General features: G+C 40.6%; 4 protein-coding genes across 10 annotated transcripts in view; 1 reads left to right on the forward strand and 3 right to left on the reverse strand.

The window, feature by feature from the left end:
* LOC134210101 (uncharacterized) overlaps positions 1-692 on the reverse strand; it is a 1317-nt gene extending 625 nt beyond the window's left edge. Inside the window, exon 1 of the mRNA XM_062686121.1 lies at positions 1-692. This exon is cut by the window's left edge and continues 544 nt beyond it. Within this exon, the coding sequence (XP_062542105.1) occupies positions 1-692 (692 nt within the window).
* On the reverse strand, positions 693-3028 carry LOC134210102 (uncharacterized). Its single transcript, XM_062686122.1, has 2 exons — positions 2508-3028; positions 693-2280 (listed from the first exon to the last, which is right to left on the reverse strand). The coding sequence occupies exons 1-2, from the start codon at positions 3026-3028 to the stop codon at positions 693-695; spliced, it is 2109 nt and encodes a 702-aa protein (XP_062542106.1).
* Positions 3029-26233: 23205 nt separating this feature from the next.
* Positions 26234-114075, reverse strand: LOC134213036 (histidine decarboxylase). 7 transcript variants are annotated; one of them, XM_062691530.1, is made up of 11 exons: positions 114019-114075; positions 70797-70902; positions 43610-43896; positions 42750-43151; positions 38960-39189; positions 38810-38900; positions 38318-38747; positions 38054-38199; positions 37819-37990; positions 37545-37574; positions 26234-28313 (listed from the first exon to the last, which is right to left on the reverse strand). In XM_062691530.1, the coding sequence occupies exons 2-11, from the start codon at positions 70822-70824 to the stop codon at positions 27373-27375; spliced, it is 2757 nt and encodes a 918-aa protein (XP_062547514.1). In that variant the 5' UTR covers positions 70825-70902; positions 114019-114075; the 3' UTR covers positions 26234-27372. The 7 variants fall into 7 exon arrangements, with proteins under 7 accessions (XP_062547514.1, XP_062547515.1, XP_062547513.1 ...); XM_062691531.1 differs by lacking the exon at positions 114019-114075 and adding an exon at positions 71433-71527; XM_062691529.1 differs by lacking the exon at positions 114019-114075 and adding an exon at positions 71128-71190.
* On the forward strand, positions 99658-101554 carry LOC134217208 (probable cytochrome P450 9f2). Its single transcript, XM_062695988.1, has 2 exons — positions 99658-100384; positions 100442-101554. The coding sequence occupies exons 1-2, from the start codon at positions 99840-99842 to the stop codon at positions 101493-101495; spliced, it is 1599 nt and encodes a 532-aa protein (XP_062551972.1). The 5' UTR covers positions 99658-99839; the 3' UTR covers positions 101496-101554.
* Positions 114076-144179: the final 30104 nt, after the last annotated feature.

Raw genomic sequence — 144179 nt, forward strand, 5'->3', positions numbered from 1 at the left:
TCGATATCAACGGGTAGGGATCGTGTTACTTGGTCGACTAATTGAGCGAGCAGTACGGCTCCACAAAGTTCTAAGCGCGGAATCGTGGCACGGTTTGCCTTGAGTGGTGCTACATGCGATTTCGAACACAACAACCTTATTGCGACTAGACCTTCAATGTTTCGTGACCTCAGATACAAGCAAGCCCCATAACCTTTTTCGGACGCATCGCTGAAGCCCAGTAGTTCGACACTAATCGTATTTCGGAGAGGAAGCACACAACGACTAATCTTGAGACCCTCCATCTGTTGCAGTTGACGTCGAAACTCGTACCACATTTTTTCTTCCTTTGCTCCCAGCGCTTCATCCCAGGTTTGCTTCTGCTTCCACAATTCTTGCATTAATAGTTTTCCCGTCATAATCACTGGACCGGCGAATCCTAGCGGATCGAAAAGCTTCGATATGTCGGAGAGTACTTTCCGTTTTGTTGGGGTGCCTTCGCTGAACGCTGCCGAGGGAATTTCGAAGCCGAAAATATCTTGAGAGGGTTGCCAAGTTAACCCAAGCGTTTTCGTACGACCTTCTTCGCTGAACAGAACTTTCTGCTCCAGTTTATCGGCAGTAAGATCCCCCAAAACCTCTTCTCGATTGGAACAACATTTGTGCAATTTAAAGCCAGCTTTGGCGAGCATGGCTTCGAACTGCTTACGCATTTACAGGAACTCTTTGACCGTTTCTGCACCGAAAAGTGCATCATCGACGTAGTTAGACTTCTTCCCAAACTGTGCTGCTAACGGAAAATTATTGGCTTCATCCTCAAAAATTTGGAATAGGGTTCGAGTGGCTTGGTATGGAGCACAGGCTGTACCGTAAGTCACGGTTGTGAGTCGGTAGATACAAAGTTCTTCCTCGGGACGGGGTCGCCACAAAATTAACAAGAAACGACGATCTTCTTCTCGGATGGAGATCTGTCGGAACATTTTCGACACATCTGTAGTAGCGACAACTTTGTGGATACGAAAAGCAAGCAAAATGTTCACCAGTTGAGGTTGCAGTGTTGGTCCAACAAGTAGCAAATCGTTCAATGACACTCCGTTGTTGCTTTTAGCGGAGGCATCAAAAACTACCCGTACCTTTGTGGTGCTGCTTTCCGGCCGTTGCACAGCATGATGCGGGATAAAATAACATTCTTCGTTGGATGGTTCAGCGGAATTGAACGTTCCGACCTTCTCCATGTGCCCCAGGTCAAAGTACTCTTGCATAAACTTTCGATACTCGGAGTACAAGTTGTGATCCTTGGCTAGTCGCTTTTCGAGCAGAAGAAATCTGCGATGAGCCATATGGCTGGAATCGCCAAGTTCAAACTCCGTATTCTTGAATGGCAGAGCGAGTACGTAACGACCACTTTCGTCACGATAATGAGTCGAAGTGTAATGTTCCTCAGCCCTTTGTTCATCTCCGCCATAGATCCGCTCTTGACCGTAACCCTCCAATTGCCAGAACCTCGAAAGTTGATCGTCCAATTGTTCATTCGTGATCGGAAGCGCTTGTACAACAGGGTATGAACGCCTTTCAATTACTGGACCTCCGGCAACCCACCCAAACACTGTTTTCCGGAGGGTAGGTAGACCATCCGAAAGTTGATAGCTTCGACTTAGCATCATTTTGTCCCAATCCAATATGCCGAACAGTATTTCCACACGTGCTGGTAGGTTGAAGTGCGGATCGGCCAATTCGACCCACTCTGGAATTTCCCATTGTGCAGTTTTGAATGGTTGAAGTGGCAATTTCGTTGTTATATTGGGGGTAACGAGAAACTCCGACAGTGAGACGAAGTAGGATGATTTCGAACTCACCTCGGCAACAACAGCTTCGGCAATTTTTTTGCCTGTTCCTCCAAATCCAACAACAGAAACATCAGATGGGAACGGTTTCAGTCGTAGTTTCTGCACACACGCACTCGTCATAAACGTCGACATCGCACAGGAATCTAGAACTGCTCGGCACTCTTGCAGCTCACCATTTCCACCACGAATGTAGACAACAGCAGTATGCAGTAAGGCCTGATCAGTGGATGCGATAAGCTGGACCTTCCTTGACACTCTATTCGCTTTCACATCGCTGCTCGGAATACGAAACGCCTCTGGTCCGGACGCTTCCATCGAGACAGGATTGGTAGGATGGACCAAATCGACAACTTCCGAAATTGTGCACAACTCGACTCGACTAGGTCCCGGCTGAGATTCCGATTCGTTGCCTCCTGTATTTGCCCTCAAAGACGAAACGCTTCTCGGGGCGCCACTTGGGATGGTATACGGTTTGGGATCGAAATGGAGGAGGGTATTGTGCCGCTCACCACCTTCTTTACACGAACCACTTTACAATCAGCAACAATATGGCGATTGCTGAAGCAATTTACACACAATCGAAGCTCTTTCACTCGTTGAAACCGTTGCGATGGAGATTTTGCGAGAAAGGAACGGCACTCGTTGATGTAATGTCCACCCGAACAATGGAAACAAGCGAACCTCTTCTTGGAATCATCTTCTCTTGTACTCACTAATACCTTCGGAAGTTGCTTGACACCGATGGGTTTGCTGCCGACACGAGCGGCAGGTTTGTGATCCTGTTCCAAATTCTCCAGAATGCGGCACCTATTTTGCAGAAAATCGACCATATCCTGCCACTTCACTAGATTGGTACCGGTTAAATGAGATTCGAAATCCTTATGGGTTTGTTTGTCCAATTTGGAGGCGACAATGTGGACCACCATTGACTCCGAAAGTGTATCAAGGTTCAGTTTCAATGACGATAGAGCACGAAGATTTTTCTGCACAACATTCACGAGATCACGTAGGGAAGAAGAAGATTCACTGGGTATCGGTTTTAGTTGGAAGATTTCAGCAAGATGACGATCGACCAACCAGCGACGGTTTTCGTACCGCGCTTCAAGTGCTTTCCACAGAGAAGAAAGATTCTTCCGGAGTTTCGATGGTTGCAGCTTCACCAGAGAGGCAAGAACGCAAGTAATGCAAACGCTGCTGATCATTAAGGGACTCGTTCCGACGGATCAAGAGGTTGAACTGACTACGGAAATAAATCCACTCTTCGTAGTGACCGCTAAAACGTGGAAGCGTGATATCCGGAAGTTTGATAGTCGAATCTGGGAAAGGCCGTTGGGAAACACTTGTGTCTAACTGGGGCTTTGCTTCTAATGGGGTCGAAAGGGGTTTCAGTTTCTTCGCTATTTGGAACGTAATTTCTCCCAAAAGATCATAAAACTCCTCACTTGTTGCTTCAACAGTTGAAACCTCATCATCTTTTATCAACCCGTACAATTTGGTTTCGGTCTCAAAATAGGATTCGCGCATTTCATCTAAACCCGTTCTGCGAATTTCGAGTTGCAGCGGGTCATCGCCATCTTTGAAAGAGGTCACGAAGGTCAAAATTTTGGTAGCACGTTGCTTATTGCTTGAAGCGTGCGTTGAAACGACAAAATAGACGCCTTTTTCTCAGCCGCCATGCTGAAGGCAAATTAGGTTGTGTGTTCAACAAAAAATGCCGATACAATGGCCGAAATGACGCTATTGCATACAAAGAAAAAGCACCACACGATTCTATTCGGATGATTTATTAGACGCGCTTGCTCTAGCTCAATCGATCCACCTACCTTGCATTCCTCTTTCGACCGGTTGCCAACCGAAATCCTCGGCGGATCATCCGGTTCGAAGGACCTTTTGATGTCCACGACGTCGACACTGTCGGGCTCCTCAATTCCAATGGAGCCTAATTTCTGGTTCGTTCCACTGGGGAAATTGTTTCTTTGCACTACGCGACACCCTTTAACGGTACTGTTTCGACACACAGATTCTCGGAACTGTTTTCGACACAACTAAACTGTCCTTCAATTCGCCTTCCGGAGGCAAATGTACAAAATCGAAACAACTTGTTATCCGATAACCGACACGACGCAAATCACTTTCAATAAAACCCAATCTTCAAAACTGGGAGGTTCTTTCACTCGGACTTGTCCGAAAATAAAGCAACCGACTTCAACGATTACAAGACGAAACTGATGTATATTTCTTTATGCGCACAAATTTTACATCTAGAATATTTACAAAGGGATAACGGTTTTGTGTATGTATACATATGTGTTTATTTACTTCAACTGCCGGCTCGTTCTTCATACTCGACCTGACGACGACGCTAATGATGATGATGACGATCGCACGCTCGTACCTGCGTTGGACGATGATGATTCTTGTTGCTCGTTACTGCTGCTAGGGTAGATTCGTTAACTATTGGCCCAATTTACATTAAACAACCATCGTAAATGCCGCCAGATCATCTTTCATCGTCTATCACCAATAGTGCATGAGTTCGAGGGAATTTATCAAGTCCGCTTCGTTGACGGCCGCTCGACAACGTACCAGATCTTTACTTACTTAATATCAGGTACCAACGCATCATCTGCTGATCGATTTCAAGGCGATAATATACGATAATATAGATCGTTAAGAGCTTTGTAAAATCAGACAGACACTCCCGGGAAGCTTACGAGACTGATAAAGGCAACCATGAATGGTGTGCAAAACTGTGTGAAAATTTTGAACGAACACTCCCGTTCGTTCGAATTCCGCCAGAGACTACGACAAGGTGATGGACTTTTGTGCCTGTTGTTCAATACTACGCTAGAAGATGTCATGCGGAGAGCCGGGTGGGTGTAATAAAAGGGTACAATTTTAAACAAATCCAGTAAATTTATTTGTTTCGTGGATGATACGGCTATTGTCGGCTGTACATTTGAATAGGTGGCAGAACTATACAATCGTGACGCAACAAAAGATGACTGGTGGTGAATGCGTCGAAGACAAAGTACGTGCAAGTGGGTAGATAAAAACGAGGGGATCGGTGAACTTCGAATCCTTGCTCACGACTGATAATAATTTTCGTCGTGAAATACGAAGGCGCATCATCTGTGGGGCCTACTAGTGGCTTCAGAAGAAACTGCGGTCGAAAAAGACTAAACTGCTTTAAACCCCGGGAGTAGCTGCAACCTCAGAAAGGGGCTGGCCTAAGCCGCGAACTGTTTGTCTAAAACCAACGACAGCTCATGGGGTGGGCATAGAAAGCCTCTATTGTTCCCGAGTCCCAGGGCGTTGAACGAAGGGAAAGTTTTCGGATGGCTAGGGAAAATGCTAATCTATCCGTATTAAAACAAAAGTGGTGGTGTATTCTCGAGCACTACATTAGCATGGGCGTATAACATTAGCGTCGCAAGCGGCATAAGAGATGAAAGGTGGGTTACGTCGGACAACTGTATTTCGTTGCGCCAGTCCGAGACCAGTAGGTTCTCTGCCAGTAGAATGAGAAATAAAGCTGGGTCGGATCTTGCGCTGCGCCTTTGGCAAGTGGAAAGCTCCGATGTCGACGGTTGCGCCATTTTGGATGCAACGATTGACCCACGGACGCGTTAATTGAGGGTGGGACAATTGTATTTGCGATCATTGTCGGTACATTCCGCCCTGGATTACCCATTTTGTAGAAACTTCTGCATCGAAGTGATTATTCCGATATGTACAGTGCCACGGATACTTCACAGTGCCATCAACGTATTCTCGAACATACGTCGATCCTCGATTTTTCTCTTTCACTTTCGTCTCTTAATAACTTTGGCCACTCAAATCATTCGAGTTGATCGTTATTGAGTTATTTTCTTCCAAACCAACAACCTTACCCAAATGATACCGATTTGTACGGTAACACATAAAACACTTATAGGACCATGCTCGATGAGGACTTTCAAGCACCTGGAGTAGCACCCCGAAAAACGCGTACTTGAGACCATCTTTCGTGGTGTGCAAGAGTACGGTGTGTGGCTGCGAAGGATGAACCACAACTCACCCAGCTGTACGGTAAACTAAGTTTACAGAAGGTGGCAGAAGCTGGAACGGTACGATGGTTATGTTGCAAGAATGACGAACAGCAATCCTGCAAAGATGGTGTTTCCGATCCAAGATTAATATGGCTAGAGGTGGTGGTGGTGTGGTCTAGAGATGGGCGGTAAGATCCGGAACCGTTAAAATGATCCGGATCTCTGAAGTGAGTGAATGATTCGTGGATCATTTTTTAAAAGATCCGGTTCACCAGATCAGCAAACTATTTGACCATTTGTAAGTAAATGACAAAATGAAAAGTTCAATACGCTTGTAAACAAGAAAGGGTGAAGTCATTGTCAATACGGTTTAAAAGTGAGAGCCTGAATGACTAACGCTTCATTATTTTGAATTCTCCTTGCATTTTGTTTTAAGGATCCGATTCGGTTGAAAGATCCGGATCATTAGAATGAATGACCCAGATCTGATCCGTTCATCAAAGTGATCCGCTTTGCTCATCTCTAGTGTGGTCCGAAAATAGTCGGCGGCGGCGTATGTGATAATTTTGGTCGGTGGCGCTTTCGGCGTCCCACCGTGCGCCAGTTTAGCCATTTTTGGGCTAATGATAGATTGGTTTTGACCGATCAAAAGGCATATTATGCAAAACAACTGTCGGCCTTGTAGCCTTTGACCAAACGGCGTTTCTGAAGTCATTTTTTCGAATGCCAGTATACTGAACAACACGTTAAGCCAAAAAGCATCTAGTAGAATTCAATTTGGCCGGTAATATAAGATCGTTTGACTGAAAACATCATTTGACTGGAAGCAACATACGATCGAGATGGTAATTTCGTCGAAAAAGTCGTTTGTCCGAAATAGTTGACATTTGCAGTAAAACAGCGATACGCTACAGTGCAATTTTATGTACCGAATTCTGAATAAAACGGCAAACCAAATAGAATATTTATCTGAAATTAATCTATATGCGCCAAAATTGTCTTGAAAAAAATAACTAATTTTCTTAGAACTTTGATTAATCCTGGAGAAACTTACTAAGCAATTTTTGAAGTTATTTTTTGAGACAATTTTTGAAGAAATTCTAGGAAAATTCTTCGGAATATTGTAAAAAAAATCCATCCTGAACTCCTGTGAGAATTCCAAATCTATCCGAAAATCTTTCAGGTTTTCCTTTGCAATTTTTTTCGAAAATTCATTCTGAAATTTCTTCAGGAATTTATTTGAATGTTTCTTCTAAATATCCGTTGAATTGTTTTCTACTCCAAGAATTATCAAGAAAATGTCTCCATCCATTCCTTTTGAGTTTCCTCCAGGAACTCCTTCGGGGAATGCTCTGGAAAGGCCTTCGTGAATTCATCCAGAAATTCCTTCGAAACATCCTTGTTTTTAATAAAACCACACAAAATTCTTTTGATACTAAAGGGATTTTCTCAAGGATTTCTGTCGGAAATATCCATATTATTTTCAAATTAAATTTTCAAAAAACTCATGAAGTTATTTCTGAATGATTCGTAATAGAATTTATCAATGAATTTCCGGAGAGATTCCCAAGAGTGCGAAGCCAAAAAACTCACAAAATTAGTTCAATACTACAGTCGAGTAAAAAACTAAATTTCTGGAAAGATTCATGAGAGAATCTTTAAACAAATATCCGAAGGTGTTGAGAAGTTTTTAATTCAATATTCGGAGGAATGTTCGAAGGTGTTCTTAAATGAAACATTGGAAAAATTCCTGGATGAAGTTCTGAATTAATTCCTAAGTAAAATTTCAAAGGAATTCCAACAATTTATTTTTAGAGTTTTGGGAGGGATTTCTAGAGGAATTACTGGAAGAACTTATTTGAAAAAAATCCTGAAATAATTGCGGATGCAGTTGCTTGAAAAAAATGAAAGAGTTCGTAATTCAGTTTCCGCAGGAATCCCTGAGGCAATCTTCAAGGAATTCATGGAAGGCATTCTCCTGAAAGGTTTTCCGTTGGTTTTCCAAACAAATACCCAAAGGAATTTGCAAGAGAATTGCCGACGAAATTCCTAAATGAATTTTCCCTAAAAGAATTTCCCAAGTAATTGCTGAAAGAATTTTTGAGGATATTTCGAAAAGTATTTCCGAAGACAAATTGAGAAAAATTGGAATTCATATAATAAATAGCAGATATTCCTCATAATATTTTTGAAAATTCAAAAATTAAAAGAAATTTTTTAAAGTTATTCGTTAATTTCTTTTACGAATTTTTCATGATTTTTTTCGGAATATGTTTCAAGAATTCTGCCAGTACTTTCTCAAGAAATCCTTTTGGAAACTCTAGTAAGAAATACGAAATTTCCCTCAGGAATTTCTTCATATAATTTTTCGAAAATTTTTATAGGAATTCCTTCGTTCATTTATCTGGATTTTTTAGCAACTCTTCCAAAAATACCATTAGACCTTCGGAGTTTCCTTTTGAAATTTCTCCGGAACTCCCTTCGAGCATTCTTTCGTGAATTCCTTCAGAAACCCATCAGAATTTTTTTCATTCGGAAATTACTTCAGGAACTCCTACAACAATTCCTTCAGAAATGTCTGAATTCTACTAGGCATTTATCCAGGGAGTTCCTTTGAAAATCCGGACAGTAGTAAAACAAAACACTGTTTTGAATCTGGAATTAAGATTTCATGCCAAAAATAAAAACCCAAAACTATTCCACCACCATCATACTTCTTCAGATATTCTCAAGAATTCCTTAGGAATTTACTTCAGAAGTTGCTTAGGAAATTTCTCCAGTATTCATCCAGGTGATATTTCATGTTTTTTTTTTCCAAAAGTTCGTTCGAAAAGTCCTCCGCACATTTTCTGGTAAAAAAGCTCCAGAAATTAATTCGTTTAGTAATCCTACCTTCAAAAATTCCTAGAGAAGCTCCATCGTATTTATTCGTATAGTAAGTAATACGTCGAATATACATCCAGTGATTCATTCCTGAATTCCCCATGAAATTTCTTCGAAAATCCTCCGTGTTGTAGTGATAATGGTTGTAATTTTCATATGAAAACTTTTCACGTGAAAACAATAGGCGAGGCGAAATTTTATACTCAAACGATAATAAAAACACAATATTCATTCAAACATTAATCTTTACTAATATCAGCTAATTGTCAACAGCCTCGTTATATCTTATATTTGGCGTTATGGTCTCATGGTAGTATGGAAAAAGATTTCAAAATGTAACGGTAAATGCTTCAAATCAAGATACGATTTTCAAACGATTCTTAATCGCTGACGAGTTTTTATCACATGGTAATTTATAAGTAAGATCGCGGGTAAGTTTTGATCATCCTCGATTTTTTGAAAATTTGATTTTTCCAATGCCTGTAAATAAGTATAAGAATACCTCCAGGTAGAGACTTCGGATCCATAATGTTGAGTAACTGGACCCTTACCAACATCGAATGGGCACTATTCGGAGACACTGCCTTCCTGAGGTTTCTTGCAGGTATATTTCCTTTATTGGTTATCATTCTTATTCGAGACACATATTCCAAGCGTTTATTTATCCTCGAACATTTAATTACACTTAACTCCATATATTTACAGCACTCTTTTACATTAAACATTATTATTACATTTAAACATATAAATTAAAGACCGTAGGTCATGTCAACCTTCCTTTTCTGATTACCGAGAGCCTACTGATTTCATAAAAACTTATTCCTTGGCTGATCGTCCTAGTGACATCATCAGTTGTAAATTTATTTGAATTGCCTCATTTTTTTAAATGTGAGAGACCCTTGATAAAATCTGTAAGAGAATATCTACACTACCAGTGATGTTCGTAGGAATGGGTGAGGCAACTCCCGAACAGGTACAGTTATCCTAGGTATCCCTTACCATACAAACCTCTGTTAGCAAACTTTTAGCAAGTTTGTGCTCATTGATATCAGCGTCATTCTATGGCAGTTGAAGGTAAGTAGGAAACAAGTAACAATCCATCGCTTTCGATTCATTCCATGAAACTTTATCTTTGAAATTTTTCCTTACATGTCTAATGACCAACCCATTTATTTGTTCCGTAACATGGTGTCATTCCTCGCATTTGATAGAATCCTTTCCGGTATTTTTTTCAATCCAACACCTAACCTCAACTACTATGTACGATTAGAGCAACACCAAATCGCAATGTGCAGACGCGTTACATGCATCAGGAAATGTTCCGTGCTCATAACGCTTAGCGAATGATAGTAATTTCTGTTTGCAGCCAATTGCACAATCCTCGACGCTGTTGCTGTGCTTCTTCTCGCCATCACAATTAAATTGACTTTTCTTCGGCGCATAACAACCGCCGTGAATCACAAACCCGCACATAGCGACACATGGGTGGCAGGCTCGGCATCGATTCGGAAACAAAAGGCATGCGGCAAATCCGAAAGCCAAAACCAAACCCAATCGAACCACCTCCTCCCCATCCCCATCCCAGTGGCGAACTAGTTCAGTCCACCTGTTTCTGTCTGTTACATTTCCTTCCATCTATAGGGTTTTTCCTTCGCCTAGTACCGAGCATTTCAACAAGCTCGGTGTGGTGCGGTGTGCCTAACGGGGGAAAAAAGAGTGCCGCATTATCAGCTGTCCATCGAACTCTAATTAACAGCATTCAATTATTATCGCAGAGAGCCGTAGTCGCAGTGTGCAAAGCCTTCTGTCGTCCGCTGCACATACCGGAAAATAAACCCAACCACCCACCATCTTCTTCGCGGCACTAAGCATGCCGTCTTTGCCTTGATAGGGGCTGTAGATGCTTGCCTTAGGGAAAATGGTGTTAAATGCGGTAATAAATAAATCATAAGTAGAAATGATTTTGAAATCTGCTGTAGTGTCTCATAATGGCGATTCTGGTACCAGTAGAATTGCATTTCACACAAGTATATTAGAATAATTAAATCGAATTGTTATTTCATTTTATCATATTCAAAGCCAAATCTTGTTATTATGTTATTTGATTGATATTGAATATTGTAATTGGGAGGGGTTGTAATCGTTGTGGAAATAATATCAAAGCAGATCTTCAACACATAGGAATATAATAATGTATTTGGCTAGAATTTAATAAATATATTTTTGACGCCTCTAACTATTTTAAAAATTTAAAGCAGGCAATCGAAAAAAAGATATTACTGTTTTAAGATTATTTTGGCAAAATTAAAACGAAGTTCAGGAAGCATACTGCTGTTCAAAAGCTCTAATATTAAATCGATGAATGCCTTTCGCTGTAAAGGAAGCGAACGAAGAAAATGTCTTTTGCGCCAACTGGGATCGTACCCAGGCCAACTGAAATGAGAGGCAGGCACGCTTGCCACTTAACAACCAATGCCGTCACATGAGTGTTTTAATAATAATATGATGCTGTCAAAAAATAAGAAATAGATACGCTTGCCACTTAACAACCAATGCCGTCACATGAGTGTTTTAATAATAATATGATGCTGTCAAAAAATAAGAAATTACCTTTACCTAACTTAATATAAAACTTCAATTTTATATAAACAATTAAAATATATGAAAATTTTATGTTTCGTGCTTTGTTTACAGTACGATGGATTGATTCTTAAATGTGGATATGTTACGACCGAAACATCCGTACAATGTGGCCGAAAAAATAACGATTACCACCAACCGTAACATGAAATCGCGGTGTGCGATCCATTGCCATAATAATATCTGGATAAGTAGATTGCAGAAATGAACTTTTTTTCAATAAGCCTCCATTTCAGTGTGTGTGTCAAGACTGCTTGATATACTACACAGGAGCTTCATTTTGGACAATTTTCCCTACTCTTGTTTTGCCGCAAAACCAACCAAACACGCGAAAATCTAATTATGGAAGTCGATTGAAGTTACCATGCGCAAGCACACCCAACTTGCAATTGTGCTCTATATAGGCATAATCAGAGATTCCCAATGATGGATTCGACAGGCTTGAGCCTCTGTACTATTCACTGGTTTCAAATTATGAACCTCAGTGGGATGCTACATAGGCATTTACTACAAAGCATCGTGATAAAAAATATCATGTAGGGTGGATCCGTCTTCGAACAAAGTAGCAAGGGACGATGTTATTGTTGAAATTGAGTTTCCAGATGGCAAAATAACTAGCAGATGCAATAATAATTGTACTACAGATATGATGCCCGTGTTGGTCGACCAAAATTGTTAGAAAGGAAAGAAAACACATGTGTTTGCTATTCGAAAATACAAGGCTTCGAAATAAATCCCTAAATTATCACAACTTCCCCGGACCTCTTCAAAGAGCCCTTACTCAGCCGGCAAGGGCCAACTCAGGACGGACGGGTAGATGAATGCGGTATCAAATGAGAGTTCAATGTTCCACCAGTCAACCATTCAATAGCCCAGCGTCGAGGCCGCCAAGCTGACGGCCACAACAACGGCGATGATGAAGTAGTTTGAGCGCAAGCATAAAAAAAGGAGCACCATCATAATATAGAGAAAAATGCTACAGTTTTACCTTCAGTTACTGTATGAGGTGCAAAATAAACCATTTAACTAAGAGTGAAGGTGCTGTGGAACGGCAAGTAAGAAATCCACATAGGAAAACACAAAACAATGAGCGCTTCATTCGAGTTTAGTTGGAAAACAAAATTTCCATTGCGTGGTTTTTGGTTTACCATTTTTATGAATTGATAAACAAATAACTATTATCCGTAGCAATCGAATTTCGAGAAGCCATATGCGTAAGAGTACTTTCATAGGCAATGCATAACCATATGCAATCATCACGCCCCCAAACGAGGTGCTAAACGCTAATTGGTTGGGCTTGCAGTGTTTATTGTTGGCATAGTTGTGTAAGGAAATTTTTCGGATGAAAAATTTGAACAATGAACTGTTTATGTTTATGTAAAATTAGTCTTGTTGTTGTATTTAATTTCAGACTGTCGTGAGGTTTTGGTAGAGGATTCCAGATGTATTCGCAGTCACGACAACGCTGGTCACGTGATGTGTATGGCCAATTTAACATGGTGTGTATCTCTCGTGTTTATGAACAAATTTATTAATATATTATTGACCTAAGACTGGCATGACCTGTGCTATACATAAAAGTGGTCACCGTCCTGCTCAATCCAGGGCTTAACGTCGTTAAACACGCATTCTACGGAGGTCCTCAATCTTTCGTCCACACTATTTAAGCACTATTTAGAAGCATTTTCAACGGTTCACTATCCGACATTCTCGTTAAGAGCCCGTTCACTACAGTTGTCTGATTTATCGTAAGACATCATGATCGATATGAAGATTTGCCATCCCCATGAGCAATGTTGTTGTTTTACATTCCCTGTACGTAGCGTATTTTAAAATTGAAACCCTTATTTTTAGATCGGGCATCCCTAATAATCATTTTATTCGTTTGTTTTATTGACCTATGTAGATTGAAGATGGATGAAAATAATTGTCCTCCTAAACGGGTCTACCTCAACTGTCTCATACGCAGGTGGATGTGAGTTTAATTCCATGCTCGTTCCATTCTTCTACTTTGTATATTTCTCTATATTGCTCATGGTCTAGCAGCTGCTAGAATTTGAAATGGTCTGCATACCGTTTTCATCTTCTATCCTATACCTACAACTTCACAAATTCTAGCAGTAACAGGTTAGAGTTTGAAATGAACGAAAGCTCGTTTCAGCATTCAATTAGAATACAGGGCATTCTTGCAGTCACATTGATGAGTGAGAGTTACACAGCCACAAAAATGCCTGGTACGGTCGTGTTAATTGTTCTTTTAAACATATATTTGAACCTATGCACAGATTCCTGGTTTTATGAGAAGGGTAATGCTGTTAGAAATATTGACATTTGAGCTTCAATAAAATCACATGAACTATTTTTGTGACTGTGTAATTCTCGCTCGTCTATGTGTTGTTCTAGAAGAGGCCCGTTTTGTATGAATGGCACAAACATTGTGCTGATCATTTTAAGCGTGTAGCAAGTGTATAATAAAGATGAGTACCAAGCAAAAATCGGTTGGTTCTCTGTGCAAGAACAGCTGATCCGATCATAATAAAGTAGCAACTACGAGTGATACGAAAATTATTTTAAGATCAGAGCTACGAGTGGTCAAGAGATCCCAGCTCAATCTCAGGATGAAAGTAATTGTCTTCCTAGTAAATCACCGAATTTGTAGCTTACCATGTAATAAGTTCATTTATTTATTTATTATCTGACTAAGGCCGGAGTGGCCTGTGCTGCACATAAAAGTCTTCTCCATTCAGCTCGGTCCATGGCTGCACTTCGCCAACCACGCAGTCTGCGGAGGGTCCGCAAATCGTCCTCCACCTGATCGATCCACCTTGCCCGCTGTGCACCTCGCCTTCTTGTTCCCGTCGGATCGTTGTCGAGAACCATTTTCACCGGCTTACTGTCCGACATTCTGGCTACGTGCCCGGCCCACCGCAGACTTCCGATTTTCGCGGTGTGAACGATGGATGGTTCTCCCAGCAGCAGATGCAACTCGTGGTTCATTCGCCTCCTCCACGTACCGTCCGCCATCTGCACCCCACCATAGATGGTACGCAACACTTTTCTTTCAAAAACTCCCAGTGCGCGTTGGTCCTCCACGAGCATCGTCCAGGTCTCGTGTCCGTAGAGAACTACCGGTCTTATAAGCGTTTTGTAGATAGTCAGTTTGGTACGGCGGCGAACTCTATTCGATCGGAGCGTCTTACGGAGTCCAAAGTACGTACGATTTCCAGCCACTATGCGTCTCCGAATTTCTTTGCTGGTATCATTTTCGGCATTAACCAGTGAGCCCAAATACATAAATTCTTCTATCACCTCGATTTCGTCATCACCAATGCAAACTCGCGGTGGGTGGCTCACATTGTCTTCTCTTGAACCTCTTCCTATCATGTACTTCGTCTTCGACGTATTGATGACTAGTCCGATCCGCTTGGCTTCCCTCTTAAGTTTGATGTAGGCTTCCTCCATCTTCTCAAAGTTACGTGCCATAATATCTATGTCGTCGGCGAAGCCAAATAGCTGGACGGACTTATTGAAAATTGTACCACTCGTGTTAATCCCTGCCCTTCGTATTACTCCCTCCAAAGCGATGTTGAATAGCAGACACGAAAGACCATCACTTTGCCGTAACCCTCTACGCGTTTCGAAGGGACTCGAGAATGCCCCTGAAATTCGAACTACGCACATCACCCGATCCATCGTCGCCTTGATCAACCGTATCAGTTTATCCGGAAATCCGTTTTCGTGCATTAGCTGCCATAGCTGGTCCCGATCGATTGTATCATATGCGGCTTTGAAGTCGATAAATAGATGACGTGTGGGCACGTTGTATCCGCGGCATTTCTGCAATACCTGACGTATGGCGAACACCTGGTCTGTGGTTGAGCATTCGCCCTTAAATCCCGCCTGGTACTGCCCCACGAACTCTCTTGCAATTGGTGATGGTCGGCGGCATAAAATTTGGGAAAGTACCTTGTAGGCGGCGTGCAGCAATGTGATTGCGCGGTAGTTGCTAAATCCAGCTTATCGCCCTTTTTGTAGATGAGACACACGACACATTCCATCCACTGCAGCGCCAGTGCCTCACCATCGTGTTTAAACAGCTCTCCTGGTAGTTGGTCAACTCCAGGGGCTTTGTTGTTTTTCAGCCAGCCGATCTCCTCCTGGATTTCCTGGAGATTCGGAGCCGGAAGTCGCATGTCCTGCGCGCGAGCTCCTAGGTTCATTACCATACCGCCACCGTTGTCTGCCATATCGCCATTCAGGTGCTCTTCGTAGTGCTGCCGCCACCTTTGGATCACCTCACGCTCGTTTGTAAGAAGGTTCCCGTTTATGTCCTTACACATATCAGGCTGTGGCACGTGGCCCTTACGTGAACGGTTCAACTTCTCATAAAAATTTCGTGCATTATTAGCGCGGTACAGTTCCTCCGTCTCTCCACGGTCTCGATCTTCCTGCTGGCGCTTTTTCCTCCGGAAAATCGAGTTTTGTCTGTTCCGCGCTTGTTTATATCGTGCCTCGTTCGCCCTCGTGTGGTGTTGCAGCAATCTCGCCCATGCTGCATTCTTCTCTTCCACTAACTGCTCACATTCGCCGTCATACCAGTCGTTTCTCTGATCCGGGGGCACCGTGCCAAGTGCAGCGGTTGCGGTGCTACCAATGGCGGATCGAATATCTCTCCAGCCATCTTCAAGAGATGCTGCGCCTAGCTGCTCTTCCGTTGGAAGTGCCACTTCCAGCTGCTGCGCGTATTCTTGGGCTAGTCTACCGTCTTGTAGCCGCCCAATGTTAAGCCGCGGCGTCCGACTTCGACGCGTGTTGTACACCGTCGAGAGTTTTGAGCGCAGGCATACTGCAACGAGGTAGTGGTCGGATTCAATATTCGCACGGACGTTCAATATTCGCACGGAGTGCGGACGTTCGTGATGTCGGAGAAGAATTTACCGTCGATTAGAACGTGGTCGATTTGGTTTTCCGTTTTTTGGTTAGGTGATCTCCATGTGGCCTTGTGGATATTTTTGCGGGGAAAGAAGGTGCTTCGGACTACCATTCCGCGGGAGGCTGCGAAGTTTATGCATCGTTGGCCGTTGTCATTCGATACGGTGTGCAGACTATCCGGTCCGATGACCGGTCTATACATTTCCTCCCTTCCTACCTGTGCGTTCATGTCACCGATGACGATTTTAACGTCCCGCAGTGGGCATCCATCGTATGTCTGCTCCAGCTGTGCGTAGAACGCTTCTTTCTCGTCGTCGGGTCTCCCTTCGTGTGGGCAGTGCACGTTGATGATGCTATAGTTGAAGAAACTGCCTTTAATCCTCAGCTTGCACATCCTTGCGTTGATTGGCCGCCATCGAGTCACGCGTCGGCCCATCTTACCCAGCACTATGAAGCCGGTTCCCAGCTCGTTGGTGGTGCCACAGCTTTGGTAGAAGGTAGCCGCTCGATGCCCGCTTTTCCACACTTTCTGTCCTGTCCAGCAAATCTCCTGCAGCGCCACGACGTCGAAGTTGCGGGGATGTAATTCATCGTAGATCATCCTGTCGCAACCTGTGAAACCTAGCGACTTGCAATTCCATGTTCCAAGCTTCCAATCGTGATCCTGTATTCGTCGCCTAGGTCTTTGCCGATTATATCGAGTCGCATTATCTCTTATATTGTTCGTAGTGATTGGTTTTCTAGGCGGCTTATTGGGCCTGCGCAAACCTCCTGTCTCGTCGGAGTGCCGTCGTGTCAGGGCTGTTTAGCGTCCCACCTAACACCAGGACTTGGGCTTGTGCGCTTTGAGCGGCACACGGTCGCTTTGGTGGAGCCTACTTGCGGATATATGCAGCTTTTTATAGAGGTTTAACAGGGCCCACTGTCAAACCCCACCACATCCTAGGCAAGCCCCACAACTCGCAGATGGCCTGGGGAGGGATCGTCAAGCCCTTGGACATAGTCCCTGCTGCCCGCAAAGAGGAATAAAGAAGAAGGTGCGAATTTTCACTAGAAACAAGAAGAAATGATTTGTATCAATATTTTCCTTTAAACTACAGTGCATTATCCTTGTTTTGATGTATTAACCTTATTTGTACGTCAATCCGTTACTGAGATACAGATGATTTTATTTTTCCGGATTCTTAATGAACATAGCTTTAAGAATCCAACAATTTCGCATATGCCCAGTTCTTATACAGGTTTTGTTAGATTCTTATACAGAATTGTTAGAAAATCTAACGTTAAGGACGTCGAAAGTAAGCTAGTAAGATGGTGTGTACGGTGGTCATACCTGGTGATGTGAACGGTTACCACCACTCCTGGGGTAGCCGCTCAAACAACATCAGCGGTAACAGTGTTTTCAACGTGGCAACCGAAGCTACCTTAGGCCCAATGTCCACGTAGCGGTTTTTTACTCCTCGTGGCACTTGACAGCACACTCACTGAGATTTCCCAACGACTACGCTGTATTTACGAACGAGCAGACTGAAGCAGGTACCAACAGGAGATGGAACGCGAGCGGCAGGAAGTACAAACACCAACGGCCTCCGAGCTGCCACCTAAACCATCCCAAAGACCAGTACAAACCCAGGCCGCAAATCAGTCCACTGGCACTTTTGGAACGAGGAGACCAAAAAGATAGTCAGACCAAAGTCAAGGTAGTCAAAGGTTGTCCATAAATACATTCAATATCTCGGTTCGAATACATTCAATATCTCGGTTCGGTACTGGCGGATTGCGCTGAAATTTTGACACAAATAGAAGATTCTGGGGAATCGTGTAAAAGTGGTTAAGTTCACTGCACGAAGCTGCAGGTATGGACATTTTTTCCCCATTGTGCACTGGTTCAAACATGGAATAAACCTCTCAGTCATTGAAATAATGAAATTGACCATAGGTGTCTTCAGCGAAGTTTCAACATACAGCAATGCCGACATTATAGTCAATATTCACAATGTTTAGTGATATTCGTATAAAAGTCCCATACACCAAATTGGCCAAACAGCGTTTTTTTAGTTTGATTTCTTCAGAGCTAGGATGGGATGTACCAATTAGTCATTAAAAATCGTACCGATTTTCTGTCAAAATCATACCGGTTGCTGATTGGGTGAAAATGACAATCGATTACTGCGATCGGCGGAATCACATTTTCAAAAGGCCAGCTTGTTGTTACCTTGGCCGTGTTGCTGGGTAAACAAATTGAAATTTATGACTAAATTCAAAAGTATATTTTTAGAGTAAAAAAAAGTAAAATGAATTCATGCTAGACTGCAAATGATGTATGCATGATTCTCAAGGGTTATGCTAATTTCAAACACTCGATTTGTAGCATAATTAACCAACTTTTTGCCCATTTCACTGTTAAACTCATCTAACTCAATGTAAAAACTTTTTTACTATAGTACGTAGCATCTTTTATAACGAATAATAGAAGAAATGAACGAGAAAACATAATTTTTTACATATATTATTCGGCGGATTTTGCACAAAAAATATTTGGAAGCACTGGTCACCACCTCGTCGAAGTAACCGACTAAGGGGCAAGCCAGAGTAAACGCGACGTGCGATGCGACGCGACGCGACAGTGCAATCTGACAGCCTGTTGATAATGATAATGATCGCTCGTCGCGTTTACTCTGGTTTCACCCTAAGGAACAACAAGGCAGTCGCAATTCAATTGTCACATCCTATCCTAGCTTCAGAGAAGCTGCTTATCACTTAATTTCGAGGAACCTAGCTATAAACCTCAAAACTCCAGAGCCTACTATGATGATTTATTTGCTTATTTTGAAAAGAAAGACCAAAAATGAAATTTGATCAGTAATTGTATTTTTTCAACACTTTTACTATTTGATAATATTTAAAATCGTGGATAATGGTGAAATTATCTTCTAAAGGGACAATAATAATATTTCATCAGTTCTTAAATATTTTTTCAACAAATGCGATGCGAGTTTTAATTTTATTCATAGCACCATGTTCTTCAATTATTTACCCCTCCAACTAATAGAAAATCATTTGGAGGTATCACTTGTCATAAGACGAGTTAATACAATCCCATTGAATTCCACCACTTAATTGTATCTTGACAGATACGTATTTCGACCTCAACAGAAAGGCCGTCTTCAGTGTCTTGTACTTGACTCGACTAAGTCTCTGTCAAGATACAATTAATTGGTGGAATTCAATGGGATTGTATTAACTCGTCTTATGACAAGTGAAGACATTCCACTAAAAAGCTCAAAATAATTTTCTTATCATTAGGAGGTATTTTTTATTAGTATTGGTACTACTGGCCTTTAGTAAACTTCAATTTGAAAAAAAATACCAAAATGTATGTCTTTGGAAAAGTGTTTTTATGAAAGGGCATGAATTTTTCTGTCCATTGCCGATTAAAATACTCGCCCGACTCTGCCCCTTCGCATAAACGACATATGTGAAAAATACTTTTTTCCGCGATTAATCGTCAGAAATCATATTTTAAAAAGGGAACACCGCCACGAATCGTGTGTTTTACCATTATTCATGTTTTTGATAGACCTGTGCGCTACCGCGCTACGCCGCCGCCGCTGACAAAAATGAATCGGCGCACCGCCGTATGAAAATTTGCCACGCCGCCGATTATTTTTTAACACGCCGATGGCTCTTAAAGGACTAGGGTAAATGTTCCATTTTGGACCCCTAGAGGAAGTACTTACCAATATCTATCCATTTCATAGATGGATCATTTATGAAATAGAAATTTGAAATTGGCATCAAGTGTTGATAAATCGCTGAGAATTGTAACTTACTGAAATGAAAATATTCTTCGTTCTGGACAGTGCAACATATTTTGGAACCCCGATTGTACACATTTTGGACACCCCCAAATTAGTCTTTTCAAAGTAGAATTTCTAATGTATCCTGGTAAATTAAGCCGAACCAAAGTCTTGTCAAAGATTCCTGCATTTTAAATTCACAATTTCAACAAAAACTTTTTGTGTGCGTTCTGAGATTTTCAGTGATGTATACTTTTAAGCGTAACGCATTGTAACGCTCGCCTTCTTGATCAAAATAATTTCCTTGAAATTTTATATTAATATCGCTATTTTCGCACGGGAAACCACTGTAACAGATGCTGAATAATTTTATTATATTTATTGGGGGAATTAGTAGCGACATTGTTTTTAGTTCAGGAATCAAGAAAATGTCGCCAGAAGGGTCCAAAATGTGTACACTAATAAAAATCCACACATTTTTTTTTGGCAAAAATCTAAAGAAATTTACAAATAAATTTTATGTGTGCGTTAATAGCCACCCGCTATTGGAAAATCCACATAAAGGTTATTAGTTAATCAGTGTTATGTGTGTTTCCACATATATGCAATGCAAATTTATATAGCCGAAATGCTATAGTAAAAATTTATGTGTGCCATACATAATGAATATGATTGGATTTTTGTCAGTGTAGGGGTCCAAAATTTCAAGCTAAATAAGTGCGAATGTTTTCACCTGTCTTAAGACGAGTTTATACAATCCTATTGAATTCCAATTCGTATCAGCATAAAATGGCAGCTTTTCATCACATGATCCACAGGATGCAGACGATTCCCCTGAGCGAAGAAGGAAAAACGAAGGAGCTACAACACATCATGGAAACAGCGAGGATCAACGGATACAAGGAAAGAACTATACAAGCAATCATCAACAAGAAGCAGAGGAACCTACGGAAAAACGAACTAACAACACTGACACCAATCGATGAACCGCTGAAGAGGGTATCGGTCCCCTATGATCGACACATCACCCACGATTTAGTATTCTCCAGCAGAAGCAATCAACTGAAGACACTGTTGGGCTCCACAAAGGATAGAGTAGAAATGTTAAATAAGGCCGGGGTTTATCAAATTAATTGTTCACGGTGTGATAAAGTATATGTAGGTCAAACAAAAAGATCGTTAGATGTAAGGTTAAAAGAACATATTGCAGAAGTAAGTAGAGCTAAGAGGAGAACTGATAAGGGATCAAATTATGAGTTTAGGTCTAAGGTAGCCGAACATGTATATCTGGAAAATCATTCAATTACGACATCAAACATTAAAATTTTAAGAAATGTCTCTTCTCCGTGGAAACTTGATGTTGCTGAGAGCTTGGAAATCTACCGACAGGTACAAACGCGGTTGTTGAATAAAGATCAAGGAAATGGTAGCTCCTGGCTCTTCAAGTTTATACCTAAGCATTAAGCGCATCAAGCGAGTAGAAATAAGCACCGTAGTAAGATAAGTACCTAGATAAATTATTATACCTACGCATAGTATAAATAGTGTAAGCAGCGATCATTTTCTTCAAGTCGAGTCAAGTACGAGACACTGAAGACGGCCTTACCGTTGAGGTCGAAATACGTATCTGTCAAGATACAATAAAGTGGTGGAATTCAATGGGATTGTATAAACTCGTCTTATGACAGGTAATAGATGGATGTTGAATTTTCTAAATGTCACTTCGATCTGTCCACCCTCGAAATTCGGCATCGATTTAGTATTCTCCAGCAGAAGCAATCAACTGAAGACACTGTTGGGCTCCACAAAGGATAGAGTAGAAATGTTAAATAAGGCCGGGGTTTATCAAATTAATTGTTCACAGTGTGATAAAGTATATGTAGGTCAAACAAAATATCGTTAGATGTAAGGTTCAAAGAACATATTGCAGAAGTAAGTAAGGCTAAGAGGAAACTGATAAAGGGATTAAATTATGAGTTTAGGTCTAAGGTAGCTGAACATGTATATCTGGAAAATCATTCAATTACACCGGCGTATATTACACGCCGGTGTATTTTCAATGCGTGCACCTGCGTGGCTGCGGAGATGGCAGACAGCTCGAATTGACATTCAGAAAACCTAGATTCATTTATTTAGTTAACATCTAAACAGATAACACTGAATCAACAATTTGACGCCACAATGCACGGTTCGAGGCCTCGGATACGCCCAACGCTCGCCAAGTCGTTTTGCACTTGGTCTGCCCATCTCGCTCGCTGCGTTCCACGCTGTCTCGTACTTGCCGGATCGGAAGCAAACACCATCTTTGCAGGGTTGCTGTTCGGCATTCTTGCAACATGCCCTGCCCATCGTACCCTTCCGGCTTTAGCTACCTTCTGAATACTGGGTTCGCCGTAGCGCTGGGCGAGCTCATGGTTCATTCTTCGCCGCCACACACCGTCTTCTTGCACACCGCCAAAGATGGTCCTAAGCACCCGTCTCTCGAATACTCCGAGGTGCTTGCAGAGTCCTCCTCGAGCATTTTCCATGTTTCATGTCCGTAGAGGACAACCGGTCTTATAAGTGTCTTGTACGCAGCACATTTGGTGCGATGGCGAATCTTTTCGACCGCAGTTTCTTCTGGAGCCCGTAGTAGGTCCGACTTCCACAGATGATGCGCCTTCGTATTTCACGACTAACGTTGTTGTCAGCCGTTAGCAAGGATCCGAGGTAGACAGATTCCTCGACCACCTCGAAGGTATCCCCGTCTATCGTAACACTGCTTCCCAGGCGGGCTCTGTCGCGCTCGGTTCCGCCCACAAGCATGTACTTTGTCTTTGACGCATTCACCACCAGTCCAACTTTTGTTGGAAAAAACCTAGATATTCATCTATTATTTGCACTCATTGAATGAATGTTATTTAATTGCCAAAAGTGGTTGAAAATGAAAGAGCAACTTTTTTGCCAACTGTATAGGACAACTCTGTCTCGCGCAATACAAGTTTTATTCATTTCCTAAATCAAAAATCTTTTTTATCTCTAACAGAACTATCTAGATATTCATAATATTGATTCATAGTAATTACTCCTTCTTTGAAAATTGCTCATTCTTCAACTTTGATTGATGTGATGAGTGTGTTATTTCTGCTTGAAGTTAAATGCAACTTGTTATCAACTTGTTCTTGATCAACCTTTTGTCCCTTTCGAAGTTTCGTCCATTTCTATCTTTTGTCCTTTTCGACCTTTTGTCCTGTTCAACCTCCTGTGCCTTTCGACCTTTTGCCCCTCGACGTTTTGTCTTTTCGACCTTTTGTCCTTTCGAACTTTTGTCTTTCGACCTTTTGTCATAGATTTTCGATCCCTTGCTATACAAGGACCATACATAAACATTTTTTTCTTCTTAGGCCAGACATTCAATCAGAGAATGTGGAAATTGTTCTTCAAGAATTTAAGGAATTATTTCTTGAACACCTCCGGAAATTTCTACAAGGATTCCAATTCCAAAAATTCCATTGGAATTCCTGGATGAACTACCAGAAGAACTTTCGGAGAAACTTCCGAAGGAATTCCTGGAGAACCTTCTGTAGAAATTCCTGGAGGAACTTCTGGAGGATTTTCTGGAGGAACTTCCTGGAGGATCTTCCGGAAGAATGCCTAGATGATCGTCCGGAGCAATTCCTAGAGGAACTGCCAGAGGAATTCCAAGAGGAACTTTCACAGGAATTCCTAGAGGAACTTCTGCAGGAATTCCTAGAGGAACTTCCGGGGAATTCTTGGAGGAACCTCCGGAGGAACTTTCGTAGGAGTTTTTGGAAGAACTTCCGGAGAATTTCTAGAGGAACATCGGGAGGAACTCCTTGGGAAACTTCCGGAGGAATACCTGGAGAAACTTCCAAAGGAATTCTTGGAGGAATTTCCGGAGGAATTCCTGGAGGAACCTCCGGAGGAATTCCTGGAGGAACCTCCGGATAAATTCCTAGAGGAAATTCCGGAGAAATTCCTGGAGGAATTTCCAGAAATTTCTTGAAGAAACCTCAGGAGGAATTGCTGAAGGAACTTTTGGAGGTATTATTGAAGGAATTGCTTAGAACTTCCTTAGGAAGTACTGGAGGAACCTGCGAAGAACTTTGTGGAGGAACTTCCGGAGGAATTTCTGGTGGAACTTTTGGAGGAATTTCTGGAAGAACTTACGAGGGAAACCCTGGAAACTTGCAAAGAATTCCGCAGAATTTTTGTGCATTAAATTATCCCACGCCTACTCACCCCGCCGCGCTGCTGGCTAAAAATGATCTATCACGCCGTGGCCGATAGAATTTCAATCGGCGCACAGGTCTTTTGAATAATATCGAATAGTAAAAGTGTTGAAAAAGTACAATTACTGATCAAATTTCATTTTAGTCTTTCTTTTCAAAATAAGCAAATAAATCATCATAGTAGACTCTAGAGTTTTGACATTTTTAGCAAGGTTCATCGAAATTAAGTGAAAGCAGCTTCTCTGAAGAAATCACACTTTAAAAAGCTGTTTGGCCAATTTGGCGTATGGGACTTTTAAGCGAATATCGCTAAAAATTGTGAATATTTACCAAAATGTCGGGTTGACGTGTGTTGAAATTTCGTTAAAGACATCTATGAACCAGAGCTGCCCCAGTGTGCACCAATCCGAAGATAGACAAGTAACATTATTCAAATTACAAACAGAATCGGTACCCCTCTGGCCCGAGCACACAATTCTAGAATAACAAAATCCTGGGACCCTTCAGGTCCCTCTAACATTAAGAATAACAAATTTGCTATCAACACCCCTATGGGCCGATCAAAACCATGTTCCCGAAAAATGCTATATAAATACATTTTATTTTTCTCTATACAAGAGAGCCAGCCTTGTGCTGAAAATCTCTTCAATACAGACAAAAAAACTCTTCATGATCGTCAATCTGTAAAATATAATAGATAAAAGTATTTATTAGCAATTTATTTTATTCCTAGTTCATTCATTGATTAAACATGTCGATTTTGTAAATACTTTTTATACCTACACAAAATTCACAAAAAAAAATGCATAAAAATACATCTTTATTGATTCGTGTAGCTGACTAATAAACAAACCTCTTACTCAACAGGTTGCATGGTTACAAATGGTGTTTTCATTGGCATTGAAAAGGAAAGCAAAAGTCCACCGCACAGCCAACTAATTCGCCTCAGACGAAAACAAAAACACGAATATGGAAAATCAACCGCATGCGCCATCTTCTACGTCGGCGGCAGCAGTGCAAATGCAAACACACGCACCCTTCATCACCCCACCAGCCAAATCAACATCAAGTTGGAAAAACGAACATTGGCGTTCGTAGATAGGGTTGTCAAAGTCGTCTGTAGTGTAGTAGCACGTCAATGATTTAATGATTTAAACGGAGAGTTGGACAAAAAGGTTGAGATAGGCAACGCTTTATCGAAATTCATATTGGCATAATTTTTCTTAAAATCATCCGATTTTAAAACCGGAATCATGGAGCCCAAGAACTGTAGGTTTTTTTTTTCATCTTGAATATTCAAAAAAGCGAGCCACGGACGATGAAGGTTTTCCGGAGAGTATGGAATGCAATTCTAGCTGCAGATCGAGGCCGAGGCCATTTCCGTGAAAATGGTTCTTGTAATTTGATCATACACTTTAAACCGATGTCACTTTCCGAAGACATTCCGAACCTACGTATAAAGTTTTTTTGCATATATATTTTCTTCACGTTCATCGCGAAAAAATACTAGGAGTTATCAGTATTTGGTGCCAAAATCCTACTGATACATATATCAAGCAAATGAGTTGAATAAGAAATATTTCCTTTTATTTTTCAGCTTACAAAAACTCACCCTTGCCTGCAAAGAAATTTTCCCTAGCTACATCAATGGCCCCATCGAGCGGCGACGAGCAAAATAGTATCGAATTTCGCGTGCTCGCCTGTAGCAACATATCTCTATTTGTTTTTCCACCCTTAATTAGTGCATTGACTTCAAGGTTAGGACCCGGATAGGGGCATCCACTGGGTAACGCGAGCAGGGTGACGCGCCAACGAGTGCAGTTTCCACTGACCATCGGGACTTTTTCGAAGCAGAATTACAAACACGGTTCCTCTTTTAGGTACAGACTGCTATTACTAGTTCAACGACTTTCAGCTACGACTAGAGGGCTCTTTATTTGTGTTATAATTGGTTACGATTTGATACACCTCGCTTAGGCATGCCCGTGGCACGGCGAGCAATTAGGAAGTTTTGCTAATTTTCCACGAACAACGCGCTTTTCGCTAGTGGCCGTATTTTGTTGACTTGCTATTTGGTATGATTAAGGGGCTTGCTGTTGTTCGGGGCTTCCTTATTTCTACTTGTTATGTTCCTTAATGCTAGCATATGTTTGCGGTTTTTTGAATTCATTTCCTACTACAATTACTGAAAGCTTTAACATGACTTATGCTCACTAATGTGTAAAACGCGCTATTAGTAATGATCGATATTTTTTTTATTTATTGACATACACAGCAGAAAGTTTTGCCAGGGAGTAAATGTTTGATGCTATTCTTGGTTTTCAATAGTTAACACTTGGTACAAATGATTGATGGATAAGTGAAGTTGCTGTGAGGTACACCGGGTAAAGTGATAACGGTTAATTAAACTTAATCATGCCAACTGAGTCCAAAACTTCCGTTTCCTACTGAGACCCACATATTAATTTTCGTTGTGTTTCCTTCTTCGTACCTCGTACAATTCATATTGTAGTATTAGAGAAACAAGGTCAATATTACCACACCTCATGAAAAATTTAAAAAATCATTGAAAATATTTTAAAAGTTTCAATTTTTTATCTAGAAGATGATGTGCGCGCCGCCGCACCATGCCGTCACCAGTGACAGTTTTTGAAACCACAACGCCGTTGACATTTTTCCACCTGTCATGCCGCTCATCTATAGTTTTTCCACACCATGGAAATTCTTATGGTTTTCCCATCGAAGTTCCGAAGAATCGGTGCATGTTCTAATGTAATACAAAATCTTGAGTTTTCATTTGGCATCACTTGGTCCGGTGCATCTCATGAAATACATCAGCACTTCCTTATTATGTCTTCTCATTCGAAGACCGCAATGGATGGGTACACACCGTACTCGATTGTCTTTAACAACAATCCTATCAACTAACAACCTTGGAAGCGATTTTCAGATTTACATCAATTTTCATACAAACAAAGCTACTACAAAATTGATTACAACAACAAATATGTTCAACTCTACCATTTCGCTATAACTTGACCGTATGATGTCCACACTTCCGGCAAACCTTAACATTTTCGTAAATGATCTCATCGTCGCAATAACTCTTTCTCATATTGCGCCATCTTGCATCGCTTTCCGTTTCCCCTTCAAACTCCCGCATACCATCCTCTTCTATTGCCTCCTGCTGCGGGCAAATTTGCTCCATCTTTTCCACAAAATTCTCCTCAAACTCAAGCACATTCGTCATCAGCACCTCTTCACTCGCATCCGCATCGTGGTTGTGATAGACCGGGTCGAAATTAATACACCTTCCATCCTCATCGGAGATGCAGCACTGAAATTTCGGAGCAATTAAATTCAATTTCTTCCATTCCTGCTCGCCCTCCAAAACTATTTCATCACTAATCAACTCCTGAATCGTCGAGATTTGTCTCCGGAAGGGTTTTCTCGGGATGTCGTTCTGGGACAGAACACGCTTCGTCGACTGCTTCGGGCATAAGATGTCGAAACTCTTGTTATAGAACGCATACCGAATGCTGGGCTCAGATTGGCGTTTCTCCGGAAACACATTCGGTCTGGTCAGTGAGAACAGGTGCGAATTGTCCGAGCAGCGACGTTTCGAGCTCTGTCCCTGGTTGAAGCTAGAGCAGCTGTTCTCGTCAATCGAGTCCAGATTGGACTCGAATGAAGCTCTAACGGAATTGATGGTGGAAGCCAGCGTGGAAGGATTCGAGATCAGATCCAGCATATCGATTGAACAGTATGGTTCGGATTTACTGCAGGCGGTTGTTTTGTCCAGGTGATTGCTATTGATAAGTGCCGCGTGGTTGCGGCTAATTTGGGCATGAATCATGCCGACATCCACACTTTGGGACCGGAGCTGACGCCGCGGGGTTGAGGGTGGCGTCCGGCAGGGTAGCGGAATCGGTAGCAGGAACTGGGTGTCGAGATTCTCCAATGGAATGTCTGTGGGCCGAGAAACAGATATATGCAAAGAAATTGAAATAAGTGCAAATTTAAATTATAGTAATCCTACAGATAGGCATTATTGTCATCTCACGTGAGAAATTGAAAATATATCGATTCGACATTCCAGAAAAATGAAAAATATATAGATTTCTGTTTTTTCTTGAATTACATCATAAGACTAGATACAATCCCAAAGTTGGTTAAAAACATAAATATAACAAGTATTTATAAGTATTTCAAGTATTCAAGTATTTAAAGTTTTTTGAGAACCTACTAAAGCTTGAACCTATGTCTAGTGATAGATAGTATAGAATGCGTGCATGGTATCAGTTAATGGTCATCTAAGAAATACCTGGAGTAAGGCCCTTAGATCTACACGTGAAACCAGAGATCACACAATTTGTTTCTTCATCAATAACTGTCCCCATTATGGAGATTGTTCTAAAGACTCCATGTAGTTCGTAGACAACCTGGAACCAATGATAACAACAAGAACTACTTGTAGTTCAAACATATACCAAGAAGCGGTCACTCAACTTGTTTATTTTTAAATAACTGCTTTCTTTACGGAGGTAAAACCACACACCTTGACTCTATGGAGTGCGTAGATTACCTGGAACCAATGACAACAACAGGGCTACGAAATGGTGAGTTGACATCCGGGAAGGGGCGCCTAACATAGCTCTGGTCCTCACAAGTTCCAATACTCACGCTTCCACAGGTCTTATAATGACAATTGACCGGCAGCTAAGGGTTGCGTACTTAGCTGGTAGTGTAGCCTGTCCTTCTGACATTAGCTAGAGTGGAAGGGTGCGTCCTGTGGGGCTGCCTAGGATGTTGTGAGGTTCGACAGTGGGCTCTGTTAAACTTCTATAAAAAGCTGCATGTGTCCCCAAGCGACCGTGTGCCGCTCAAAGCGCACAAAACACCTAGTCCTGGTGTTGGGTGGGACTTTAAACAAATTTGACCCGACTGACCGAGCGTCTGTTCACCAAGGAGGTGCGGCTCCAACAGCGTCTGTTCTGGCATCCAGCGGCTGAGTATGATATGCTATTCCCCGGAAGCTACACCTAAGAAGACAACCTCATCCCGGTGGATAGGGCCAACAAGCTACTGTTCCCGAAACATCAATTTGTTCGAGAATCCGATAATGAAAGAATACGGACTGATTTTACGGCGACGACTCATGTCGACGGGACAAGCGAGCGTGGGCAGACTCTCTGGCCGACGAAGGAGACATTCGCCTCCTCTACGACATCTCACGACACTAAAGCAGGGTGAAGATTAATGCAACGAGGCCTGTGAAAGACGCGAATGATCAGTTATTGACCGACCCAACTGACCAGCTGAACCGATGGTTCGAGCACTTCGAACAACTTTTTTAAGTGCTAGCCAGGCCATCACCATCTCTGCATGATCTGCCTTGGATCCGGGGTATAACACGTGTCAATACTGAAGCTCCATCACTGCTAGAGATTCGAACTGCCATCCAAAGCATGAAGTCGAATAAAGCCCCAGGGGTCGATCGCATATCAGCCGAGATGCTCAAAGCTGACCCCATGACATCCGCCCAACTACTGGATCGTTTATTTCGTAATATCTGGGACACCGCAACATTCCCGGTTGACTGGACGCAAGGTATCTTAGTGAAGGTGCCCAAAAGGGTGACCTGACTGGTGAGGCATTATGTTGCTGTGTACCGTTCTCAAAGTCCTATGTAAGATTATCCTAGCCCGGATTCAGGAGAAGATGGATGCGACTCTCCGGCGGTAGCAAGCCGGATTCCGTGCCGGAAGATCCTGTGTGGATCATATTGTCACGCTCCGCCTCATTCTCGAGCAGGTCAATAAATTCCAAGAGTTCCTTTACTTGGTATTCATTGACTACGAAAACATGTGGGGCCCCTGAGACGCAAGGGGGTTCCTGAGAAAATCATCGGCCTCATCGAAGTACAGTATGAGGCCTTTTCGTGTAGAGTGCTGCATAATGGGGTCCTGTCCGACCCTATCCGGGTCGTAGCTGGTGTGAGGCAAGATGTATTCTATCACCGCTACTGTAATCGATGAGATTCTGGTAGATGCGATTGACCGTGAACCAAACTGCGGGCTGTTATGGCAGCCTATAACCATGGAGCATCTAAACGACTTCGAATTGGCGGATGACGTTGCACTCCTCGCGCAACGGCGCTTTGATATGCAGAGAAAGGTCAACTACCTTGACGAGCGCTCCTCTTCGGCAGGTTTAGTCAGCAACGTTAGCAAAACCAAATCTTTGGATGTAAACACGGCGACTCCTCCCAGTTTCACAGTAGCCGAGCAATTAGTGGAGAATGTTGAAAGCTTCCAATATCTTGGTAGCCAAATGGCATCAGACGGCGGTACCAAGACCCAAGTAGCACAGATTGTCACAATTGAATTACGGTGATCGATATGCGACAAAATTATATGTGAAATTTTAATAACTGCAACTGTATTTGTAACACTAGTGCAACCAAAAAAGCGCAAAAAATTGAGCTACTATGTAACCAACTATACGGTGTCACATTAAGTTACAGTAACTGAAACATTCTGGTCTTGATTGCCACTTTGTAACTATTTAGTGACTTCTACTTATCAACATTTTATTTTTTGTCATGAAACTTTGTTATGTGTTTAATACGAAAATAAAACAAATCTGGTCACAATGTCACTGAAATTGATAGTCAGTAATCAGAAAGTTGAAGACATGAATCTAAAATAACAAATGGTAAATGTTTATATGCGAAGTGATATTTTTATGTGATAGGGTAATTGATCCGATAGTCGTGGGTGTTCCTATAGTTGCGGTAGTACGGTTTGTAGGAAATTACAAATTAAACGCAGTAACCCACATCACCGATCAATTAGTCGACCTGTCATAACACGATGGAATCAAAAATAACATTGGAATCTCATTTAAACTGTAAAGTATATTTAAAATACTTTATTTTTTCTTTCCCTTGCACCAATAGTTGCGGTAGTGTTCCAATAGTTGCGAATCCCGTATAGAACCTATGCGATTCGCAACTATAGGAACGCAAATAACAAAATACTGCAACTATTGGAACACTGTACCAATAATTGGAGGATTGATTTTAGGTAACAGTAAAGGATTTGATGAAATTATGGCACGCTTCGAATAGAATGAAGATAATGAGCTTTCGGATGCACTCTTAAGGTAAGGGAAATGAAGTATGGATCAGTTGTTATGGAGAAATTAGTGTTGGAACGTGCTTAGTTCCTCCACTATTGGGTCATTTACCCTATTAGCAGAGATTAATGTGCGGAATGGAATTTTTGGTGAAACCTATCATTTTAGCTAGCTAAAAACCTCGCGCCCTCGGTTAAACCAACTTTTAGGTTTTATCATTTATAGTAACATGAATGCATTTTTGTTCTTAAATAAGTATCAATAACAGTAAAGAAAAAAAATGTCTCCATTATTAAATCTCTAAATCTCGAATTTGAAATTAAAAGTACATTCATAGAAACAGCCGTTTTCTTATTTATTATATTAATCATTTACCAAAAACATATTATATAGGCATATTTTCGAGCATATTTCATCAAGCGACCGCATACATGATAGTTCAAAAGATTTGATAACTTATGTAATTTTTCAATGTTTGGATTTGGATAATGCTTCTGCCTTACGTGAAAGGTCGTTTCTTGCTAATTTGCATCTCTACATATATTTTTTTTTATTTTTCATACTGTCAATTCCAAAACATGGTCCTTATGGAAGCCGTAGATTTATCAACATCTTTCTAAAGCAGTTGTTCAAATAACACTTCATAGATAATTATTTATTTTTAAATGACATAATTTTAGCATCACTTATGCACACCTTTGGGTTTCATTTCCTTTATAAATAAGAATGGATTTTTTTTTCACTGGTTATATCATAGGAAGCTGGATACAAAAATTCTGACAGATAAGTATTTTCCCACATTTTATCACTAGTCAAGTTGAAAACCGAAATGGGGGACTAGCGAAGTTGGATTTTTCTCGCAATCCGTACGTTAAACCTAACTTCGCTAGTAGTGCGCTAGTCTAATTAGGCGCTAATTGGACTAGCGCGCCACTAGCGAAGTTAGGTTTAACGTACGGATTGCGAGAAAAATTCAACTTCGCTAGTCCTGTATTCCGGTTTTCAACTTAATCGAGTATATAAAACAAGAACTTTGGTCGAAGAGTAGCATCAAATCATTAATGCAGTGTTGTTGTTCTTGGTTTAAAAAGTTATGGAAAAAACAGCTATGTGAAAAAAAAAATATACAAATTTCCGAGATATTATTTTTCAAAGAAGCAAAAGTCGACAAGGCATTAGGCAGTAGATAGACTCTAACTTTAAGTAACTGTAACTGTATTGACTTAGCACTCAAGTACGACCTACCTTATTTTATAAAATTAATCCTTGTAAAGACAAATCATAGTTTTGTCAAATTGCTGTGCACTAAACAATATTAAACTAGACGAAAATTTTTAGTACTGTAAACGATAATACCGAAATTTGTTTTTCTAAGTGCACATAAAACTTTTCAGTATACAACGATTTCCGATATGGACAAAATCATTTCACATGCAGTGTTGATCATATAAATAGGGCTATACAAATCCGTTACATACGGGTTACAAGTAACCTATCATTTTTACAAATCATAAACAAGTTACATTGCAACTAGTACGCCTGCGAAGATTAGTTACTAGTAACAATATTTTTTTGCAACACTGATGTGACTCACCTCAACATTGAATTTAGTTACATTGTAATTTGCTTCCATAGCTATTGATGTTGCAGGGTAACTCGCTTCGTTTGACGTTTGGCAACTTTTGGAATAATTCGCATTGTGTTTTATTTTAATTATTAAATTCAAGTCCAAATTAGTGAATATACAAAAAAGTATGCATGTGCAGTATCTCTGCATCAAGATTATAATTCGGCACCAGACATCAATGGTGTTAGGAATTCAAATCAGGATGGAGGCTCCCTCACTATATATCATGATATTATTGTGTTGTTTTTGTTACTTGGCATCTACTATCCAGATAGTCTTTCGGTAACTAATTAAAAACTTTATTGTGACTTGAGTGCTTATGACAGTTCAATGTTATGGTTACAATTCAATTACCCTGTAACTGCTTAAAAACTGATGACACATTTAGTTTCAAGATGACTGAAAAATTACCCAAATGCAATCAACCGTGACTTGGAATGTTTCAAGCATCCTAAATCCAACCATTATGTAACCTTTCATTTATTATTTATATTTAAGAGTTGTTACATGTGCTAATTGGGGATCGACATAGGAGCACGGATCAAGAAAGCAAGGGCTGCCTTTACGAGTTTAAGAAATATCGGGAAAAACAGACAGATAAGTGAACGCACCAAAATACGAATTTTCAATACTAACGTGAAATCTGTGCTGTTATACGCTAGCGAAACATGGTGTGTATCAGTGGAGAACACTCAACGGCTGCAGGCGAGGATGTTATCGATCATTTAGTAATTCGCGTTCGATCATTTAGTAGTTTGTCAATAACTTATTCCAGAAGCTGAATTTCAAAATGTGTTGTATGGTGGAATTCTAGTGCGAAGGTTTTTCTACAACTCTGCCTTGTGGTTCGTTGGTAGATGATATCATGACAACAACAAGAACTACGTGGAGTGCAAAAATATACCAAGAAGGAGTTACACAACTTGTTTATTTATCAATAACTGCCTCAATTACGGAATTTGATCCACAGACCTTGACTCTTTGAAGTTCGTAGACTACCAGGAACTCATAACAACAAGAACAACTTGAAATACAAACATGTATTGAAAAGGGGTCACACACGTTGTTTATTCTTCAATGAGGCTTCCAGGCCTCTTGAAAGGAGGCTTCCAGGCCTCTTGAAAGGAGGCTTCCAGGCCTCTTGAAAGGAGGCTTCCAGGCCTCTTGAAAGGAGGCTTCCAGGCCTCTTGAAAGGAAGCTTCCAGGCCTCTTGAAAGGAGGCTTCCAGGCCTCTTGAAAGGAGGCTTCCAGGCCTCTTGAAAGGAGGCTTCCAGGCCTCTTGAAAGGAGGCTTCCAGGCCTCTTGAAAGGAGGCTTCCAGGCCTCTTGAAAGGAGGCTTCCAGGCCTCTTGAAAGGAGGCTTCCAGGCCTCTTGAAAGGAGGCTTCCAGGCCTCTTGAAAGGAGGCTTCCAGGCCTCTTGAAAGGAGGCTTCCAGGCCTCTTGAAAGGAGGCTTCCAGGCCTCTTGAAAGGAGGCTTCCAGGCCTCTTGAAAGGAGGCTTCCAGGCCTCTTGAAAGGAGGCTTCTGGGCCTCTTGAAAAGAGGCTTCCGGGCCTCTTGAATGGAGGCTTCCAGGCCTCTTGAAAGGAGGCTTCCAGGCCTCTTGAAAGGAGGCTTCCAGGCCTCTTGAAAGGAGGCTTCCAGGCCTCTTGAAAGGAGGCTTCCAAGCCTCTTGAAAGGAGGCTTCCAAGCCTCTTGAAAGGAGGCTTCCAGGCCTCTTGAAAGGAGGCTTCCAGGCCTCTTGAAAGGAGGCTTCCAGGCCTCTTGAAAGGAGGCTTCCAGGCCTCTTGAAAGGAGGCTTCCAGGCCTCTTGAAAGGAGGCTTCCAGGCCTCTTGAAAGGAGGCTTCCAGGCCTCTTGAAAGGAGGCTTCCAGGCCTCTTGAAAGGAGGCTTCCGGCCCCCTTGAAGGAGGCTTCCAGGCCTCTTGAAAGGAGGCTTCCAGGCCTCTTGAAAGGAGGCTTCCAGGCCTCTTGAAAGGAGGCTTCCAGGCCTCTTGAAAGGAGGCTTCCAGGCCTCTTGAAAGGAGGCTTCCAGGCCTCTTGAAAGGAGGCTTCCAGGCCTCTTGAAAGGAGGCTTCCAGGCCTCTTGAAAGGAGGCTTCCAGGCCTCTTGAAAGGAGGCTTCCAGGCCTCTTGAAAGGAGGCTTCCAGGCCTCTTGAAAGGAGGCTTCCAGGCCTCTTGAAAGGAGGCTTCCAGGCCTCTTGAAAGGAGGCTTCCAGGCCTCTTGAAAGGAGGCTTCCAGGCCTCTTGAAGGAGGCTTCCAGGGCCTCTTGAAAGGAGGCTTCCAGGGCCTCTTGAAAGGAGGCTTCCAGGCCTCTTGAAAGGAGGCTTCCAGGCCTCTTGAAAGGAGGCTTCCAGGCCTCTTGAAAGGAGGCTTCCAGGCCTCTTGAAAGGAGGCTTCCAGGCCTCTTGAAAGGAGGCTTCCAGCCCTCTTGAAAGGGGGCTTCCAGCCCTCTTGAAAGGGGGCTTCCAGGCCTCTTGAAAGGAGGCTTCCGTGCCACTTGAAGGGGGGCTCCCGGGCCTCTGGAAGGGGGGTTCCCGGGCCTCTTGAAAGGAGGCTCCCGGCCCTCTTGAAGGAGGCTTCCAGGCCTCTTGAAAGGAGGCTTCCAGGCCTCTTGAAAGGAGGCTTCCAGGCCTCTTGAAAGGAGGCTTCCAGGCCTCTTGAAAGGAGGCTTCCAGGCCTCTTGAAAGGAGGCTTCCAGGCCTCTTGAAAGGAGGCTTCCAGGCCCCTTGAAAGGAGGCTTCCAGGCCTCTTGAAGGAGGCTTCCAGGCCTCTTGAAAGGAGGCTTCCAGGCCTCTTGAAAGGAGGCTTCCAGGCCTCTTGAAAGGAGGCTTCCAGGCCTCTTGAAAGGAGGCTTCCAGGCCTCTTGAAGGAGGCTTCCAGGCCTCTTGAAAGGATGCTTCCAGGCCTCTTGAAAGGAGGCTTCCAGGCCTCTTGAAAGGAGGCTTCCAGGCCTCTTGAAAGGAGGCTTCCAGGCCTCTTGAATTGAGGCTATTGTAACTTTTCCTAAAAAAATCATCTGATATCTTTTAACTGAACAGATTGACCTGATCTTGGTTTGAAACACGAATCACGCTTCTACAACGATCTGAGACCTGAACTCGAGAACGTTTTGGATTACCTTACATGCATTAAAATGTAGGATAATAGATCTAACAGGCGATTAAGAGTCTGTTGAGAAGATTTCTGATTGAAGCGGAAGACATTTGGGAGGCCGTTGCTGCATGCGCCTTACGAGCTGAACTTCAACATATTTCGCCAGTTCTAGAATATCCCTGTTCTGGGGCTCGCCGAGAATTTTCACATGTATCATTTGTTATCTGTGAACTGCGCAGGAAGTACTGAGCGTATTTTGATGTGCGTATTACCTTTCTATTCTATGGTAGAATTCAAGACCTGTACTCATGAATGTTTTGGATGAATAGGAATGTCCCCAATAGTATTCCCAACAAATAATGTGATATTTTACTCTCTTTAATAAGATAAATGGAAAACGTTTTAACTCACTTCTACTTGATATATTTCATGTATCTACTTCGTTTGTCAACTTTAGAGCTTGATGGCACTTGATTACTTAAGGGTTTTTTTTATATAATAGCAAAAAATGACGAAACAACAGACCTTTTTGAATCTTATGAACGCGGTGAGGGGTCTAGCGGGGGGTATCTTAGCATTCCATTGTCATTTTCTCAGTTATTAATTCTATGCCCGCCATTGCCTGAGTATGTATCATGTCTGGCAATTACAATGGATACATTATGTCAAGGGAGTCGAAAATGTTACCCACCGAAAGCATCCTAGATCCAACCGAGAATATAACACAACATATGAGCCGTCTGAATCTCTCAATTTACCTGAGCCCGCTATCGTTGAACTGTGCTTGGAAAGTAGTGCAAAATCCTATTGGTAAAAATCATTCGCTGATCGAAGTTTCGATTTTTAATGGAAATAATCAATCTGCCTTCATCGACCTCTCATGTGACCGCACGAAGCACAGCGATTGGGGTAAACATGAAGTGCCCAACATTGATGGAGTCAAATGAAGAATAATGCGTAATGCATCGTCTTCCAATGTGATTAAATGTATAAATTATCATCGTTGTCTTTAAAGACTGTATAATATAGACTTCTCATAAATGACATTTGAGAAATAGAGCCTTGCTGTTTGAGATGTGCACATGTACAAGAATTTAGATAGATTCCAGTCCCTTACAAAAGCAAAGCAGCATATATTTTCGCATATTTATGGGGTGAAACACATTGCTCAATGTGCAAAACCAGCTTAAAGTTTTTTTAGTTTTTCTGGAGCTGAAAGATCAATAAATCTGAAAACGATCAGTGAGAGCTTAACCCATTATTGACCATAGATGTAAATGTTACAAAGATTATGCTTTCATGGGCAGTATTAGGCACATCATATAAATTTTCAACTCACCTTGGTCTACAATTTCCATCTGCTCACAAGCTGCCCCACAAGAAGATTGCATGAAAGAAAATTGAAAACATTCAAGTTGAAAACAGCTTTTATTGCAAGCAATATTGTACACAACAACTGTTTACGAACTTACACCGCACACCGAAAGCTTTCAATCAAGCAACATAAAATATGGGAAAGCACTTTTATGACACATAATATGCCAACATAAACTGTTACACTTTACAACATCCTATAGAGTGGAATCAAAGCCTACACTACCTTCCCTTATTACCTTCCCAAACCTCTTCGCAGTCTTCGGTAATGGCCTTGGACTCGATACCGTTCTTTACTTCACTTGGGCTTATTCCCTGCACAACCAGATCCATTCGGGAGTCCAGAGAAAACTGCTTCCCAGACATGAGAATGCCTCTCACACGACGTCGCATGGCCGGCGAATCCTGAGTCTGTTAAAGACAGAATTTGTCATTATAAGGGGGGTCTATCAAAGCTTATAGGTTTCCATTTACCGAAATTCGTATGCCAGCGTAGACTTTGGCCAAAAACTCGTCCGCATCGAAAATCGCTGCAAACGATCCGTTGACAATCTTGGGCGACATTGGAGAGTTGGCCAAAAGGAGACTCGATCCGAAAGCTTCGTTTTTCTCACGTGTATCTAGAGAGGGGTAAAATACAGCGAATTTCCGTTTGTGACAACTACATAACGACTACTTTGAAAATTTCAAGCGATATTTTTGCTAGCCCAACATTGCCTAAACGGCAAGGGAACTCACCTTTCAGAGGTACTCTTCGGTCAACGATTTTCACATCCAGATCCTGAAGCAGTTCACTCGTAACCAATTTAATTTCAGTCCAGTCCTTCAGAATATCGTCGTTTGAAGTGTAGGTCGACGTCACGGTAAACCGAATGACGTATTTCCCCTTTAATGAAGCTGGTACGGCGTGTTGATTGCCACGGTGATTCAGCCGCTTTAGCAACTTCTCCGTCAGCTCATTATCACCCCTGATTCGAAATACGACCATACCCAAATGCCTGGCAGCCGGAATCTCGAAACGGTGGTCGGCCAGTACTAAAGCTTCGAACTTTTGTGCTAAACGAACGCCTTCGCGGATGTGCTTCTGCAGCCCTTTGATTCCGTAGTTGCGTATGACGAACCAGAGCTTTAACGATCGAAAGCGTTTGCTCAGCGGAATTTGCCAGTGCTGAAACGGAATGTGATCGAATTAGTTGTTTTTGAATTAGGGAGACTAATGCTGATATTTACCATATAATCGATCGCCATTCCAGAGTTTTCATGTTGAAGATACAAAGGCTCTACGTTGAATGTCCTATGCAGTGCGCCACTATTTTTTACCCTGAAATGAAGAATTTTTGATAGTTCCATGACGAACCCAATCATTTCCATCGTTCTTACCACATCGTGGTGCAATCGAAATGCACCATCAGCCACTTGGACGGGTTGAATGCAATGGAGTCTGCCTTGGCAATGCCTTTCAACCATATGCGATATTCCGGACAGATGAATGCACTTCCAGCATACGCGGCGTCGACGTGCAGCCAAAGTTTGTACTTCAGACAAACGTCACCAACTTCGGACAGGTTGTCGAAAGCACACGCTCCGGTTGTTCCCAGTGTGGCGCAGACCTGTGGATAAATTTACGGTCTTCAGTAGGAAGTAATAGAGTTGACTCCGACTGGCTGTTCTCGAGCAGGAGCGACGACCTCGAGAATTTGGTATGAACTTGCCTTGCATTAGAGGTAAAATACCAAAAATAAATACGCAAAATACTACATGCATTTCATGCTTAGGTATTTTAATTCCAAACGAATAATAATTTATTGTCCCAGACCCAGTCCAGCCCTAGTCCAGTCCACTTCAATCCAGTTCCAGTTCAGTCCACTTCAATCCAGTCCCAGTCCAGTCCCAGTCCAGTTCCAGTCCTGTCCCGTCCAGTTCCAGTTCAGTCCCAGTCCAGTCCTAGTCCAGTCCCAGTCCAGTCCTAGTCTCAGTCCCAATCCAGTCCCAGTCCAACTGCAGTCCAGTTCAGTCCAGTCCCAGTACAGTCCCAGTCCAGTTCCAATCCAGTCCTAGTCCAGTCCCAGTCCAGTCCTAATCCAGTCCACTTCAATCCAGTCTTAGTCCTAATCCAGTCCAAGTCCAACTGCAGTCCAGTTCAGTCCAGTTCCAGTTCAGTCCCAGTCCAGTCCTAGTCAAGTCCCAGTCCAGCCCTAGTCCAGTCCACTTCAATCCAGTCCCAGTCCAGTCCACTTCAATCCAGTCCCAGTCCAGTCCTAGTCTCAGTCCCAATCCAGTCCCAGTCCAGTCCAGTCCCAGTCCAGTCCTAGTCCAGTCCCAGTCCAGTCCCAGTCCAGTTCCAATCCAGTCCTAGTCCAGTCCCAGTCCAGTCCTAATCCAGTCCACTTCAACCCAGTCTCAGTCCTAAACCAGTCCCAGTCCAACTGCAGTCCAGTCCCAGTCCAGTCCCAGTCTAGTCCCAGTCCAGCCCCAGTCCAGTTCCAGTGCAGTCCCAGTTCAGTCCCAGTCCAGTCCCAGTCCAGTCCCAGTCCAGTCCCAGTCCAGTCCCAGTCCAGTCCCAGTCCAGTCCCAGTCCAGACCCAGTCCAGTCCTAGCCCAGTCCTAGTCCAGTCCCAGTCCTAGTGCAGTCCCGGTCCCAGTCGAGTCCCAGTTCATGTCCAGTCTAGTCTCAGACCAGTCCCGGTCCAGTCCCAGTTCAGTCCCAGTCCAGTTCCAGTCCAGTCCCAGTGCAGTCCCAGTTCAGTCCCAGTTTAGTCCCAGTGCAGTCCCAGTCCAGTCTCAGTCCAGTCCCAGTCCAGTCCCAGTACAGTCCCAGTCCTAGTGCAGTCCCGGCCCCAGTCCAGTCCCAGTTCATGTCCAGTCCAGTCCCAGACCAGTCCCAGTTCAGTCCCAGTTCAGTCCCAGTCCAGTCCCAGTCCAGTCCCAGTTTAGTCCCAGTCCAGTCCCAGTCCAGTTCCAGTCCTGTCCCGTCCAGTTCCAGTTCAGTCCCAGTCCAGTCCTAGTCCAGTCCCAGTCCAGTCCTAGTCTCAGTCCCAATCCAGTCCCAGTCCAACTGCAGTCCAGTTCAGTCCAGTCCCAGTCCAGTCCCAGTCCAGTCCCAATCCAGTCCTAGTCCAGTCCCAGTCCAGTCCTAATCCAGTCCACTTCAATCCAGTCTCAGTCCTAATCCAGTCCCAGTCCAACTGCAGTCCAGTTCAGTCCCAGTCCAGCCCTAGTCAAGTACTAGTCCAGCCCTAGTCCAGTCCCAGTCCAGCCCTAGTCCAGTCCACTTCAATCCAGTTCCAGTTCAGTCCACTTCAATCCAGTCCCAGTCCAGTCCTAGTCTCAGTCCCAATCCAGTCCCAGTCCAACTGCAGTCCAGTCCAGTCCAGTCCCAGTACAGTCCCAGTCCAGTCCCAGTCCAGTCCCAGTCCAGTCCCAGTCCAGTCCCAGTCCAGTCCCAGTCCAGTCCTAGTCCAGTCCTAGTCCAGTCCCAGTCCTAGTGCAGTCCCGGTCCCAGTCCAGTCCCAGTTCATGTCCAGTCTAGTCCCAGACCAGTCCCGGTCCAGTCCCAGTTCAGTCCCAGTCCAGTTCCAGTCCAGTCCCAGTGCAGTCCTAGTTCAGTCCCAGTTTAGTCCCAGTGCAGTCCCAGTCCAGTCTCAGTCCAGTCCCAGTCCAGTCCCAGTACAGTCCCAGTCCTAGTGCAGTCCCGGCCCCAGTCCAGTCCCAGTACATGTCCAGTCCAGTCCCAGTCCAGTCCCAGTTCAGTCCCAGTTCAGTCCCAGTCCAGTCCCAGTCCAGTTCCAGTTCAGTCCCAGTCCAGTCCTAGTCCAGTCCCAGTCCAGTCCTAGTCTCAGTCCCAATCCAGTCCCAGTCCAACTGCAGTCCACTTCAGTCCAGTCCAGTCCCAGTTCAGTCCCAATCCAGTCCTAGTCCAGTCCCAGTCCAGTCCTAATCCAGTCCACTACAATCCAGTCTCAGTCCTAATCCAGTCCAAGTCCAACTGCAGTCCAGTGCAGTCCAGTTCCAGTCCAGTCCCAGTCCAGTCCTAGTCAAGTCCTAGTCCAGCCCTAGTCCAGTCCCAGTCCAGCCCTAGTCCAGTCCACTTCAATCCAGTCCCAGTCCAGTCCACTTCAATCCAGTCCCAGTCCAGTCCTAGTCTCAGTCCCAATCCAGTCCCAGTCCAACTGCAGTCCAGTTCAGTCCAGTCCCAGTACAGTCCCAGTATAGTCCCAGTCCAGTCCCAGCCCAGTAGTGGTTTAAAGTCCAGTTCCAGTTCAATCCAGTCGAGTCCCAGTACAGTTCAAGTGCAGCCGAAATCTAGTCCCAATCCTGGCCCAGTCCAGGTCAAGTCCAGTCTCAGTCCAGTACCAGTCCAGTCCCAGTCTTAGTACACGAGATAGGCAAAAAGTGAGAACGAAGACAGAACAAAAAAGGAAAAGGGAGAAACAAAAAAAGCTTTCAGATAGGAATTTTTTTCTCACAATATTTGCTTAACCTAATTTGCACGAGAAATTAATTTTTATATTCGAGAAAACAATCTGCAGTGCGATAATTTTTCGATTACTGCCAGTACCACATCACTCTCTTTCATCTTCAGCTTGTTCATGTCATTTGCGAAATCGAACATATCAAAGTATTTTCATGTGGTAAACATGTTGACTAGAATAAACTCGACAAGAAAAGAAAATCCAATTTCATCTTGTAGAAACGATTTTTCTCCAATCTTCTTCCTCCAAAAAAAAGTGACCAAAATATCTTTGTGCCGAAAACGACGAAGATCAATTGATTTCATAGATAGATAAGTTAGTAGATAAGTTATATATTCTATTTTGAATTGAGTTGTAAATTTAAAATTTCTGCTCAGGTCCAGCGCAATTCTGAAAATTGTAAAAAAATACGTATTGAAAAATCACAACTTCAAATCTGATAAAAAAATAAACTGACCGCAAAAAATATCCACACCTCAAGCTTAAAATCAAAATGCTTCACAGCGTATTACTTCCCACTCGCCAAGAAAACCACGTGTTGCATCCCATCCCGACCGGCAGCAGCGCTCACTCTAATTAGCCCACTGGGGAAATCGGGGAAAACTTTCCTAAGCAGATTTGTCAATCACTTGCATTCGGTTCCAGTCTGCTCGTGGTGTTCCAGCAGAACTTTCATTCCTCTGCTCGCCCAAACTTACCCAGAACGGAATCAGCCCCTGCTTGATGTCCTCCTCGATGGCCTCCGCCAGGGCCCGGCCACCCAAGCTGAGGTTGTCATCAGCTTCAATGAATCGCATCCGCACCAATCCGATTAGGGCCGCCTTCTCGACGCTGGAGTGAGCCTGGTCCGAGCAGTAGGCCACCAGTCGGGCATTGATTTCTGCATCCTGCTGGCCCGGGCTGTGCTCGTGGTATCTTCTGATGGCTTGCGTCCGCCCCGCAAGGAGGCAAACCAGGGTTGCCTCGCTGGCCGTCGTTTGGATCACCCCACCTCCCTTGCTGACGCCCGGTATGTGGAGGAAATCGTCCGGCAAGCCAATCATTTTGCCCAGCCAGTTCATTACGATTGATTCCAGCTCGGTACATGCGGGGGATGACGCCTGCGAATGGATAGGGTAAGTGTATCAAGTGAAGCATCGTTACGAATTAGGTGGAATAAAAAATCGATCCTTAGGTGCGGAAACGAGATAGTCGTGACTTTAAAGGGCTAATGTGTAATAGAAAGCTATTCAATAACTTTATCTGCTTAATTTTATTCATATTTATCTTTTGCATTCTGTCAACAGATACATGTTTTGTAATCAACAATACAAACAAACAAAATTCAACTGTTTGTAGTCACCTATCTGCAAAAGTGTTCAAGTTGAAACTGAAAGTTCTAGTTGTTGCAGCGCAAAAACATGTTAGAATAAGACATAGGCGAAGACGCGTCAATATTCCAATCAAGCGCATTTACCCTAAGCAGAATCGTAATATAAATTTACACCTCCAAATCAAACGGTCGTTTTATTGAATCGCTTCCGACAATCCCGCCAAATCCCGCACCCGGCTTACTTACCCATGTAAATCCCAAGCAATTTATGGCATCGGCCAGCATATCACCGAGCAGCGATGGAAACGAGTTGAGCGCTGGAAAGTAGGCATGCATGTGAGGGCTTTGCCAGTGCGTCACGCCCGGCATTATTACCCGTTCGACGTCGTCGAATATCGCCTGCCAGGGTTCACCCTCGAGCGGGGCCGACTCCGGCAGCAGGTTGGACATGTAGCCGGGCTTCACATCGGGCAGCACGCGTCGCTCGCGAATGTTCTGCAGATAGTCGGCGATGTAGTCGACCATTTCCTTGCCTGCGGATTCAGTAGAAGAAATAGGAATTATTAAGCCACTAGTGGGCTACTAGTAACGTGTAAATTTATGACAAATGTTCAGCTTCTGATTTATAAGAATTTAACGATAAATCGAACATTGGCAATTATATTATTAAAATGTCCAGGGGAAAAAAAAGAATAATAATATAATAAGTTAGAAATATATTGTAATCAATTCAAGAATTTTGTAGAAGAACGACTTTTAGGCGAAACAGTATTTTGTATTTCTACACCAACATTTGAAAAGAGCGTAACAGCTAAAATTTATTCCTTCTGATTCCTCGTCTACATATATAGCTATATATGTTGAACATTAAATCAGAAATACTAAATTTTGGGTGTTACGCCCTTTTCAAATGTTGGTCTAGAAATCACTTTAACATGGTCAAAACGTTAACGGAACGAATCGCGATGTTCACGAGACTTGTAGAGCACACCAAGAGCTTCCGTTGAGAGGTTGTTGCGATGATTTTTGGCGTTTATATCTCTTGTTAGATTTTTTTTTTTTTCAAAATTGCAAATAAACAAAAACACTAAATCGACTTGGACCCCCACCTTGAATTTGTTTCCGAATTAGCTAAACATTTGTCAGGAGGCTTAGTTTATCATAAGAATTGTGATTCTGGGCTGACCGGTTGAAATTTTAATATTTTTTAAAAATATGAAGAGGTCTAATAACAATACCCAGGGAGTCAAGAATGTTTCCCATCCGACCGGACCGTGAATCAAACTCGACTTCTCCAGATTCAGAACAGAAAACCAAATTCAATAATTTTATTTATGTTCAAGTACGCAATTATTTCTTGACAGGCGTTCTCATTGGCTTGTGTGTCTGAACTGGTTCAAAGAGCTTTCTAAATAATGCCGGTTGGAATGAATTTAGTGTTCCGTCAGTAAAATATTGCTCCGACGAATACAGCTGCAGGAAATCAGCTTCAGGATTTTGTGTTCGTTATAAATAGACTTCATAGTAGATTACTATTGTTTTATTTCCAAAAGATTATCTCCAGGGGCTGTCCATAAACCACGTAGACTCTTGAGGGGGAGGGAGGGGTTTCGAAAAAGTCTACGTTAGTCTACGAAGGGGGACGGGGGAGTTTACAAAAAGTCTACGTAGACTTTTTTTTGGAAAACAATTTATAAAGCAGCTATGTACTAGGTTCACTATTGTTTGATTTTTTTTAAGGATCTTTCCAGATTTTTTTGCAAGACTTTATCAAAATATTCAGTTGAATTTCTCTAGAAAAATCTAATGAATTTCACTGATGTAATAGTCTGAACTATGGCTTAAACAGGGCTGGTAGCGAGTCACTTTTTAGTGACTTGGTCACTATTTTGAGCCTAGTCACTAAAAAGTCACTATTTGCATCCAAAAGTCACTAAAGTCACTATTTTTCGTAAAATGGTCACTAAAGTCACTATTTTCGCATCGTTTCGCCGTTTGTAAAAAAGTTTGAGTTTGAGAAACTGCACAAAAAGTGAATTGTGGAAATCGCCAGGTTGCTTGCAATTCATGTAAACTATGATCTTCTTCTCCATGAATAAAGGTTGTTAAATACGAAGTGTTGAGAACAAAATTGAGGAGTACTGGAACCAGGCTTTTTAATTAAAAAACGGCTGTGCGTAAATACCCTAAGATGACTGAAATTCAGGATCCAATAATAGTCTCGAAAACAAAAATTGAAAAGCAAGATATGTCAGAAGTAATTCTGCACTGAGGAAACTGGACGTACGAATTTCAATCAAACGCTTTATGGAAGTTTGCCACAAGCAACCAAAAGGCCGTCTTATGAAAGATGACTTTAATAAATAAAAAAAAAGAAGCAGTGTGTGACAGAGTGGGAGCATCGGGATCAAGAGGCCACAGTGAAGCTTGCGAAGCTTGGACGGACATACGTTTAGGCAACTCCGTATATAAAGCGCAGGATTGTTACGACTACGCGGTTTTTGCGGATTTGATACAGATTAACATAACGGTTTCAAGGCTTCGCGCGGATTTAGTTCTGGAGGAAAATTTAATAAATAAGGAGCGTAGTTTTCGAAGCAAAATATTGTGGAGAAGGAACTCCACGTTTGAAGTCTATGCTTACCCAAGCCATGCCTTACACAAGCTATTATTGAATGCATTATAACTTCACTTGTGGTCATTTTTCATCGTTTTTGAATATACATTTCTTGTCACGTCAATTTTGACATAATTCCGAGATATGTCTTAGTTTCTGCTTGATTAACCCCTCTACGACGAACCATACAGCATGAAACCATGCCATCAGGTTTTATATTGTTTTTATAGCATTCACCTAGAAAGAAACAGGGTCTATACAAAACACAAATATGTTCATTGTTTCTTGTACAGAAATAGGATTTTTCTGATTATTCTTAAAGTAATTCCCGTTGAAATTTTCCAACAATTCGATGAGACTCTTTTTCAGTCTGCTGCAGAAATCTGCAGAAATTCAACTTCTGCTGAAATTTCTGAAAAAAATCTTCAGAATGGATGGAACACCATGGATCACATTTTATGAAACTTGAACAACTTTGTATGATTCTGAATTATTTCTCTCTGGATGTAAATCCAAATAATTTTCATATTTTTATATGAACTCAAATAATTTGTATATAGAAGTTTTGTTCGAAAAACAAATTAACATTATTTTATTACCTAATTTTTACGTAAGTTTGGCTTATGAACATCAATTACATCAAAGCTGCAACCATCATTTTCTCTATGAAACGTTGATTATAGAAATAATTTTGACGTCTTCATTCTTGTATGCTTAATTAGTAGAACGTTGGTGAACAGGACCATCCAGAATAGATGTGATACTAATGGATATTTTCTTTGATCTTTTTCAATGTGGCAAAATCCAGTTATATTATATAAAACGTACACGTTCTGTAAATTGTGGTAACAAAAATTGACATTTCGCGCGTAGTTGGCGCGAATTGGATTTTATGTCGCGTTTTTGATTTTAGTTGGTGAGGATTTCGCGCCGATCGAAACTTGGGTATGGTACAATTCATGTTATATCTGAGTTCTGGGTAAATTTTTAGTCAAATCGGTTCACGCGCAACCGAGACCAGGAGCTCAAAAAATGACAAATGGGCACTGTATGCATTTAAATTTGTTATTATTAAAAATGTTATTAATAATTATTAAAAATTGTATTTAAAACCCAGATTAATCCACCTAGCGGTGATGGTGCCTTTCTCGACCTTCGTAAAATGTGTGTGCTTGAAAAAAGATGAGCTAGTGGCTAGGAGTAAAAAAGACAAATTTCTTTGTCCGTTCTATGAAAAGCAGATTATTTATGGCAAAGATATTGTAGATCCAGTTGAAAACCGAAAATCATATTTTGTCCCATTTCCGGATGTCGCAACTGCATCGCGAGTGGTGCCCGACTATGGCACAGTTGCGCACTACTCGGTTTTCAGCTTGATCTACAATATGCTAATAAGAATTTCGACATTTTTGTTTCCTTTTCCAATCTTTTTGACGTACATAACCCTGTTTTATTTCACCCAGTCATATATTTTAAGGATATCACTTTTGGATGTTAGTTGAACTGAAGCTCGACTACACAAAAAGAAAACGAAAATGTCATTCCCATCACCGTCTTTCCGCCAAACTCCCATATGAAGTGGGAGAGACAGAGACATCATCTCAGTTCGTCGAGCTGAATCGATTGGTATATAACACTATGGGTCTCCAGGCCTTCTGTAAAGTTTGGTTTTGGAGCGAACATACAGCCTTTTCGTATAAAAAGGCTAAAATGGTGTTTCGGTCATAACTTCCGATCCCATAGTCCGATCTAGTCAATTTTTAATAGGAAACAGTGGGAGAGAATTCTGCGTCGAATGCAGCTTGTTGCGTGTGAATCGATTAAGGTTAGGTGTCCGAAAAATAGGTGACATTTTTCGCGATTTTTATGAAAAAAGGTATTTTGGTCATAACTTCCGATCCCATAGTCCGACCTGTCCAATTTTCAATAGGAAATAATGGGAAAGGATTTTGCGTCGAATGCAATTTGTTGCGAGCAAATCGGTTGAGATTAAGTGCCTGAAAAATGAGTGACATTTCTTACGCAATATTTTCGTATGAATTTGTATTTTGGCCATAACTCTCGATCCCATAGTCCGATCTGGCCAATTTCAAACAGGAAATAATGGGACAGGATTCTGCGTCGAATGCAACTTGTTGCGAGCAAATCGGTTGAGGATAAGTGTCCGAAAATGAGTGACGTTTTTTACGCGATTTTTTTGTATGAATTTGTATTTTGACCATAACTTTCGATCCCATAGTCCGATCTGGCCAATTTCAAATAGGAAACAATGGGACAGGATTCAGCGTCGAATGCAACTTGTTGAGAGCAAATCGGTTGAGGATAAGTGCCCGAAAAATGAGTGACATTTTTTACACGATTTTTTCGTATGATTTTGTGTTTTGGCCATAACTTTTGATCCCATAGTCCGATCTGGCCAATTTCAAATAGGAATCAATGGGACAGGATTCTGCGTCGAATGCAACTTGTTGCGAGCAAATCGGTTGAGGATAAGTGCCCGAAAAATGAGTGACATTTTTTACGCGATTTTTTCATAGGATTTTGTATTTTGGCCATAACTTTCGACCCCATAGTCCGATCTGGCCAATTTCAAATAGGAATCAATGGGACAGGATTCTGCGTCGAATGCAACTTGTTGCGAGCAAATCGGTTGAGGATAAGTGCCCGAAAAATGAGTGACATTTTTTACGCGATTATTTCGTATGATTTTGTATTTTGGCCTTAACTTTCGATCCCATAGTCCGATCTGGCCAGTTTTAAATAGGAATCAATGTGACAGGATTCTGCGTCGAATGCAACTTGTTGCGAGCAAATCGGTTGAGGATAAGTGTCCGAAAAATGAGTGACATTTTTACGCGATTTTTCAAATGAATTTGTATTTTGGCCATAACTCTCAATCCCATAGTTCGATCTGGCCAATTTCAAATAGGAAACAATGGGACAGGATTCTGCGTCGAATGCAACTTGTTGCGAGCAAATCAGTTGAGGATAAGTGCCCGAAAAATGAGTGACATTTTGTTGAGTAGTTTTGCGCACACACACAAATACACACACACATACACACACACACACACACAAACACAGACATCACCTCAATTCGACGAACTGAGTCGATTGGAATATAACACTATGGATCTCCGGGCCTTCTATAAAAAGTTTGTTTTTGGAGCGATCATATAGCCTTTACCGTATACTTAGTATACGAGAAAGGCAAAAAGTGATATTTTGGCCATAACTTCCGAGCCCATAGTCCGATCTGACCAATTTTCAATAGGAAACAATGGTAGAGTATCCTGCGTCGAATGCAATCGGTTAAGGATAAGTGCCTAAAAATAAGTGAAATTTTTTACTCAATTTTTCTATAAAAAGTGGTATTTTGGCCATAACTTCCGAGCCCATAGTCCGATCTGACCAATTTTCAATAGGAAACAATAGTAGAGTATCCTGCGTCGAATGCAACTTGTTGCGAGTAAATCGGTTAAGGATAAGTACCTGAAAAATGAGTGACATTTTTTTTTGTCGAGTGCGCACAGACACACACACATACACACACACACACACACACACACATACACACAGACATCACCTCAATTCGTCGAGTTGAGTCGATCGGTATATAACACTATGGGTCTCCGGGACTTCTCTCAAAAGTTCGTTTTTGGAGCGAACATATAGCCTTTACGTATACTTAGTATACGAGAAAGGCAAAAAAGTGGTATTTTGGCCATAACTTCCGAGCCCATAGACCTGGTCAATTTTCAATAGGAAACAATGGGAGAGGATTCTGCGTCGAAAGCAATTTGTTGCGAGTAAATCGGTTGAGGATAAGTGCCTGAAAAATGAGTGACATTTTTTACGTGATTTTTTCGTATGAATTTGTATTTTGGCCATAACTTCCGATCCCATAGTCCGACCAGATCAATTTTCAATAGGAAATAATGGGACAGGATCCTGCGTCGAATGCAATTTAATGCGAGCAAATCGGTTGAGGAAAAGTGCCTGAAAAATGAGTGACATTTTTGCCTTTCTCGTATACTAAGTATACGGTAAAGGCTATATGATCGCTCCAAAAACAAACTTTTTATAGAAGGCCCGGAGACCCATAGTGTTATATACCAATCGACTCAGTTCGACGAATTGAGGTGATGTCTGTGTGTGTGTGTGTGTGTGTATGTGTGTGTGTATGTGTGTGTGTGTGTGCGCAAAACTACTAAAAAAAATGTCACTCATTTTTCGGGCACTTACCCTCAACCGATTTGCTCGCAACAAGTTGCATTCGACGCAGAATCCTGTCCCATTGTTTCCTATTTGAAATTGGCCAGATCGGACTATGGGATCAAAAGTTATGGCCAAAATACAAATTCATACGAAAAAATCGCGTAAAAAATGTCACTCATTTTTCGGGCACTTACTCTCAACCGATTTGCTCTCAACATGTAGCATTCGACGCAGAATCCTGTCCCATTGTTTCCTATTTGAAATTGGCCAGATCGGACTATGGGATCAAAAGTTATGGCCAAAATACAAATTCATACGGAAAAATCGCGTAAAAAATGTCACTCATTTTTCGGGCACTTACTCTCAACCGATTTGCTCGCAACAAGTAGCATTCGACGCAGAATCCTGTCCCATTGTTTCCTATTTGAAATTGGCCAGATCGGACTATGGGATCGAAAATTATGGCCAAAATACAAATTCATACAAAAAAATCGCGTAAAAAATGTCACTCATTTTTCGGGCACTTATCCTCAACCGATTTGCTTGCAACAAGTTGCATTCGACGCAGAATCCTGTCCCATTGTTTCCTATTTGAAATTGACCAGATCGGACTATGGGATCAGAAGTTATGGCCAAAATACAAGTTCATACGAAAAAATCGCGTAAAAAATGTCACTCATTTTTCGGGCACTTACCCTCAACCGATTTGCTCGCAACAAGTTGCAATCGACGCAAAATCCTGTCCCATTGTTTCCTATTTGAAATTGGCCAGATCGGACTATGGGATCAGAAGTTATGGCCAAAATACAAATTCATACGAAAAAATCGCGTTAAAAATGTCACTAATTTTTCGGGCACTTATCCACAACCGATTTGCTCGCAACAAGTTGCATTCGACGCAGAATCCTGTCCCATTGTTTCCTATTTGAATTTGGCCAGATCGGACTATGGGATCGAAAGTTATGGCCAAAATACAAATTCATACGAAAAAATCGCGTAAAAAATGTCACTCATTTTTCGAGCACATATCATTAACCGATTTGCTCACAACAAGTTGCATTCGACGCAGAATGTCTCATATTTTCTTATTGAAAATTGGCCAGATCGGACTATGGGCTTAGATGTTATGGTCAAATTACTATTTATTGTGAAAAAGAGTTCGAAAAAGTCTAGCTCACTTTTTTAGCACTTAGACTTCATCTATTGACGCTCGCAACAGACTGCATTCGACGCAGAATCTTGTCCCATTGTTTTCTATTGAAAATTGGCTAGATCGGACTATCGGATCGGAAATTATGGCTGAAACACCATTTTGCCTTTTTTCTACGAAAAGGCTGTATGTTCGCTCCAAAACCAAACTTTTACAGAAGGCCTGGAGACTCATAGTGTTATATACGTATAAGCTCGATGAACTGCGATGATGTCTCTGCGTGTGTGTGTGCGCGCACCAAAAGTGCGAAAAGTTTAGCTCACTTTTTTGGAACTTATCCTCAACCGACTTAATTCCAACTATAGATAGTAGAATATATAGATGAGCGAAAGCATGGCTGAGTCGATTTTTCTGCCCGTGCACACGCACATATGACGTCACAGCCCTTAACGTTTCCATTGAAATCGTGACGTCATGCTCGTTTGGAGACACGTTTGACAGTTAGTTCCACTATCTATAATTCCAACAAGTTTCATTCGACGCGGAATCCTGTCGTATTGTTTTCTATTGAAAATTTGGACCATGGGCACAGAAATTATGGCCAAAATATACTATGTGTTATAAAAAAGCGAGTAAAAAAGTCTAGCTGACTTTTAATGGACTTACCCTCAACCGATTTACTCACAACAAATTGCATTAGATGCGGAATCCTGTTCTATTTAGAAAGTTGGCCAGATTGGACTATTACCTTTGAAATTATGGCCAAAATACTTTTTGCCTTTCTTGTGCAACAAAGTTGTACCGAAAGGCTATAATTTCTTTCCGAAAACGAACTATCGGATGCTTCCACACTGATACACTTCCCTTCCTCTTCATACGGGAGTTTGGTAGAAAGACGGTCATGAGATTTATATCTTAACAAATATTGCCCTCCGCTCGCTTGATGGGAATGACATTTTCGTTTTCTTTTTGTGTAGTCGGAGCTTCAGTGGATGTAAATTGAATATAATTGATTGAATTATTGTAAAAGTGATATCCTTAAAATATATGACTGGGTAAAATTAAACAGGGGTATGTACGTCAAAAAGATTGGAAAAGGAAACAAAAATGTCGAAATTCTTATTAGCATATTGTAGATCAAGCTGAAAACCGAACCGAGGTTTCGCGACAATCGCATTTTCTCGCATTTCCGGATGTTGCAACTGCATCGCGAGTAGTGCGCAACTGTGCCATAGTCAGGCACCACTCGCGATGCAGTCGCGACATCCGGGAATGGGACAAAATATGATTTTCGGTTTTCAACTGGATCTACAATATCTTTGCCCTAAATAATCTGATTTTCATAGAACGGACAAAGAAATTTGTCTTTTTTACTCCTAGCTACTAGCTCATCTATTTTCAAGCACACACATTTTACGAAGGTCGAGAAAGGCACCATCACCGCTAGGTGGATTAATCTGGGTTTTACGTATAAAGTTGTATTTTGACCATAATTTCCGATCCCATAGTCCGACCTGGCCAATTTTCAATAGGAAACAATGGGAAAGGATCCTGCGTCGAATGCAATTTGTTGCGAGCAAATCGGTTGAGGATAAGTGCCTGAAAAATGAGTGACATTTTTTACGCGATTTTTACGTATAAATTTGTATTTTGGCCATAACTTCCGATCCCATAGTCCGACCAGATCAATTTTCAATAGGAAACAATGGGACAGGATCCTGCGTCGAATGCAATTTGTTGCGAGCAAATCAGTTGAGGATAAGTGCCTGAAAAATGAGTGACATTTTTTACGCGATTTTTACGTATAAATTTGTATTTTGGCCATAACTTCCGATCCCATAGTCCGACCTGGCCATTTTCCAATAGGAAACAATGGGACAGGATCCTGCGTCGAATGCAATTTGTTGCGAGAAAATCGGTTGAGGATAAGTGCCTAAAAAATGAGTGACATTTTTTACGCGATTTTTACGTATAAATTTGTATTTTGGCCATAACTTCCGATCCCATAGTCCGACCTGGCCAATTTCCAATAGGAAACAATGGGAAAGGATTCTGCGTCGAATGCAATTTGTTGCGAGCAAATCGGTTGAGGATAAGTGCCTGAAAAATGAGTGACATTTTTTGCGTCGTTTTGTGCGCACACACACACACACACACACACACACACACACACACACACACACACACACACACACACACACACACACACACACACAGACATCACCTCAATTCGTCGAACTGAGTCGATTGGTATATAACACTATGGGTCTCCGGGCCTTCTATAAAAAGTTTGTTTTTGGAGCGATCATATAGCCTTTACCGTATACTTAGTATACGAGAAAGGCAAAAAAGTCATCCGAATTTTAAATTCTTTAAGTTTTCTGAAACAATTTGTAAAGATTAATTTATAGATTTATAATTCTCTGTCTAGTAATTAATTAGATCATTTTATTGCTTTTTATCGAAGAACCGTGCTAATTTTTCAACGTGCCAACACAAATGTTCACACGTCTAACTGCATAGAAATTAGCGAAAGCACAATCAAAAACAAAAACACAATCAAAAACAAACGGGGTGCATCGAAATCTGACCGTAACCGCTCAGGTACCTCAAATTAGACTCTATTGAGCCCGTTTCGCGAAATCATGAAGTTTGAGACGTCGCAAGATGGGTTTCGGATCAAATAAAAAAGTGGCCACTTCCCCGGGAGAACCAGGATCCCGGAATGCCACATAACCTGACCAGAACCACTTAGGTATCTCAAATTAGATACCATTGAGCTCGTTTCGCGAAATCATGAAGTTTGATACGTCGCAAAATGGGTTTCGCATCAAATCGAAAAGTGGCCACATCCCCGGGGGAACCAAGTCCCCGGGGTGCAACGAAAGCTGACCATAACCACTCAGGTACCTCAAATTAGACTCTATTGAGCCCGTTTCGCGAAATTATGAAGTTTGAGACGTCGCAAGATGAGTCTCGTATCAAATCGAAAAGTGGCCACTTCCCCGGGGGAACCAGGTCCCCGGAATGCTACAGAACCTGTCCAAACCTACCAAGGAATCTTGGAAAAGGCACTAATGCACATGTCTCGTGATTTCATGAAGTAGGACACACCAAAAAATTAGTTTTATGACTTTTAGCAAGGTCATTTGATTTGAGAAAAAAAAGGTACCCCACTCGACCCCGGATTTATTCCGGAACCAGGTGGCCAATGCCAATTTTTTCCCAGGTTCATTTGGTAGGTGAATCGTCAAAATCGGTTGAGAATCAAAGGAGTTATGATTTTTTGAAGTCTTTTTTTAGTGCCTAAAAAGTATCAAGGGAGAATTAGGATTAAGTAAATTTTCAGCCCTAGGCTGGCTCGTCTCCAGAGACAATCCAAAACATCGTTCTTGCACTCTTTCACACTTTTTTGCAGCTCATCCAATCATCCATAAATGGTAAAACTGGTGGAAATATATTTTAAAGTAAGACAATATTTTTAGACGGTAGTAAAAGACGGCGCAAAATTTGCTATACATAAATCATTCTGCCATTTTCATACACAAGATGCAGTTTCACGGAAAAATCTTCAAAATCATTGTTGAAATTATAAACTTGGTTTAGTGTGCTCCCGCGACGCTGGGTAAATACCATTACGTGGTGTGTCACGGAATAAGGCATATTGCATATTGGTCATATTGCTAGCCTCTAGCTAATCCAATAGATACCTTCCTAAATATCCAACTTTGTGATATTTATGAGGGTGTTGCCAAGTTGATTGCCTCATGCTAAGCTTCAGTAATCCTCAGTAGTAAGTAGTAGTAATCCTCATGCTATTGTAATTTTTGTCTTTTCTTGATTTCTGATAGCATTCTAGATAAGGATTTCGAAAGAAAAACATGATATCACCAGTTTACAATCTACTACGAGTTACACAGTGACAATGCAAATACAACTCAGCTCACTACCTAGTTAATACTTCATACAAAAGTCACTATTTGGTCACTTTTTCTGCATCTGAAAGTCACTATTTGGTCACTTTTTTCGTCATCGTTGGTCACTAAGTCACTATTTTGAACGGAATTTATCGCTACCAGCCCTGCTTAAAACTATATGGATTTCCCCAGGAAATTCTTATGTGTTGAGCAGGAAAATTCTCCGAAGTATTCTATAAAAACTTTCGAAAAAAATTCAAAATTTCCACTTGGATTTTATTGCAGATTCTACTAGAAAATCTTTTGATTTTCGTCGGAAACTTCAAGTGATTCTTAAACATTTTTACGAAAAATTATGGCGCACTTACACGGGGAATTCTCTGAAATTTCCACGCTTTTTTTTTCCTTCACTGGAGATTTTCTGGGAAATTCCCAGGGTTTTTGCCTTTCTCGTATACTAAGTATACGGTAAAGGCTATATGATCGCTCCAAAAACAAACTTTTTATAGAAGGCCCGGAGACCCATAGTGTTATATACCAATCGACTCAGTTCGACGAATTGAGGTGATGTCTGTGTGTGTGTGTGTGTGTGTGTGTGTGTGTATGTGTGTGTGTATGTGTGTGTGTGTGTGTGCGCAAAACTACTCAACAAAATGTCACTCATTTTTCGGGCACTTATCCTCAACCGATTTGCTCGCAACAAGTTGCATTCGACGCAGAATCCTGTCCCATTGTTTCCTATTTGAAATTGGCCAGATCGAACTATGGGATCGAGAGTTATGGCCAAAATACAAAATCATACGAAAAAATCGCGTAAAAAATGTCACTCATTTTTCGGGCACTTATCCTCAACCGATTTGCTCGCAACAAGTTGCATTCGACGCAGAATCCTGTCCCATTGTTTCCTATTTGAAATTGGCCAGATCGAACTATGGGATCGAGAGTTATGGCCAAAATACAAAATCATTCGAAAAAATCGCGTAAAAATGTCACTCATTTTTCGGGCACTTATCCTCAACCGATTTGCTCGCAACAAGTTGCATTCAACGCAGAATCCTGTCCCATTGTTTCCTATTTGAAATTGGCCAGATCGGACTATGGGATCGAAAGTTATGGCCAAAATACAAAATCATACGAAAAAATCGCGTAAAAAATGTCACTCATTTTTCGGGCACTTATCCTCAACCGATTTCCTCGCAACAAGTTGCATTCAACGCAGAATCCTGTCCCATTGTTTCCTATTTGAAATTGGTCAGATCGGACTATGGGATCGAAAGTTATGGCCAAAATACAAAATCCTACGAAAAAATCGCGTAAAAAATGTCACTCATTTTTCGGGCACTTATCCTCAACCGATTTCCTCGCAACAAGTTGCATTCGACACAGAATTCTGTCCCATTGTTTCCTATTTGAAATTGGCCAGATCGGACTATGGGATCAAAAGTTATGGTCAAAAAACAAAACCATACGAAAAAATCGTGTAAAAAATGTCACTCATTTTTCGGGCACTTATCCTTAACCGATTTGCTCGCCTCAAGTTGCATTCGACGCAGAATTCTGTCCCACTGTCTCCTTTTTTAAATTGACAAGATCAAACTATGGGATCGAAAGTTATGGCCAAAATACAAAATCCTACGAAAAAATCGCGTAAAAAATGTCACTCATTTTTCGGGCACTTATCCTCAACCGATTTGCTCACAACAAGTTGCATTCGACGTAGAATCCTGTCCGTTGTTTTCTATTGAAAATTGGCCATATCGGACTATGGGCCAAAATACAAATTCATACAAAAAATCGCGTAAAAGTGTCACTCATTTTCGGGATCTTATCCTCAACCGATTTCCACGCAACAAGTTGCATTCGACGTAGAATTGTGTCTCATTGTTTCCTATTGAAAATTGACCAGATCGGACTATGGGATCGAAAATTATGGCCAAAATACTTTTTGCCTTTCTCGTATACTAAGTATACGGTAAAGGCTATATGATCACTCCAAAAACAAACTTTTTATAGGAGACCCGGAGACCCATAGTGTTATATACCGATCGACTCAGTTCGACGAATTGAGGTGATGTCTGTGTGTTTGTGTGTGCGTCTGTGCGCACCCTTGTAGCAAAATGTAGCAAAAGTGTCACTCATTTTTCGGACACTTATCCTAAACCGATTTACTCGCAACAAGTTGCATTCGATGCAGACGTTTATCCTATTGTTTCCTATTGAAAATTGGCCAGATCGGACTATGGAATCGGAAGTTTTGGCCAAAATACTTTTTTACGGAATAATCGCGTAAAAAAGTGTCACTCATTTTTTGGGCACTTATCCTAAACCGATTTGCTCGCAACAAGTTGCATTCGACGCAAAATTGTGTCCTATTATTTTCTATTGAAAATTGGCCAGATCTGACTATGGGAACGGAAATTATGGCCAAAATACTTTTGGCCTTCCTCGTATCCCACGCATACGGTAAAGGCTATATGACCCCTCCACAAACACACTCTTTATAGAAGGCCCGGAGACCCATCGTGCAATATACCAATCGACTCAGTTCGACGAATTGAGGTGATGTCTGTGTGTGTGTGTGTGTGTGTGTGTGTGTGTGTGTATGTGTGTGTGTGTGTGTGCATAAAACTACTCAACAAAATGTCACTCATTTTTCGGGCACTTATCCTCAACCGATTTGCTCGCAACAAGTTGCATTCGACGCAGAATCCTGTCCCATTGTTTCCTATTTGAAATTGGCCAGATCGAACTATGGGATCGAGAGTTATGGCCAAAATACAAAATCATACGAAAAAATCGCGTGAAAATGTCACTCATTTTTCGGGCACTTATCCTCAACCGATTTGCTCGCAACAAGTTGCATTCGACGCAGAATCCTGTCCCATTGTTTCCTATTTGAAATTGGCCAGATCGAACTATGGGATCGAAAGTTATGGCCAAAATACAAAATCATTCGAAAAAATCGCGTAAAAATGTCACTCATTTTTCGGGCACTTATCCTCAACCGATTTGCTCGCAACAAGTTGCATTCAACGCAGAATCCTGTCCCATTGTTTCCTATTTGAAATTGGCCAGATCGGACTATGGGATCGAGAGTTATGGCCAAAATACAAAATCAAACGAAAAAATCGCGTAAAAAATGTCACTCATTTTTCGGGCACTTATCCTCAACCGATTTCCACGCAACAAGTTGCATTCAACGCAGAATCCTGTCCCATTGTTTCCTATTTGAAATTGGTCAGATCGAACTATGGGATCGAAAGTTATGGCCAAAATACAAAATCCTACGAAAAAATCGCGTAAAAAATGTCACTCATTTTTCGGGCACTTATCCTCAACCGATTTCCTCGCAACAAGTTGCATTCGACACAGAATTCTGTCCCATTGTTTCCTATTTGAAATTGGCCAGATCGGACTATGGGATCAAAAGTTATGGCCAAAAAACAAAATCATACGAAAAAATCGTGTAAAAAATGTCACTCATTTTTCGGGCACTTATCCTTAACCGATTTGCTCGCCTCAAGTTGCATTCGACGCAGAATTCTGTCCCACTGTCTCCTTTTTTAAATTGGCAAGATCAAACTATGGGATCGAAAGTTATGGCCAAAATACAAAATCCTACGAAAAAATCGCGTAAAAAATGTCACTCATTTTTCGGGCACTTATCCTCAACCGATTTGCTCACAACAAGTTGCATTCGACGTAGAATCCTGTCCCGTTGTTTTCTATTGAAAATTGGCCATATCGGACTATGGGCCAAAATACAAATTCATACAAAAAAATCGCGTAAAAAGTGTCACTCATTTTTCGGGATCTTATCCTCAACCGATTTCCACGCAACAAGTTGCATTCGACGTAGAATTGTGTCTCATTGTTTCCTATTGAAAATTGACCAGATCGGACTATGGGATCGGAAATTATGGCCAAAATACTTTTTGCCTTTCTCGTATACTAAGTATACGGTAAAGGCTATATGATCACTCCAAAAACAAACTTTTCATAGGAGACTTGGAGACCCACAGTGTTATATACCGATCGACTCAATTCGACGAATTGAGGTGATGTCTGTGTGTATGTGTGTGTGTGTATGTGTGTTCGTCTGTGCGCACCCACGTACCAAAATGTAGCAAAAGTGTCACTCATTTTTCGAGCACTTATCCTCAACCGATTTACTCGCAACAAGTTGCATTCGACGCAGAATTGTGTCCTATTGTTTCCTATTGAAAATTGGCCAGATCGGACTATGGGATAGGAAATTATGGCCAAAATACTTTTTTTACGGAATAATCGCGTAAAAAAGTGTCACTCATTTTTCGAGCACTTATCCTCAACCGATTTGCTCGCAACAAGTTGTATTCGACGCAAAATTGTGTCCTATTATTTCCTATTGAAAATTGGCCAGATCGGACTATGGAATCGGAAATTATGGCCAAAATACTTTTTGCCTTTCTCGTATACTAAGTATACGGTAAAGGCTATATGATCGCTCCAAAAACAAACTTTTTATAGAAGGCCCGGAGACCCATAGTGTTATATACCAATCGACTCAGTTCGACGAATCGAGGTGATGTCTGTGTGTGTGTGTGTGTGTGTGTGTGTGTATGTGTGTGTATGTGTGTGTGTGTGTGCGCAAAACTACTCAACAAAATGTCACTCATTTTTCGGGCACTTATCCTCCACCGATTTGCTCGCAACAAGTTGCATTCGACGCAGAATCCTGTCCCATTGTTTCCTATTTGAAATTGGCCAGATCGGACTATGGGATTGAGAGTTATGGCCAAAATACAAATTCATTTGAAAAAATCGCGTAAAAAATGTCACTCATTTTTCGGGCACTTATCCTCAACCGATTTGCTCGCAACAAGTTGCATTCGACGCAGAATCCTGTCCCATTGATTCCTATTCAAAATTGGCCAGATCGGACTATGGGATCGAAAGTTATGGCCAAAATACAAAATCATACGAAAAAATCGCGTAAAAAATGTCACTCATTTTTCGGGCACTTATCCTCAACCGATTTGCTCGCAACAAGTTGCATTCGACGCAGAATCCTGTCCCATTGATTCCTATCTGAAATTGGCCAGATCGGACTATGGGATCGAAAGTTATGGCCAAAATACAAAATCCTACGAAAAAATCGCGTAAAAAATGTCACTCATTTTTCGGGCACTTATCCTCAACCGATTTGCTCGCAACAAGTTGCATTCAACGCAGAATCCTGTCCCATTGATTCCTATTTGAAATTGGCCAGATCGAACTATGGGATCGAAAGTTATGGCCAAAATACAAAATCATACGAAAAAATCGCGTAAAAAATTTCACTCATTTTTCGGGCACTTATCCTCAACCGATTTGCTCTCAACAAGTTGCATTCGACGCTGAATCCTGTCCCATTGTTTCCTATTTGAAATTGGCCAGATCGGACTATGGGATCGAAAGTTATGGTCAAAATACAAATTCATACAAAAAAAAATCGCGTAAAAACGTCACTCATTTTCGGACACTTATCCTCAACTGATTTGCTCGCAACAAGTTGCATTCGACGCAGAATCCTGTCCTATTATTTCCTGTTTGAAATTGGCCAGATCGGACTATGGGATCGAGAGTTATGGCCAAAATACAAATTCATACGAAAGTATTGCGTAAGAAATGTCACTCATTTTCAGGCACTTATTCTCAACCGATTTGCTCGCAACAAATTGCATTCGACGCAAAATCCTTTCCCATTATTTCCTATTGAAAATTGGACAGGTCGGACTATGTGATCGGAAGTTATGACCAAAATACCTTTTTTCATAAAAATCGCAAAAAATGTCACCTATTTTTCGGACACCTAACCTTAATCGATTCACACGCAACAAGCTGCATTCGACGCAGAATCCAGTCACATTGTTTCATATTAAAAATTGACTAGATCGGACTATGGGATCGGAAGTTATGGCCGAAACACCATTTTAGCCTTTTTATACGAAAAGGCTGTATGTTCGCTCCAAAAACCAAACTTTTACAGAAGGCCTGGAGACCCATAGTGTTATATACCAATCGATTCAGCTCGACGAACTGAGATGATGTCTCTGTCTCTCCCACTTCATATGGGAGTTTGGCGGAAAGACGGTCATGAGATTTATATCATAACAAATATTGCCCTCCGCTCGCGTGATGGGAATGACATTTCGTTTTCTTTTGTGTAGTCGAGCTTCAGTTCAACTAACATCCAAAAGTGATATCCTTAAATATATGACTGGGTGAAATAAAACAGGGTTATGTACGTCAAAATGATTGGAAAAGGAAACAAAAATGTCGAAATTCTTATTAGCATATTGTAGATCAAGCTGAAAACCGAGCCGAACTGTGCCATAGTCGGGCACCACTCGCGATGCAGTTGCGACATCCGGAAATGGGACAAAATATGATTTTCGGTTTTCAACTGGATCTACAATATCTTTGCCATAAATAATCTGCTTTTCATAGAACGGACAAAAAATTTGTCTTTTTACTCCTAGCCACTAGCTCATCTTTTTCAAGCACACACATTTTACGAAGGTCGAGAAAGGCACCATCACCGCTAGGTGGATCAATCTGGGGTTTTTACGAAATAATCGCGAAAAAAAGTGTCACTCATTTTTCGAGCACTTATCCTCAACCGATTTGCTCGCAACAAGTTGCATTCGATGCAGAATCCTGTCCCATTGTTTCCTATTTGAAATTGGCTAGATCGGACTATACAAATATACCAATACCACTATACCAAAATACCAATTCATACAAAAAAATCGCATAAAAAATGTCACTCATTTTTCGGACACTTATCCTCAACCGATTTGCTCGCAACAAGTTGCATTCGATGCAGAATCCTGTCCCATTATTTCCTATTTGAAATTGGACAGATCGGACTATGGGATCGAGAGTTATGGCCAAAATACAAATTCATACGAAAATATTGCGTAAGAAATGTCACTCATTTTTCAGGCACTCATTCTCAACCGATTTGCTCGCAACAAATTGCATGTTACCTATTTTTCGAACACCTAACCTTAATCGATTCACACGCAACAAGTTGCATTCGACGCAGAATCCTGTCCCATTGTTTCCTATTGAAAATTGGCTAGATCGGACTATGGGATCGGAAGTTATGGCCGAAACACCATTTTAGCCTTTTTATACGAAAAGGCTGTATGTTCGCTCCAAAAACCAAACTTTTACAGAAGGCCTGGAGACCCATAGTGTTATATACCAATCGATTCAGCTCGACGAACTGAGATGATGTCTCTGTCTCTCCCACTTCATACGGGAGTTTGGCAGAAAGACGGTCATGAGATTTATATCATAACAAATATTGCCCTTCGCTCGCGTGATGGGAATGACATTTTCGTTTTCTTTTTGTGTGGTCGGAGCTTCAGTTCAACTAACATCCAAAAGTGATATCCTTAAAATATATGACTGGGTGAAATAAAACAGGGTTATGTACGTCAAAAGATTGGAAAAGGAAACAAAAATGTCGAAATTCTTATTAGCATATTGTAGATCAAGCTGAAAACCGAACCGAGGTCCCGCGAAATCGCATTTTCTCGCATTTCCGGATGTTGCAACTGCATCGCGAGTAGTGCGCAACTGTGCCATAGTCGGGCACCACTCGCGATGCAGTTGCGACATCCGAAAATGGGACAAAATATGATTTTCGGTTTTCAACTGGATCTACAATATCTTTGCCATAAATAATCTGATTTTCATAGAACGGACAAAGAAATTTGTCTTTTTTACTCCTAGCCACTAGCTCATCTTTTTTCAAGCACACACATTTTACGAAGGTCGAGAAAGGCACCATCACCGCTAGGTGGATTAATCTGGGTTTTTTCCCAATTTCGGAAATTCTTTGGATAGATAAGCAAAATTTTTCGAAATGTCCATGGGAAATGCTTCGTATATTTCACGGCATTTTTTTTCGGAAGTGCTAATGCGAATTCTTTGGACTAATCAATGGAAAATCTACGGCAAAAAAAATTGCAAGTTTTGTAAGAAAGCTTTTGTATTTTCATGAAAATATATTCGAAATTTTTAGGAGAAATTCACCAAAATTATTCGGAAAAGTCTTTAAATTGTCTATAGGATTTTTTTTCAATTTCTTCAGGAAATTGTTCCAAATCTGCAAGAATGTAGGAAACCATTCTGAAATTCCCCGGGAAATATTTCGGAGTGTCCATTTAAACTTAAAATTATCTCGGGAAATAATTCTAAACTTTCACGGAAATTCTTGCTATTTCAACGGATTAGATTATTCAATAGGATATTGCATGAAATTTTCATGAAAAGCATCGAAATTTTCACGGAGAGTTCTTTGAAATATTACCGGAAAGCTTTAAAGATTATTAATAGGGATCTTCTACGAAAATTTCCACGAAAACTTATTGGAATGTAGACATGACATTGTCGGAATTTCAACTAGTAATTTTTCGAAATACTGAAAATTTTTCGGTTTTCTACAAATTTGAACCGGCGTGGAGAAATATAGGTCAGATGCGTGACAGATTTTTAGCTGTGGCGCGCCGATGCAAAAGTGTAGGCAGCGGTGGTGCACACCTCTAGGAGGAGTCGAATTCAACAGAAATTAAATTGATTGACTTTGAGATTTGGTTTCAGAAGCTGTGGACAGAGGATTAAATTTGATTTCGATTTTTATTGTCCAATTACATATGATATTTTGTAAAGTTTGGAAAAGTCTACGTAGACTTCAAGGGGGTGGGGAGGGGTTTCGGAAAAGTCTACGAAAGTCTACCAGGGGGAGGGGGGTTTGAAAATGTGAAATTTCGGTCTACGTGGTTTGTGTACAGCCCCCCAGCAAAAATATGTGCTTCTTTTTTCCTTATTGCTCATTTCAAAATGTTTCTTCTATTGCTTCACAACATACAAATTTAGGTAGAGCTTTGTGATTGCAAACAGCATATTTCCAGAAGTACATATTCGTATCGGCAACATTTTCCGAATTTCATCGCATACTCATACAACCCAACCTTATTATCTTTCAAGTTTTACTATACGCTGTGTCATAAAGTCAAGTTGGCATTCGAATCGGGGTTTCCGAAAACATATAGATATAAATCTAGGAACTTTTTTCAAATGTGCCTTATTGATTCTGGTCTTGATTTGTTGAATGGCGATTGTGCTCAATTGAAACTATTTTGGTCAACTAAGGCCGATGACATACTCACGCCTTTGCGTGCGCGAACGCGTACAAGACAAAAGAATTCCTCTTGCTAATACTCTGTTTCACGAGTGCTTGGATGCGCTCTGCATCGCACGACGCGTCAGTATGTCATCGCCCTAATGCACACAATAGAAAGAATAAATTGCGATTTATCTCGTAGTAACGTCAGTTGAACGAAATTTGCTGAATAGAGAGAGTATAAATCTTTTCAAATTTCAAGGTAAAAAAAAGGAAAATGTTCTTTGAATTGCTTTCTCAATTAGATTTTGATGAAGGTGATTATTTTTGTTTTAGTTATTGCATCTGCCGACGCTCTTGACTGAACAACAAAGAAACACGTGCTTTGTGCTATGCATAAATACAACGAAGTGCAAACCAGAACAGTCCTCAAGCGCCGGGTGATGCATTCAAAAACCTTCACAACATAATGTAATGACCTCAGTGTAAAATTGTAACACAAACACACTATCGATTACCACATTTTACTGTTTGCACGTTCTCGTTGCATCACAAAATGCAACGAATTATAGAATATCGGAAAAGTGAACGTGGAAATCCCTCGCACCTGCTTGGCGATTACATTCGAACCGAACGGAAGCTATTACGTATCGAAAAAGTGTCGCGGATTTGTACGTCAAATGTATATTTACCATGATTATTGGGTGGTTGCGTTTTGCCTTTCTCGTATACTAAGTATACGGTAAAGGCTATATGATCGCTCCAAAAACAAACTTTTTATAGAAGGCTCGGAGACCCATAGTGTTATATACCAATCGACTCAGTTCGACGAATTGAGGTGATGTCTGTGTGTGTGTGTGTGTGTGTGTGTGTGTGTATGTGTGTGTGTGTGTGTGTGTGTGCGCAAAACTACTCAGAAAATGTCACTCATTTTTCGGGCACTTACCCTAACCGATTTGCTCGCAACAAGTTGCATTCAACGCAGGATCCTGTCCCATTGTTTCCTATTTGAAATTGGCGAGATCGAACTATGGGATCAAAAGTTATGGCCAAAATACAAATTCATACGAAAAAATCGCGTAAAAAATGTCACTCATTTTTCGGGCACTTACCCTTAACCGATTTGCTCGCAACAAGTTGCATTCGACGCAGGATCCTGTCTCATTGTTTCCTATTTGAAATTGGCCAGATCGGACTATGGGATCAAAAGTTATGGCCAAAATACAAATTCATACGAAAAAATCGCGTAAAAAATGTCACTCATTTTTCGGGCACTTACCCTCAACCGATTTGCTCGCAACAAGTTGCATTCGACGCAGAATCCTGTCCCATTGTTTCCTATTAGAAATTGGCCAGATCGGACTATGGGATCAGAAGTTATGGCCAAAATACAAATTCATACGAAAAAATCGCGTAAAAAATGTCACTCATTTTTCGGGCACTTATCCTTGACCGATTTGCTCGCAACAAGTTGCATTCGACGCAGAATCCTGTCCCATTGTTTCCTATTTGAAATTGGCCAGATCGGACTATGGGATCGAGAGTTATGGCCAAAATACAAATTCATACGAAAAAATCGCGTAAAAAATTTCACTCATTTTTCGGGCACTTACCCTCAACTGATTTGCTCGCAACAAGTTGCATTCGACGCAGAATCCTGTCCCATTGTTTCCTATTTCAAATTGGCCAGATCGGACTATGGGATCGAAAGTTATGACCAAAATACAAATTCATACGAAAAAATCGCGTAAAAATTTCACTCATTTTTCGGGCACTTACCCTCAACCGATTTGCTCGCAACAAGTTGCATTCGACGCAGGATCCTGTCCCATTGTTTCCTATTTGAAATTGGCCAGATCGGACTATGGGATCGAAAGTTATGGCCAAAATACAAATTCATACGAAAAAATCGCGTAAAAAATGTCACTCATTTTTCGGCCACTTACCCTCAACCGATTTGCTCGCAACAAGTTGCATTCGACGCAGGATCCTGTCCCATTGTTTCCTATTTCAAATTGGCCAGATCGAACTATGGGATCGAAAGTTATGACCAAAATACAAATTCATACGGAAAAATCGCGTAAAAAATGTCACTCATTTTTCGGGCACTTATCCTCAACCGATTTGCTCGCAACAAGTTGCATTCGACGCAGAACCCTGTCCCATTGTTTCCTATTTGAAATTGGCCAGATCGGACTATGGGATCGAAAGTTATGACCAAAATACAAATTCATACGAAAAAATCGCGTAAAAAATGTCACTCATTTTTCGGGCACTTATCCTTAACCGATTTGCTCGCAACAAGTTGCATTCGACGCAGAATCCTGTCCCATTGTTTCCTATTTGAAATTGGCCAGATCGGACTATGGGATCGAAAGTTATGACCAAAATACAAATTCATACGAAAAAATCGCGTAAAAATTTCACTCATTTTCGGGCACTTACCCTCAACCGATTTGCTCGCAACAAGTTGCATTCGACGCAGAACCCTGTCCCATTGTTTCCTATTTGAAATTGGCCAGATCGGACTATGGGATCGAAAGTTATGACCAAAATACAAATTCATACGAAAAAATCGCGTAAAAAATTTCACTCATTTTTCGGGCACTTATCCTTAACCGATTTGCTCGCAACAAGTTGCATTCGACGCAGAATCCTGTCCCATTGTTTCCTATTTGAAATTGGCCAGATCGGACTATGGGATCGAGAGTTATGGCCAAAATACAAATTCATACGAAAAAATCGCGTAAAAAATGTCACTCATTTTTCGGGCACTTACCCTCAACCGATTTGCTCGCAACAAGTTGCATTCGACGCAGGATCCTGTCCCATTGTTTCCTATTTCAAATTGGCCAGATCGAACTATGGGATCGAAAGTTATGACCAAAATACAAATTCATACGGAAAATCGCGTAAAAATGTCACTCATTTTTCGGGCACTTACCCTCAACCAATTTGCTCGCAACAAGTTGCATTCGACGCAGAACCCTGTCCCATTGTTTCCTATTTGAAATTGGCCAGATCGGACTATGGGATCGAAAGTTATGACCAAAATACAAATTCATACGAAAAAATCGCGTAAAAAATGTCACTCATTTTTCGGGCACTTATCCTTAACCGATTTGCTCGCAACAAGTTGCATTCGACGCAGAATCCTGTCCCATTGTTTCCTATTTGAAATTGGCCAGATCGGACTATGGGATCGAGAGTTATGGCCAAAATACAAATTCATACGAAAAATCGCGTAAAAAATGTCTCTCATTTTTCGGGCACTTACCCTCAACCGATTTGCTCGCAACATGTTGCATTCGACGCAGAATCCTGTCCCATTGTTTCTTATTTGAATTTGGCCAGATCGGACTATGGGATCGAAAGTTATGGCCAAAATACAAATACATACGAAAAAATCGCGTAAAAAATGTCCCTCCTCTTCCGGGTACTTATCCTCAACCGATTTGCTCGCAACAAGTTGCATTCGACGCAGAATCCTGTCCCATTATTTCCTATTTGAAATTGGCCAGATCGGACTATGGGATCAGAAGTTATGGCCAAATTACAAATTAATACGAAAAATCGCGTAAAAATGTCACTCATTTTTCGGGCACTTACCCTCAATCAATTTGCTCGCAATAAATTGCATTCGACGCAGAATCCTGTCCCATTATTTCCTATTTGAAATTGGCCAGATCGGACTATGGGATCAGAAGTTATGGCCAAAATACAAATTCATACGAAAAAATCGCGTAAAAAATGTCACTCATTTTTCGGGCACTTACCCTCAACCGATTTGCTCGCAACAAGTTGCATTCGACGCAGAACCCTGTCCCATTGTTTCCTATTTGAAATTGGCCAGATCGGACTATGGGATCGAAAGTTATGACCAAAATACAAATTCATACGAAAAAATCGCGTAAAAAATGTCACTCATTTTTCGGGCACTTATCCTCAACCGATTTGCTCGCAACAAGTTGCATTCGACGCAGGATCCTGTCCCGTAGTTTCCTATTTGAATTTGGTCAGATCGGACTATGAGAACAGAAGTTATGGCCAAAATACAAATTCATACGAAAAAATCGCGTAAAAATGTCACTCATTTTTCGGGCACTTACCCTCAACCAATTTGCTTCGCAACAAGTTGCATTCGACGCAGAACCCTGTCGCATTGTTTCTTATTTGAAATTGGCCAGATCGGACTATGGGATCGAAAGTTATGACCAAAATACAAATTCATACGAAAAATCGCGTAAAAATGTCACTCATTTTCGGGCACTTATCCTTAACTGATTTGCTCGCAACAAGTTGCATTCAACGCAGAATCCTGTCCCATTGTTTCCTATTTGAAATTGGCCAGATCGGACTATGGGATCAGAAGTTATGGCCAAAATACAAATTCATACGAAAAATAGCGTAAAAATGTCACTCATTTTTCGGGCACTTAACCTCAACCGATTTACTCGCAACAAGTTTCATTCGACGTAGAATATTGTCCCATTGTTACCAATTTGAAATTGGCCAGATCGAACTATGGGATCGAAAGTTATGACCAAAATACAAATTCATACGAAAAAATCGCGTAAAAATGTCACTCATTTTCGGGCACGTATCCGCAATCGATTTGCTCGCATCAAGTTGCATCCGACGCAGAATCCTGTCCCATTGTTTCTTATTTGAATTTGGCCAGATCGGACTATGGGATCGAAAGTTATGGCCAAAATACAAATTCATACGAAAAATCGCGTAAAAATGTCACTCATTTTTCGGGCACATATCCTTAACCGATTTGCTCACAACAAGTTGCATTCGACGCAGAATGTCTCATATTTTCTTATTGAAAATTGGCCAGATCGGACTATGGGCTTAGATGTTATGGTCAAATTACTATTTATTGTGAAAAAGAGTTCGATAAAGTCTAGCTCACTTTTTTAGCACTTAGACTTCATCTACTGACGCTCGCAACAGATTGCATTCGACGCAGAATCTTGTCCCATTGTTTTCTATTGAAAATTGGCTAGATCGGACTATGGGATCGGAAATTATGGCTGAAACACCATTTTTGCCTTTTTCTACGAAAAGGCTGTATGTTCGCTCCAAAACCAAACTTTTACAGAAGGCCTGGAGACACATAGTGTTATATACGTATAAGCTCGATGAACTGCGATGATGTCTCTGTGTGTGTGTGTGCGCACCAAAAGTGCGAAAAGTTTAGCTCACTTTTTTGGAACTTATCCTCAACCGATTTAATACCAACTATAGATAGTAGAATATATAGATGAGCGAAAGCATGGCTGAGTCGATTTTTCTGCCCGTGCACACGCACATATGACGTCACAGCCCTTAACGTTTCCATTGAAATCGTGACGTCATGCTCGTTTGGAGACACGTTTGACAGTTCGTTTGGAGACAGAGGATTTATCTTCACTCATCTATATATTCCACTATCTATAATTCCAACAAGTTTCATTCGACGCGGAATCCTGTCGTATTGTTTTCTATTGAAAATTTGGACCATGGGCACAGAAATTATGGCCAAAATATACTATGTGTTATAAAAAGCGAGTAAAAAGTCTAGCTGACTTTTAATGGACTTACCCTCAACCGATTTACTTCACAACAAATTGCATTAGATGCGGAATCCTGTTCTATTTAGAAAGTTGGCCAGATTGGACTATTACCTTTGAAATTATGGCCAAAATACTTTTTGCCTTTCTTGTGCAACAAAGTTGTACCGAAAGGCTATAATTTCTTTCCGAAAACGAACTATCGGATGCTTCCACACTGATACACTTCCCTTCCTCTTTATACGGGAGTTTGGTAGAAAGACGGTCATGAGATTTATATCATAACAAATATTGCCCTCCGCTCGCTTGATGGGAATGACATTTTCGTTTTCTTTTTGTGTAGTCGGAGCTTCAGTTCAATTTACATCCAAAAGTGATATCCTTAAAATATATGACTGGGTAAAATAAAACAGGGGTATGTACGTCAAAAAGATTGGAAAAGGAAACAAAAATGTCGAAATTCTTATTAGCATATTGTAGATCAAGCTGAAAACCGAACCGAGGTTTCGCGACAATCGCATTTTCTCGCATTTCCGGATGTTGCAACTGCATCGCGAGTAGTGCGCAACGGACAAAGAAATTTGTCTTTTTTACTCCTAGCTACTAGCTCATCTATTTTCAAGCACACACATTTTACGAAGGTCGAGAAAGGCACCATCACCGCTAGGTGGATTAATCTGGGTTTTTCTCTTTCAGTAAAATTCTGCGATAAATCAGTTGTCCAGGGATATTCTCAATGTGACGTCATAAGACGAAAAAAATACTTTCGTCACAAACGACGCGTATGATTAATGATTACCCCTTTTCACTTACCTCGTTTGCGATACTCATCGAAATCCATCTCGCTCGCTGGTTGATGATTGTAGCTCTGGATATACTCGGACACGTGTCGGCACCGGGAGTGGGGATGACTAATAGACTGTCGTTAATCAGAGCGAGTTGTGGATGATAAGAACGGAGATTTGTTTTAATCCTTCATGCAACAAATCTTAGCACTTCAGATCAGAAGTACACCTGAGCAGTGGACACTGTTGAAGTTGATTAGTGATTTTGTACTAGTTAAAAACGTTTTATTTCCGAAAAAGACTAATTAGCTTAGATTGAGGATTTCCGCAAAATGACCTTGTTTAATAGTGGGTAGTACCTGTTGGTCAATCTATTTGCTAAGGCAGACTGAGCAGCAGACGGCAATGTACCAGTACTTGAGTTCAAAAAATGTGTGTTGAGGATTAAGGGTAGAATGTCTTATTTTGTTTCCATTGCGTCAACTACCGTTAGTAATAGTCAACCGTTGCAAGACTACCGTCAAGTTTGCAGGAAATTATTTACGGTTTTTATTGGTGCATGAACCGTGAAAAGAAATAATATTTTACATAGAACGAAATGAAATGATGTAACGTTGTGCCTTATGTCCCTACAAGGTGATATATTCGTATGGATTGGACTTACTCGGAAAATATACTTGAAGGGTTTCACACTTTTTCCGAAAGACGGAAAACATGAATAGAAGAACTAGGTGTATAACGAGCGTGCTACAAACTGTGGTTGCAATTACACCGCGTTCGTGTTTTATAGTGCCACAACATTGTTTGAACAATTAATCGGTTAGAAATAAAGATCATTTATTACTATCATTTATAATTGTCAAACTATTTGTCTCGATTTATTCAACAAAAACAAATTCACACAGCGCAGTACTATTCAAATGTTTCTATGCCGGGATTCACATGCTCATTCTATTCAAAACTAGGAAATCCCGGAAAGCTAGTATAAGTGCAGCCAAAAAGTAACAACAAAATTCTTAATTTTTCTATCTCTGTAATTGATTTTTCTCTAATTAAAGATCAGTTGTTCAAGTCTAAATTTGAAGGCTTTTCTATACAAATTTGACCGATATTTTCTGCTGCTTTTGTTCTCCGGCAAAACACATACAGCATGAGTGAGATGTTTGTCAATATGGTTGAATTGTGTTTCTCGGTCGATTCGTCACGTCCACCATGAGTCAAGATTACTGATTTTCCTAAGCAGTAAGAGACTAATGTGTCACATGTGGAATCGGTTTACAAAAAGATGGAGAATATAAGTATTTGTACATGTTCAAACTTGAGACAGCGTTGTTGAAGTAATTGTAGAGAAATAAAATGTCCAAATTTGACTACACCTTTGTGGAAAACAGTGTTGGAAATGAAAACGCAAACAAATTCGTTTGTAGTGAATTATTCAGTAAATATAGCAGATTCAGCACGTTTAAATATTGTTGAACATTCCAATCAAAGCACAATGCATTATCTTCATGTTGCAGCTACAACTATCACTATACGGTATATCTAATTATGTTCTTGTTTCTGTGATCGTGTTATAGAGAGCTTAAAAATAAAACAGCAGGAACATGGGGAGACTTGATTCTCTAGGAGCTCTAGCATATTTTTAATATACATAAATCCTCTACACAAATGGTAACTATATAGTGGCTTGAGGGGGTTAGAAGCAGAGGGTTGTAGAGACATTTTCTCAAAATTGAGTTGACTACAGCAAAAAATGCTTTAGTTTGCGACAATATCTTGATATAGTTTGTACGATGTTTATAAAAAATTATGAAAATTCACAGAAAAAACCCAGATTAATCCACCTAGCGGTGATGGTGCCTTTCTCGACCTTCGTAAAATGTGTGTGCTTGAAAAAGATGAGCTAGTGGCTAGGAGTAAAAAGACAAATTTCTTTGTCCGTTCTATGAAAATCAGATTATTTATGGCAAAGATATTGTAGATCCAGTTGAAAACCGAAAATCATATTTTGTCCCATTTCCGGATGTCGCAACTGCATCGCGAGTGGTGCCCGACTATGGCACAGTTGCGCACTACTCGCGTTGCAGTTGCAACATCCGGAAATGCGAGAAATGCGATTTCGCGGGACCTCGGTTCGGTTTTCAGCTTGATCTACAATATGCTAATAAGAATTTCGACATTTTTGGTTCCTTTTCCAATCTTTTTGACGTACATAACCCTGTTTTATTTCACCCAGTCATATATTTTAAGGATATCACTTGTGGATGTTAGTTGAACTGAAGCTCCGACTACACAAAAAGAAAACGAAAATGTCATTCCCATCACGCGAGCGGAGGGCAATATTTGTTATGATATAAATCTCATGACCGTCTTTCTGCCAAACTCCCGTATGAAGTGGGAGAGACAGAGACATCATCTCAGTTCGTCGAGCTGAATCGATTGGTATATAACACTATGGGTCTCCAGGCCTTCTGTAAAAGTTTGGTTTTGAGCGAACATACAGCCTTTTCGTATAAAAAAGGCTAAAATGGTGTTTCGGCCATAACTTCCGATCCCATAGTCCGATCTAGCCAATTTTCAATAGGAAACAATGGGACAGGATTCTGCGTCGAATGCAACTTGTTGCGTGTGAATCGATTAAGGTTAGGTGTCCGAAAAATAGGTGACATTTTTTTGTGATTTTTATGAAAAAAGGTATTTTGGTCATAACTTCCGATCCCATAGTCCGACCTGTCCAATTTTCAATAGGAAAGGATTCTGCGTCGAATGCAATTTGTTGCGAGCAAATCGGTTGAGAATAAGTGCCTGAAAAATGAGTGACATTTCTTACGCAATATTTTCGTATGAATTTGTATTTTGGCCATAACTCTCGATCCCATAGTCCGATATGGCCAATTTTCAATAGGAAACAACGGGACAGGATTCTACGTCGAATGCAACATGTTTTGAGCAAATCGGTTGAGGATAAGTGCCCGAAAATGAGTGACATTTTACGCGATTTTTTCGTAGGATTTTGTATTTTGGCCATAACTTTTGATCCCATAGTTCCATCTGGCCAATTTAAAAAAGGAGACAGTGGGACAGGATTTTGCGTCTAATGCAACTTGTTGCGAGCAAATCGGTTGAGGTTAAGTGCCCGAAAAATGAGTGACATTTTTACACGATTTTTCGTAGGATTTTGTATTTTGGCCATATAACTTTCGATCCCATAGTTCGATTTGGCCAATTTCAAATAGGAAATAATGGGACAAAATTCTGCGTCGAATGCAACTTGTTGCGAGCAAATCGGTTGAGGATAAGTGTCCGAAAAATGAGTGACATTTTTACGCGATTTTTTCGTATGAATTTGTATTTTGGCCATAACTCTCGATCCCATAGTCCGATCTGGCCAATTTCAAATAGGAAACAATGGGACAGGATTCTGCGTCGAATGCAACTTGTTGCGAGCAAATCGGTTGAGGATAAGTGCCCGAAAAATGAGTGACATTTTGTTGAGTAGTTTTGCGCACACACACACACACACACACACACACACACACACACACACACACACACACACACACACACAGACATCACCTCAATTCGTCGAACTGAGTCGATTGGTATATAACACTATGGGTCTCCGGGCCTTCTATAAAAAGTTTGTTTTTGGAGCGATCATATAGCCTTTACCGTATACTTAGTATACGAGAAAGGCAAAAAAATTAGTATTTTTTTAATATTCATACAATTTGTATGCTCTATCAGACAATGGTAGCGCGAAATTGGGATAATGTAAACGCTTATTAGCCAAGACAATTCTTGTTTACATTATGCTAATCTCGCGCTAGTACTGTTGTAGTACTACTGCGCTAGTAGTGCATTGTCCGCTAGAATTAGCGAATGTGTAAACGGGCCATTTGCGTTTGACCCCCTCACTTGTTTGGATGTTTTGGGTTGACAACCGACTAATTTCACAGGATAGGCAAAATTTGAATAACTTCTCATAACAACGAGTAAATGCTATGATTTTCTTACAGCACGAAGCCATGCTTATACAAAATAACATGTACTAATTAAAATGTCAACATTCCTTCTCACTTCTAGGACATTCAGATTTTTAATTGCTAACACAAAATGGGGGGACACTGGGACCCTCATTTACTTCGAAAAAGCCATGTAATTTTAGATGCTTCGAAACCGACACCCACGAGCATCATTATTCATGCGAAACTCTCTCATAATAAATGTGAAACTTCTTTCACTTTTAAATTTACACGGCTGTATTATTGAAACAAAAATGATAAAGTACCAGACGGGAATCGAACATTGGTTCGTTGCGTGAGCGCCACTCACGTTACCACCTATAGCCATCACCGCTTCATGAGGGAGCAGAGATCAAAGTGAAACAAATTCTACATTCTTCCGCTTATGCTCTGTTCATTGCATCAACCCGTCGGTTGCTTGGGTGTTGGGTGCGTGAGTTGTCATTTCATACGCTCATCGCACCGGTTGCTGTGCTTTGGGTTCGATGGATGTAAATTTCAGTTTGTTTCTCATTGAAACTATGGCAATCGGACTGAAACTTTCGTGTGCATCCAATTTGACTGAAAAATACATCTCAATTCATATTACGTCTTGCATTATTGTGTCAGTTGTTTCAATCACGTCACCTGTAACCAGTGCCGTAGCGTGTGATTGGCCAGGTTGGCCCCGCCAAGGGCGCAAGCTCTTAGGGGGCGCCGAAATCAAGAATTATTGTATGGAATTTTATTAGCTACAAACCTGGTGAAGATATTTGGAGTAATCTAGAGCAAACAAAGAAAAGTTCTTTTACCTCAAATAAACTTATCGAATGGTTTGGTCTTAGCTTTGTCGCTATTTTTTTTGTCGTCCAAAAATCTCATAGGGGAAGTGCACCGGTTTTGGCCAACTTAGTGTCTAATTTGGCCAACCCTAAAAATACTTTATTTTTGCCTTTCTCGTATACTAAGTATACGGTAAAGGCTATATGATCGCTCAAAACAAACTTTTTATAGAAGGCCCGGAGACCCATAGTGTTATATACCAATCGACTCAGTTCGACGAATTGAGGTGATGTCTGTGTGTGTGTGTGTGTGTGTGTGTGTGTATGTGTGTGTGTATGTGTGTGTGTGTGTGTGCGCAAAACTACTCAAAAAATGTCACTTATTTTTCGGGCCCTTACCCTCAACCGATTTACTCGCAACAAGTTGCATTCGACGCAGAATCCTGTCCCATTGTCCTATTTGAAATTGGCCAGATCGGACAATGGGATCGAAAGTTATGGCCAAAATACAAATTCATACGAAAAAATCGCGTAAAAAATGTCACTCATTTTTCGGGCACTTATCCTCAACCGATTTGCTCGCAACAAGTTGCATTCGACGCAAAATCCTGTCCCATTGTTTCCTATTTGAAATTGGCCAGATCAAACTATGGGATCAGAAGTTATGGCCAAAATACAAATTCATACAAAAATCGCGTATAAAATGTCACTCATTTTCGGGCACTTATCCTCAACCGATTTGCTCGCAACAAATTGCATTCGACGCAGAATCTTGTCTCATTGTTTCCTATTTGAAATTGGCCAGATCGGACTATGGGATCAAAAGTTATGGCCAAAATACAAATTCATACAAAAAAAATCGCGGACAAAATGTCACTCATTTTTCGGGCACTTACCCTCAACCGATTTGCTCGCAACAAGTTGCATTCGACGCAGAATCCTGTCCCATTATTTCCTATTTGAAATTGGCCAGATCGAACTATGGGATCGAAAGTTATGGCCAAAATACAAATTCATACGAAAAAATCGCGTAAAAAATGTCACTCATTTTCGGGCACTTATTCTTAACCGATTTGCTAGCAACAAGTTGCATTCGAAGCAGAATCCTGTCCCATTGTTTTCTATTTGAAATTGGCCAGATCGAACTATGGGATCGAAAGTTATGGCCAAAACACAAATTCATTTAAAAAATCGCGTAAAAAATGTCACTCATTTTTCGGGCACATATCCTTAACCGATTTGCTCACAACAAGTTGCATTCGACGTAGAATCCTGTCCTGTTGTTTCCTATTGAAAATTGGCCATATCAGACTATGGGATCGAAAATTATATCATTTTTGCCTTTTTATGGAAAAATCGCTAAAAAACTCACTCATTTTTCAGGCACTTTTCCTCAACCGATTTGCGAACAAATTGCATTCGACGCAGAATGTATCATATTTTCTTATTGAAAATTGGCCAGATCGGACTATGGGCTTAGATGTTATGGTCAAATTACTATTTATTGTGAAAAAGAGTTCGAAAAAGTCTAGCTCACTTTTTTAGCACTTCCCAAGCAGCACAATTTGTTTCACTACTGAACATTTCACTGTGTTGCAACTATTTGGAAAGAAACAATCTTTGCGTATGTACCATCAAATATAACTCTCTTGCAATCTAAAAAGCGCAAGAGGTGGAGCCTACGGAAACATCCTTCGATTGCAGTAAAATTTCAATAATGTTGCAAAATACTACAGCGGAAAAAAAAATAAAATAAAAATATAAAACTGGATTTGATTTATGGATCTTGTGATTGATAGTCCTTCACTCTACCACAGCACCATTCAACACTTCGAAGGGACTGCATGTTGATTCACAATAAAAACCATACGATTATGAAGTTTTGTACTCGAGTTTCGTGTTACTTGATTGCACCATCACAGGAAAAGAATGTGAGTTGTCAAAACGTTGAACGATGCTAAATTAAACATGAAGACACATTCAACTTGTCTGCAACTTAATTTGAACAAACAATTAAATTTTGAAAGACGCATTGGAGTTACATGGCAAAAAATATGCAACTTGATGATTTTGTTTCGTGTTTGCAACATAAGGTGCAGTATTCTTTGTTTGTTTGTTTCCAAATGTCAAACACATACTGCATATTGCAATTTTAATGAAACATTGATCACAATTCGAACGTTTTTGACATCTTGATGCAACTTTTTCGTGCTTTGATGTTTTCCCAATGCCTTTAATGAAACTGAATAGAAACAAGGTGATTTTAGGAAGATGTTGCGTGTGCTACTTGGGTTAGACTTCAACTATTCCCCAAGAAACACAAGTTCAACAAATCTGGTTGCAGTAACCATATTGTGACTGAATCCGGTCATATATAAGTTATTGTGATTGATGTGCAATATGTGTGCTTCTCAGGTCGCTCGCAACAGATTGCATTCGACGCAGAACCTTGTCCCATTGTTTTCTATTGAAAATTGGCTAGATCGGACTATGGGATCGGAAGTTATGGCTGAAACACCATTTTTGCCTTTTTATACGAAAAGGCTGTATGTTTGCTCCAAAACCAAACTTTTACAGAAGGCCTGGAGACCCATAGTGTTATATACGTATAAGCTCGACGAATTGCTATGATGTCTCTGTGTGTGTGTGCGCACCAAAAGTGCGAAAAGTTTAGCTCACTTTTTGGAACTCACCCTCAACCGATTTAATTCCAACTATAGATAGTAGAATATATAGATGAGCGAAAGCATGGCTGAGTCGATTTTTTTGCCCGTGCACACGCGCATATGACGCCACAGCCCTTAACGTTTCCATTGAAATCGTGACGTCATGCTCGTTTGGAAACACGTTTGACAGTTCGTTTGGAGACAGAGGATTTATCTTCACTCATCTATGTATTCCACTATCTATAATTCCAACAAGTTTCATTCGACGCGGAATCCTGTCGTATTGTTTTCTATTGAAAATTTGGACCATGGGCACAGAAATTATGGCCAAAATATACTATGTGTTATAAAAAAGCGAGTAAAAAAGTCTAGCTGACTTTTAATGGACTTACCCTCAACCGATTTACTCACAACAAATTGCATTAGACGCGGAATTCTGTTCTATTATTTTTTATTGAAAGTTGGCCAGATTGGACTATTACCTTAGAAATTATGGCCAAAATACTTTTTGCCTCTCTTGTGCAACAAAGTTGTACCGAAAGGCTATAATTTCTTTCCGAAAACGAACTATCGGATGCTTCCACACTGATACACTTCCCACCCTCTTCATACGGGAGTTTGGCAGAAAGACGGTCATGAGATTTATATCATACCAAATATTGCCCTCCGCTCGCTTGATGGGAATGACATTTTCGTTTCCTTTTTGTGTAGTCGGAGCTTCAGTTCAATTTACATCCAAAAGTGCTATCCTTAAAATATATGACTGGGTAAAATAAAACAGGTATATACGTCAAAAAGATTGGAAAAGGAAACAAAATGTCGAAATTCTTATTAGCATATTGTAGATCAAGCTGAAAACCGAACTGAGGTCTCGCGACAATCGCATTTTCTCGCATTTCCGGATGTTGCAACTGCATCGCGAGTAGTGCGCAACTGTGCCATAGTCGGGCACCACTCGCGATGCAGTCGCGACATCCGGGAATGGGACAAAATATGATTTTCGGTTTTCAACTGGATCTACAATATCTTTGCCATAAATAATCTGATTTTCATAGAACGGACAAAGAAATTTGTTTTTTTACTCCTAGCTACTAGCTCATCTATTTTCAAGCACACACATTTTACGAAGGTCGAGAAAGGCACCATCACTGTTAGGTGGATTAATCTGGGTTTTTAAAATAATCGATCAGTTGAAAGCAGCGTTGAAGCGTGCGGGATATATCTCTTGTTGGAACTAATAAAACCCTTGATAATTGCTTTATTTTTGTAATTATTCGCAAAATTGGCCAAATTAGGAACATGGCCAAAACCGGTACAGTTCCCCTATTAAAAAGAGAATAGGTTTATATTCATTTTTAGACACTTACTGTCACCGTTCAGTTGACAAAATTCCGCAGGGCCCTTTTGATCTAATGACTTATACCGTGATAGGAGTTAGGGTAATGGCCTATTTAGGTTAGGAGCATTTATGAGGTATTTGACGTGATAATTGTCAACAAGAAATTAAACAAAAATACGATGAGTGAACTTTGACATCAAGATAAGTACTCTTTATCATGTAACTAGTCGACCCGGCAGACGTTGTCATGCATAATAGGCGAAAATGCGAGTTATGAACTGCCCATGTGAAATTTCCATACGAATCTTCATTTTAGCTTTCCACGATTTACTCAACTTTACTAATAATTTTCGCATGTGGAAATTCATAAAAACCCGTCAGAAACTATAACGAATGTAACTGCTGAAGGAATAAAGAAAGATTAAGGACAATCCTCACGGAATCCAAATTTAAATCTACTCGCGTTTTCGAGGGGACTCCACTCAGTACTCGTTTCATTCAGAAAAACTTCATGTAGTCCTAAAAATAGTCGCATTTGACCTGGCGGCATTTCCGATTCTAGCAAATCAGAAACTTATAGGTACAAGTTCAATGGGATTATCATTTTTCGAGGCTCTCGTAGATTAGCAAAATTTATCAGTAATACAAACAGCATGTGCTATGAAAGCATTCATGGCCTTATTTTAGCATGTGGCCCTTCTGGTTCCGATGGTGATTCCGACCCATTCAAAGTTGGATTATTGACCCAACAAAGTACAAAGTACACTACTGACAGCCCCATTCTAAATATGGATGAATTCTTGATCCAAAAGCCTATAGCTATTTCGCTCATCGACCGATCCATTTCAAAGTTGGATTTTCTTGTCCCAACCATCTAAAATTTGTATCAAATTTCACATGATTATCAAATCCCCCTTTCTCTGTGATGTACTTCAAACTGTACTTCTTGCATACAAAAGTTTATTATTGAAAAAATTATTAAAGCAAACGGTGTACTTTAAAATTTAGACTACGTCAGCTCCTTCAAATGTGTGCAAGAAATGTCCGTTGTGGACAGTATGAGCTGAAAGGAATCACAAGTAATTTTTTTAGCAATTTTGATGATCTTCCAGTTTGTTCTGGACGCTTTTAAAGAATCCATACGAGATCCCAGTGATACCATCGACTCTGCCAATTTTCTAACACATTTTGCCATATTTTGCAAATAGTAAAAAAAATATCATATCAAAAATTTGGGGCTGGAGCTATGGGGCTGAATTCTGGTGCTTTTCCGCTGAATACTGTTTGTCATTTGAAGTATTTCAATCCACTACTTTCAATCATACTTTTAGGTGGAACTCAAAATGTTATTGGAATGTAAAATATAGCAATTTTTTTCATTAGTGAGAGAGGGGCGCCAAAAAAAGATTTCGCCAAGGGCGCCGAGAATCCACACTACGGCTCTGCTGTAACAATAATAATTTTTTGGTGTGAGTCACCACCCTCGTTAGGGTTGTGTACAAGACACGACCGCTTGACGTGAACTACGTAAAACCTCTTAGTGCAATGAGAATTGTAATATCATATGAATAATAGGATATACAGAAGTAAATATTTTACATTTCACATAATTTTCGGTAAAATTTTCGTTCCTGTCACGTATACGACAGAAACGCAAATTTTACCCAAAAATTATATGAAATGTAAAATATTTACATTACAAGCAGATCGTAACCGCTACCGGCGAAGACATCGTCTCAAGTCAATTCAAAAAGCATGCTTTCCCATGCGCGTTTGCGTTTTTTTTTTGGAAATCATCTTGTGGTCGTCATCAGTATCGGTACCGCTTAATATAATTTGTGTAAAAATCTTAGTAAAGCAGGTTTGTCGGCAACGAGTGAAAAATAAGAGATTAAATTTCACTTGCACAATTCTGCTGTCACCGGATCTGTAGCAACCACCAATTCCGCTAGGGAATATACCACTGATGTCGAAGAGCTGTCTTTTTGTATTTAATGAAGTAACCCCTAAGTAATTCGTAATGAGTGCACATAAACTTTGCACCCACAACGAACAAAGGGGACGGGACTAACGGACTCACTATATCAGCATCGGCATCAGTGGCAGTCGTCACTTGTCAGAGTCTGTTGCGTCCAGCAGGTTGTGGTCCCTGCATCGACATCGGTGGTGGTCGTCGGCGTATTGCTGCAGAGTCATCGTCGCGTGGCCTTCATCAGCAGTACTCAAATGAAATTTTCTGTAAATCGATGTAAAGCATTGAGTGGTCATCCGCAATAACTCTCAGTGGATATGTTTCAAGGCGCATAAGCCGCTACTTTACAGGATAAGTATTTATTTAAGTAAATAGAATTTTTGTCGTTTGGAAGAAAGTAATTTGGCCGAAAGTTGTTAGGCCGAATATGTAGTTTGACCAAGCACATCATTTGACCGAAGTCCATCTAGCCCAAAGTTATTTGGTCGAAAATGTCATATGGTCGACGACCCTTTTCTGTTTTAAATATTTTTCAATGGAACTTTTGAAGAATTTCCTATGGATAATACAAAGAACCTCCCGTAGAAATCAAATATCCTTCCGAAAAATTTTCGTTAAAATACTGAACATTTTCCGAGAAAATTCGAAAATTTCACTTATAAATTCTAAATTTTAGTGGAACAAGGTTTCTACTCAACTGTAAAAACAAAAGTCCCTAATTTTTCCATATCCCACTAGCACATTGCCGCCTCGCAGTTTAGTGTTAATTAAGCACTTCCACTGTTATTAAATGCGCGGTTTATCTAAGCTTGGTACCATTTTTCATTTATATATCGTGAGGCCAAAACGATGATACATTTGTATGCCCAGGGAGGTCAAAAAAAAATCCAACCCGAAAATTTCCTAGAGCTAATCGGGAATCGAACCCAGCCACCTTCTGCATGGTTTTTCTTTATGGCCCTGACTCGTAAATCCGTTCATCTAGAAATTGCTTCAATCATTCAATCAAAAATTCCTTCAGTTATTCCTTTCGAGAACTCCTCCAGGAAATGATACGAACCCTATTCTTTGGGTTAACTCAAAAGTGACAAAAAGTCAAATGGGACTATTATGCGAGTGGGCGTGGGGGCAGTATTGTGCTCAAACATAGCAGCCAAAAAACCGGTAGTATAAGTGTCAAACCGATGTTGTTGATGCAACTAATTATACACTACAACATGATAGACATCATATGCCAAGTTAAGCTTATTGAAGCCAAATAATTTTAAATGGCAACATAATTTTAATAGTTACAGCGCCACTAGCGTTTCAGTACTTATGCTCTACTGGAAATACATTCGGAAAATGCTTCGGATTTTTTTGAAATCTTTGGGGATTTTTAGAAACTCATTCGAAAATTTATTTACGAAAACCTTAGAAAACACCTTAGAGAATTTTTCTGGATATTCTTAGGAAAATTCCTTTTGAGGTTCCTTTGGAAATTCCTTTACGAATTTCTTTGGAAATTATTTCTAGAATTTCTAGAGGAGATTATTTTCGGTATTTGTTTTGAGGAATTCCTCCAGTAACTTCTCCGGAAACTTTTTCCGTAATTTCTAGAGAGCTTCTCTTCTACAAATTTCTTTGAACATTCGGAAATTGATTTCGAAATTTCTTCGGGAATCTATTCATAAATTCATTCTGAAATCCTTCTGAGCAGTGGCGCCGGGAGTGGGTAGGACAAGTAGGACATGTCCTACGCACGAATTTTCCTGGGTGGGCAGTCAAGGCATTGTCCTACCCATCATTCTGTTGAGAACATATTATTTAGGTAATTATTTTAGTTGCAATACTGTCTGGCAGTGTTGTGCTGAATCATTCTCAGACGATAATGATTGCAGTTTTCACGTGAAAAATTTTCAGGTGAAAACAGTAGGCTAGTTGTCGCCGGCGATAACTTCTCAAATGATGGTATCAAACGATATATACCGATAAATACGGAATTATCATTTAAAAATAAACCTTACGTCGAATTCGTTTTTAAAAAGTTCCAACCTAGGTTAATAAATAATAAACAAGCAGAAGGGAGAAACGAAACTGTCTGTTTATTAAAATAAAATGCGCGTTTAAAATCTGTTTTCCGATAATTTTGTGATATTTGTTATTGTAGTTTTAAATGAAATTAATCTGGTACTGTTGTCTAGATTCAGTTTTAAAAATAATTGTTAGGGAAATTATTCATAAGTTCATTAAGGTTTTCCTTACTGATTGTGTCCTAAATTAGGTCGGTGGATGCAATTATGTAGTTTGGGAGTTCCCCTTGAAACCCGTTCTCAGAAAAATATATTTGAGGAATACCGAAAAGAATTATTTCTTATGCAGAATTTCTTTTGAAATTCTTCCAAAAACTCTTTCGTGCCTTTCAGGATTGTCTTCGAGAATTCTGCCAAAAATTACTTCAGAACTTCTTCCAGTAATTCTTTCTTGAATTTTTGGCGATATCTTTCAGGCATTCCTCCATATTTTTTCCAAGGGATCCTTTCGAGATGAATTCCTTTGGAAATTATTCTATGAATATCTTTGAATACTGTTCCACACGCAAAAAAAGCGTTCCCGAATTCGTGAACTATCAAAAATACACCGTGATTTAATTCATGGATTCGGGAACACCAGTCACGTTCTCCAGAACATTCCAGAAAACGTGATTGTGCTCCCGAAATCATGGCTGTTGTTCACGAAAAAAATACACCGTGCACTTGTTAGTTCACAAATTCATGAACGCTTTTTTTTTGCGTGCAGGATTGTCTCTGGAAGTTGCTCTAGGAATTAATTTGGAAATTCCTACAATAATTCCTTCAGGAAATCTTTCTGGAATACAGGAACTTACTCGAAGTTTCCTTCAGGAATTGCTCAGCAACTTTCGTACATAAGTTTCCCCGGAAGTACCTTGAGCAATTCCTCCGGGAGATTCTTGAAAATTGAAAATGCACGGGGCCCAAAATCCGGTAGGAAATTTTCCCGAGGTGTGAGTCTACCTTTATCAGGAGAGGTAGCGAGGAAAAAAAATTAGCGAGTCCTGGAGAATTTTTATTACATGCTTCTGAGTGTTCTCCGAAAAAAAAAACTTTTGCAGAAATAGATGAATTTTTGTAGAATGGAAAATCTCTTTTACTTGAATTCTATACGGAATTCTTGGTACAAAAATGTGCACGGGATTATTGAATATAATGATTTTTTTATCAATTGATAATTTAAATGTGTGATAGCGTGATCGGTGAAATATATGTGCTTGCAATGATGGAAAAAACAAACAGCACTGAACGATATTCAGAAGCAATATGCAGAGCTTGTCTCGAAAGTGGATAGCTTACGTGAGCTCGTAAACAGGCAACAGTCGATATTGACGTCCGCTGACTTGGATAAAATAGAATCCACTCTTCTGCCGCGCATTCTTACTGCAATTAATCGTGGAAATACCGGACGAGTGAATGTGCTTAATGCATCATATGCTGATGTTATGCGTAGCTCAACAAATACTGCATCAAAAGAGAAAGAATTCTGCTCGATCAGCTGCTTCAGATTCTCTTCAAACGGCTTCAACAAACATAGAACATGGTGGTTTGCTGCGTTCTGGGAAACGCCGCCGTATAGTTTTGCCACTCAAGAATGACAATGCACCAAATACTCCTTCGAGCACACTTTCGCCAGCTTTCGTACTCCCATTAGACAAGCTGAAAAAATCTAACGCGGTCGAAAAAATGGAACAAACTGTCCTGTTCAAACCAAAACAGGATCAGTCTTCTGAGAAAACTAAAAGTGAAATCTGCGGTAAGCTTGACCCTGTTTCCTTTGCCGTAAGGGATGTGCGGATTAGGGAGTATGGAGAAGTCGCAGTGCGGTGCGATTCGAAAGATCTTGCACTGAAACTTGTTAATGCTGCATCTGTTGTGTTCTCGGGTAAATACAACATAGAACTGCAAAAACCGTTGAAGCCCAGAATTAAAATAATTGGATTTACTGATGAAATGAGCGAGGAAGAATTGCTGAGCAAGCTAAGGAAGCAAAATAGTTCACTAGAAAATTTTGACTTGAGAGTGATAAGAGTGATGAAAACGACAAGCGTAAATCCAACCAAATGTCTGCAATACTCGAGACTGACGCACGCGGCTTCGAAACGATGACTAAGCTACAACGCGTTTATCTGGGATGGGAAAGATGCCGATTGGTAGATGCTACTGACGCCCTACGCTGCTTTAATTGTTCAGAGTTCCAACATAAGGCTGCGGTTTGCACGAAACCTGTCTGCTGTCCAAAATGTGCTGGTGACCATAAAGCTAGTGAATGTGAAGCGGATTACGAGAAGTGCATTAACTGTCATTTGGAAAACGCAAAACGAACTTGTGATTACGACGAGCTACTCGACGTTGCTCACCCTGCATGGAGCTATGACTGCCCTGTCTATCGAAAACGTTTATCTAAAGCGAGACAAAGAGTTGACTTCTCTTATTAGCAATCAATTACACGTTTTGAGAATGACATGCCGCTTTCGATGGATTTGTACAACCAGCTTGAAGTCTCAGCTGGTCCAGGTAAACACAAGACCAGTATATGTCCAACCGAAGCAAAACCAGTTGCTGCCCTCGCTCTCAGTGGAACTCAACAATTTCAGACCCTTGAACCTAGTGATAACACTTACAATGCACGTTCGTCCAACGCCAGTTACAACCGTCCACCGTTGGAAGTAAAGCGCCAACTTGACCACTCAGTTGGTCCAGGTAAATCCAAGACCAGTATATGTCTAACCGAAGCAAAGGAAGATGCTGCTCGTGTTCTCAGTGGAATTCAACTTTTACAGTCTCCTGCTGCTATTGATGACTACGCATGCTATGCTACAATTCCCGATGATTTCCCCTACCGAAATGCTCACGACAGCCACCAGCGGGATGATGTGGCCCACACCGTATCTATAAGAATCATCGATATCAGTCGCATTCCTCCATCGTTGTAAGTAAATCACCAGCTTGATGACCCAATTGGTCCAGATAAATGCAAGACCTGTATATGTCTACCCGAAGCAAAGTCAGATGCTGCTCTCGCTCTCAGTAAAACTCAACTATTGCAGACCCGTTTACCTAGCTCTGAGCTAGAGGATCCCGCTTACAATGCAGGTTCGGTTAACACCAATCTTATTTCTCCTCCACCGTTGGATTTGAATCACCAACTTGACGACTCAGTTGGTCCAGGTAAATGCAAGACCTGTATATGTCCACCCGAAGCAAAGGAAGATGCTGCTCTCGTTCTCAGTAGAACTCAACATTTCCAGCTTCCGTCTAATTACGATGACCAAAAGTGCAGTGTTTCAACCCCGGACGATTCCATGAGCATTTACTACCAGAACGTCAGAGGGTTGCGAACGAAGGTGGATGACTTCTTTGTTGCTGTATCTGACCAAGAGTACGATGTCATCGTTCTGACAGAAACCTGGCTATGTGAGGTCATAAACTCTGTTCAATTATTTGGAGATAGTTATTCCGTGTACCGTAATGATCGAAACCCGGAGTTCTCCGGTAAATTACGTGGGGGTGGAGTACTCATAGCTATTAAGAATACATTCTGTTCCTCCCGATGCAGCCCCATCATTATTGATGCTAGCTTGGAACATCTATGGGTGAATATTGAAATCAACGAACAAACAGTTCGTCTGGGTGTAGTTTACATTCCTCCTGATCAATCTAGAAACCGAGGCAATATCGAGAATCATATTAGCGCGATCTCTGCAATCGTCTCATCCTGTGACATTCGCACTGCTCATATACTGTTTGGTGATTTTAATCTACCTGACTTATGCTGGCGTGCCACACCCGCGGGTTATGCTTACCCTGAGCCTACCGATTCCACTTCTTCCAGTATTGCTTTCTACGATGGAATGTCGGTACTGAACCTGAAACAACTGAATGTAACAAAGAACTGCCTGCTACGAACGTTGGATCTAGTCTTCGTCAGCGAAGATGCCTTAACAATGTGTAATATTGTTGAACCACCCGACGCTCTCATACCAATCGATCCGTTACACCCTCCATTTATCACCGTGGTACGATGCCCGACGCGAACAGTCTTCTCTGAGGCCGTAAATGATGGAATGCTGGATTTCTCTAGAACTAACTTCGAACAACTGAACCAGGCTCTTCTCTCTGTTGACTGGTCTCCCCTGTACTTAACGCACGACGTAAATGAAGCAGTCCGGTTCTTCACTACTACGTTAACGCTACTATTTCCAGAGTTTGTGCCTGCCCCACGCGGTCGCCGCAAACCACCTTGGTCCAATCATCGCCTTCAATTTTTAAAACGGCAACGTGCAAGTACCTTGAGGATTTTCTCCAGCAATCGGAACCCATTTACTAAAAGAATGTTTAACATTGCGAGTTCGAAATATAAAAACTATAATCGGGTGCTTTATGGTCGATATGTGGTTCGAAAACAGGGTGACCTTAGAAAAGATCCTAAGCGCTTCTGGTCTTTTGTCAACGAGAAACGGAAGGAAACTGGCTTACCGTCAAGCATGTTTTTAGAGAACGAAACATCCACTAATAAAGAGGGCATTTGCAATTTGTTTGCCAAACAGTTTGCTAGTACTTTCGATGATAGTGAGAGTAGTCAAGATGAAATTGATGGCGCCATAACGGATGTTCCGTTAAATGCACTGCATACAGTCATTCGTGAGTTTGATGATGAAGATGTCTTGAGAGCTATTAGGAAACTGAAACCTTCGTTTGCCCCAGGGCCTGATGGGATTCCCCCCATTGTGTTGACTAAGTGTCATGCCGCTCTCTGTGGGCCTTTGAGAGCAATTTACAATAAATCCTTGGCTCAGGCAGTATTTCTAATATGTTGGAAAAAATCCATCATATTTCCAGCATTTAAAAAAGGGAACAAGCGTGACATATCGAACTACCGTGGAGTGACATCACTGAGCGCAGGATCCAAAGTCCTCGAAATTTTGGTGAGCAGTGAGTTATTTCGATCAGCAAAGATGTATATCTCGCCAGACCAACATGGATTCTTTGCTGGCAGATCAATAGCAACAAATCTAGTGCAGTTCACTTCACTGTGCTTGAAATCTATGGAGCTCGGAATTCAGGTAGATTCGGTCTACACGGATCTTAAATCAGCTTTCGATAGAGTAAATCATCGTATTCTTCTGGCTAAATTAGAACGCTTAGGAGTAGCGACAAACTTAGTAAGGTGGATGGAGTCATACCTTATCGGCCGACAGCTGAGCGTGAAACTGGGAACTACTGAGTCTGAACCTTTCAGCAACAACTCCGGCGTGCCACAAGGAAGCAATCTAGGGCCTCTGCTTTTCTCCTTGTTCTTCAACGACGTATGTTTTGTCATGCCCCAAAATTGTAAAATTGTCTATGCCGACGATTTCAAAATATATTGGCTCGTTAAGTCACCAGATGACTGCCAATTGCTGCAAATGTTCATCGACAAATTTGTGGACTGGTGTAGACGTAATTTCCTGATCATCAGTGTGAAAAGTGCACCATAATATCGTTTGCCAGGAGAAAATCTCCCATTATCTGGGACTATCACATCGGAAACGAATCAGTAGAAAGGAGTCGCGTTGTGAAGGATCTCGGCGTTATGCTAGATTCCGAATTAAATTTTCGGGAACATTACAGCCACGTCATCAATAAAGCCAACCGGAATTTAGGGTTCATCTTCCGGATTTCTTCGAAGTTCCGTGATCCATACTGTCTGAGGTCACTATACTTTAGCTTAGTTCGGTCTATATTGGAAACAGCAGTTGTTGTGTGGAGTCCTATTCACAGCGTTTGGATCGAAAGAATTGAGAGAATCCAATCTAAGTTCATAAAGTACGCGCTTAGATTTCTTCCTTGGCAAAGACCCAATGATCTGCCATCTTATGAGAGCCGTTGCCGTTTGCTAGGTATGGATACACTACAGAAGAGACGGAACGATATGAGAGCCACATTTGTTGCCAAAGCACTTCTAGGTGAGCTAAATGCCCCATGGATCCTCGCTCAAATTGGCATGAATATTGTCCCTCGTCCACTACGACACCGAAGATTTTTGAGGCTTCAACAACACAGGACAGATTATGCGCAGAACGAACCAATAAGAGCTATGTGTTCTTTGTTCAATTCATATTATTATTTATTTGATTTCAATGTTAGTGCTAGAGTTTTTCGAGACCGACTGTCGAATGTTTAATTTTATTCTACTATTTTTTTTTGTTCATGTAGGCAAAATTGTCCGATGAATGTATCAATAATAATAATAATAATAGTACTCATCAATCTCGATTTTTTGAAAATTTGTTTTTTCTCATCCCTGCTGTCTGGTAGGTCTGATAATACTAGTTCTACAAAAATATAATCAAATTTTAGGGAGTTCAATGTTGTATTCGTTTAAATAGATTAATAGAAGTCCGCGGGAATTTTTTTTATAGAAACCTGAGAGAATTCATCTAAGACATCACAAAAATCCTCAAGCCCGCATGAAATCTGGTCCACAAGGGGTTCTGGTTCTGTTTCCCAAAGGATTGATTGACTATCATTCGATTTCCTGGCAGTGGATCCGTATAATTTTCTGAGTGAGAATGGACAACAGTTCAGTGGGCTTCATAAAAAATAATCGAATATTTAAAGCTCTGGTTCAAATGAACAAAATTTTAAAAAATCTTTGATATTTTATAATGGGAATGACGGCTTTGGCAGGTTTTGCTCTATTATTGTCAGGGGGGTTTTCTATAACTAGTTATGCTCAAATTTGGCCTAAACATTCTGTGTATATCAAAGAATATTGTGGCCAAATTTCATAAAATATGATCAACAAAACCCCCCCTGACAATAATAGAACAAAACCTGCCAAAGCCGTCATTTCCCCTACATGATGGTTGAAAAACAATAATTGTAGAAACATATTTCTAAAAAAATGTAGTTTTACCAGACTTTCTCCTTCTTTATTTCACGGGCAGTTCTATAACCAATATACTGATTGTGGTTAACACCAGCCGATTTTCCGAGTTCTCGTTCCATCGCGGATGAAAAACTTTTTTTCAGCCGTTTGCTGTAAGCGTCGTCAAGAGAAAGTCTTCTCTGATTTTCGTTTTCACCTACGTACGAAAAAGCTCTTCGACAACATATAGCCGAGAGAGGATTTATATCTCTGCCATCCAATTGAATGATGGCGAGAAAGAAATAGACATATATCATACCTACTTCCTCCTTCTCCTTGGCGTCGGATTTTTTTTTCTCAACTTCCGTTGTGTAAGATCGTTTGAAACCCTGTAACTGAAATTAAGTACCCTTTTTTTTAAATCTTGTTTTCCAACGTGTATCTATGTCTCACAGGTATGTCCAAGATTATGTCTCATTCTCCCCACTGAGAATATTCAGCGCCCACCGGGCGAGTAATGTGTGGGTTATTTTTTCCCTAGTCACGAGACAGTAAAGTTTACACACTAACCTTTTCTTTTTCGAGCTCGGCAAAATCGGGCACCGTTGTAGCTCAGCAAATTTCAAAACTGAACTTCGGAAGAAAATTTCGTTTATTTCTGATTCTCAGCAAAATTTTTACTTTATCTCAGTAACCGATACGCCACTTTTACTGAGATCTCAGTAAAAATAATGTTTGCTGAAACTCGGCGGTGCCCATCTCGGGAAAACAAACAAAATATGGCTGAAAGTCTCATTAACAAAGACAAAAAAAAACAAAATATGCTGAGATCTCGGCGAAAAAAATTAAGTGAGTATGGGTCGTGTACTTCTAGAACGCGTCATTTCTGTCGAAAAAAGCGTGATTCTTTACAAGCCGTTGGAGCGTTAAGTTAAAGTTGCGTAAAAAACGCGTAACACCCACAACCGCGTAAAAAACGACTTAATCGATTTTCGCTGTTTCCACGTGTTCCCAAATCCTTCTGATAGACCGCGTTAAAAAACTTGGCGAAAAATCCACGTAAATTCCAAAATCCGGTTAGAACGTAAAAAGCAACCCAGTATACGCGATGGAGTGTCCATTCGTTTATCAAGTGAAACACTTTGACCGCACCGGCACGCGTTATTGTTTTACGCATTGATAGCGCGTTTGGGTGAAAATAGTTTTCATTTTTACGTCTTGAAGTAGGGTCGTAAAATGAAATATTTAGTTAATTTCCAAGGCTTATATGTTACCATCCGTCTTGTAGAAAAGATTGGCGAATTAATTTTTATATTTAAAATTGTTTATATGTAAAATGGGCATCGATTTCTCAACACCAGGACTGTCATCCAAAACGACATTTCTCCTGTTTGTCCTACCCACGTTTTGAAACATGGATGCACCTCTGCTTCTGAGGAATTCTTTGATTTTTTTTATCGGGTCGAGAATACCTTTAGAAATTCTTTTGAAAATTCTTTTGGGAATTCCTTGGAAAATCCATTCGATATTTCATCCAGGATATCCTTCACAATTTCCTTTAGATTTTTTTTTGGAAAATTCAAAAATAATTTACAATAATGATTTCTTTGGAAAGAATAATCTGGAAAAGATGCTTCCGTTGATGTTGATGGTGAAACCATCCCGAAAAAATGAAAAAAAAAATCTTCGGGAACGTTATAAAAAAAATCACCACGCCGATTCACGCCGCTGATTATTCGGCCGAAAACGCCGCCGCCGCCGACCAAAATTCTGACAAACGCCGCCGCCGTCGATTTGCTGACCGGCGCACACCTCTAGTCATGATAACAAATTTATCAAACTTGTATACAAGTGCGAAAAAACAGAATCGGATAGGCAGCCCCCACAGAAAAAATGATGATTCTCCCTTTGTTTTCACTCATTTCGTGTTGGTTACTGCACATCTGTATAGAACAAGTTGAAATGCATCCTCAGGGTCAGTGCTCCAAACATTTGGAGCTTTCTAATACAAATTTGTCATGGAGCAGTTCTTTATCATAAAAGCTTGCGAAAAAGTCTCTCGTGGTATGCTACATATCGTATATGTATACAGAGATGATAAGTGCGAGAGTTTTTCATTCTCTTTACGATTCAATCCCTGCTCTGTTGTTTTCGACATAAATCTAAGTGTTGTTTGTTAGATTTGTATATTCGAGTTACGGTACTCATCCCCCCCAAGCAACACGCGCAACATCTTTCCAATAGCTGTTTGTTCCTGAAAAATTGCATTGAAGACACTGGCAATACATCGAGTGTCGAGTCACATTAGAGCCACTTTCCAGTTTCAGCAACATACAATGTTTCATTTCCATTTAAGTGGCGTCACAATATGCCACGCATCAGACTTCTTTGGTAATTTGGAATTCAATGTGTTTCATATCAGAAACAAAACAGATAAGTTGCAGTATTAATAACTCTTCGGTTCATTGATGTTACAACAATGTTTCTGATATGTTGCAAAACACTTTGCGCTCAGCTGAGCAGCATTTTATTTTTGACAGTCGCCTGCCTGTTCCGTATAAGGTACAATGAAGTTACAAATGACTTTATTGTTTATGTAGTGCACTCGTAGCAGAGTATCCAAATATAATTCATGGTGTGATGGTTATAGTAAAAGGTTGCAAATCTCAAGGTCCATGGTTCGATTCCCGGTTGATTTTTGTGTTTTTATTTTCATTATAGCCGCAAGATGTTACAAATAGGCTCCACCTCTTGCGCTTTTTGTATCACAGAGGAGTTCCGAATACGACGCGTTGTGCATAAATCCGACATTTAGTAGGTCACACCACAGTTGTTGTTACTAACTGAGAAACAAGTGGTGTTGCTGCGATCAATTTGTGCATTGATTTAAGCTGAAAACAGTTTCTAGTACTTACAAATAGCTAAATAGTGTCGTCGGAGAATTTCTATTTTGTTCCATTGCAATTCCGACAAACACCCGCCATGGATACGCAACGCAAAAAGTGCTACACATACATTGATGTCATGGAGGGACTGTACACTGTTTGCGAAGAAATGTGTGCAAAAATTTGTTATGCGGCATGTGTTGGTGTCAGTGAGGCTGACCTGTGTGTATTGTCCAACAACATCATTTGGATATGCGAATGATTCTTGGTTTTGCGGATAACATCTGCAGAGCAGTAGAAGATGACTGATCATAAACTCTGTCAAAACAGTACCTGATGGCTGGTAGAGAACGTGGCAATTCGTTAGTCCCGAGGTGAAAATGGATGAGATTTGGTTTGAGGTTGTCGTCGAATTGATATATGAACCACTCGTGGACCACTCGTTACATGTGATAATGACGTTAGCCGCGAGGTGTGTTTGAACGGATAATTCATTCATTTTCATTCATTTATTTAGTTAACATCTAAACAGATAACACTGAATCAACAATTTGACGCCACAATGCACGGTTCGAGGCCGCATCTCTCCATCCTCGGATACGCCCCACGCTCGCCAAGTCGTTCTGCACCTGGTCTGCCCATCTCGCTCGCTGCGCTCCACGCCGTCTCGTACCTGCCGGATCGGAAGCGAACACCATCTTTGCAGGGTTGCTGTCCGGCATTCTTGCAACTTGTCCTGCCCATCGTACCCTTCCGGCTTTAGCTACCTTCTGGATACTGGGTTCGCCGTAGAGTTGGGCGAGCTCAAGGTTCATTCTTCGCCGCCACACACCGTCTTCTTGCACACCGCCAAAGATGGTCCTAAGCACCCGTCTCTCGAATACTCCGAGTGCTTGCAAGTCCTCCTCGAGCATTGTCCATGTTTCATGTCCGTAGAGGACTACCGGTCTTATTAACGTCTTGTACATGACACATTTGGTGCGGTGGCGAATCTTTTTCGACCGCAGTTTCTTCTGGAGCCCGTAGTAGGCCCGATTTCCACAGATGATGCGCCTTCGTATTTCACGACTAACGTTGTTGTCAGCCGTTAGCAAGGATCCGAGGTAGACGAATTCCTCGACCACCTCGAAGGTATCCCCGTCTATCGTAACACTGCTTCCCAGGCGGGCCCTGTCGCGCTCGGTTCCGCCCACAAGCATGTATGTACTTTGTCTTTGACGCATTCACCACCAGTCCAACTTTTGTTGCTTCACGTTTCAGGCGGGTGTACAGTTCTGCCACCTTTGCAAATGTTCGGCCGACAATGTCCATGTCATCCGCGAAACAAATAAATTGACTGGATCTGTTGAAAATCGTACCCCGGCTGTTACACCCGGCTCTCCGCATGACACCTTCTAGCGCAATGTTGAACAACAGGCACGAAAGTCCATCACCTTGTCTTAGTCCCCGGCGCGATTCGAACGAACTGGAGTGTTCGCCCGAAATCTTCACACAGTTTTGCACACCATCCACCGTTGCTTTGATCAGTCTGGTAAGCTTCCCAGGAAGCTGTTCTCGTCCATAATTTTCCATAGCTCTACGCGGTCTATACTGTCGTATGCCGCCTTGAAATCAACGAACAGATGGTGCGTTGGGACCTGGTATTCACGGCATTTTGAAGGATTTGCCGTACAGTAAAGATCTGGTCCGTTGTCGAGCGGCCGTCAACGAAGCCGGCTTGATAACTTCCCACGAACTCGTTCACTAATGGTGACAGACGACGGAAGATGATCTGGGATATCACTTTGTAGGCGGCATTAAGGATGGTGATCGCTCGAAAGTTCTCACACTCCAGTTTGTCGCCTTTCGTGTAGATGGGGCATATAACCCCTTCCTTCCACTCCTCCGGTAGCTGTTCGGTTTCCCAGATTCTGACTATCAGTTTGTGCAGGCAAGTGGCCAGCTTTTCCGGGCCCATCTTGATGAGCTCAGCTCCGATACCATCCTTACCAGCTGCTTTATTGGTCTTTAGCTGTTGAATGGCATCCTTAACTTCCCTCAAGGTGGGGCTGGTTGGCTTCCATCGTCCGCTGAACTGACGTAGTCATCTCCTCCGCTGCCTTGACTTTCACTGCCTGTACTCTCAGCGCCATTCAGATGTTCCTCGTAGTGCTGCTTCCACCTTTCGATCACCACACGTTCGTCCGTCAAGATGCTCCCATCCTTATCCCGGCACATTTCGGCTCGCGGCACGAAGCCTTTGCGGGATGCGTTGAGCTTCTGATAGAACTTGCGTGTTTCTTGAGAACGGCACAGCTGTTCCATCTCCTCGCACTCCGCTTCGTCCAGGCGGCATTTCTTCTCCTGAAAAGGCGGGTCTGCTGTCTCCACTTCCGTCTATAATGATCCACGTTCTGCCGGATACCTTGCTGCAGCGCGACCGCCCGCGCTGCGTCCTTTTCCTCCAGAATCTGTCTGCACTCTTCGTCGAACCAATCGTTCCGTCGACTTCGACCCATATACCCGACGTTGTTCTCCGCTGCGTCGCTAATGGCTGCTTTGACTGTACTCCAGCAGTCTTCAAGAGGGGCCCTATCGAGCTCACCCTCTTCCGGCAACGCTGCCTCGAGATGCTGCGCGTATGCAGTGGCGACATCAGGTTGCTTCAGTCGCTCTAGGTCGTACCGCGGCGGTCGTCGGTACCGAACATTGTTGATGACGGATAGTTTTGGGCGCAGTTTAACCATCACCAGATAGTGGTCAGAGTCGATGTTAGCGCCACGATATGTCCTGACGTCGATAATGTCGGAGAAGTGCCGTCCATCAATCAGAACGTGGTCGATTTGTGATTCTGTCTGCAGTGGTGATCTCCAGGTGTACCGATACGGGAGGCTGTGTTGGAAGTAGGTGCTACGAATGGCCATATATTCTTGGAGGCGGCGAAATCAATTAGTCGTAGGCCGTTTTCGTTCGTCAGCCGGTGAGCGCTGAACTTTCCAATAGTCGGTCTAAACTCCTCCTCTTGGCCAACCTGAGCGTTCAATTCTCCTATGATGATTTTGACGTCGTGGCTTGGGCAGCTGTCGTACTCACGTTCCAGCTGCGCGTAGAATGCGTCCTTATCATCATCAGTGCTTCCGGAGTGTGGGCTATGGACGTTGATTATGCTGAAGTTGAAGAACCGGCCTTTGATCCTCAACCTGCACATTCTTTCACTGATCGGCCACCACCCGATCACGCGCCTTTGCATATCGCCCATCACTATGAAAGCTGTTCCCAGCTCGTGTGTGTTGCCGCAGCTCTGGTAGATGGTATGATTACCTCTAAACGTTCGCACCATTGATCCCTTCCAACAAACCTCCTGCAGCGCTACGATGCCGAATCCACGGTCCTTGAGCACATCGGCGAGTATGCGTGTGCTCCCGATGAAGTTGAAAGATTTGCAGTTCCACGAACCGAGTTTCCAATCGCTAGTCCCTTTTCGTCGCAGTGGTCTTCGCCGATGGTTCCGGTCCGTACTCTCTTGTTGATTGTTCGTTGCTTATGATTTTTTAAAGGCTGGCTTGCAGGGCCTGACACCAAACCCCCTAAATTTCCGGAGGACCATTCCTCCTTATTTCCGGTGGACCATGGTGCACAGTTTCACTTAGAGTCCCTCGCTGGCACTCGGACGATGATCAGCCGCCCCTAACATGGAGAACAAACGCTGTTGTGAGCCGATCCTGACATGGAGAACAGACGCTCAATAAGATTTGCACCTCCGGAGAGGAGCAAACCCCCCCTTCCCTGTCAGCATACGACCATAGTTCCCACCGGGGTTGGTTACCCGATCTTCCCTAAGGTTGCTCGTATCCCGGCCAGCACCGCGGGGAGGTAGGGATAGGAGTTGCTGGGTAAGAGGCTAAGGACCGCGAGATGGGGTCTATTTTATTCCTTCAGGTACGCGAAGTACCAATGGTACGCTTTACCCAGCATTTGCCGTGCCAACGGAATAATACGGATACGGATAATACTGGGCTTAATACTTGGCGCCGTAGAGGAAAATGGTGACTGACGTAGACATAGGCAGGTTGATAAAAAAACGGCAGATTACAGTGAGCTGGAGATGTAGTACATATACCGGAAGAGAGACTAGCAAAAGTCATGTTTAGTAGAGAACCTGGAAGAGGACGTGGGCTCTGAGGTAGACCCCACACTCGCTGCACCCAAGAAACAAATCTGACAAATATTATATAAAATCTTGGCACGATACAATTCTGTAAGATTTTTATACAGATAAATATTGTATTAAAATAATACAAATCTGTAAGATTTCAATACGACAATTGTATTAAAATCTTCCGAAATTGTATATGCCAAATTATTATACAGTTTCTGTAAGAACTGTAATAAAAGCTGCCATTCGCTGGTTGAATGTGGCTGTGTGCAATCGAGGAAGACGCGTGCGACCGGCGTGCAGGAAGACTGACGACTGGTGGCCCAAGAATGAGCGACCTGGAACAATACATTACATTCGGTTTTACCCAGGACAACATGGAGTGTACGACCATCATAGGTATAGGTAGTGACAGGATTCCACGTCGAATGCAACCTGTTGCAAGCAAATCGAATAAGGATAAGTTCGGTCCGGTAAATTTTCAATAGGAAACAATGGCAGGTTTCCGCAGCCTGTTGTGAGGAAATCGTTTAAGGATAAGCGCCTAAAAATTAGTAACATTTTTATGCGCACAGACACACACGCACACAGGCATCACCTCAATTCGTTGAACTGAGTCGAGGAGTAGGGGGAATGACGGCTTTGGCAGGTTTTGTTCTATTATTGGCAGGGGGTTTTTATGACTGACTAGGTTCAAAAGAATATTGTGGCCAAATTTCATAAAATTTGGTCGACAAAAACCCCCTGCCAATAATAGAACAAAACCTGCCAAAGCCGTCTTTCCCCCTATATAACACTATGGAATTTTTTTTTCGTATTTTTTGCCAGAATACGTATTTTTGGGAGAGGATTCAGAATATATAAAAATCTCATTTTGGCCAAAAATGTTACAATTGCAGCTGCTCAAACAATCGGTTCATTTGTACTTTGTATACAAGAAGGTACACCGGGGGAAGTGGAAATGGAAAAGTCGATACCCGAGCAAATCCTGAGAGCAAATCGATAACTTGTTTTCATGTTGTGAAATCGCCGATTATGATTACTTAATTTGTAATCTTTTTGGTCGTTTTAACGATTGAAATTACAAAACGTATAACAGAAAAATCTTACTCAAATCGAAAACCATTCCTGCTATCGATGAGAGCTAATCGAAAAAATATTTTGATATTGGTTCTGATAACAAAATCATAAAATAACAAATATAAAATAAAATAATAAATCATAAAATTTATAAATCTACAGCAAAGTGAGATCAAAATATGTAATCGATTATGATGATTCATATTTGAAAACAAATTATGATTTCAATTTTATGTCAAAATCCAAATATGTTTTCTATATGCTCTCATTATGTTTTCAGACTTTGCACGGGTAGTTCATGTTTAAATTAGTGTCAAACCAGTTAAAATGATCTAAATGCAATCAAAAACAGTCCATTTTGTACCAACTGTGCGACAATTCATATCATTTTGGTACTACGGTACATACTACTATACATTCTGTTTTAATTCATTGTCCACTAAATGTCCTTTCAACCAAAGGATGAACCAGTCTACAGTCCATACATTTGCAAAATTCTTGTGGAATACGCTGGAAGGAGAAAGATGCCCGAATATCAGACAGCATCTCAGATAAATGCTGGGGTCTACAGTAGCCTTTCGAGCAAAGGCGTAGGATTGCCGATCCTGACATGGCGAGTTCGATTCTCAGTCCGGTCTAGGATGTTTTCGGGTTGGAAGCTTTCTCGACACCCTGGCCGAAGTATATCCATTGTACTTGCCACACAAGATACATATATAGAAAAGCTTTCAATTTATAACTGAGGAATGCTAATAAAATAATAAGATGAAAAGTCGGCTAAGTTCCAGTTGGAATGTAGAGCCATTGAAAAAGAAGAAGAAGAAGAACATCTCAGATATATGATGATTGTTTTGAATCCAAAGGTCGGTTCCAAAACCGCTGACTCACTGTGACTTTCGTATTTATTTTCGATTTAAATTACAGTCAGTTGGATTGAGTTTGCAATATACGCACTCAAAATTGATACAAAATCGGTACTTAAGTATTCAACTAACCCAGTAAATAGTCGTATGCTAGCATAGAAATTGTCTTCATAGCATAGAATTGGATATCAAAACAAACATTGATAGTTTCAATATTATTTTTTTCATACATTTCTTCCTAATTTTGCACACCAGAGCATGAGTCGACAAATTTTGATATTCACTCAATAGTATCGCCAGGTAATGCTGTTCCAAACAGGTTTTCAACTCTTCGACTTTGAGCGTAAAAGCGATTCTCTTGCCAGCAGCCTATTGCCAGTTACGATTCAACCGCGCAACGAATCGCAAGCTCGTTGCGCAAAAAAATAATAACACGTCGCAATGTTGGTGCTTATTTTACTGCTGGCTACAGCAGTGATATGGCTGTTCCATCGATGGAGTATAGCAACGTTTGATTACTTCGAGAAGCGGAGTGTTCCTTTCTCCAAACCGTTTCCATTGTTTGGAGCTCTCTGGCCGTACTTGAATGGATCCAAATCTCCGGTGGACGCCTTCTGCGAAGGATATCGACATTATCCCGGCTGCACGTTTTCTGGCGTTTTCATGTTCCGATCACCCTGCTACCTGATCCATGATCCGGAACTAATCAAACAGATCACCGTCCGGGATTTCGACCATTTCACGGACCATGCCAATAATGTATCCTTGGAGGTGGATCCCTTTCTGGGGCGGGTGTTGTTCTTCGCAGATGGCCCACGCTGGAAACAGGCACGGACGGCACTCAGCCCGGCATTCACTGGGAGTAAGATGCGAAATATGTTCGAGCTGGTGAGTAGTTACACGGCTGGTGCAATGCAACGACTGATTATGGATGCCGAAGCAAATGGAGGCAAGTTGGAACAAGAAATGAAAGATTTGTTTCAAAGGCAAGTATTCAGCTGAGTTCTTCATGGAAGACGTTCAACTGATTTTTACTTTTTCAGGTTGGGGCACGACGTTATTACATCGATATCCGTCGGAATTGATATAGACTCTATTCACGACCCGCAAAACGATTTCTATACACACGGAAAACGTTTAGCAAAGACAACTGGCATACAAGGATTTCGAGTTTTCGTCATGTCACTGCTACCGGAGGGTATTCTTAAATTCATGGGAGTACCAATGGTACCGAAATATTTGGCAAACTTCTACCACAGCGTCGTTTCTCGAGTAGTCAAACACCGCTTAGATAATGACGTTGTCAGGCCGGATTTTATTCACCTTTTGTTGCAAGCACGACGAAATGAACTGAAGGCTGACAAGGCCGATGAGCAATTCAATGATGCTGGATTTTCGACGGTTCAGGAACACTTTCAAGCGCCTACAAAGTCCCATGTAGAATGGAGCGATTATGACATAGCTGCTGCTGCTGCAACTTTTTTCTTCGGCGGAGCCGAATCCACCACGACGCTACTTTGCTTTGCTGTCTACGAAATAGCCCTAAATTCGAAAGTTCAACAAAAATTGCTCCTTGAAATCGATTCCATACAAGAAACGCTCGGAACAGAACAGTTGACCTATGAAGCCATGCAACAAATGAAGTACCTTGACATGGTTATAAGCGAAGCCCTCCGGAAGTGGCCCCCATTTGGAGTCACTAATCGTCGGTGTACAAAGCCCTATCAAATCCAGGACGTCGATGGTTGCAAAGTTACAATCGAGAAGGGGCAAGTTTTGTTTCTACCGATTCAGGACATCCATAGGGACCCGAAGTACTACCCGAATCCAATGCACTTCGATCCGGAACGGTTTTCACCGGAGAACCGGCACCAGCTGAACCAGGATGCTTTTCTGCCGTTTGGTGTAGGGCCAAGGAATTGCATCGGATCTCGGCTGACACTGATGCAGACCAAGTGTTTCCTGTACTATCTGCTGGCAAAGTTTGAGCTGCGATTGTCAGAACGTACGGAGGTGCCCATACAAATCGATCTGCGCGCTACGGGGCTTAATTCGAAGAATGGTATTTGGTTTCACTTGGTTCCACGGGGCAAGTAGGCAATAATAAGGGAAATTCAATAAATAGTTTAGGTACGTAAATGAATAATATAATGAATATATTTTTATTAGTTTGTCCCTTTTCCTTGTTGGGATGGAGATCCACACATTGTTGAAAGAATCTTTATTTTAATTTTTTTTTTGAAAAGATGTTTAATTTTGATACACATAGTTAAGTTTGCCATTTTAGGGTGTTTTTAAGAGATATTGCGAAAAAAGATTCGGCTGCCAGTGGGACTTGAGCCCACACTATTCCATTGAGTGTACGGACGTATTGTACAATATACAACAGCTGCCCTTGCAGTTGAAATGGGGAATAACGATGATATCAGTCGTTATTCCCCGGTTATGGAACAACTTTCTCGCAAGGGCAGCTGATGTATAATTGGTAATACGTCCGTGTACTAAATGGAATAGTGTGGGTTCAAGTCCCACCGGCAGCCGAATCTTTTTTCGCAATATTTCTTAAAAACACCCTGAGATGGCAAACTTAACTATGTGTATCAAAATTAAACATCTTTATTTTAATGTTTCCAGTTCGGTTCAATCCCCTTTTTATAATTGTTGGGTGGTTGTTCTCACAATCGCTTGTTCATTAGAGTCATTCAAATTTTCAAGGGTGGCATAAGTAATTTTCAAATAAATGTTCAATGTTTTGACTTTTATACGCGGTAATAATTATTTTTAATTATTCAATTGATTGAGAAGTCTGGATGCATAATGCAATTCTCGCTTAACTTTTCAAAAGGACCTAAGTAACACTTTTTTCATGAATTAATTTGAGTACTGCAATCATAAGTTTTAATATATTGGTCTGTTGATTGCAATATTCAAATTATTTCATGAAGAAATGTTACTTAGGTCCTATTGAAAGTTAAGGCGAGAATGGATATCACTTGGCCCAGGAACGCGGTCCAGACTTCATGGTATTTTTGGCATAATAGGTACAACAAAACCATCGGTGCTACATCGTATAATTTAAAATTTCATGAAAATTCCATATATTTAGTGTATTAAATTTCTTTCGACTATTCTGTGCCCTGGTTTCGGAACAGGTTTCAAAGCTCCTTGAATCTACGGAAAAAAAATCAAAATTGAACAGTGGAGGAAATCATTCATTCGACACTTTGTAGGCTCCCCGGATCAGTCGGAATTTGCGGTAAAATAGGCCTAAATTGAACAAAGACTATTCATGAAATTCTAACCAGAATGAAATATCGGAGGATTGAATCTCTTTTTTTTTATCCTCCGATATTTCATTCTGGTTAGAATTTCATGAATAGTTGAGCAACTTCCATAGTTTCTTGAACTGGAATTCCAGAACTTAGAAAAAGGCAAGCAGTGCGACTGTTCAGAATTTCTTGAGTTAACTAGTTTCTGTTTCCGATGGCTGCAGAACACGTTCCGGAACTCCTGGAGTCTCCGAAAGTAAAGTCCTAACTTGAATTACGAAGACAATCGCTCGCAATACACCTCAAACTCGTTTGTGATGAGAAAACAGAAACCTTGCACAAAATTTGAAATTGAACAAAAATGCTCAAAATTTTTATGTTTCACCTTACTTTAGAAGGTTTGAACCAACGATATTAAAATCAATCGAATGCATTCTGATTATGTGGAGATGGTTAATATTAACCATATTTTTATAACGATCATGATTTGGATGATATAGACACCTACAGTCGCCTCTCCACATCTCGATATTGAGATAGGAAGAGATCGAGGAATGGAAGGAAAATTGAAATGGCTACTAGATCCAAAAAGCTCGTTGCTATTATTCATTACACAGCAAATAATTTTGAAAATTCCACGACGTGTAAAATTGCAGCTGATCCCAACAAACGATTCGATGTTTAATTAAATTTGACTGAATTTTACAAGCAAGCCCAGTTTAAATTTATCCGAGACGGGGTTCGGGGTTCGACGAGATCCAGGTTTCGCTTAGGAATCCACAAATCCCACTAAGGAGTGCTACAAGTTTTGGTAAATAGCTATTTCCGTCCAATAAGGATGCCTTCAGAATTGATTCGGACCTTTAATGATAAGTCTGAACTAAACCTATTGAAGGATCTATCCTGCTATTCTACCGCGGTATCGATAATACAGGGCAGAGGAACAATTGACGCAAGTTAAAATTGAAATAGATGTAATTCAAAATAGCCCTTTATCCTCGCTCAATCGCCACCGCCTAGTACCTAGATTCAATGCCAATTGTTGACGCACAAAATATCAAAATTTAATAAATACAAAAGTACTAGGTATACGGGTTGTTGCTAACAAGTAAAATTAGCTTCGGAAAAACAATTCAGGACTGATCAGCAAGTGTCCCAGGCAGCAACATCAGATGTTCACCACAACTGACCAGCGTTTGGGAAATGTCAAATTCCTTAACAAGATCATTGAACACCAATGGCATTGGTAGCTTAACAGATTACTATGATGAGGAAGTTTTGAATACTTCCCAAAGCTATTTTAATTTCAATAGTACTTATCAGTGATATTTGTACCTACTGATCCCGTTACGATCTTTTGCTTAAACCCGTGCCTTGGAATTTTAAAAAGCCACTCTAATGTCAACTTACATCAAAAATAGATCTTTCTTGCAGAACATTTCTTCTGAAGATGTCAAACCTCTAGCGCTGATGTTTTTCGAGTTATCGAATTATGTCAACGACAACGATACGACGAATCCGACCATTGTTAAGTAGTACGATTTTTACGAAGTTCGTCCAGTTATTTGGATTCGCCCTAGGATAGGATGTGCCAAATAGTCATTAAAAATCGTACCGGCGGCGCGTTTTTCGTAGGACAGCATGTTGTTAGTTTGGCCGTGTTGCTGGTTTGTAAAGTTGATTTTAAGCAAAATAGGTGAATGTTTTAGTTCGAGTTTTTTGAAACGAAATTGATTGATGTTTAGCTGCAAACGCCATATAAATTATGCTCGAGGGTTGTGAAGGTTTAAAACTGTTGATTTTAAGCATTATCATTCACTTTTCTTTTATTCTCGATATCAAAGTCATATTTTCATTAGCGAAAACTTCTCTTTGTTAGTCTTTCGCTCTCTTACATAAATAAGGCCGTTTGGCCGAATGTCGTTTGGCCGTATGTTATTTGGCCGAATGGATCATTTGACCGAACGCCATTTTGCCGAATGCCGTTGGGCCGAATAGTTGAAATACGTTTCCTTACGAAGCGAGAAGTGAGTAGTGAGAAGCAAGATAGAAGAAGGAAGAAGAAAGAAGGAAGAAAAAGGAAGAGGGAAGAAGGAAGAAGGACAAGGAAAAAAGAAGAAGAAAAAAGAAAGAAGGAAGGAGTAAGATGGCAGAAGGAAGAACGAAGAAGGGAGAAAGAAGAAGGAAAAATGAGGAAGGAAGAAGGAAGAAGGAAGAAGGAAGAAGGAAGAAAGAAGAAGGAAGAAGAAAAAAGGAAGAAGGAAGAAGGATGAAAGAAAAAGAAGAAGGAAGAAGGAAGAAGGAAGAAGGAAGAAGGAGAAAGAAGAAGAAAGACGAAAGACGAAAGAAGAAGGAAAAAGGAAAAACGAAGAAGGAAGAAGGAAGAAGGAAGAAGGAAGAAGGGAGAATAAAGAAGAAGGAAAGAAGAAAAAAGAAGGAAGAAAGAAGTAGGGATGAGAAAGAAGGCATTTAGAAGAAATATGGAGAAAGTGAGAAGAAAGAAAAAGGAAGAAAACGGAAGAGGAAGGAAGAGGGAAGGAGGGAAAAGAAAGAAGGAAGGAGATAGAAGGAAGAAGATAGAAGGAAGAAGGGAGAAGGAAGAAGAAAGAAGGAAGAAGGGAAGAGGAAGAAAGAAGAAGGAAGAAGGGAGGATGGAAAAAGAAGAAAGAAGGAAGTAATAAGGAAGTAGGAAAAAGGAAGAAAGAAGAAGAAAGGAAGAAGGAAGTAGAAAGAAGGACCACTCGTAAACTGAGGTCAATTTTTTTTAACTATTCGGCCAAACGGCATTCGGCCAAACGACACGTTCGGCCAAACGGCATTCGGCCAAATGGCATTCGGCCAAACGGCATTCGGCTAAATGGTCTGACACCAATAAAGGATAGAACGGAAAGAAAAACATCAAGATTTGATACATGATATTTGGAAGATTTTGTACCAAATTGATTTGGCTGCACTGGTGACCACCTCGTCAGAGCAACCGATCAAAAAACAACAAGGCAGTCTCAATTGGATTGTCACATCCTATCCTAAGTTTCGCCGACGTCATACAGGGGATGGACAAAATAATTAGGATAGGCAAATTTTGGGTAAAATTAGATGTGTTGCAACTATCTTAGTTATTATCCGATTTTGACAATTCAGGCATGCCTGAACTAGAAAATTATTGCAGTTTGACGTATGTCCATGGAACCGACTATGGCCACCGGATTCCGGAGATATTCCGGGTTTTTCGGAGGTAGGTTCAAAACCGTAAATTTGAGGTGGATATTAGGAGAAGTTGTGGTTAAAAATTGAATAATATTAGTAACCACAAATGAAGTAGGGCTCTTGCTGATTGGAACCATTTATTGAGATTTGGAATCGGACCAGAATCAAGTGAGATATGGCCATTTCTTTATAATCGGTTCCGATCGATACTTATCAAAGGGGTCAGGCCACAACTTCATTTGAATCTCGCTTTATGATAGATCGTCCACTATGATTTTATTCCAGAAGGCTTCTAATGTGTCAAGAATGAAAAACCAATTGAATAAACGGATCCTGGAGTCGCTGGGATGTCCCCGGGGAACCTGTGAATGGGGACATTTTAGTTTTAGCACCAAAACCAGTCATTCGACGGCTCTTTTTTCATGGTTCTCGATCAAGAAGCGAAGTATGAATATAAAATGGTCAATTGACGGTTCTGATCGCTTCCAGGATCTACGGATTGGCCCCGGGGAACCTGTGGAAGGAGACATTTTAGTTTTACCACCAAAACCAGTCATTCGACGGCAGAGTTTAGTTTTTAAGGAAAGAAAGGCGTTGTGCGAATGTGAACGATATTTATTCCAGTTAAAATAATCTTCAATTTGGCCGAGTGTCGACGAGGCGGATGTTGGTTACTGGCAGTTATTGTCATGAAAGCGACAGGAGGGCGAACCCCTAGTGAAAAAGTATTTCAAGTGAAAAGTGATGAAGAAACGAAGGGATTTTCTTATTATTTTACCAAATGTGTTGGCAAGATAGTGACGAACGCGAAAATATTACTTAGTGATGGTTGTCATATTTCCGTTTGCTTCCGCTGATGGTCCCCCATGGAAAATTCTAAGGATTGTAGCTGACATGAATTGGACCGACAAAATTGGTGAGAAAGTTCCAATTATTTTCTGGTTTTCAAAATTTCGAATTATGTGGCATGAATTCGCGTGAGATTGAGTTGAATGAATGAGAAATAACCCATTTAAAAATATATGTATAATTAATTCTACTAAATGCGCGCTGGATTCAAAATATATTATATATATTTTGCAACCGGAAGTTTGATTATGATACCTTTATCCATTTGATAAACGGTAGCATAACCAGGCGGGGCTTACTGTTAGTGATAGTGACCTCGGAGTGGACATGAAATACCAGGCATTCTGAAATGGGTCACTGGAGCTGCAGTAGAGCTAACACTTTCTAACTCCCGGATTAAATCTAACTGTTTTAACAGACAGATTTCTTCCATAACATCACTGCCAGACAGTGGGGGTTAGTTTGTACACACACACACACACACACACACACACACACACACACACACACACACACACACACACACACACACACACACACACACACACACACACACACACACACACACACACACACACACACACACACACACACACACACACACACACACACACACACACACACACACACACACACACACACACACACACACAAAACCAGTCATTCGAGAAGCGAAGTATGAATATAAAATAGTCAATTGATGGTTCTGACCGCTTCCAGGACCTAAGGATTGGCCCCGGGGAACCTGTGGAAGGGGATATTTTAGTTTTAGCAATAAAACCAGTCATTCGAAGGCTTTTTTTCATGGTTTTCGATCAGGAAGCGAAGCATGAATATAAAATAATCCATTGACGGCTCTGACCGCTTTCGAGACCTACGGATTGGCCCTGAGGAACCTGTGGAAGGAACATTTTATTATCATATAGTTTTATAGTCATTCGACGACTCTTTTCTAGTGGTTTCGATTAGTAATCGAGAAATGAATATAAAAGGGATAATTGAGGGCTCTGACCGCTTTCTGGACCTACAGATTGGCCCAGGGAACCTGTGAAAGGGGACATTTTAGTTTAGCACCAAAACTAGTCATACAACGGCTCTTTTTTTCACGGCTTTGGATCAGGAAGCGAAATATGAAGTAGGCAGTAATAAAACTGAAAAAAAAAATGATTCGGGTAATATTTTTAAAATGATCCTGGCATTTCATATTTATACCTCGTTTCCTGATCGAAAAACGATTATTTTTACAGATAACCCCGGAGCGATCAGTAGTTAATGAGAGCAGTCAGAGCCGTCAATGGTCCATTTTATATTCATACTTCGCTTCCTGATCGAAAACCGTAGAAAAGAGCCGTCGAATGACTGGTTTTTTATGCTAAAACTAAAATGTTTCCTTCCACAGGTTCCCCGTGAGCTATCCGTAGGTCCAGAAAGCGGTCAGAGCCGTCAATGGTCCATTTCTTTTTCATACTTCACATTCTGATTGAAATCCATGAAAAAAGAGCCGTCCAATGATTGGTTTTGGTGCTAAAACTAAAATGTCCCCTTCCACAGTTCCCCGGGGGTAATTCGTAAGTCCTGGAAGCGGTCAGATCCATTAATGGTCCAATTTATACTCATACTTCGCTTTCTGATAAAAAATCACGAAAAAAAAGCAGTCGAGTTATTGGTTTTGGTGTTGCAACTTAAATGTTCCTTTCCACTGGTTTTCCGGGGGGAATCTGTAGGTCATGGAAGCGGTCAGAATAATCAATGATCCATTTTATATTCATACTTTGCTTATATGAAAGAAGAGCTGTCGATTTGATTTTGGTGTAAAAACTAAAATGTCCCCTTCCACAGGTTCCTCGGGGGCAACTAGTAGGTCCTGGAAGCGTTCAAAGCTGTCAATGGTCCTTTTATATTTATAGATTGCTTTCTGATCGAAAACCTATCAAAAAGAGTCGTCGAATGACTGATTTTGATAATAAAACTTATATGCTCCCTTACACAGGTTCCTCGGGGGCAATCCGTTGGTCCTGGAAGCGGTCAGAGCCGTCAATGATCCATTTTATTTTCGTACGTCGCTTCCTGATCGATAACCATGAATGAAAAGCTGTCGAATGGCTAGTTTTGGTGGTAAAACTGCAATGTTCCCTTCCACAGGTTCCTCGGGGCCAATTCGTAGATCCTGGAAGCGGTCAGAGCCGTCAATGAACCATTTTATATTCATACTTCGCTTCCTGATAGGAAACCATGAAAAAAAGCCTTCGAATGACTGGTTTTGGTGCTAAAACTTAAATGTCCCCTTCCACAGAATCCCCGGGGCCAATCCGTAGGTCCTGGAAGCGGTCAGAACCGTCAATTGACCATTTTATATTCATACTTCCCTTCTTGATCGAGAACCATGAAAGCTTGAAACGTCTGTTTGTCTAAATGTCCGTACATCGAATGACTGGTTTTGGTGCTAAACTTAAAATGTCACCTTCCACAGGTTCCCCGGGGCCAATCCGTAGGTGCTGGAAGCGGTCAGAGCCGGCAATGGACCATTTTATATTCATACTTCGCTTCCTGATCGAAAACCATGAAAGAAGAGCCGTCGAACGACTGGTTTTGGTGCTAAAACTAAAATGTCCCCTTCCACAGGTTCCCCGGGGCCAATCCGTAGATCCTGGAAGCGGTCAGAGCCGTCAATGGACCATTTTATATTCATACTTCGCTTCCTGATCGAAAACCATGAAAAAAGAGCCGTCGAATGACTGGTTTTGGTGCTAAAACTAAAATGTCCCCATTCACAGGTTCCCCGGGGACATCCCAGCTATTCCAGGATCCGTTTGTTCAATTGGTTTTTCATTCTTGACACATTAGAAGCCTTCTGGAATAAAATCATAGTGGACGATCAATCATAAAGTGAGATTCAAATCAAGTTGTGACCTGACCCCTTTGATAAGTATCGATCGGAACCAATTATAAAGAGATGGCCATCACCCTCATTCTTGTTTACGTACGAACGCGCTTTCGAACGAAAGCTGATGCGCATTCTCGTTTACGCCAGCAAAATCAAATGGGGAAACGATTCGAACGAACTGCATTCGTTCGAAAGTTTCATTCGTCCGTAAACAAGAATAGGAGTGAATATCTCACTTGATTCTGGTCCGATTCCAAATCTCAATATATGGTTCCAATCAGCAAGAGCCCCCTACTTCATTTGTGATTACTAATATTATTCAATTTTTAACCACAACTTCTCCCAATATCCACCTCAAATTTACGGTTTTGAACCTACCTCCGAAAAACCCGGAATATCTCCGGAATCCGGTGGCCATAGTCGGTTCCATGGACATACCGTCAAACTGCATTAATTTTCTAGTTCGGGCATGCCTGAATTGTCAAAATCGGATGATAACTAAGATAGTTACAACACATCTAATTTTACTCAAAATTTGCCTATCCTAATTATTTTGTCCATCCCCTGTAGATATTATGGCACGTAACTTTAAGAAAATGGAGGAGCCTACATCAGACTGTAAAGCTAAGCTAAACGGATTAGATTAGTCATTAACACGTCGATGACGTAAGCCACCCACCACTAGTTTGTATTGATGGTGACGAAATCGAGGTGGTTGAAGAATTCGTGTACTTGGGTTCACTGGTGACCTTCGATAACGATACCAGCAGAGAAATTCGGAGACGCATCATGGCAAAAAATCATACGTACTTTGGACTCGGCAAAACACTCCGATCGAATATTAGACCGGTAGTTCTATACGGACACGAGACCTGGATGATGCTCGTGAAGGACCAACGCGCACTGGGAGTTTTCAAAAGGAAAGTGCTGCGTACCATCTATGGTTGGGTGCAGATGGAGGACGGTACGTGGAGGAAGCGAATGAACCAAGAGTTGCATCAGCTGTTGGAAGAACCATCCATCGTTCACACCACGAAAATCGGAGGACTGCGGTGGGCCGAGCACGTAGACAAGATGATTTGCGGAACCTCCGCAGACTGCTTTATTGGCGACGTGCAGCCATGGATGGATCGAGCTAAATGGAGAAGACTTTTATGCACTTCTCAGGCCACTTCGGCCTTAGTCTGATAATAGATAAATAAAGCGTCTTCAACCAAGGGTCGTACAAACTGAACAAGTAACACCTAGCATGAGACAATATTCAAGGACACAATAACACCCAGTGGACAGTGGAGAATTCTTCGATCACTAGAAGTTTCCTCTTTACCGGGGCGGGAATCGAATCCACACTCCGTAGCACATGCGTCTAGACGATTAACGTCGCTAACCGCACGGCCACGAAGCCCACTTTTTATTTTAAAACCAATCAGTGTCTTTGTAGCTTTTTGTTTCAAAAAATGTCAACTAATAATAAGCAGATAATGAGAAAACTATTACCATTTTTCATTATTTAACATAGAACCATTTTTTTTGGAAATAGAGTATGTTACACCTTCAAAAAAATAAAAAAATAAATAATCTTTTTAAGACTGCAAAGATCTCCTTCACAGGTTGAATGTATGTTTCATGATTTATCATAATCATAATTTGAGCTGATTGCTTTTCAAAACCACGTAACACAAGGAGAATATATTCAATGCTTTAGTCATGGATTGAACGGACGGATTGATGTGATGTCAAAAATGTCAAAATTGTTAAAATTATCATACTTATTGAATGATCGACACGGGAATTGTGTCTTTTTCAAGAGGAAAATATGTCTGTTGTTTGTCGTCGTGTGTTTAGTCAAACGTGAACTGTCTGTTTGTTCAAATGTCCGTACATGAATTCGGAGGCACTGTTATCACTAAAGTTTGTAAGGAAAGAATTGAAAAAAAAGTTAAGTCCATCCTTTATCACCCCAAACCATAAAGTCTATGGAAAACCTCCTTAATTCGCTACATTGCACAGTAGCTAAAATCATGTTTTTAGCGCGTTTAATTAATAGTACCTTTATTATGTGATTCAGCGTAATGGCGTCTTCAAGACATTTTATCAATAAGTCAACGCGCTATTTTGGAGGTATTCAGCCTTATGATCAATCCCCCGAAAAGTGAGTTGAAAAATTTATGTTTTCCACTTTACAACATGGAAGGTATACGTCTTGTTGTAAAGTGGAAAAAGTTGTGCGAGCTGTAGGAAAGTTCTCCCGAAAAACTTTGTCCAAGACACCAAGTCCGTAATTTTATTACTTTTGGAGATTTATTTTGAACATCTTCGATGTGCATATAAGCATATGGGGACGCATGGTGCATTAGTTCACCAACTCCTTGTGATGGGTGATTGATTTCTACCCTCCATAGTAGGAAATGGTTTGCATCCGCTTACAAATCTACAATTCAGGCATTAATTTAAAGTTTATTACTAGTACTTTTACGCATATGAGATTGACTGCCATAATTTGCCCGTTGTCAAGTAGCAATTAAATCAAATATGACTTATAATTCCAATAAAAATGTTATACCTTTTTTATTTTTTAAGTTTTCAAGTCAAAACAGAAACCAAACGGCGTGTTTTAATATTATCTAAAACTAATGATTTGTTTATCGGCTTTATCGGTAATCAACAGATTGAAGACCGTTCGCTAGGGCGCGAACAGGTTTGAAACGATAAAGTGGAAGGAAGACCATCTATTGTACAGCACACAATCGAAGCGTGAATCTTCTTGCCTAACGTCCTGTTTGTGGCTTGGTCAGAGGTATGGAAACCACCGTGCCAAGACAGGCAAAAAGATCCAGGCAACGATGTCCCCATGTGCTGTTCTGTTTTACATTTAATTCTATCGATCTGTTGATTTTAAATTATCTTTCAATTATCTACTCCCTCATACTTTAAGTAGAACTGACCGATAAAGCCGATAAACAAATCATTCATCACTATCACGGTCGTAAAATCTGTTTCAATTATCTAAAACTTTCTAGAACATGCAAAAATGTAGAAATGGAAATGAAAAAGACATGATGAAAAAACCATTTTGCAGGGGTTGTTAGCATAAAACGTAAAAAATCTCCAAAAGTAACGAAATTAAGAACTTGGTGTCTTCGACAAAGTTTTTCAGGAGAACTTTTGCTAAAACTCTCGCGAAGACGTATACCTTACATGTTATAAAGTGGAAAAAAATAAATTTCTCATCTCACTTTTAGGGGGATTGATCATAAGGCTAAATACCTAAAAAAAGCGCGATGACTTACTGCTAAAATGTCTCGAAGACAAATTGCATAATAAAGGTACTATTCGATAAACGCGCTAAAAACACGAATTTAGCCACTGTGCATTGATGGGAAGAAAACATCGACGAAAAGAAATCAATCAAGCCAGTTACGTCCTAAGCGCGAGAAATGCATGTAGGCAATACATCATTGGCAAATAAAATGAATTTAAACAATATAAAATAAAAATGAACCTATGAAGCCTGATTAGTTAGGTCTCTTAAAAGTTTTTGCACATATGATTACTGAATACATGGATTTTAACATTGTAATTCAAATATGGAGAGAGAATCGATATCGCCATCTCCGGATTGGAAATCCTACGCCTTTTCTCGTAAGGCTAACTGGAGACCCTGTAGACCGGGGAAACAATGTTACGCCCGTTTAGACGAATATCTTCACTTGTCGTAAAGCGAGTTAGTACTATTCCATTAAATTCCACCACTTTGTAATCCTTACATATACGTATTTTGATCTCAACAGTAAGGCCGTCGTCAGCTCCTCGTGCTTGCCTCAACCTAAAACATATTTTCATTACTGTTGTAGCAAACCACTTACATTTTGTTTGCAGAGATAATATTCAATATTAAATGTCTGATGTTGACAGAAAAATGTTCCGTAAATACTTTGTATTTTTATCCATACTTCAAGAAAATAAGTTAATTTTAGAAGAAAATTTAAAAAGCATCAGAAAAATATATATAGCTCTTTTAGTGGAATGTATTCAACCGTCTAAGACGAATTAAGTACTGTCCATTTAATTCCACCAGTTAATTTTCGTTATCTTTGCAGATACAATGCAAAGATAACGAAAATTAACTGGTGGAATTAAATGGACAGTACTTAATTCGTCTTAGAGGGTTAAAAAGCATGTTTTGATGGATTCCAAAAGTTAAAATGCATATTTGAAAATATTAAGTCTTATATCAGCTTCAGCACGCAAGTTTTTGTCAATTGATTACACTTTAATTCAAACGATAAGAATAAAGACACTTTATGTCTCAATGCACAATATGGAATCACTGAGAACTTCCAATCTTCTGTTCAGGTGTACTTCTGGAGACATCCAATGTTTTATTCACTAGAAATCACTTTTTCTTTACCACAAACTGAAATCCACCAAGCTACTGATCACCTCAACTTCGACCGGGACCGCGTCAAACACTGATAATGTCCTTATCAGCGATGCCCCTTTTTATACCATTTCATCAGTTGATAATAGAAACAAAAAAAAAGTCCCAATTCCTGGTGATATCCTTCCCCAACCCACCGCGACGTTGGGTTCATCTCATACCAAGCATCAACAGATGTCTTTCGGATTGGTCCCAGCTTCCGATTTCTGGTGCCCCATCTTTCCCGTCTGTGAATGAAAAGTCGTTTAATTCATCGGACTGATGCTGCCCGAACGATGTGGAACAGGACATGCGCGTTTTCATGTCCGTTCTCGAGGTGATAGCGGGACGAACAGCGGTGATAAGATAGAGTGCTCCCAGCCAGCCGTAGTGCGTCATATAGCGAGACACCGACTGGACGGTGCAAAGAACGGTGTTCGTGTTTTGTTAGGTCGTTAAAATCTTTCCTAACAGGATTATGTCGATTAAATTATAATTATGTGGTGATGGATAAGCAAGAAGAAAGTTCAAATCGAAAGTTTTTAAAATCGATGTAGGGATTTAAATTTTTTATTTATTTTGAATATGTTTTGGGTAAAAAAGCCTTTAATGTGCAACTAGTTGCAAAAAGATTAATTTTTCAGCGCGAGTTATACGTTTATCCAACAAGACTTGCCGAGTAGGATTAAATAATACGAGTGCTGAAAAAATCGAGTTTTGCAATGAGTTGCATAAACTACTATTAAGGTGAAGGTGGGTTGAGTACCAAAACAAAGCTTTGATAGTATTGGTACAGTAAAAACTTTCATATACTGTAGTAGTTTTGGTGTCGTATTTATAAAAAACCAAGAATATTAGTAGGGTGGTTCAAAAAACGACCCAGCATCATCACGCTCACTTGATTCCGTCCCATGCTCCGAGTGTCCTAGAAAAACCAATTTGAGCAAAAACTGGTTGAGCGCAAGCCGGTTCAAGTTTGTATGAAAACTAGAATGGGAAACTAAACCTTTTATTACATTGATTACGGCGCTTTCCCTCCAAACGCTGGCGAAAAGAGAACCCACATTGCTGAAAGCAACATTCCAGAGACTTCAGTGAACGGAAAACGCACCGCAGGGAAGATCCATTGATTACGTAACGCAAATATAGCATTTTATACTCACCCTTATGTCACACTTTTTGTATGAAGTATCTGCCTCTGGTGCGATAGTGTAGACTAGACTAGACTAGAAGTATTTGCTCCTGATCACGGACAAATTCTGGCTATTTTGTTGAATTGCACGTTTCACTGATGCCTTCTGAGAAGCCTAATTATCATGCGAAAGAATCGCAACCTCGATTAAAATCAACTCCCAACTATTGGAACGACCATTCAATATGGATTGTCTATGGAGTTGAAGCTCTTAAATATTTCATCCCGTCATATGGTCTCCCCCCTCGCCATCGTCCAATGACGGAGTGCCAGAATCAGAATAATGTTAAATTCAACCTCGCCATATCAACTGTCATACAAACCTGAAACGACCTGCGCACGGTAAGCCTATTCAAACCAGCCCAAACCATTGGATGACACCCAAATTATAAATCATAATCAACTGAGCGTGGCGAAGCAAAATTATTTTTGAGCCACCCTACTTATTAGTTTGTTGCTGCCGGTGCCGGTGCACCGCGGTGTTTACATTTGCTCCGCGATCAGTTTTAATCGTTTTTTTCGGGCAAATCTAGCAGTTTATACTAAGTTTTCGATTCAAATAAGTGACTGATTTCAAAAGTGGTGTTTAATTTGCATTCTATCAACATTTCGGGCTGCTCATGTGCAGAGAAGTGAGTAAAAACTTGATTTTTCCAATGCCCTTTGAGAAGAAGTGAAGTGCAGTGATGAACCCAACAAATCGCGGACGGCTATTAAATTGGCACGAAACTGCTAATTTATGCTACAATTCGAGCCGGAATCCATAGGATTCATTGAAGAAACATGTTCATTATCACGGGAAGTAAGGAAATATGCTGTGAACAGGTTAGTAATTTGAATAATTAACTTTTGCTCGATGCTGTTCGATGCATTCGAATGTTGGTGGGAGAGGAGTGCGGGAGGTGTGGGGTTGGCCCGTGGAAGGTCCGGTGCCATATTGGCTGCCATTGTGGTACTCTTCCAACTATGTCCTTAAAGGCTTTTTATATCCAAAACATACTGAAACTAAACTAAATCAAAACATTTTTTTTGCGATGGGGAAAAATGTGCTTTAATATGATAAATCCGTACCAGTACAGTTTAGTTGACCGCATTTGGGTAATAAATCATGTTGCTGCAGAGAACAATCATATTCCATGTTATCTTACCACATTCCATAGCTCGACAAACCGTTAAGTGCCCGATATTTTCAATTTTATTCACTGAATGTTCCTGAAACTGAAACTGATCCACATAATTATTGTCATTAGTGCAGCTTTGAACTTCTTTTCTCATACCAAAAGATATTTTAGTTATAAGATACAGATTGTTGCTGTCGTCGCTGCCCGGATGGAATTTTTTTTTTCTGATGTTCAAGATGTATCGGACAACAGAATAAAGGAAATCGAGGCGACAATCTTGCAACTAAAATGTCTTTTCTTATACCACACTACGGCACACGACGAAAATAAAATTGTTGCAGCTGGATTGATTCTTTCGGGAAGTAACTAGGGTTCTAATATACATATTATATTTTAATTAATAATACTTTGTGTACTAATTCTGCGCAAAAGAAACGCGCCAAAAAATTAGTTAGCAGATTGGAATATGCGGCCTGACGGTAGCCGCAAAGGGTTCGTATCCGTTCCCGTTGAGTCGAACCGCAAAACCACGCGGAATCTTCAATTGGAACTGAACACGGTGTCTCTGAGCGGTCTTAGGACTACGAGCATGACCATGAGCATGATTGGCCGCCCACGGTTGCTACTCCGTTATTGCCAGGTCAGCTGTAATTACACAGAGAACCAACAGATGAAGTTTGGAACTAACATCATCTTCAATGTGTAAGAACTGGTGACCCAAAACTAAGCAATACCAGCGCCGGCCGTGTCCGAATGCAGGTCTATTGAGGAATAGATAGGAAATTGTTGACGTGATACTCGCTTTGATAGAAGCCGACGAGTCATCTGCACTTCCACGAGAAATCACTGGGATGTTGGATATATGGGGTAGGAAGTGTGGCAGGGTTCGTTTTGGTAAACGGTTTGCCGTGTATAGCGTGTAGTTTGATTTAAAACAAAAACAATCGACCGAACGTTTAATATTTTAATTATCGACCGCACTACACAACTGGATGCGAACTAAATGTTCACTTTCTGATGAATTTACTCCCCCGCACAATGCAGCACAAAATTCGGTGACCGGTTGATCGCTCTGCTTACTGGAGAATCACGACTGGACAAGAAGCAAATTTACACTTTCTGATTAAGTTACTCACCCGTACAATGTAGAACAAAATTCCCGACACGAATGCGAGCGGTATTTAGGCGAAAAATACCGTGCGTCTCCACCGAACTGGAGGAATGTTCGAGAGAAACGTTCTGAGAAACGCGCACTCATCCTGTGACGAGACAGAACTCCGGATCTCCGGTCGCCGCTGGATGATCGGTCCAATTCCGGGGTCACCAGACACGACCCACCGCCACCAGCACTACCCAATTTTTGAGCGGGCCTGCCACAGGAAAAGTTATTATCCCCGTTTTTAATTCGCGCGTCCAACCGTCCGAAAAAACCGCGTCCTACCAGCTGAAACTGGTGGCGTCCCCGCCGAATGACGTCACGGGGCCCTGATACCGGGAGATGGGGCATAGCACCGGCCACCAAAGAAACGTGAACACACGCGCCGAAAACAGCCGTCACATCAGTTGTCGAAATAAGGGGCGGAACACTAGTCATCCGACACCGGGAGATGGAGCGGAACGCCCGTCGTCCGATTCGTCTGAAATGGCTGACAATCAGCCGAACACACGCCGAAAAATAACACTCGATAACAACGCGCGAAAACACGATCAGAAACCGAGTTTGAGCTAAACCTCTAAATTTGGTATTAAAATTGGTATACAAAGTCAATAGCACTACACTTGTCTTATGCAAGGTATAGGTTTTGATAATAATACATTACAAAGCAAGAACCGGAACGTGCTCACCATGTTTGTAAGTCCATCCGCTGTTTTTCATCAAAACAGTTTTCCGCATCGAAACCCCTCATGAAGGACCTAAGAGGCACCCCTGTCAAACATCCGCAAAATAAGCACCAGCACTGAGCAATGATCCCACGACCAACATGCTATGCTTTAGCATCTTCCCTTCTTCACTCCGCACTGTACTAGCAAGCTGTCAGCTGTTATTTGTAAAGGAACACACTGGACACACAATTTTCGCCAAGAAACACGACCACTCGCGATACCATGCTTCTCCATAGTTCTCCATTAAACCAACTTGGCTTAAAAAATATATAGAATAATAGTTAACTTTTGTTAGTTATCGGCAGCCAAAACGAAAAAATCACGCTGTGAAAACTTTTGACGTCCGTCCGTCGCGCACCGCACACTTCGATCTCTCTGAGCGGTCTTAGGACTACGAACGGTAAATTAAATTAAATGGGCGAAATAATTTGCCTAAAAACGAGCGATTAAGAATAAATAGGGACACGGCAGGTATTTCCGTCCATCGTCATAGGGGCTAAAACCATCGAAAACAACGTCCATTTACTAGAACTCCACTATAGCAGAACGTATCTCCTGAGTTTACAATTTGATACGGATGAGTTTGTCAAAAAAGTGTCTCTTTTATTGGTTTTCGAGACTATGACGAAAAGACGAAAATGCCTGCCTTAACCCTAAGTACAATTTTTGATCCGGTAAGTTTTAGTAATAAAACAAGCATTTTTAGAATTCAAGTTTGATAACTATATTGCAGTAATGTGAATAATTCATGGCAACATATCCGAGGATTATTACAGCATTCCGTCGGACGGATTCTTTACGTTATTTTGGTCAAAGTGCCTCCGAAAAGGATCAAAAAAGGACGTTCGATACATCATCAAATATCTCTCCGTTGAGCTTCACGAGATAAATATTTTCCAGAGTGTCTTCACCAAGCCCTGAGAGACAATCTGTCAGTGCTAAGGGTAAAGCACTGAAAGCTCGCTTGACGCTTACGCGAGTTAAAACATTAAAGTCGATTCGGACTTTTTAAAAAACAACACTACACAATTCCACTGCTTAAATCAGACTGACTTTAATTAATCTATCTACCAATAATTACACCTATATGTTTATCGTCCGGTGACTGTCGCTGGCCGGTGTATTGCTGACTCCGCATCGTTCGATGATGGCCTGTCGTCGTGTCGATTGAGGTGCCTGTCGTCAATTCGGGTGTCAGCAAATTCCTTTGGTAGCTCTGTTGCTAACTCGCCCCGGCTGAGTGATTAGGTTCCATGGAAATCACATCTGCAAACGTCAATGTCCTAAGAGGAGTTGCGTCAAGGATTATCGGGACGTCCTTCGCTGGCTCTTCATGTTGAATTTCTATCTTCGTTGATCTGTTGAATATGAAATTAAAAACGATAGCAATGCTGATTATGGTTAGAGGGAAAGCTATTCCCCCAAATATGGTTAACTTCGGCCAGTGCAGGCTATTGGTTTGTAACTTGATGAAGTCCAGATCCTTTCTTGTCTCAAGATGGAGCTCATGGAGATGTTCCAAGCTCAAATTGATGATGAGATGTTGATTGTCCACCGTAACACCATCTAGTGGTATTTGTAAAGGCGATTCCTCTAGATTTTTGATACTGCTGCTGTAAGTTCTGTTGTCGATCGAAATTTCGCAGCTTTCGAATGAAACAAGGAATGGACCAGATAAATTCCTGTTGCTGATTCCGCAATTGGATGAAATGGTGAAATTTCTGTTGTAATTTATGATAACGTTGAATTGAATTGACAGTGAAGTTGCATCTGGCGGGTTTCCCATTCAAAAGTTCCGAGATACAAGATGATTTTTCCGGTGATAGATCATTCATATTGAAGATTGTTGGCTTTAGCGAATCTACGGCGTATATCTCGTTGCTGTGCATCAGAAAGGTTTTTCTTGTGGTATGAATTTGCTTTTGATTATGATGAATTGGATAGATGTGGACTTTCCTAAACACTCTTGGGTCTAACTTGGGCATTTTGATAAGCAGAGCTACCTCCTTGCTGTTGGTGGCCACTGATGATTCTGCATACGATAGCGCTTCGGTGATGGAATGAGTTGTTACATTTTCATTACTTAGCTTTTGGACTAACACTTGAATTTCTGCTGAACTTAAAATTTTCTTATTCAAAATTCCTATCTTTGCAAAATTTATGCTATCCACAATTTGCTCTAATTTGTCATGTAAATATTTTAAATTTAGGAAAATATTAATTGAATGGATTTCTGAAGATCTTGAATTAAACAATGATATGGCCTGAGAGGTTTTAAGTACAAACTCTTTCATTTGTAAATTGAGTTCTCTATTAATTTTAACTTGGGCATTATTATTTTGTATTAAGTCGTTTAAAGAGGAATTTATTATTCTAAGGTCATTGGCATCCGGGCTGCCTGCTATAAATTTCCATCCTGATCCTAGACTATCCCATCGCTTTACTCTTCTAGTTGAAATAAGGCTTTTGAGCACATTTTCGATGTTTTGAAATTCTTCTATTATCAATGTTGAAAATTGGTTGGTGTTAATTTCGTCAAACATATTTCTTAAATTATTTATGTGGTACTGATACGAAGTGAGGTTAAAGTGGTGAATATAAAGGTAAGAATCAATTTTCACTCTACCGGTCCCTTGATTAAAAGCTAAGATTGGCTGACTGCTTAGGCTCCTTAGGGAAATAGTTTGCTCGGATGACCATTCTAACTGAAGCATGCAAAGTCCTAATCTGTAATTGAAATTGAATAGAAATGATTAGATCTCTCTGATTTTAATATCGTTTTTGTGAATTTTCCTTCCATCTTCGGTGGTGACCGTACTGTTGTTGACTTTCATTATCTTAACTTTCTTGTATCTAGCCTTGTCTAGTTTTCTCAAACGCTTCCGTATTTTCTTTTGGGTTGCGGGGTATTCTTGTCTTATTATGAAAATCAAGGTCTTGTTTTTGTTTCTTCTTCAAGTTGTCGAAAACTTTTTCAATTATCTCGGGTGTTCGGGAGGATGGAAGGATAATTTCGTATGGTGTGAATTTGGTTGATGAGTGTATGGAAGAATTGTATTTATGTAGGGACATGTGAAGGAGTTCGGGAACAGGTTTTGTGGGATTTTCTAGTTTTGTAATTCTGTATAACTCTAGAAGTGTTGAATGGAGGCGCTCAACAGTTCCATTCATCTCACTTCTACCGGTTGCGGTAATGTAAGGGGATATGCCGTGACTATTGTAATAGTTTACCAGATCTCCGGTCATAAATGATTTCTCACCATCCATGACTAAAATTTCTGGTGGTTTGTACTTAGAAAGCAGTTCTTTAAGAGCTGGAACTATGTCAACAGCTGCGCGAGATTCGATAAACATGATTTGAGCGAATTTAGAGAATTTATCTATGTAAGTGAGAAAATGTTGGCTTTCCAGGAATAATATATCTACGTGTGCAATTTTGAAAGGAGTGTCCGGAATTGGCGTTTTCTGCAAAGGATATTTGATGGGATTTCTATCGTATTTACTTTCGTTGCAAGTACGACAATTGACTATGAAGTCTCGTAGTTTTTGATGAAGTTTTGGGAAATAGAATTTCCGCATGATTTGCTGCTTGTTTTCTTGAACGCATCTGTGTGCCCTCATGTGTTCGTTCCTGATTACGTCCCATTGTTCATCCTCGCCTTGGACGTCTTCGAGCTGCTTTTGTGTGAATCGGATTTTTAACAATCGGTGTTGGCCAAAATGCTTTCTGTATGTTTCTTGAATTTTACCCATCAATTCTTCGTTTGTTAATAATCCGTTTACCAAGCTTACATTGAAATGGCTCTTTAAAATCTGTAAAATAGAAGTTTCGTTAATATGGTCTATAGTAATAATAACTCTTGTATACGATTCGAAGGGGTGTTCGACTCTCACTGAATCTGGTCCTCTTTTTATGATCACTTGATGGCGGAAAGCGTTTATTGGTACTTCTGTCGAAATTATGAAGAAATCATCACTGGTGTCAGCAGAATGCTGAGTTCCAGTCATAGAGCAAACGATTCTGCTCAATGCATCTGCAACCACATTTGCTTTTCCAGGTTTGTATATAATCTCATAATCGTGTTCCTCTAGGTATGCTTTCCATCTTTTAAGTTTCGCATTTGTGTTTTTCGGTGATAGTGCGAATGTAAGGGGTTGATGATCGGTCATAATTTTGAATTTAGTGCCGTAGAGATAATTTCTAAATGTTTGCAAGGCCCAGTATATGGCAAGCATCTCCTTTTCAGGAACAGAAAATCTTTCTTCTGTTGCTGATAAGGTTCTTGATGCGAAATGTATCGGCCTGTCTTTACCCATTTCGCCCTGAGACAGTACAGCTCCGATGGCGAAATCTGAAGCATCGGTTGTTAATAAAAATGGCTTATCATAATCGGGATATATTAATATATCCGATGAAGATAGTATGTTTTTCATTTTATTGAAACATTGTTTTTCCACATCGGATAAATACACTTTTTTGCTCGACATGGGATTTCTCTCCCCTCGTAGAAGATTTGTTAGAGGTTTTGCGATTTTCGCAAAATCCTTTACAAATCGACGATAGTACCCCATCATTCCGAGGAATGATCTCAAGTCCTTAATCGTTTTTGGTTCCGGGAACCTTTGAATAACATCAATCTTTTTACAATTTGGTTTGATACCCTCTGAACTAATAATGTACCCTAAAAATTCAACCTCGGTGTGCAAAAATTCTGATTTATCGAGTTGAATTTTGAAATTCGCCATGTTCAATGTTTTCAAAATTATGGCCAAATTTTTCAAATGTTCTTCAAGAGAACTTCCAAAAACTATTACGTCATCGATATAGACGTAACAAATCTTTCCGATATGCTCTCGTAAAACATCATCGATAGCTCTCTGGAATGTTGCTGGAGCATTCTTAAGTCCAAATGGCATTCTAGTAAACTCATATTTGCCGTTGTTTATAGAAAATGCCGTTTTTTGGATATCGCTATCATTCATCTTAATCTGATGAAAGCCAGAAGCCAAGTCTAGCGTAGAAAAATATTTCTGGCCTTTCAACTGATCGATTACATAGCCAATCTCTGGCATTGGATATCGATCAGAGACAGTTTTTTCATTGATTTTTCGATAATCAATGACCATTCTGAATTTCTTCTCTCCGGATGCATCACTTTTCTTTGGAACAACCCAAACGGGCGCTGTCCAAGGAGAACGAGATGGTCGGATAATTCCATCATCTAAGAGTTTTCGAATTTGCTTGTTAACTTCATCGGTGTATGCAACTGGGTACGGATAGACTCTTTGGTGTACCGGAATATCGTCCGGAATATCATATGATAATTTTGAATTAGGTTTGTGGAACACTGTCTTGTTTGAATTCAAAACATGTTCCAACTTTTCCTTCTCTTCATGTGATAAATGAGAAGTTCTAAAAATGTTATTTGAAGTTTTCTTATGAGGAGTGTATTCTTGAAGAGGGATAACTAATGTCTCATTACCTTGAGTCAAAGTTAATGCCATGTGATTCATATCAATATTAGCCTTAAGTGCCTTCAAAATTCCTGTTCCAATAATACCAAAAAAGAAGGGATGGAATTTATGAAGAAGGAACTGCGATTTGAAATTCAGTTTTGGGTAAAAGAAATTTATATCGATGGCTGATGTTGCGTTAAAATTTCCATTGGCACTGGAAATCTGATTTGCCGAAAAGTCATACGGTTTTGAAATATTGTAGCTCCAAGCCAATTTAGGGTCGATCAAATTTATATTGGCACCTGTATCAATAAGAAATGGAAAGTTGCCAATCGTTGTTTTCAAGTTGATGAAAGGTAGAACCGGTTTCACCAGTTCGGGTTCCACCCTAAAAAAATGTTTCTTGATTCAATGTGGATTCGTTGATTTGTAAATGATCATAATTATCCGGTAGTCGAAATCTTGATAAGTATCGTATTCTTCAGGGGGACATTCGGGATATTGTTCATAATCGTTGGGGTCTACTTCGATCTCTTCCATTGGATGCGCTTGTCTTTTAAAATTTTGGATTTGTGTTGACGGGGGGTGTTGGCGTTTTAATTGAATTGGTGGACGATTCCCATAATTCAACATTCTGGATCTAATACTATGGTCTACCTCCATAGGTTCAGGCTTTGGTAGAGGTTTCTGGGGATAGTTGAATGGATTCGGGTTTTGTTGGAATTTATTTTGGGGATAGGAAAACGGATTATTATAAGTTTGAACTCGTGGTTGAGCTGGCAAAAATGGATTCAAAGCATTTCTCTGGAATTGTAGGAAGGGATTTGGATTTTGTGGGAAGTTTCTTGGTGGAGGAGGAGGTATATTTTGCTTTCTAGGTGGAATTGCTGGTGGAATCCGTGGCAAGTCCAACTCTCTAGGTTTTGGAACCTGGAAATTGGAAAATTCATTTCTGAATGGAGCACTTCTTGCATCCATATTGTAAAATTCGATACAAAATTGGTAGGCCTTGGCTAGATTTGTTGGCGCTGCCGTTTTAAGCAAAACGTTAAGAGGCTTCTCAATCCCTCTAATGAACGAATCTAAGGCTTTCTCACGGAAGTAATTGATGTGAGATATGGCATTCGTTCTCAAATTATCGTCTGTTTGAATTTGAACGATAATAGAAGATAGCAATTCATTAACTCTGCTGTAATAGCTACTGAGGCTCTCTGTGGGGATCTTCTTTACGGTAGTGAGTTCAAAATCTAGAGTTTTGATATCTCTTTTGTCTTTATAATAAAGTAAAAGAGTAGATTTTATCAAACCCCAATCATATGTTACGTTATTCGCGTTGAGAATATCGGCTGCTTCACCGCGAATTTTTCTTCTCACAGATTTACTAATCAGTAAAAGCTGATCAGCTGTTACACCTTTTGAGCGATAAAGCTGGAGGGTGTCTTCTACATCTGTTAGCCAAGCAATTAATTCTTGAGGTCTGCCATCAAATGGTTGGAGATCTCTTATCAGATCAGGCACTTTTCCTAACTCATAAAATGATTGGTTGGTGAGCGGAGTTGGTGCAGTCGATTCAGTCATTATGATTCGTTCAAAATAAATATCAGCTCTACTTCTCTTTTTAATTTTTAAAGCCTTCCACACGTCTGATTAGATAAATACACTTCTTTTCACTTTCACTTCTTAAGCTAAATTAGTCACTGATCACTTTTGAAAATTAAAAATATAAAAATGTGTTACTTACAATAAGGACCGTGTCCTGGTTGCGGCCAGCATAACAATCTGGACTTCGTTTTCGGGTCGGGAACTCCGTTATCGTCGGGGGAACGGCAGGCAGGTGCGTCGAGGGACTCCTTTTTCCTGGTGCACAGTTTTTTGCTGTGTGGTACTTAGGCCTCTAAACACCGATCGAGTTATCTCAGTGTCCTGCTGCTCGCTTTGCTTGTCTGGTGCGTGGCTCTTTAAACCACGGTGGCTCGGCTCTTTGAACCGATTAGATTAACAAGATTTTCACCACTGGGAAACACTTATCAGTTTCTTCAAGAATTTTCACACCATTAAGACTTATACACTTCCTGACTTCTGGGTCCCTATTGGGGCGCCAGTTAAAACATTAAAGTCGATTCGGACTTTTTAAAAAACAACACTACACAATTCCACTGCTTAAATCAGACTGACTTTAATTAATCTATCTACCAATAATTACACCTATATGTTTATCGTCCGGTGACTGTCGCTGGCCGGTGTATTGCTGACTCCGCATCGTTCGATGATGGCCTGTCGTCGTGTCGATTGAGGTGCCTGTCGTCAATTCGGGTGTCAGCAAATTCCTTTGGTAGCTCTGTTGCTAACTCGCGGAATACAATTCAGAATGCGTGTCACATTAAGCAATGATGACATTCAACCATTGCAAATAAAAATCTGCTAGGGAAATATATGTTTATATATGTTTCATCTGTATGTTTTTTGTACAAATGGAAAGTGGTTTGAAGGCTTCCACGAACTTTTGTTCAAAGTTCGAAGCGTCTCCAAGATCTTCAATTTATATGAATCAAATTAGTATGGAATTTGAAAATTATCATTATATTAGGTCAGTGAAAATGATACCGAGCTCCGGGAACTGATTCGCCAATTGTTTGAAGAACTGTTCATATTCGAGAAAGAGGATACACATGTCGAGTATTCCACACCATAGTGTTTTGCCCCAAACCGGTGGACGATGAAATTTGACTTGAGATAAAGATTGAAACTGAGGCTGTTCTTCACTTGCTTGCATTTCTTCGCTATTTCCGTGACAATTTTTACCATGGCATTGGACTTCTTCACTACATCGAGGATGGCCAACTGTAACGTATGTAAAGCGCATCATACTAGGTTCAATTCTTTTGGAATTCAGTGCGCATTGCTGCTGTAAATTCGTGTAATGCTTTGTCCTCCTATTCTGTAACTTCTAGATCATATGTTTGAGTGCCAATTAGCTCAACCTCTTGCTTGAACTGTTGGACGGTTGCCAACATATTAGCCCCATTGTTGCAAGTTATTGAAAATATTTGCTCCATTCCAACTTCAAAGCTTGGAAGGATTTCCAAAATTATGGTTTTTAAAACGCGCGCTGTCTGGCGCTCCGTCAACATTGCTAAAGAATGGAAAACACTGTGTGTCATGCGACTGTTGATATATACCCAAAGTATGAATCACAATTTTGTCGTTCAATGCATATTGTCCATTTATGTACTCCCAAAATGTGTCGATGATGACGATGTGCAGCGTCGATTTTTAGACTGACAAGATTTTCATTTCTTGCGGAATGTTCTCTCGTAGTTATTGGGGAAAACAATTGAAGATCGCTCGGCATGTTCGCCTCATTGACGGTTACACCGCACGCAAGCCCCACCGGAATACGAAGCTGCTGGAAACCCTGCCATGTTTCGAAACATTCTTGTTCATTGAACAACGACTGCCAGATCATGATGGCGGGACGGAAATGAGTTGTCTACGTCAATATTTTCCTGCGTGTAAGGACAAGCACTTCCGGTATCAATCATACACGAAGCCTTGGTGGTCATGGTGTCTTCGAGACATTTTATCGGTAAGTAATCCTCTTAAAAGTGGGATGAAAATTTTATTTCTACCACTTTACAACATGCAAGGTATATGTCTTCGCGAGAATTGTAGCAAAAGCTATTTTGAAAACCTTTGTCGAAGACACCTAGTTCGTAATTTCATTACTTTTGGAGATTTATTGCTGTTTATGTCAACATACTTTGTACATGTTCGACGTATAGGCATAGGCATAGTTAGCAGTGTTTCCACCTTCTAACAAAAACCGTCTCCACTATTTCCCAACAACCGATCCTGACTCCTAGAATTTCACAAATTTGCCCAAATAATCTCTCCCGATTCAAGAGTTGATTTCTTATTCATAAACTAGATCAAAGGTTTTAAGATGCAATGAGAAAAATGCATTTAAAAGCATTTCAGCTTATCTCTTAAAAGCGAGGATGAATAAAAGTTTGCTTATTCGTATAATTGAATTTAACGACGTAAATGTTTTGGCCTAGTGGTTTCTCATTATTATTTTTGTTTGTGCTTTTCTTTGTCATCTACAAATCCTGCTCTGCTTCCTGTAAGAGCTAGCTGACCACTGAGCGATAATCGGCTGTTCTCATCGGCACCCATTTGTTTTCGGATCATATATTTCGTCCAATTGCGCCAAACGATGATATTTGCATACCGATAGAAACCTACAGGCATAAGCTATCAACTGGCGAAAAAAATTAATTTATTCTATACATTAAAAAAATAATAATAATAATTTTGTCAAATCTCGGGTACTTATTCAAAAGGACGTATGTGATTTTGTAAACAAAGGTTCAAACGTCGATTTGTCCAATCTGTTAGCCCTCCCACGCAAACCATCGCCATTGTCTGGTAGTGGAAGCCTTCGGCTACCTGTTGGTGGTGTTGGTTTGCGTGGGAGTGCCATCAGATTGGACAAATCGACGTTTGAATCTTTCTTTACAAAATCACATACGTCCTTTTGAATAAGTACCCGAGAAATATTGATTTTATGCCGTTTTATAAAAGGTGGTCGGTCGTCGGCAATCTAAAAAAACATCGAAAACGGAAAAATATGCACTGAGGGTGTTATGGCTGAAAATATCAAGATTAATTATGTAAATGGCAATGAAATTAATTTAATTTAAGTAGGGGAAAGTGGCCGCTTGTCAGCACCTTTTATTTTGCCTTTCTCGTACACTAAGAGTACGTAAAGGCTATAGAATCATTTCAAAAAAGAACTTTTTATAGAAGGGCCTTGGAGACCTATAGTGTTAAATACTGTGAGGGTGAGATTTAATAGAAATTGGGCAATCCACTCTGAGCGTGCATTGATGACAGACATGTAAATATCATCCGTATAACGGTTCGGTTGCCAACATTGACTAGTGAATAGCAGGCCATGACTTTGCCTCTTTCCTCGTCGGGCACGCCCGGAGTTACACGCTCGAGGAGACAGCACACAAGCGATCAATTAATCAACGGATAGCTCGTTCGGCGGAATTGGGCCACACATTTGGCGATCCTGCCAGGTTGTTCCTGGTTGGAAATTATTGTTCTGTAAGTATCCTGTGGGCGTGATTGGGACATTTTTTTCTTCGGTTTCGACTTGTGATGTCGAAGACGCTCTGGAAGAGCGTCGGATTGAATAATTTTCTCATCGGTTTCGACTTGTGATGTCGAAGACGCTCTGGAAGAGTGTCGGATTAAATGATTTGCTCATCGGTTTCGACTTGTAATGTCGAAGACGCTCTGGAAGAGCGTCGGATTGAATGATTTGTTCATCGGTTTCGGCATATGATGTTAAAGAAGCTCTGGAAGAGCGTCGAATTGAATGATTGTCTCATCGGTTTCGACTTGTGATATCGATGAAGCTCTGGAAAAGCATCGGATTGAATGATTTGTTCATCGGTTTCGGCATATGATGTTAAAGAAGCTCTGGAAGAGCGTCGAATTGAATGATTGTCTCATCGGTTTCGACTTGTGATGTCAAAGACGCTCTGGAACGGCGTCAGCTTAAATGATTTGTTCATCGGTTTCGACTTGTGATGTCGAAGAAGCTCTGGAACGGCGTCAGCTTAAATGATTTGTTCATCGGTTTCGACTTGTGATGTCGAAGAAGCTCTGGAAGAGCGTCGAATTGAATGATTTGCCCAACGGTTTCGACTTGTAATGTCAAAGACGCTCTGGAAGAGCGTCGGATTGAATGATTTGCTCACCGGTTTCGACTTGAAATGTCGAAGACGCTCTGGAAGAGCGTCGGATTGAATGATTTTCTCATCGGTTTCGACTTGTGATATCGATGAAGCTCTGGAAAAGCATCGGATTGAATGATTTGTTCATCGGTTTCGGCATATGATGTCAAAGAAGCTCTGGAAAAGCATCGAATTGAATGATTGTCTCATCGGTTTCGACTTGTGATGTCAAAGACGCTCTGGAAGAGTGTCGGATTAAATGATTTGCTCATCGGTTTCGACTTGTGATGTCGAAGACGCTCTGGAAGAGCGTCGGATTGAATGATTTGCTCATCGGTTTCGACTTGTGATATCGAAGAAGCTCTGAAAGAGCATCGGATTGAATGATTTGTTCATCGGCTTCGGCATGTGATGTCAAAGAAGCTCTGGAAAAACATCGATTGTCTCATCGGTTTCGACTTGTGATGTCAAAGACGCTCTGGAACGGCGTCAGCTTAAATGATTTGTTCATCGGATTCGACTTGTAGTGTCGAAGAGCGTTGGATTGAATGATTTTTTTATCGGTTTTGACTTGTGATGTCGAAGACGCTCTGGAAGTGCGTTGGATTGAATGATTTGCTCGTCGGTTTTGGTTTGTGATGTCGAAGGCACTTTGGATTGAAAAATGTGTTGTTTCTCAACGGTTTCGACTTCGAAAAAGTCGAAGGCGCTGTGGAAGAGCGCCAGCATAAATGATTTATTTTCTCATCGGTTTTGATATGTGATGTGATAAGCTGCTGTGGTAGAACACCGGATTTAATGATTTGCCCATCAGTTTTGGCTTGTGACGTCGAAGACGCTCTGGAAGAGCGCTGAAATAATTTATTTGTTTTCTTATCGGTTTGACTTAAACGTGTTTAAATATCGAAAAAACTCTAAAGTAGCGTCGAAGCAAATGATTCGTTTTCTCATCGGTTTCCACTTGTAATATCGAAGGTACCAGATTGAATGATTCGTTGTTCTAATCGGTTTCGATTAAACATGGTTTGTTTTCGGAATAAATTATTTGTTTTATCATCGGTTTTCTGCTTGTGTTGTCGAAGGTGCTCTTGAAGAGTATCGGATTATTGCAGCTTTTAATGGTAACGGTTGTGTAGAAGAGGGGCGGATTGTTCGTGTAAAAGAAACCTTAATGCGGTGGACCAGCAGAACGCAACGTTTCAAATTTGAATTTTAAAGGTGTTGTGCGAGAGTGCTGGACTGATTGGCTTAAGCTTGAAGGACCAATACAGAGTATGTTTGGAGAGCCACCGATATTGTTTTGACTTTTCCTGTTGGAAGGCCATCAAAATTGTATTGGATATGGTCTGCCGGCTCGAATTCTATTTGGTTTTGGATTGCAATGCTGGATATATTTGCAAAAAAATAAGAAGGAATACAGATAGAGGATCATGAACATAAAAAAAAAGTTGTTAGTTCAGAAGGCTCAGAAAAAACGCTGGATTAATTTGTTTAGTAAATATGGATTTGCGTATGGATTGGATAATCGTATCAAACGTAGGATTGGAATACAGTAAAACCTCCATGAGTCGATGTTCTATGACTCGATATCGACTCATGGAAGCAAATTATGCCATATTAAAAAATATTTTTTGGACTACTAAGATGGTCCCTTCAAACAACTTCCCAAGGATTTTCTTTTCCGCATCTCGATATTTCCATGAGTCGATGGTCCCTTCAATATCGACTCGTGGAGGTTTGACTGTATTTGAATTAGGATGATTTTGAATATGGGAATTGAGTACGGATATTGGATACGGAATTGTAAAATTAAATTTGGCTGTAATGTAAAAAAAATGCGTGAAAAAAAAATTTATGTAAATAGTTGTTTTATGAAAATCGCAAGTCAATGTTTTTTTTCTCTTTTTTGATGAGAGAAGAAGGGGAATGTGAGGGTGAGATTTAATAGAAATTGGGCAATCCACTCTGAGCGTGCATTGATGACAGACATGTAAATATCATCCGTATAACGGTTCGGTTGCCAACATTGACTAGTGAATAGCAGGCCATGACTTTGCCTCTTTCCTCGTCGGGCACGCCCGGAGTTACACGCTCGAGGAGACAGCACACAAGCGATCAATTAATCAACGGATAGCTCGTTCGGCGGAATTGGGCCACACAAATACTAATCGACTTAGTTCGACAAATTGAGGTGGTGTCTATTATGTGTGTATGTATGGATGTGTAAGTGCATGTGTAAAAACCCTGGTTATCCACGTAGCGGTGTTGGTGCCGTTCTCCATCCCTGTGCTACTCTGCAACTCTTGAAAAGCAACAGAATTTTGACAATCATAATGTAGATGAAAATCTATTAATAACAAAAGCTTCAACGCTTTAGTATACGATACATATTACATTAATACGATTCTAGTACCGTGTTGCTGTGCGTACATATGTGGCTTGAATCGCTACTGGAAAAAAACCTATGATAAACCCGATAACGTTTATACCTAAATACGATTGCGCAGCGTAGCTAACGATTCCGTCCACATATAAAAGATGATGAACTGTCAAATCAGTATCATCTTCCATTTCACGGTGTTTACCCTCGAGCGTTTATTATTTGGTATTTTATTTCTGTTCTAGTTGATTTATTCATTGTCGGGAGTGATTGTAGTGATAATAATTGGCAGTATAATAGCAGTAATAATCAGCTCCTAGGAAAATCGGATGGAATGATGTAAGTAATAATGAAATTATTATAATGATCAGGTTCAGAGTTCAACGAGATGAATCAAGAAGTCATATACGTTCAATGCACATCGGTGTACGATTTGCATGGACATACGCTTGTGTCATAAACGACATTTGCGATTTTATCCGATAAAACTGATATTGTTTTTATCGTTTTATGACTTTTAAGGAAGCAATCGTAAATATTCCACACGCAGGAATTATAAACGATAGTAATTATATTTTGACCATCTTTATAAGTAGACATATACAACTGTGACAGAATATAGGAATATATGCGATAAAATTTGTCTTCTCATATACGATGCCTGGTTTACTGGGTGGCATAAAAAATAGTATTTTGGCCATAACTTCTGATCCCATAGTCTGGTCAATTTTTCGTTGGTGGATCGGTGCATTGTCCGGTTGTCATTTATCCGGGTAACGTTGAAGGAATACCTCCGAAAAGAACAAGTTGTCAGTCGTCATCAGGCAGCCGTGACAGTAAGGCGCGTACCCCAAAATGCCACCGTATAAGCTGCGGATCCGGCGGATCCGGATTTTTATTGCTAGCAAAGTTCCTCGCTCTTTATCCCTCAGATCCAAAACGTCAAATGAAAATATTGAACATGGACACTCCTGACCAGTTAGTCTTATTAAATTATATCAAAACTATATCAATATGTGTTAAAAATAACAATATCTGCATTAATTTTGTTATAAAATTTCTGTCTTAGGTGAACAAAAGATAAATTCATGTTCGTTATAACTAAATTAAAACAAACTGTGATATGATCAATACGAATAGCAAAATTTGTGACACAACCTGTTAAAACTTTGTTCTTTTCAATAACACAATTTGTAATAATTCTAGTAATGATTCAAGCTATATTTTTGTTTAAATGAAAACACATTCAGAAATGTTTAATTATTCACATGACCCGTTCGAAAATTTTGTGCACTGCTGGAGCACACTGGAGTCACTTTGATAGGGCCTGATGCTTGAGGGGACATGTAGCTTTTTGTAGGTGTTTAACAGGGCCCACTCGAGTCAAGTACGAGACACTGAAGACGGCCTTACTGTTGAGGTCGAAATACGTATCTGTCAAGATACAATTAAGTGGTGGAATTCCATGGGATTGTATAAACTCGTCTTATGACAGGTGAAAACATTCCACTAAAAAGCTCAAAATAATTTTCTTATCAAAAGGCCCACTGCCAAACCACACTACGTCCTATGCAGGCCCTCTAATACACAGAGTCCATGGGGAGGGCTCGTAAAGCCCTTGGACATAATCCTTGCTACCCCCAATGCGACCAGTGGCCTGATTATTCACATTTGTCGCTCACTCCTCATCAAACCATGCTTTCGTTGGTTTCCTTTTTTGTTACCAACTACCTCTGTGGCTGTTGTATTGACCGCCTCATAGACTTATTGCCACATTTTGTTCAAATTTTCTCCAGTTGGTTGTCCTTCGATTCGTTCGTCGAGCATATGGGTGTTCAGAAGTATGATTCTCCCACGCCTGGAACCGGTGATGCTGGACAGCCTTCCTCAAATCTTATGTATCACCAGATAGCGCTCACAGTCTATAAATATTTAGGCCTCGGAAGGTCCTCACATCAATATGGCCTCTGAAAAATCACAACCACCCACAAAAACATGATCGATTTGAGAAAATGTATCGTCATTTCGGTGTCTTCAGGTGTGCTTTTGAATATTCTTGCATGCAGAATTGGTCTACTTTGCCATTACTTTGGCTGCGGCAAAATGGACTACCCTCAGGCCGTTATCATTCGTAGTTAGTAGTTGCGAGTAAACTCTTCTCGCCATTCCACCAGAGCTGTTTATTATCTATTCGTTTGTAAAGACACATTATGTTGAATAAATAGGTCCAGTTCTAGGAAGAACCTGTTAACGGAATTATCAACGTCACTCAACGCAAGAATCTCTGTCTAATTGATCGATGAAACTTCATATGTATATGACGTAGGGTAAGGCGGTATAATGCGTTCCACCTGGCCAAAACGCCCTCCTTTGATTTCTAGAAAACTACAACTAATTAAGGGTCAAAATCAGTCAGCAATGAGTCCACGTTAGACATGGTGGAATACCGAAATGGAGTTTTGACTTTGAGGGCGTTACGGGGTTTCTTACCAACTAAAAATCACGAGGAATTGCGAAATGGGTTCAAGACCAACTAACATCGTATATTACCATGCGCCTCCACTAGGAAGCCAGAAATGACAAAGCTTTCGTCTTCCAATTCACCACTAATCGAAAATGTTCAGCAACAAATGCATAATATCACCAAAACATGTTTAGTTTATAAATAAACGTGTTTTTTTAATTAATAATTATTTGCGAGCGTCTTAGAGGAAAATGTCACACGGCTTTGGAAAAAAATCGTCTTCCTTTTACTTCCACTAATTCGTTTTTGGTATCTACACAAATATGTATTTCATCCACCACTTGTGGACATATTCGATAAACAACACACTGAAGATGTACACAAGTGGTGGATGAAATACGCATTTGTGTAGATACAAAAAACAAATTAGTGGAAGTAAAAGGAAGACAATTTTTAAAGCCGTGTTTTTTTCAATTCAAATTGTGGTTTCAGAAATAACCTCTGTATTAATTTTCGTTCAATTTTACCAAATTTGCCACAGTACAGTCTTGTGATCTTACACCAAATATGTATAAACCTACACTTCAGAGTTGATGCGCGACACGAGAGAAAAAAGATAGGCTTCGGGGATGATCAATTCCACAGTTGAAAATCTTTTTTTGCGGCCTAATTGGACTACGCCCACCTGCACATAAATCTACATACAAACATTCCCATCGACCTGAAATATCCATACTGTAGCATACCGCGGTCTCGTGAATTCGTGGCCGGAGAGTGAAAGTGAAACTAAATACTCGCTCGGGCCCAACCACCCATCCACCTGAGCATAACCTCCTAATCTCGGTCATGATTGCGTGTCAAAATATGCTAATGACAACCCGGTGACCATACTCGCGAGCAGGAGATGCCAATGATGATAGTAGCCGGCATGGCACCCAAAGCGGTCAATGCAGAGAAGGGTATTGCCCTCGAAAATAGATTTAGGGAAAGGTGGGTGAACTTGTAACCTATCGGGGGTGTTTTTTCATCCTTCTCCTCATATGCATGTATGTATTTTTACTAGAGTCAGTGTAGTTTTGTTCTAGTTTTTACATTGAATCCTGCAAGCAAAGGTTATATATTTATATGCAGATATGTACAATGAATTTTGACTTTTCGAGATCTTTGAGGTGATAAAGTAAAATAATCTTCAAAACAAACATCAAATCTTCTATTTCATTTCGTAGCCATGTATGTAATACTACTTCATTATTTACATTGCTGTTCACGTTCATTAGATTAAAAACTAAAAATTAAGTTGCGTCAAGTCCGAGGCAATTGAGAACTTTCTTTTCAATTTTAAGTTGACTGATTTTGAAGACCATTGATAACTACGACTCGCACATTCTGCGTTTGTGAAAAATCTTAAAAAATGAAGAGAGATCCGTTAATTATCGTACATTTAACAACTCTATTATGCCCTAAAAATATTTATTGAATAATTAGGAAAAGACAATTGCATCAACTGCCAAAACACTAGACATGTTTCGAAACAGAAATAAGTTAGCAATCTAAAAGCGCTTCAAAATTCGTATGTTGCTGTACACCAACATCTTCTCGCAAAACTGTCTGGAAAAAAATATTTTTAATTCTTATCCGTGATATGTTCCATCCAAGTTTCCCCAATCTCCACTAACCACCGAACAACAATGTTGAGGAATGCGCGTCAGTGGAAGGAACACCGCCGAATAAAAATGATTGCCCAAAATTATCGTCCACTTCTTCCACTTTTTGACCAGTACCAGTAAGTAGTAGTAGAGAAAAGGGGAGAAAAAACCCGAAGAATAAAAGTGAAGAAACGTTTCCATTTCGACGATATCGCGGAAAGAACAGTAACGGTAACATGGAGCAAGAGGATGGGAGACCACGGCGAGTAAAAAGTGTGCCTTTGAACGCAAAATGGGGTGAAATCTGGTTTGTTGAACTTCTAGCCCGGTATCGATCGAAACGAGAGTAAAACAACGCAACCATCATCGCCGACTGAGTGGAGGATAATTGATTGCTGGTGCTTAAATAATCAGGTTGTTTGTGTGACGCAATCATAACAGTTTCGTTGAATCAGCTGATTTTGACGACAAGGAGACATTTTTTCCAGAATGCTTGATGCTGGAAATTTTGATCAAAAGCTAGTTTGTAATACTCCTCAAAGATGAGCTTAGAAATGCGTTATTTTTAATTCACGAATGACAAATATCATTTCGTGTCATTCAACTCATTTGTCTATAATTCTACCAGTTGTAAATTAAATTCAGCATTTTTGATGAATCAATAACGCTTGAATGAACTTGTAGCCTTATTTAACAGATTATTGTTTTAAATATAAAGTGTAAGGCATGAGAGTGATAAAACGATGACACCTCATATGATACAGGGGATACCCTAATTCTGTCGAAAAACCAGCATCATTCAGCATTAGTTTTCGTCCGTTACCACAGAAGTGCAGAGAACTCAACGACCTTTCAAAGGTGAAACGGGAGGTTTTGATGCTGTTAGTGTGGAAGGTATTACAGGAGGAATCGTTTTGGTAGAACGTAGTAGAACGAACATTTTGAAGACATACAGACTAGAAAAGGGACCTGCATGTGATCAAACCCACGACCTCCTGCTCATAGACGGAAGCGGTAGCCACTAGATCACCGAGTTTTCAACCTATACTGCCGCTAAAAGCATAACAGTTACTGTCCCATGCTGATATAAAATACAATTCAATATGGGACAGTACAGCAACATAATCAATTCTCAAAATAGTCTTTACGGACAGAATACTCACATAATTTTAGAAATTTTCTACGATTCTGAGGACAAATATTCCTCTTTTTGTTTAAAGATTGCATGTCATACATTTTTGAATTTTTACGATTATCGAACATTTTTACAAGTTCCAGCTGAAGTCATGATTTACAGAAATTTGTATAAATCTCCAATGGTTATCGCAAACTGCTATGTTTTCTGTTTTTATTTACGTTCAGAAATGGTTATGGATCTAGCGATTCAAGGCGAACTTCCAAGAAGTCGTATGATTGTTAAAAAATCTTTTTTGGAGCAGGCTTTATGATGTTTTTCAGATTTTAAGGTACACTGGGGGAAGTGGAAAAGGAAAAATCGATAGTGCATGTTTGAATTAGTGTAAAACCAGTTTAAATTATTTAAATGCGTTCAATCAAAATGAACTATCAAAAACAGTCAATTTTGCACCAACTGTGCGGTAATTCATACCATTTTCGCTTGAAATTTATGGAAATAGATTTTAAAATTAGGAGTTGTTTTCCACTTTCCCTAGTGGGGTGGGGTAAGTGGAAAACCCATGTTACCTTGACCTTCAATAGTGATGAGTAGTTACATATAACTAAAGTCAATACGATAATTTCTCTGAGTATCTTTTGTGGATTAATTTCATTAACTTAACGGAATAGATCCTCAAGGAATTCTCGTAATAGCTAGGGGAGCGCTGGTTTTGCCTTCTCGAACACTTAGTGTACGTAAAGTCATATATTCGCCCCAAAGATGAACTTTTTAAAGGAAAAATGGGACTTACAGGGTTATAAACTAATCAACTTGGTTTAACGAATTGAGATGATGTCTGTATGTGCGTATTTGTATGTATGTGTGTGAACAAAGCACGTACAAAATTATCAGCAATTCTTAAGCACTTGTCCTTAACCAATTTGTTCGTAAAAAAATTGCATTCAACGGCGAAACTTGTTATGAATAAAAATTAATGTGAATTATACAATATGTTTACCTATAAGTGCTATTTTCAACTTTCTTATACATTTTTTTCATATGTAAAACATGTGAAAGGCATCAATACCGATAGGTGGATTTATCAGGCATTTTCTCATTTATATGAGTCCAATCACCACTGGAATCATAATGATAACAAAGAAGGAACATATTAAGATGCACAGCTATCGAAATAAACCCTGGAGGGAAATTGCGTAATTAGAACATTATCCACTTTCCCCGCAGTGTTTGATACCTGGGGTAAGTGTAAAATCTTTGAATTATTTGCTTTCTTGGTACAAACCACTACCAATTGAATGGGATTAGTTTAATTGTATTAGAATGGTCCCCTGTGATATAAATTCTCCTGAAAAAAGAACAATTTGTGCAAATAAGAATTGATTGTATGAATGCAAAAATCAACTTTTCGCGAAACCTAAAATTACAGTTCAAGCGTTAACCGTGTTAGTGTATGTATTATACAAATTTCAACATAGTATTAGTGTGAGCATCAAAGTATATTCTTGCATAATGTTATGATGTGGTAAAAACTGTAAAGTATGTACAATTTCAATTTTTCGAGTCGATTTTTACACTTACCCCCTTTTTCCACTTCCCCCAGTGTACCTTAATTATTCTTTAGAGGTTGATACGAAACTTTTTTCCGTTGGCTTCTAATAATCCATTTATCTTAAATTCTAAAATGTTTAATTCAATTATCCGTATTAGCTGATTCAACAATTTTTTTTCAACCTCTGGAAAACTTTGAGGCCAAGGATATTTTTGATTATCTAGTAATCTAGGTTCGATCATTTAGAAGTTTTTCAATAACTAATTTCAGCCACCCAATGACTTCATATTTTCTTACTAGAATCATGGGTATAAAAATGCTTTGACTTTCCCACCCTGGAAAATTCATGCATAGGACGTGTCCTACTTGTCCCACCCACTCCCGGTGCCACTGGACAAAACCAAGACATAATGGAGCTGTGTGGGGATGTGGGATGTGGATGCACACTTATAATAGCCATCCCAGATAGCAGACATTTTGAACAGATTTGGTTGAAGCAACTTAAATGTAAACGAATTTGGTAACACATGGATTAAATCAACTAACTTACATGAAGTGTGTTACTTATATACGACCAGAACAATTCTGTTTTCAGTTGCTTCAATCAAATTTGTCATAATCGTATCATTTGGGCAATGTCCTGGGGTGCTCGGGGTGCACAGTACTGTAATCGCAGTAGCAGAGTCCGCGATGCCATCTTCTTGGAAAGATACACCGATACACGAAATGCCTCTAAGTTGTACCTGTTTCCAAATCGCCTAGAAACGATGTTTAAAGGAGTGCCATTTCCTCACTGCATTCCAGTAAAATCTACCACTAGGAGAAAACATACAATGAGGGGTCCTGTGTTCACCAGATATGGTAGTGGGAGACGTGATAGAAAATGGGCTCCTGCACCTATTTTATTATAAAATAGGCACAACAAACAATATGCAAGCTTTCTTCAGGAATTCCTGCTTCGACAATTGTTTCAGGCATTCTTTCCGGAATTCTATCAAGAATGCTTTAGGAATGCCTCCAGCAACTTCTTCGGCATTGTCTTCAGGAATTCCACCATAAATTTCGCCGAGAATTGATCCGGAAATTCCACCATTATTTACTCTATAAAAACTATAAGAAATCCTCCACGATCTCCTTAAAGGTAACTGTACCAGTTTTGGTCATGATCCTAATTTGGCCAGTTCTTTGCAAAACTTCAAAAGTAAAGCAATTTTTAGGGCTTTATTAGCTCTACAGGAGATTTATTCCTTACCTTTGTTCGCTGTTGAAACTGAACGACCTTTTTTTTTTGGGAAAATATGCATTTTTCAGGGTTGGCCAAATAAGGTCCTAAGGTGGCCAAATCCGGTAAATTTCTCCTATAAGTTTTGCAGGGAATTATTCAGATAATTTCGTGCTGTTTCTCTTAAAAATTTCTTAAAAATTGCACCGCGGAAATTCCGTAGAAATGCCAGTAAACATTCCTGAGTGTTCCTAGGAGGAGCTCCCACAGTAATTTCCGGAGGAACTCCTGGAGGAATTTCTGGAGGAATTCCCGGAGAATTATCAGAAGAATTCTCGCAGGAACTGCCAGTGGAACTTCTGGAGGAATTTCTTGAAGAACTACAGGAAGAATTTCCGGAGGAATTCTGGAGTAATTACTGGAGGAAGTCTCGTAAGACCTTTCGTAAGAATTCCAGGAAGAACTCCTGAAAGGGTTCTTAAAGGACTCCCCGGAGGAACTCCCAGAGAAATTTTCCGATGAACTTCTGGAGGAGTTTGTAGATAAATTGCTAAAAAAGTCTAAATGAACTCCAGAAAGAAAGCCCGGAAGAAATCCAGGAGGAATTTTCAGAGGAGCATCCGGTGGAATACCCGCAGTTGAATTTCTAGAAAAACTTCCGAAATCCCATTTCCTGTGAAATTCCTTGCAAATATCTTCCAGGAATTCCCTGTGAAGCTCCTGGAGGGATTCCCAGAGGAACTCTTGGAAACACTCCTGGAGGAGCTTCAGCAGGAACTCACACAAGCACTTCTGGAGAAATTCCCACAAGGTAGTCCTGAAATAATTCTTGACAAAGTTTGTGAAGGAATTTCCGGAGAAATATCTGAAGGAATTCCCGGAAAAATACCAGAAGGAATTAATGCGGAAATTCCCAGATGAAATCTTGAAAGTATTCCCAGATGAATAGCTGAAGAAATTTGCGGATGAACTCTTGGAAGATATCCTGGATGAACTCTCAAATTTATTTCCGAATGAAATTCTGGAGTAAATTTCGCGTGAAGTCCGGAAAGAATTCTAGGAGAATTCCGCGGAAAAATTCCGTGAGAAATTCCTGAAAGAATTCCTGGAGAAGTACCTGAAGGAGTTTCTGGAGGAATTTAGAAGTTCCCAGGTAAGCTTCTAGAAGGATTTCAAGGAGAATTCTTGAGCCCAAAACGTTTCGAGTTGTTTTGAACTTTCATATATTACAGATCCTGGATACACTAATAAATTTCTGGGAATTTAAACTTTCCACCCTTTAGGGGGAGCTGCCCAAGCCAAGCAGTCAAATTTCCAAAAGTTTTAAAATTGATTTTGAAGGTCAAATATTCAGGTCTATGATTGTGAAATAAAATACATTGTAGCTCATAAAAAGGTGTTCTATCGATAATAAAAAAAATCAACATGTTTTTCAGAACTAAAAAACTCAATTGCATATTTGCATGTAAAAAAATAATGAACGCATGGTTGTTTGTTTTTTCTTAATCGATTCAACGACAATCTTATGGGTGAAGTTGAAGAATCGCAAATCGTTAAACTCAAGTAAATATGAAGGGATTTTGTTAACTGCAGTTCAATAATTAATAACTAATGCTCAATTGTAATATGTAGTAATATTCGTTCATAAATGCCCTATAAAAGATTCTATAAGTGATTTTATGAGTATTGCCCCGTGGCTGCATTATGCACTGTTCTCCCCTACATAACAAAACTGAAACACATTCCATGCATGCTGCGACACAGCATAGCAGGAATAATAAAAATGACATTTGTGTGTGACTTAAGTTTTGAATGGTGCCCTTGAAAACGCGAGTGCATTTAGCTTTGGATTCCGGTACATCGCTAAAATGCGATTCCAACGGTACATCGCTAAAATGCGATATTTAGGATGAATGCAGGAGAGATTATTAATATTCTATTTACCTACTGCTTTTAATTTTCACAGAACAATAGCGATTAAATTTATTTTATTCATCTATCATCTCTCATACTGGGATTTACTTTTAATTAAAATGTGTTTTTTTCCTAGAACATGAGAAGAGTTTCACAACATTTCACGTAATATTGCAATCGATGTTGCCTACTAAACCGTTGCTTACACATGCGCCACGTAGCAGAGATCTTGAGCAGATTCAACTGCTGATGTCTTATTAATGGCTTGTGTAATAAAAATAGGCCTATATTGAAAACAGGCTTCTAGATTCCAACGACGACAACGACAGTTTTGTTGAAAGCCCAAATCCTTGAAGGATTTTTCCGTTTACTGCTTAAAAACTTCATTATTAAGGAAGTTTACGTAGAACAGCTATGAAAACTCACAGTCCAACTTGGGTACCAGTCTAGAGGCGGTCTAATTCCGATACGCCAAACCACTTCTACAACAACGCATGGCTACACAGTGTAATAATGTTACAGCATATACGATGTAACAAAAAGGCTCCGTTCGATTCGACTAATTTTCCATCACTTTTTAAAGTTACAGGTCGTCATTACTATGGAGATTGTATTCAATATTGCATACAAAAAAAATGGATATAAAATTAGAGGCTTTTGAACACAAAAATAAGCGTTGAAAATTTTTTATGGCGTGTAATTTTCAGAATTTTTAACTTTGTAGGATAACCCTGTACCGTTTTCCATCAGGAGAGCCACCTCTTTCACACCCCGGCGAAAGTGAAGAAAAGCATTGAGCGTACGGATACCGCATGTGACGGGTGCGCGTTTGTTGACCAAAGTTATTTTTTAACCATTCCATTTATTTGCTAGGCTCTTCGTGTGTGACACTTTGCGGAGCTGCAATTCTTAAGTATGATATTCGTACAGCGTATATCTTCTTATCATTATCAGTTAGTAGGAAAGGGGCATAGACCATAATACTCATGGTGACTCAAGGTTATAAATTACTTAAATCAGGACGGACGGGGTAGGGATTTGGGTTAAGGTTATTCCAGCTGCTCATCCGGGTGTTAAAAGTTCGAAGCGATTTTGTGTAGCGTCGTGCTCGATTTTGGTTAAGCAAGGAGCATATTCCGAATGGCCACGGCTTCATGGTACACGAAACAGAAAAAAAAAGAATAAAAAAGAGAAGAAAAAACAGAGAAGAGAAGAACACGGGCATAAGACTTTGATATCAGCCGAGCAAAGAAAGAGAGATGGCCTGCATATAATCCACAACGCGATCTCCCGAAACACCTCTTACTTCCCTAAAGGGTTGTTTACCTCAGTTTTCAAGAGTTGCTATCGACAAAGTTTATTCTGTAGAGATGTGCGTTTAGTGAATAGTGATTGGATATAAGCCTCGACATCACGCGAATGAAGTCTCGACTCAGGTCCTCACCTCTGAACCACGCTCGCGCGGAAACTTTTGGAGCTATGGAAAAAGCCACCGTCTACGTTCATTGTATGACCAATTCATTTGCCAAAAATTCGTTGTTTCGAGATTTGTCCATGATAAACTTCACCTTCCTGTTGGTGGCCAAAGTAGAAAGTACGTTCTAGACCTAGCAACTAACCGCTGTAGGTGCTCTTTTCGACGGTTGCCTACTTGCCAGTGCCACCTACTCGCCACGCCACGCTAAGCAATACCACGTACCACAAGCCAGGCGTCTCCATTGGAAACCATGCATGATTCCAACCCACTCGTAGACCAGGCGACAGCACCAAGGACCACTAAGACTCTCGATCGGTTGAATGTATGTTTCCCACTGCTGGTCGAAGTCAATCACGTAGCAATAGGCTGCTACCCCAAGCCTATAACGCCATCTACCGAGTTGCCTCCATCATTGACAAACGGATCTTTCGCTGGCATATCATCACAGCTGCCGTCCCTGAACCTAAAAGCAACCCAGACACAGGGTCAGATCTGAATTTTTTTTAATCGATGAACGCAAAGAACTCGATGTAAAACTAATGACGTCACTTACGACCCTAGTATCAATTATAATATACGAATATGTCAATATGTTCATAGTTACAAAGCGTTTGAACTAATTTGGTTTTTCGCTTCCAATCAGGGTGGTTGGGAATTTGAATGCTGAATCAAGAATTCATTTCATTCAAAGTTATTTAGCTTTTGTAATTTTACGGAAATTCTGTTGGTCTGTTGGTGACACTGAATTCGACGACTGTTTGAGCCCTATAGAATCGCCTCTAATCGGGCCTCTATTAGAAAGCAACAGCAGTCTCTCCTAATAGAGAGTGGCACTTAAACTACTGCTTAGAGAGCATAAGGCTTAAGTTTCAGGCAGAATTGTATTGAAATTCTGAAGTACTACTCTACCCATAAATTCAGAACAATCTCATGTTTGCTTGATTTCCTATCTATCTAG

Source organism: Armigeres subalbatus, chromosome 2, assembly GCF_024139115.2.
Source record: "Armigeres subalbatus isolate Guangzhou_Male chromosome 2, GZ_Asu_2, whole genome shotgun sequence".
NCBI classification, from domain to species: Eukaryota; Metazoa; Arthropoda; class Insecta; order Diptera; family Culicidae; genus Armigeres; species Armigeres subalbatus.

Bases quoted from the DNA above. Each gene is read 5' to 3' on its own strand.
- LOC134210102 (XM_062686122.1), bottom strand. From the start codon at position 3,028: ATGATCAGCAGCGTTTGCATTACTTGCGTTCTTGCCTCTCTGGTGAAG. The intron at 2,281-2,507 runs GTTCGCTTGTTT...TACCATCCCAAG, and splicing joins GAAGATGATTCCAAGAAGAG to TGGCGCCCCGAGAAGCGTTT.
- LOC134213036 (XM_062691530.1), bottom strand. From the start codon at position 70,824: ATGGATTTCGATGAGTATCGCAAACGAG. The intron at 38,901-38,959 runs GTAAGAACGATG...TCTTCATTTCAG, and splicing joins TTCGATTGCACCACGATGTG to GGTAAAAAATAGTGGCGCAC. The intron at 38,748-38,809 runs GTAAATATCAGC...ATTCCGTTTCAG, and splicing joins GAATGGCGATCGATTATATG to CACTGGCAAATTCCGCTGAG.
- LOC134217208 (XM_062695988.1), top strand. From the start codon at position 99,840: ATGTTGGTGCTTATTTTACTGCTGGCTACAGCAGTGATATGGCTGTTC. The intron at 100,385-100,441 runs GCAAGTATTCAG...TTACTTTTTCAG, and splicing joins ATGAAAGATTTGTTTCAAAG to GTTGGGGCACGACGTTATTA.